Source organism: Aquila chrysaetos, chromosome 1 (genome assembly GCF_900496995.4).
Source record: "Aquila chrysaetos chrysaetos chromosome 1, bAquChr1.4, whole genome shotgun sequence".
Lineage (NCBI taxonomy): Eukaryota > Metazoa > Chordata > Aves > Accipitriformes > Accipitridae > Aquila > Aquila chrysaetos.
Window position 1 is genome coordinate 75,419,808 of NC_044004.1, and position 144,179 is coordinate 75,563,986.

Below are 144,179 nucleotides of genomic sequence, written 5' to 3' on the forward strand. Positions count from 1 at the left end.
TGTTTGTATTAATTTTATTAATTGCTCATAATACTGTATATAACTGGTAAAGAACTCTATATACAAATTTTAAGTCAAGTGAAGTTTCAGCAATCAACAACCTCACAATCAGTGCAATGTCTGTTTCAGAAACTAAGCTATAACTTTACTTAGTCAAAACTGAAGCGAATGATAGTTTATATAAACTCCTATCAACAAAACTAATAAAGGCATTTTAATCCAGGAGATTTTGCAATGGCCCTATCTTTTGGCAGCTATATGAACTTCTGTCTCGTTTTCCAAAAGTGCTTGCACTACTTGTGTATCTATCCTGTTCTAATTAGTTTTGAATGCATGGAGCAACTTCATCTAAAAGGGGGGGGGGGGACGACACACGACACCTGCATTTACAATAAACAAGCTTTTACAATGTTTGTGGTGAAAAAGACAGTGAATAGGCAGATGGAGATTCAAGTTACTGCCCCTATGAAGTAAAGAGGGGTACAATTTTCAGTCATCTGCATTTTGTTTAATAAGCAGTTGCTAGTCAATCAGCTGATGCATGTACCCAGCATATCAAGCAGATTACCCATCAGCCCCAATAGTGTGTGCATAGCTCCAGGAATAAACTATCTTCTGCTTAAGATAGGCATCAGAGGACAGAAAGGCACAGGGAGCACAGAAAACAAAACTGTAAAAAACTACACTCTGGGAAACTGTAAGCAATATGTTCGAATTATGCAACAAAGGATTCGTGGTTCATAATAAAGCTTGGTGTATATAATTTGCATCTTTGTGAGGTTTTTTAGTAACATGGCTCTGTAACTGTCAAGGGCTCTTCAGAGTCAGAAAGGAAGCATTCACAATTCCTAGAATACTAGATCGGACTTCTTGCTAATCACAAACTTGCAGATGCTGCTCAGCAAATCTCAGGCCCAAATTTGATTCAGATTACGGATGCTTGTATACTTTAAATCCAATCAATATGCAAAACATTATAGCAAGGCAATTCCAGCAGTTTTCTGGGAAAGACACAGCTGATTTAACAAAGCTGGAATGGACGTTTGAAATTACAACCTCATCATCTACCACAGATTTCCTCCCACACCCTGCGCAAACTTTGGCATGAGTTTTCTGGTTTCAGTTTTCAAATATACTTGCACTCGAGACTGCTTGATTCCAAACGGGCATTCCATGCTGTATGGTACTACTCATTGCAATTTATGCCCTGACAGATCTAATCATAGATATTAATATTCCAGAGTGGATAACAGGTGGCATCAGTTGTTTTCTTAAAAATATAGCTCTTCCAGTGTGCAACATCTCCTAACGCCCAGCCTTTCAGACTCACAAATCACTTCGGATTCTGCCAACTTTTAAACATTAGATATAAAAATAACCTTCAATACCAGTGCTAATAGAGCTTAAACAAATGTGAAAAGCTTCAGACTATCTTCTGCTTCAAAAAACATCCTAAGATGTCAAATGCAAGCTTGTAGACCTTACTGAAAGCTGATATGTGTGCAAGCAAAGCAACAGTTAACCTTTTCACCAAAAAAATCCAAGCATATTCCTGTTGTCTCCATTTGTGAGAAACAGATGACTGATACTCAGCTCAATCAGAGTCTGACAGCAACTACAAGCTCCTTAACTGTCATTCTTCTAACAAGACCTAAGATTCTTAAGTGATTTCTGATGCAGATAGAAGGGCTGAGGGAACATGGAACACAAATCCAATGGAAACTAGGCTTGACAAAACAGCTTGCAATTAGTGCATTCTAATTAGATCCTGAAAGACACCCAGCCATCCACAATTAATTCTATTCGTGATATGTCTTAGGGAACATCACAACTGAGATAGAAAAGACCACAAATGCCAAAAAATGTGAAAGCAATACTAGGTGGCTCCCATTATGTGGCCTACTGAAAAACAAAATACTCATCTTGTATAATACCTGGAATTAATTTTAAACAATCCAGTCCTTATGACCATAATTAGTTACATTACAGCTGCTGAAAAAAATAGACAATTAGTAGTCCTCATAAACTAGCCATTAACTTGTACCTATAAATGCCTGATTTTAAGAGCAGTATATTTAATAGTTTAAAAGAATCATTATGTTTGTCAATTAGCACCATCTTTTTTTAATTAAATCATCTCTCCGTGAATGGAGAAATAAAAATAGAGGAGATGTTTCATGAAGTTTAAGCAGAGCAGACAATTCTTCTGACTAAAATAATTTTTTAAAGGCTGTAATGGCTAAACCAGTGTTTTGAGCCATAAACATTGATACACAAGCTAAACAGAGAAAGGAGAGAAGTTGCACAGATCTTTGGACAAAGTTCTACTTTAAGGGGCTTATTCTGGTCTTGCTAATCAGGAAAAAAGTGGATTTCAGCAGAAAAAAACAGACATTGTTGAAAACTACAGAGGGTTTTCAGAATACATTTAAAAATCACAGAGGGGGAAAGTGTGAATAACCAAAGAGGGAAATTCAGCATCTCACATTACAGTGAACACAAAATTGGGTGAATACAGTCAATGCTTGTAATGTAATCTGTCCAACAGCCCCCATTTTAACAGATAAATTACACATCTTATAAGCAATGCTATCATGATTTTAAGCACTTCAGGCATTGTAGACTCAGGAGGATGAAAATAAAGACTTGGCACTGTGATACTAACACATGCAGAATGTGATTACTTTTCCCTATATCATTTACTAAACCTGCTAATTAATCTGGAGAGCCTCACCCAAGCATCAAATCCACAGATTAACTGAGATGGAAAGCAGTCAATTTAATTCTCTATTAGAACTAACTAAACAGGTGCAGAAATAAAAAAAATAAATTTCCACTTCTCATTAGCTCAGATAGTCTTTTCCAATCCTGAATGCTAAATCTCAATAAGTCTTGACACCTCAGAGATGTAACATGTGGAAATGGACTCATGTCTGAAGAAACTTCCAGTATATAAAAAAATCCCCTTCCTTCAAAGGAAGCAAGTGCCTTACATTTGCCAATACCTTAAACTGTAGTAGTTATCCCTTTTCCCTGACCCGATGTCCATGTCTATGTTCCTTTCTTTATGTCAACACTCATTCAACTGAACTTTATTTTGGTTTAGGGTTTTTGCAGGTGTTTTGGGGCTGGGTTTTTTCCCCCCTCTCAGAGAGAGGACCTGGGGTCAGGGGTGGGTGGGGAAAGGGCTTAGTTGCTTCTTTATAGCTGGAGTTGTTGTCTATACTGACTCAACTCGTGGCTGGAAAAATTCCACTGTGAGCACAAAAGGGATATCAAGCCAGATGCACTGGCAAGATAAAGATGCCCCCTCTTAAGCAGCAGCTTGCACTCAACTTTCAAAACCATATTTTATCCTAAAGACTTCACTAATGACCATCTCATCAACAGTATCCAAACAGATATAATACAGTCACCATCTCCTACCCAAAGAACAATATTACCATGTGACCTGACAGAGTTTGAAGTATGATGTCCCTTACAGGAAGATTTGACTCTCTTCCTCTCTACACAGATTATATCAACAATTTAAGAATTCAAATAAGATAGCCAGATCTATTTAACAATAAAAGGAAAATATGATTAACAGTAGTCTGAACAGTGATTTGTGATATACAGACTAGTATCACTTTACCTATTGTCCTCAAGGCAAAAGAGCCTGTAGAAGTGATTGAAGGGATCCATCAAAGAATAATCAAGGAGCATAAAAAGCCACTGTGGCATAAACTACTCAAGAGTTCAGAAGTGACCAAGTACTCTGCAGCCTTATATGTTTCATATTTAGTTTTTTGCCTATGACTATATGATCCTACACCACATTGAATTACATATACCACATGAACTGCCACATTTATTCTCTACTCTCATTTCATGTGATGGACAGCATGCATGGAATGAATCTGCTACCAGCAAGACTTCTGCATTTATTGCAGAAGTTGGGAATAATATCCAGAACAAACAAACAAAAAAAAAAAACCAAACCAAAAGGATGGAATTACAATGCAGTAACTTGAATGATATTGTGATAAATGGAACTGTATTTCTTCCTCTGACACAGAATTTTTATGTGATATTTGCCAAGTTATTGAAACCTAACTTTTCACAACTGACCACTAAATGTAATCCCATCCTGCCTCACATTCCACCTCTACAACTTCATTCATCAGGTTAAAATCTCCAGTACAGGTTAAAAGCAAAAACAATGAGAGGCTAGTCTTGTTCTTCATGGTCCACCAGACTACAAAAGACATATTTAGCACTTGGCTTTCATGGTGATCTGCTAACAGCAATAGAATATGAAAGTATTCCTGGATCTAAAGAGAATAGCCTGTAGAAGTCACTGAACTTTTTTTTTTTTTTTTTTTTTCCTGGCCCTATCTCCATTTCCTCTTTTCCCTCAAAGCTCTTTCCCTTGACTCTCCTGGACTTTTTGCCAGGCCAAGTCTACTCTCCCCTACCTTCCCTTAGTTCTTCAGTGATGTATCCCCAGCCATCCCCTTCTGTTTTCTTGTTCAGCTACTGTTACATTTTATATCCTTTTCTCAGAATTACTCTTCCTTCATAGCTCCACGTCCCACCCTGCGTCTCCCATCCCCTCTTCATTTCATGGTTCACACTCATCCCACAATAGCTAAGACTGAGCTTCCCAATTTCCTGAATTCTGGCAGGTTTCTTCTTACACTTCTCATTACCTTGGTTCAGCATGAGATTTTTGAGAACATCAGCAAGAAGAGCTGCTTTGTCCCTCAGTTGTAACACACAGTGCTAGTATAACTTACAAGTAATCAGAAACAACTGCAGGGAATTGGAAAACAATTCCTTCAGTTGAGTTTCCAGATACAAGAATAGCTACAGTGTTTCAGATCAACTAGCACAGTGGCCTTTATCCATAAGTACATGTCTAAAGCAGAGTAAGAACAGGAAGTAAAGAAAGCATATGCTTATCCTACTATACTCCCACCCTCCAATTATTTTCAGCTGAGGGGATTTCTTTAACCTGGTTTGATATTTTTAAAAACCTCCACTTCATCTTTCTTCCAAGTACCTTTCGCAGTCTCCCACTAAGTCCACAGAAACTTCTCAAACACACAGTGGCAATACAGTGTTATGAAAAGTACCGCCTTTCTCTGCTCTGAGTGTGGTACTCACTAGCTTCATATGATGGTCCATCCAAGTCAACCCCCACCCAGCTTCTCTTTACATTTTCATCCATCCAAACTCTATACAGCAACTTGTAGCCCTCTACCGCATCCTCAAACTTACTCTTCCAGGCTGAAGACAGCCCTAGCCTAACCAGTAGATATTCATAAAAAAAGCACATTCCCCATCACATAACCTGTCACCGGGAAGCAGAAAGACCACTCAACATTGAACAAGTCAAAGCCTGGCAATTCTACCTGCCAGTGGTGTATGCCCACTCCCAGCAGAATCTTCGGAGAATTCAGCTGTCAAGCTGAAAAAAGCTCTTTTGAAGTTTCCGAAAAGCTGTTTCACAGAGATTACAAAAGACAACTCCTGCCAATAAAATTACCAAATCTCAAGATTTCATTCTAGAAGTCATAAGAATTTAAGGAGGTACAAGACCACATTTTTGTCTTCTGACATCATGAACTACCTTCTTCTGAAACAGCTAAGTATTTTGCTGAAATTAAAGAAGGTTTGAAGTAGATAGCTGGCATAACAGGTTACAGACCACCCTGCTAACATTTAGGAAAGTAATATGCAACTTTAAAACAAGAACCAATTATTTAAAGTGCCAGACACAATTAAATATCAATACCATGGCTTGTATAAGCTATAAAGCACTGAGAAAGTACCAGTTTCCAAAATGTTTAATTTGCTGATGGAAGCAAACTCAGCAGTAAGAAGGAAGTGAACCAATTACATTGCCTAGAATTAAAGAGATCAATAATTTTATGATGGCTACTACTGGCACCAAGTTATAAACTTCATTGCCTGCAGTGACTGAGTTCAAGGGAACAAACTCATGAAAGGAAAGACAAGATTAAACTGGCAAAAAGTGTGTTCTACAGTGGGAAGTTCTGTATTTTAAAAAGGTGACGTCTGAAAATTCCTTTTTTTTTCCCCCTCAACAATCTGTTGCATAGTCCAAGAAAGCCATTGAACTAGTCTGGCTAGGTTTAAAACAGCAGTGAAGGCACAATAATTTAGCTTTTATATCAGTGCTATTTTAACACAATTTAGTTAGTTACAATTTACAACACGTGTAAGAATACATTTGTATTTGCAGATAAACTACATCACTGGCAGAGAGTATTTACACACATAGTCAGTGGTAGTCTATGGTATTATTTCTGAAAATGAATCAAACATATTTTTGTATGGTCATAGCTAGTGCAGATACAAACAGTGCCTCCTGAACCATCACTTAAAACCCTCCCACAGACCCTGCAGCTAAGGCTTTTGCTTGTTTTAAACCAGAATAAAGAAAACAAGCAGTGCCAAACAGTACGCTCTGATAGAACTAGCTTCTAGAACTGAATTCTCCCAATAATACTGATACTAATTTCAACAGATAGACAAGTAGATGGAAAAAGGCATAACTGCGATACACTTTATGTTAACCGTTGCATTGATCTCACTGGGACTATTTGTATGAGCATGTGTATAGCTGTTTATACAACCAGTGTAAATAAGGGTTCTATAATCAGGCTTAAAGCACTTCCCAGTACTTTTACTGAAGCACTGTTCAGAGACACTGTAGTAAACTAAAGCACGCACTGAAAGCAAAAGGAAGGAATCATCAATAAAATAAATGCAGGTTAACTATCAAACTTCAATAGCATTATTATAAATGTACCATAATTAAATGCAATGAAGTCAACTTTAGAGATGGCTCTGGCAGAATAGTTTTAAATTTTATGTGCAGCAAATTATGCACTGTGCTGTTCATATTTTGAAAGTATTTTACATGGTCAGAATTCAAAATACAACAAACGTTTTGTGCTGTGCCTTTCAGAGGCACAAAACACCTCAGCCTAGGAAAAAGGAACAGCAAGCAATATAGTACTTAACATCACATTCATCAGTATTGTATCATCACAGTGCTGGGCAGTATGAACATTAACTGACTCACATTTCTCATGAGTTAACTGGAACATATAATAAAGTAGCTATGCCAACCATAGCAAACAAAACATATAATCCAGCATGAAGTTAGAGCTTACTAGCTCTAACATCTCACTTGGCATATTAAATTATTTAAAAGTATACAAAGACATCAGCAAAATTTTACTCCCATTCAGAGCATTTGCATAAAAAAACCCCACTGTGCAGTGTCACTATATGCAGTGTTAGATTTTATCACCTACACTACCTGACAACCTAAGTTGCTCCACCTTTGCATTTAAGACACAAATTACTTCTGCCAGTAGGACACATTACCACTCAAGTTTTCTTTAAAGAAAACTTTCTTTTTGCATTTTTGTATGAAGAACAATTTTCTGTCCCTCTTAAGCAACAGTTTTCATGTTGTTTCACATTCTTCTCTAAGCTTCACTCCAGAGTGCTCATTCACACCACTCAAGCCTCACCCTTGAAAGGATGCACCATCTCTTACAAACCAGACTGTATTTAAAAAAAATATATTCCTTCAGAATAAAATATAGCCTTTTAGAAAAGTTTGCAAGAGACTATCCAAGACCAAAAAAAAAACCCCAAAAAAACCAAAACAAAAAAAAAAAACCCAAATCATTTGCATATCACAACACTAACATTTATATTACTGACTGACACTTCATGAAATTTATCTTCTGTTAATTTTGTCTGCAAATTATTTATAGAGACACTGCTGTAGGAAAAGAAACATTAGAACTGTAACTACACAGTGTGGCATATTGTTTCTTTTGATAAAGTCTCAAAAGAATCAAAATAAGCCATCATCAGCTTGACTGAAACATCTTTTTTCTAAAATCAAGGATATAATAAGAAGGAATGGATCTAGTTAAGGCTAACTAGGCTGGTAGCACCAAGGCATAGTTTTGATAACCTTCTTCTTCCCCCTAGTGGCAAGACACATAAAAAACAAGGTCTGTGGGAGCGCAGTCATAAGATGTTTTCAAACACCAACTCTACAAAGATTCACTGACATTATAAGTAGGGCTGAGTCATGTAGAATTCTGGTTTTCATTTTTAAGTTCACGAGTAATAAACATACTATCACAAGGAGCTTCGAAACGCACTTATGAGATAGAATTGTTGGAACAAACCTAAGTTCTCTTTACAGGTATATTTTTCATTCATGAAGGTCAGTGTTTTTGTTTTCCAGGTTATTCAGTCTGATCATCTTGTAAGTAAGAGGTTGCAACTATCCAAATCCACATTTTGCCTCAACTGCTCAAGTATTTACTATGAAGATTTGAAAAAAAAAAAATTAAAAACACATTACAGCAAAGCTGCTCAGCATTTCATTAAACTTAGTAAATCAAATACCACAATAGTATAGACTAGGGCAGATAATTCTATTGCCTGATAGACAGGGGGGTGGTTGTAGCAGAATATAAGAACTAATTAAAATTTTCTGCTGAATTACCTGGCCACAGTGGGAAAAACACACCTAGTAGCATCGAGCACTATGTAAGCAATAGAAATATATCCATTATGTCAAATGGAATTTTAAGCAAGAGCAGTGTTTTTGAGCTCGCATTCTGCTTCTCTTTAGGATGAACATTCTCACAACAGAACCTACTGAACTAGAAAATGGATTAAACCAGAATTGTATTTTCAGAGGCAATGACAAGTTGATACTACACACTACTTCCTTGTGTTTCCAACTAACCCTGGCATTAAACTTTGGAAAACTCCATCCCTTATCCTTTGTGTGGGATCTTCTTCTGAAAAAAGACAGGAACAGAGGAATTATTTCCTCAAGTTTCAAAAAAACCAAACCAAAACAAAAAAAGCAGCACTACTGAAAACATGGCTCCTCACACATTTATGTTTTATATATACACTCTGTCTCCTAAACTTCTTACCTCAAGATCACTAACACTAGGGCATAGGTCTATGACATCTAAGCTCACCTCTGTGACAGCACCCAGCACCTCATATTCCTTAAGTTCCACACATTTCCTAGTTTCCTAATCAAAGTCTAAAGGTAAGAGGTTATATGTACCACTGCTGAAGTTAAGCATGCACCAACTGCTTCAAGTATGGGGCACTACAACTACAGGATAAGGACTAAGAGATGATTTCTCGTTTTCATCAATTTGGGTGCTACAGCAAGGAACTGTTTCCAGATGTTCACGTTCACACTTCTGCAAGAATCTAGTATCTTTTGAGGCTGTCTGCTCCTCTGATTCAGCTGAAATTAGCTAATGGATTTAAAAACTGTTGTGGTAGTGGGGGAAAAGGTGATGACAACATTGCCAGAAAGACAAGAAGGTAATGCTACCCCAAAAGTCTCACTTCCTTAGGAATTCTGGCTAAATATGGTAAAATAATTGAAAATTGGCACAACATTGACATTTTCAGTGAAAATGTCACACTTAAGGTTACCTAAAGCCTTTGCAGAGCTAAAAAAAAAAAAAAAAAAAAAAAAAAATCAAAAACTGTGCACTCCCCAGTGGGTATTCCCCCATTTCCAAAGTAATAAAATTCCTGCATCTTAGACTCAGTACATCACATGATGTAACTGGCACAAGGCCAAATATTATCCAAAGGAAACATTTATGAGACAGGTTGATTTTTTTTTTTATTTTTTTTTTTTAAGAGAGCAATGGATAAGAAGTGTTCACAGGGTTGAAGTGCTTAAATCCATTTCAAAGTGAAATGGATTTGTGGATAGACTGCTTCCATGATCTGTGCTTTCTATCATGCAGCTCTGCATTTTATCAAATTGATATCCTCCATAAAGCATATCCAGTGTGACAATTTAGAAAATTTATCTGTATTATTCTTGATACAAGTTTGACATACAAAACCAGCACAATGCTGAATACCTCAATATATGTATGCATGTACATACACACACTGAGCTAGACTGGATTGAATCACATTCCTTCTATATCAGGATTAATAATTATTGAACATGTACTTAAATGGAACTCATGCAGAACAGAGTTTGTTTTGTCTTCTCCTCCTGTCATCAAAAAGAGAGGCAATTCAGGAAATACAGGCTACAATTGGCCTCCACAGTGTAAAACAAGGCCTGGTTAAAAGCAGATCAGAGCAAGAAAGCTACAAACTAGCTAGTCATCTCAATGCACATTGATACCCGTCCCTGCAAAGTCGCGGGAGCTTTAAGTGATTCTGGCAAGCATTGTATTGTCCATTGATGAGCCACGAATTCACTAGTATGTGGCGAGACACTGTGCTTCCATCTAACATATGCCTTACATAGGACTCCCTCCTACAGTTAAGTTTCTACCAAGGGATTAATTTAACTTTAAACCTTCAGAAACATGTCAGCACAGAGGTTCCAACTCTGCACTCCATGAACCCATATGGAAACCTCTGATAAAAGCCAGCACTTACAGTTCAAACAGACTCTTAAAGCTTAGAAACATACAAGTGAACCAACTGACAGTAGCATGGAGTAGCATGCGCCTTGAATAAAGCCTGTATGATAACTCCAATCTTCAGAAGCATCTAGCATTATATTTTGTACTGCAGAGACAATTATTTTACTTTAAATTACTTATTCAGGGAAAGTAATATATTTCCCTCAAAGTTTATAATTTGCATCCAAAGTCAAATCTGAAGTTGTCAGTTTGAAGTGGGAATGAATATGAGATGAAGCCTCTGAATAAGTATTTGATTTACTGTCCTTTACATACAAAACATCATTCATCACGTGAAAACAACCTTTGTGAGAAAAATAGTAAACTCATTCTGAACCTTTGCATGCACTTTTTTGACACACTGTTTAAAACGAAGTCTAAAAGTTTAATGAAATGGTTTTTGCTTTTGACTGAAATTTCAAAAGCAGCTTTGAGATGTCACTATCTGGAAGATGTTTTTAATCAATATTTATTGGATTATTCAGTATTTCAGACTGATGTCATCCTTTAGAAAAATGTACATGGATTGAAGGTAGAAAAGAAGCCAAACAATTGAATGTACAATACTTATAATTTTCAACAGATGGCACCTTATAGCAAGGAATGTATAGCATCTAATTAAAAGAGAGCAAAAACAATTGGATGGCTCAGTGCATTGACGTGCCAAAGTCTGCATCTGAAAAAGCCTAATATCCTTAAATTTGAAAGTATAGTTCCATAAAACTGAAAGTAAAAAGAGGGAATCTAAAGCCAAAAACTCTGAAGTAACATTCGATCTCAGATATTAATCACACAGAGATGTTCTCCACAAAGGCAGGATATTCCCATCTTCTCTTCTTCTCAGGCAGAGTTTACAGGTAGGGTTAAATTTAGAGACAACAAAGAAAACATGACCATCAGACTATGGTTATTATTGCGTACAAGCTCAGAAGAGAACAGAGAATCCTTTTACTAATACGACTTAGAGTGCAGCCTTGTGCAAAACTTTACAGGCATTTTGATGTCTAAAGGTACACAGAAGATTTTTAGAACCATTTATGAGCTAAATAAACAGGAAAGTCCTGGGAGCATTGTTGTCTCCGAGTTTCAACTCAAGTTACACTTTTACATTGTCTGTTGTATTATCTGAGTGGAATGTGCTTACTAATGAGAGTCAGAAAAGGCAAACTGAGAATGACAACATTTAGAGAAATCCATGGGGAGCTAACAGTTATCTTCAGTTACCTAATTGGTAGTTATAGAGAGAAAAAGTCACTCTTCCTGGAGATGCACAGAGAAAAGACAAAAAGCAATGGACAGAAGTTACAGCACAGGAAATGGCAATTAGGTAAATTTTCATAACAGAACTAGTTGAGTATTGAAACAGGCTACCCAGAGCATTTGAAGCTCCATCTTTGGAGTTACTCAAAACTTGACAAGGCCCTGAGCAAACTCATCTAGCTTCAACAATAGCCCTGCTTTGAGCAGGATGTTAAGACTACAAGAACACCAGTCCCTTTCAGGAACTTGTAGGATTCTGAATTGTTCAGTAGAAAACGCTACACAAAAGGATGAGACCCAACACCACATCCTCAGGGCATAACTTTTGAAAGATACTCCCTCAGTTATGACTGAGCCATATTCTCTCGGACTCCCAAAACAATCCTTCTCACAAAGGTAGAGAACACAACCACCTTTTACCCTGTGATAATGACATTTCAACAGGATGCAGGAAGTCCTCTTTCTAGTAAAGGACTGAGGACCGTGTCTTGGTCTGAAACCTCGTTCTGGACTAAACCAAAGAAGTTTGATTTTAAAGTCACCTATTTTTCAGATGTAGGATCTGGTTAGCAGGTAAGCTTCCCGTTTTCTAAGTTAATTTATATAGGATCAAGTCAGCAGCCACAATCAAGCAGCACTTACTATGCCAGACAAAAAAGGAGCATCTCATTTGTAAATCCTGTGAGAGTTTACAGGTTAGATGTATACTGTTGGATGTTAACAGTACTGTTAAAAACATTCATGCCCATAAGTATAAAATGTAGGCACATACATTTAGAGTACTTCCAATATTAGGTGGCATGCAAGCAAAACTCTCATACATCTGAGCTGAATCCTTAAGGTGATGTGATAAGGTCTTGGAACAAACGAGTTTTTGTAGGCACACAACTATATCAAAAGGTTATACTAAACATTATTTGTCCCAGAAACTTTTCCTGGAATACATAAAACCTTTTGTAAATCTATCCTCTGCACCTAAAAATCACTAGAAATTCCACAGAGAATTTGAAGGGGAGAGGTGTGCTAATAAAGTAATAGAGATTAAGTTCCCCCCACTGTGCAAGGGAAAACTTCAGGTATAGGAAGGCACAGGAAAGGGTAGTGTTATAACTCCACAGCATCTTGCAATGCAAGTACTGGGCCACAAAATGCCATGATAGCTATATTCTTTTCTGTTCCTGAAGGAGGCATTCTTTCTCCTGACAGCAATCAAAAAATTTAGGCACATAAGAATCTCATTCAACAGCCAAGAAACAAACCAGCAGCAGTCAAAATACAGCAGAAATGCAGCAAGTACAGGAAACTGAAAGATTCCAAGCCAGATATTGGCCTTGTCACGCTTAGAGTTCTCATGAAAACACAGCTGTAATTTTAGCACACTTTCTCCCCTTCATTAGTAGGAGCAGGTTCATCTCTTGCACAGATGAAAAACTCCATACCCAGATGAACTGAAACACAAGCTGTTGCATACTTCATAGGTTCAGAATCAACTGGCCCAGATACTTTACAGTTGATTTTAAGATTGATCAATGATTTTGGTGTCAAGGAAAGCCTTAGTAATCTGATATTTACAAACTCTGCTCAGAATGAAGAAGTTTTTTCCATACAGCTTCATCCAACCTTAGTGCTTTAAAAATTTATGCCTCAATCCATTTAATTAGTGAGAGACTTCCATATATCTGATTCAGGCTGCTTCCAGTCTTCTCCCATTAGTCCTTTCAGGTTCAAATCTTTGAAAAATTCCAGGCGATGACTGTAAAGAGAGGAGAAATAAACAAAAAAGTTGTAAGTCTTATAGTATGTGTCTTAATAAAAGGCAGCAACCTCAATAGGTTTAATTAATTTTTATTTTCAGGTTTTCTTGGACAGGAATGTAACCAGCATTCCATGTGTTCATTTTCCAAAACTTGAGTTTATAAATAAAAAACCACTACTGTGTTTCTGAAAACCTTGTACTGGAAAACATAGGGCAAAATCCTCAGCTATGAACAAGTATCACGCAGCAAAATCCTCAGCTATGAACAAGTATCACGCAGCATAAAGTGAAGTTAACAAAGCTCACCTTTTAAACTCCCTCAACTTACGTTGCCTGGAACTGCAGTCACAGCAAAAGCACAGTGACCCTGTTTTGTGACTTATCCACACTCCAACAGAGTAAAAATTGAAAAATTGTATCACAGGAATATCCTTTCATTACAGAAAAGAGTAAGACTGGATAGGATAATGAAGGCAGTAAATATATTTTTGCTGTAAGACTAAAAGTCTTGTTTTCTTTTAAACATTATGAATCAGTTCTTGCTAAGGATTTCTCCTTTAGGCTACCATAAAGACACAATAGAAGGAAGACACTGAAGCCAATTGCTAATTAATACATGAAACAACTGCCAAGCAGTAGACAGAACATCTGACACTACACTAATCATTTAAAAAGGTAAATGGAATTCTCGTATTAGGAAATCATTTGTAAGAGTAAAGACAAACTAAGAGCAATGAAAGTAGCAAGGAGCAACCTCTTCACATAATTGCATCTGCTACCAATGCCTGAAAAAGTCAAGGGGTTTTTTGGAAGGGGTATTATAGAAAGAATAGAAAGAATCCCTTCCTGAAAAATACTACAGCCATTTTCCAGTTAACCACAGAAAAATAAAAGTATCTATTTCTTTCGGACACTGATAAAGAGAATGTATTTTATTATCAATAGCTTAGAATTTTTTTAAATAAACAGTTGCAGAAGCTAAGTTTTTCTTAAATAAAGGCAAAAAAGGTAACTTAACTAAAATGTACTTTACCTGGCTGTCATCCTATGTTGAGTAACAAGTTTGCATAGGAACTATAGTGTACCTTCTAGAGCTAGTTCATTTATACAAATGCCCAGAAGTAGCAGTTTTTATCAAATCATCTCAGCCTCACAGTCAAAGAAAATAAACAGGCCCAAAGCACAATTTAAAAATCAAGATATTCTAGTTTTTCTGTTGATATTGGGTATCCTTTTATTATACTTTTCAGTTTAGTCTGCATTTTCAATTTTTTCTATAATATGGAACCATCTGTAGAGGTGAGGTTGCTTAGAACAGTAGGGGAGAAGCAAAAGAGATTTACTGGAAATGTATCTGGTGAAATTAACACTAAATGGCATTTCAGAAGGTGCTGGAGGCAAGGAAAAAGTAGAACAACCTATCTATGATTTAGCTGAGGAAGGTGATAAAACAGATGCCAATGGTGTTGAATGCATCATTTTCTATGAACCTAGGGGATAATATAGAAATCAAGCACTAATTACAGCTATCTGCCACAGTGCTTTATACAACGTACAGTACCAATGGATCTGGGGCTAAGCAGTATAATTAAAACACTAGTGGCACTCAATCTGAAAACCAGATTATCTTTACGTATTCCAAGAATAGTGCAACTATATTACAAAAAAGCTAGTTTTATGCTTACAAATCTGGTTTCTGTCCTTCCTGTAGTTCATGTCGAGGCACAGGATGAAGCGCTTCATATTTTCTCTCTTCTCCTGAGCCATGAATTGCAAAAGCATTGAATTTGTTAGTGCATGGTGGAAAATAATTCCATGGAAGATAAGCTTTACCCTCCCATTTGGTTTTCATTCTGGTCACCTCAAACTCTAAAGGAAGTTCTTCCTGTTAAAGGAGGAAAAAAAAAAAAAAAAAAAAAAAAAGAGGCAATGTCATCTTCCAATCAGGCAACAAGTACCTAGAACCAGTTAGTTTTTCTGTACATTATGAATGTGCTTGACCACTTACTTTCCATACTCTTCTTTTGCCAGAAAGCAGCAGCAACAAGTGTTGTCCATGGCTGTCAAAAAATCAGAGCACAATTTTCTTAAACTGATACCAAGTTATTAGTGTACTGTTCTGCCACAAATATGTATATTCCCCATACTGGAACAATTTCTGTACCCAGTCTTCCTCATACGTCTATCTTAAAAGCATTAGAACTGGAAATGCAAATTTAAATTTGTGACTTGTTCAGAGTGCTGTACTTACGGACAAAGTTCAACTTCAAAATACTGTTCAGTTCTGTCACTCAGGAAAAATGCTTCTACAACTAAAAAAAACAGGCTGTCAGTATTTCATGTTAACTGTTTTGTAATATCCTGAGACTTTTATAACCCACTAAAACAATTCTGTTTTCATGATTTTTGGCCTGTGCCATGCCAGAGCTTGACTAGCTGTGTACATGCTACTGACAGCTTCCTAACTATTCAAAATGCTGTGCCATAATTGTAAATTCAAGAGCTTTTATTTTTAATGCCTATCATCATACAGAGCTTTATAAAGCTTTTATTTACTTTACCAATTCCAGTTTGGAAACACTTATCTTGATGCAGCAGAAAAATACGGCAAGTCTGCTAATGAATATTAGCTGTCCATGGAGTAAGAAAAGCATCAGCACACAGCTATTTCACCTAGTATGCTTGCTGTGAGCAAAGCTGACCAAGATAAGAGTGACCTCAGTCAATCACACTCACAGCAGGCACTCCAGGTAGAGCACTTAAGTGCAGAAGTCTTGTGTGCTGGTAGCCTGAGGATTCAGAGCACCAAAGACTAGGAAAAAAAAAAAAAAGAAAAAATATGAAAAGAGGAACATACACTCACAGAAGAGCTGACACCCCATAACTAAGAGTGCTAAATCTCAGAAATAGTAAGAAAGCATTCAGCTCTTAAATGGTTTTGCCCTGTAGATGGCCGATACTTTGGACAGGGGATTACTGTTCCAGGTGTACCTGAAAGCCACGTGTGACTGTTGAATCACCTTTCGGGACCACAAAGTAGAACTATAAAGGTGTTTTTCACAGCAATGACATTATTAGAAAGCTTTAATTAGAATCACAATTAGATATGATTGATAATGTTATTTATTTTTACATAAGCCTATTTAGTACAGCAATATCAAAGAGGTGCTAATACTGCTTTAGCAGAGCTTTAATCAAAATAGTTCAATAATCAGGAAGTAGAGAACTGCTGGAATCATTAAATTCTTGCATTATTCAAAGCACCAGGTAAAAGTGACAGTATTGACAGGAATGAGAAAGAAAACAGCATTACTATAAGAATATTCCCCATTCCATTAGGGTACAATTTTGAATCATTTTATCAGCTGCTATTTCTTTGTTTCACACCTTCCTATTTGTCAAATAGGCTCTGGAAAACTGATTAAAATAGACATATATTTTAGCTATTGCTCTCTACTTCTTAAAGCAAAAGTAGAACCTACCTTTAGGATTTCACTTCCATTTACCTACTGCAAATGCATTTATATATATGCCACAAAATTATTTTGATATTCAAATATGTCAAGCCTCTGTTATTCCACAAATTATATCAGCAACCCAGAAACTAAGTTTAAGTGCCTATACTATTGACAGGATCAGGAAGAGTCAACCTCATCATTCTTGAAATCAACGCAGCTCATTGGACTCCATTTCTTTATGGCCACCGAGTGACGTAACATATTTCCTTCGTTTCCGAGTCATTTGTATTGTTGCACTGCTATAAAACAACCACTCACCTTACAGTCAGTAGTGCTAGTGATGAAAATCAATTCACCACCTAGAAAAAGAGCACCACTCTTGATACAGTTTGGGGTAGTTTTCAGCTGAATATAGCATGAGGCTTATAGTTACTCAAGGAGCCGTTTAAGGGTAAGGCAGTGATTACAACTAAATTCTTTCCCAGTATTCTTTCCCAGACTGCTCAGGATATAACAGAAAGGAAAACTTTTACTTTGCATTTCAGATCTGATCTTTAAAAGCAGTACTGTGACCAAAGAAACGGAATTGAATTATATGTCATACACTCACAACTGTTAGATCAGTTTGAAAAAATAACCATCAGGGACTCTTAAATAAAGACGAGGCATATTAACTACAGAGGAACATCAGTGTCTACACAAACAGTATATATTTGCAGCAGAACAGTTACACTTACCCTCATAGTCCCACAGTCTACTAAAAGGTTTCCCTGGCTCTCCAAGCGGTGCTGGAGGGTCATTAAAGAAGGGAGCATTAACTTCCATTAGCAGTCCTGCATTGTTCGACTTCAGCCCAATTGTTACTGGCTCATGGCTCACAGGTAAACCATCCCAGGTGTGTTTAATTGTAAATTCCATCTTCATATACTACATAAATGAGAAAGGAAGGTTCTGTCAAAGAAGACCTCAGATTCCATTTCAGCACGAACTGCACTGTTTGCTTGTCCAGAAAAAAAGCACACTTTTGCACAAAGTCAATCATCAAATCATGTTTTTAGACATCAGAAGAACTGAAATAGTTTAGCTTTATAAAGCAACTAAATAAAGAGTTACATGAATGCTTTTCATAGGTTTTTATACCTGCATGGTTACAAATCACTCTCAAGTCTTACCAAGCTTAAGGCATTTCAGTTATGTACCTAAATAAACACCTTCCAAAACCATCAGAAGTATTTACCAAGAAAACAGATAAACAAAACAAAGTCTCCACTACATTATCTTAGATGATTTGGTAACATGAGAAAAACAGATTGAGAAAAACCTTTCATGAATCTGAGATGCAAGAAAACGAAACAATTAGCTAAAGCTTTCCTTCATGGTCATTGCAAACCAGCCAAACTAAAGGATTTCAAGGAAAACTGCAAGCACACCTTGTTAAACACATTGAACGTTTGCAGAGCAGCAAGAACAGAGACTACTGCACTCCAACAGCTGTTTTTACTTAGAAATAACTGTACAAACCTTAGGAATAGCCTTAATCTATTTAATAAGCAAAAAAAACCAGCGGAGCCCAGTTTCCAACAAGTTTATGGCCCCTTACCCCTCCCCTCCTCACTATTATGAGTTCCTTCCCATCTCCACAAAAGTGATCCTTGATTTGTTCCCTTACACATCTCCTAGCCGTACAAGAAGGGAACTGGCAGCACACAGCCTGACTGAGAATTATGCACATGCCGTTAAGTCCTGTGACCAGAGAGGTTCTAGCTCAGTAGCTAAATTGTAACCACGTTTCCTGCAGTGGGGTACACTAAATCAGGTTATTCAATCTCTACCCAGATACCCATTTTCTTGGGACTCACAGAAGGTAAGCATAACTTACCACATTCCACAGGTGTTATCAAGAGGTGTAGTACATGAGACAGAAAGTAACCACATGCATCACACTTCCCTATATGCCACAGCCTTGCTCTTACGACTACACATTAACTGTGTCTCAAATCCTCTGCAACAGTCACACCAGCCAGTTTCCCTGCACTGATGTTCATGATGAAAAGCACCAGACCTCCTCTCTTTGAGTTCAAGTTGGTAAAATAGCTAGAATGACATTAGGTTAAGTAGATATACTCACAGTGAAGGAGATGATGATCTGACCAAGGAAGTGTGACAGATTAGAGAAAATTTGAAGCAATAGATTTAGTAATTAGACACCTTAATTTAAGAAGTCCAGTAAAAAAGGAAAGTCAAATATGGGACTATCACTTTTGACAAGGTTATATTTAAATAAACTGAAAACTAATTAAATTCTTATGTCAGCATTTTAACTGCGTGATATGCTAGACAAGCATCATCAGATGTGCTTTATGCAAGAGACCTGAGATAGCGCTAGAAACTATGAAAGACTACCATCATTAAAGTTCACTCCAACTCAAGGAGCAAGTTTCTGGAAGCAAGATGACACAAGTTGAAGGAAAACAGTGTACAAAGCATGGGAGAGAAGACAACCAACAGTGTCCTAACAGCATTCTTAAGCCAGCAGAAGCTGGCTCATAGTCCAGTATTAGCAGTTAACTCAAACAGGCAAAGCTAAATCACCCACAGTTTAAAACAAAAAGAGAGAACTAGTAAGAAAAAGTATTCTGGGCAAGTACAGTGACACTCTTCTGCAAGAATTACAATGTACGCCACCAAATAAAAAAGCGGTATGTTAAATAACAAGTCCCATTCACAACACAAACAGCTGCTGAAACATATCCAATGGGCTATATAGCCTTAAACTGATCTAGAAAAAATTCATCCACAGGAAATGTGGACAAGTGTTGTGTTTTTAATTTTCTAAGCTGCAAACACTGAGCAGCAGGAGCATGAAGTATCCACAGATGGTTAAGACCATTCCTAGCGTTTTTTGAAAAGAACAGAATTCCTGTAAATGCAGTGCACATGCTTTACACACACTTACTGTGAAAGGAAACAAGACAGAATTCCACAAGCAGGATCACTTACTCAAAAGAGTGAAGTTTAAGAGTAGATGGGTGCAACTAAGAAAGTTAATAAAGTGTTATGAACCCACTTTTACTACACCATTAAATTAACGTTATGCACTTACAAGTCAACGTTTCCTTCTGTTATTCTATTTTCAGTTTGTGCTAATATATTTAACTATTTCCATTCACTGGTCAAGGCAAGTATCTCAAACACCTATTTGAAAATACTGCCAGATTTCAGGAGTGGTTTAAAATAATATAGCCTTCTAATAAAAGTAGCCTGGGAAGATCTTAAAATCCAGGGAGAATTACATGACTAGCTATTACAATTCCTGACTGAAGTAAGCAATGTGAAGCTTCTTCTTGTGCACAAGATTTAAAAAATTGTCTCAGGAAAAGAGTCACAACATACCAAGTTTTAAAAAAAAGCAGTGAAATAATAGAATCTGCTAAACAACTTTAGACACACTACTGTAACTGTAGTGTCTAAAATGAAGATGAGACAAGATGCATCACAAATTCCTATTTGTACCTATATGAGAGACAGATTACTTTTTTTGGTAAAAACCTTAACTCCTCCAGGGACAGCTTACAGTGTACTGAAACGAACATACTGAAGATTTAGCCCATTGTTGTAAACCAATATTACTCTTGAATTGAAGAACACGCAAGTTTTAAAAGAACTATAAAGCTTTAAGGAAAATTGCAAAACATTCACTAGCTTTTGTTAGAGGTCTACCTAGTGCTAAGGTTGCTCAATTTACAGGACAGCAGACCTAAGATTTTCCAAATTAATGGCCCTTGGTGCAAGTTTTAAGTTTATTACATTGCATGGGCTTAGATAAGCTGCTTACTAGCATGCTTTTAAATCATAATAAAACCAGCAACACATAGCAATGGCATAAAAGTAAATTAAAACAGGAAGAGAAGACCTTTCATTACCTTTTAACACTAGACCTCAGCCAGTTGTTAATACAGTGTAAAGAGATGTAAACGCTAAATGAAATAGGTTTACAGCAAGTACTTTCTCAGCCATTTAAAAGCACTCACACTGCATGGCCACAAGCTACCCCGAGCTGACAGCACCTGGCTGATACACCCAGACCTCAGCCACATGAGCGTCACACCTCACCAGCAAGGAGAAAGCTGCTGCTGCTCGTCGCTGTGATCACCTCATGTCTCTCCTTATCGAGAGGATTGACGTCTTCCATCCCAAACCCTGCCGACGTCGGTAACAACGACAAAACCAAGGAGGAAGTAATTACGCTAGCGTTTTTCTTAATTGCTCCAAGAGGACAGGGAGAAAGTTGGCAACCGAGTAAGAAACAGCAGCTTTTAATGTAGCTAAGACTTCATTCTTAGACAGAGGCACGAGCTCCCAGAGGGCTCGAAAATTCCCGGTTTCGGCTCCCCCCCCCCTCAGCCACTAACAGCAGCAGCATTTCCTGAAGAGAAATTCAATCCCTAAGCTCCTCAGACAAGTTTAACAAGAGATTTCTCACACCTCCAAGCAGCCGCTGCGACTCCGAAAAGAAACTCGGCTCCCCACACAAACTCAGCCTTCCCCCTTCCCCCGCCACAACCCCCAGCCCTGACCGGCAGCCGCTCACCAACGCGCATGCGCAGACTCCCTCCCTCACCCCCGCCCAGCCCGCCCCTTTTCCGAGGTTGGCGGGCTCGGTCGCTCCGCTGCCACGTGACCGGCGCGCTGCTTGGGGCCGAGCTGGTCGCTAAGGGAAAAGGCGGCGGCGGCGGCGGCGGCAGCAGCAGCAGCAGCAGCAGCAGCAGCTCCTCGCGGGGCGGGTAGGTGGGCGCGCGCCGGCCCTCGCCGCGAGGCAGGCCCCGTCTTCGGCCGTTAGCCGTGATGGGGGCGCGGGGCCAAGTGGGGTTAACCGTCGCTGAGGCGGTGTGGGTGGTTGGGTGCCCTCAGGGCCGGCCGCCGCCCGGGGTAATTTCTTCCTCTCTAGGCGGTGGTGGTGGGATTGCTGCGCCGGGCTGAGGGGAAAGGGTAGGTGTAGAGGGGGAGGCCGTGGTTACTGCCTCCGTCCCGGCCAGCTGCAGCCTTACAAAGGCTTTACTTAACGAAGTGGGAGCCGGTAGGTGAGGGGAGCGCGTCCCCGGTGTTTGGAAGTTATTGTCTCTCACCTTCCTTATCCGCCGGTAGAGGCGAAAGCCCGCCGGGTAGCGGGGGTTGGCGAGCGGCTGCAATAACCGGCTTTCCCTCGGGTTGTTGCAGGTTTTTGCTGGGGAGGAACTCTCAGCGGCGGTGAAGGTTTTCCCCTGGAAATATGGCCACTGAGCTCGGCAGTGGGGGAGAGCCAGGTGAGGTCTCGGCGAGCGGTCGGCTTCGTGGGCTGCCTGCCTGCTCCCGACACATCGCGGGTTGGCTCGGGTGCTGCTCCGGGGCTGTTTGAAGGACGGAGCTGAGCAGCCGAAGCCTGGACCCTGCCTCTCCGGAGCTGGGGTCAGTTTCTACAGAGGGTAGAAACCCTTTTGCCTGTGGTTGTAGCGATGAAGATTGATATTCTGTAGCTCTTCTAGTGTTCGCTATAGTGAATAACAGCATCGAAGCTACTTTTTAGTTAGCTGAAGACTAATAATTAAAAGCTGCTGATGAGGGTGATAGCCAAAAACATGTGCATTTTGTGTGATAATGCCTCTTTTCTCCAGTTAAGAGACCACTGTGTTTCCTATGCTTGTCTTCCACCTGAAAGGCAAAAAAGCTGTCTTGCCAGGTACTCATAAAACTTCTTTTACAGACTAAAATCAATATTTTTAATTCTGTGTTACTTGTTACAATTTTGATTATTTTAATGTAAGCTTAATATGACTGAATCAGAGTACACTTTAATTCCTTACCAGCAAAATACTGGCAAAATTACTTCTACACAGTTTATATTACTATAACTAAGGAGTGGTTTAGTGTGTAGTCCCAAGAATGTTACTTTCACTAATTAGTGTTGTGGGAAAACTTGATAGCACAGCAGGAAGTAGGATGAGATCACAGTGCATAAAGTGCTATGGCTGTGCATCACTCAAAAAATCAAAATTTCAATTGGTATTAAACTTTGTGTGACAGCTTTGGGTGGCCGAAGGTGAAAAAACAGCTCTTGATTCCAAGGACCGTAGTAGCAGAAGAGCTTCTGCCTGAGCCAAGAGTCATCCTGGCTCAAAAGCCCGTATCTTTATCAAGCTTTGCATGAGTATTTATTATACTGTGATGTGAACAAATCATGGATTTTCAAATATTGGTATTTTGCTTTTTTATATGTATCTAATTTGTGTGAGTGTAGCTTCTTTAGTCTGTAAATCTGTAGGCTCTAAATAGAGCTCAGACTAAGTTCACTGTGAAGTGATAGGAGTTGCCTTTTCTATCAAGGAGTTTAATTCTCTCTCTTAAAAAACTTTATACATTTTGAAAGGTGCCAAATGACAAATTTGAAGTTGGCTTGTATGCCAACTGAGACATAAGTTATTTGAGACCTGCTGTAAGTCTGATATATGTATTGATATTTCTCCTGTTTTATGAATGTGAAATTGAAGTTCTAAAATGCTGAATGTGTGTAATACACACAGGAAGAGATTCTCTAAGCATTATTATTGTTAATGTTGTAAGTATTTGTTGTGTTAAATATGTAGCTGTAAAAAAGGTTCTCCAAATGAAAAGCTAGTCTCTGGCACTGATCAGTGATAAATTGAGTTTTATGTGAATGCATTTTGAAGTATCAGCAGCCAACCCTACAAATAATAATTCCTCCATTTCAATACATATTTTTGTGATACTACTGAAGACATACACCTTTTATCAGAATGTATTTAATGATTCACTGTTGAAGGTGAGTATGTCTGTAAGGGGTGTTTAAGATTTGTCCCCTTTTGTAGCTGTGGCCTCTCATGTTTGCAGACTGCTTTGGCTGTTGTGGGCTGCTACTTTTCCTCTTTACTGTTCCTTGGCATCCTTTTACTATTACCTCCTTTCTATACCCTCTGTCTTTTTTCTATATCCTCCTTTAGAGGATGAGAACCAGAAAAAGAACCATTGGGATGTGTATTAAAAAAAAAAAAAAAAATAGGCAAGAAGTTGTTCTAAATCAAAATGTTTGCATTACCTTCCTGACTTCCTTTTTCTTCCTTTTTACCCATTCCAGTTACAAGGGTGTTACTCAGATTCTTATGGTTTTGTTAGATGAAAGAACACTCCATGAACAAGAGGCAAGAGCTATTATTTCTCCTTTCCAACCTTCTGCTGGTTCTTTCAGAGACTACTTGTACTACAAATTAAATCCCAGTAGCCAAAGTTAGATGAATAAGGGGGGAGAGTGACGCCTTAGTTGATGTTCCTAACTTAGCAATGTGAAATCTCATTATTCATTATTCTTTGCTTCTTTCAGAAAAAGCAGATACTGGCAGACTGCGTTTCTTCATTCTTGTTTTGGTTTCTTCTGGATATACTTGAATGCTCAGATCCATTTATCAGCAAAGCTCTTGACCTAAGTTTGTTGAATGTTTATTGAGAACTGCAGGGTTGAGTTCCCAACAACGGGTTAATTGTCAAACATCCAGCTTAATGAATTGGACACACAATGTGATTTGTTGCATGTAGACCTCGTGAATCATTAAGATGTGTGTTTGTGGGTTTTCTAGGCAGAAACTTCATTTTTTAAAATTTCTAGAAGAAAACAGAAGGAATATGGAAGAAATGGAATTCATTAGTATTACACAGCCTTTAGGCTTTTTCAAGTCCTATTTTCATTAAAATAATTGTGCTAAAATGAAGGCACACAACTGCTTCATAAAATTCTTCTAAGCACTACACTGTTAAACATATTTCTGACTGCCAGTCTGGTTTGTCTAGATAATGGCCTGTGTTGTAGCTATGATTCTCAAACTTTGTGTTTTTCAGATCAGAGGCTAAAGGTGGCACTTGGACAGTCTGAAACAGATGAGATTTTGAGAGCTACTGCTGAGCAAGTATGTGAACTCAGGGATGGAAGTAAGAATTTTTGTGATGAGGTTTTGAGACAAACATCTTTGCATACATAGAGCACAGCCCACTTTAATGTGGCCTGGCCTTGCTTTAGGTCCATCACGCAACTCTAGAGTTGCTTGTTGTTTTTCCAAGCAGCAGAATAAATCTGTCATAATGGTGAATTCTGGTATTTTTGGTGCATTTTCAAAAGTTTGTCATATGCAGGAGAACATACCCCTGAAGTAATACTTGATTTCTACTTTAGTAGACTTTTTCACTTTTATAGACTTGTCTTTTCCAAGACATTTGTCTCCTGCGAAGATAACTTTTTGTGCTGGGTACCATAAGCTTGTCTAAAAGTCTGTGCAGGAGCTAGGGCATCAGCACTTTCCTGATGCCGAGATGCATGGAAATGAGCTAAGCGCTTACACAAACTTATGATTGTTCTTTTAAGAGCAAGGTGATTCCCCCTCACATGCAATTATGCTTTATATCAGAGCATCTCCAGGGGAAAAAAAAATTAGAGTTTTTTTGAAATTTGGCCAGCACTCAAGGATTTTTGAACATAAACCTGGAAGTGGTCATGTGGGATATTGTGTATGATTACAGTACAGGCAGAAGAACAGCTTTGGGTTGCATGTAAAAATTTAAAACTACATGCAGTTGTGTGCAAGTACTAATATGTAAAGTATACCATTACAGCAAAATGCCCCTGGTGGTGATGGCATGTCAGGATCCAGGATGATGGACCAAAGGTAACTGATTGCAAATTATAAGTGGGAATACTACAAAGTATTCAAAAGAAATTGACATGTGCTTTTAAAAGTGTAAATATCCAGGTGAACCTGGTCTTATGTATGTGTGTTCACAGCTCTGAGAACTTGTGAATGGAGTCTGTAAAAGTATTCCTGTAGCAGTTGGTTTTAGACACTATTCTGTTTATTCAGTAAATTAAATATGTTACTTTTCTTCCTCAATCTGTAAAATAAAAGGGGGGAGATGAATGAAGGAATTCTGTAGTCTAAATTTTAAGATAATAAACAAAAGTACAGGTAAGATTGTGCTGATCTAGGTAACACAGGTAACTGTTCTCTGTTGAGGTCAGGTGGATGTTTTTAAAAATGCTTATTTGACGATCTTCAACTAACAGTTGCCTGTTGGCAAATTGTTTAATAATCATTGTCATTTCCTGTTACAAAAATAACCTATCCTTTCTTGTTAGATTTTAAGGCATTATCACTCTGGACTAATACAGAATTTTCAGAGTATTACTATCAATCACAAAAATACTAGGAGGGAAAAAGTATATAAGTAGAACTACATTATTTTACATTGTCTTATAGGCCACTTTACTGTTGCATGTGGCAGCAGTAACAAAGCCTAGTCTTTAGTCATTTGGGATTCTATGTGTGAAATAGTAATGTTACATTAATGCTCATTTATAATGTCCCATGTTCTAGTTCTGTTAGACAGGAAATCTGCTATTAATGATCATACTTTAAAAGCAGTAATTAAATTTGTTCATTTGATTCTGTTGAATGTTGAGCTTGGAAATAAAGAAAAGTGACTGTTTTGTTCTGTTCTCTAGATTAAGAGTTCTTTAAAACTAGTTAAATACAAGAACAGTGTTTCAGCATTTACAAAATTTATTCTAAGCATATATTTCAACTTTTTAGCTTGTCAACTCTAATCACAGAGTATGATAAACACTTGGAAGAAATGAGACAACAGCTGCAGCTTTATCAGGTATGGATGTTCCTAATGTTTCAGACTGTATATTCTTAGTATTTTATAGTATTAATATCTAGGCCATTAGTTTTTGTCAATAAAGTATGCCTGCGCCATGCTTCACAAACTTGCTGGACTGCAGTCTGCCTCAAATCAAAGAACAGAGAGCTTTCTATGGAAAGGTTGGGAGATTGTCCAAATTGCACAGATTACTGTGTGTTTGGAGAAGTAGTGTTGTGAAATGAAACATGCATGGTTTATTTCTCTAGATGTTCTTATATGGTTGCAGGTATTTTCCTAGGTGACATTCAGATGAGGCAGCTGTTTTTCCTTACAGGTCTGACCTTGGCCATGTGGTCCAGCGCAGTCCTGCAAGTGTAGATACACCCAGCCTTCTTCATTCTTAATAATTCTTCAGATGCAAATAATTCTTTAAATGTTTATTATCATGGAGGCTGAGATAGAGGGGGACTGTCCTTATTTCAACCACAGAAAAATGAAACTTTTTAATGCTTCATATGATCACTGAAAAGCAAAATGATATGTTTAGTAATTAAAACCTGTGGCATACAGACAGCAATTTTTGCTTGTGATCTACATGCAGAAGTTATACTCTGGTTTTGGTTTAATGTGCGTAATTTGTTTGATCTGTCCATCATAAAGATTCTGCAAATGCAGTCTTCAAGCTTGGCCGACTTCAGAAGGCAATAGAAACACTGGTTTTGTTGCGACTCTCTAGTTAACAGAACAGTTCATTTGACTCATGTAACTGAAGTTTCTCCTCAGTTAATTCCTGAACTCTTTTCTCAAATGCTTACTGCATAAAAGACGAGTTATCCACTGTATCCCTAAAAGAACTCGAGTTAGTTAAGAATCCATCTGTAAGAGCTATAAGAGTTCCAAAAGGTAACTTTAATGCTTGTAATAACTTCTGAATGCTGAGGTATAACAGGACTTAGCAGCTGTGAAATTTAAGTGGCATCCTGTGACTTCCTTAAAGGAAGTGACTTTCATTTACTGTATTATGCTGAATTAAATTGTCCATCTGTTACAGCATCAGTCAGAATTAAAAGGTGAAAGAATCAACAAAGTTTGTGTCACTTAAATGAGTGCTTACTCTTGCGTATTTTTGTGTTAGGTGCAAATGAGTGAGATGAGACTAAAATTTGAACAAGTCACCAAGGAAAATGAAAGGTAAATAATTGCACTGCCCTGTTACTACTGCTGTTTTTCTTGATTTCTAAACCCTAAAAAGCTTTTTTCTAGGACCTTGAAATCTTTTGAATCTACTTAATAGTTGAAGATTTCATGCTCGTGAGCTTAATGTGAGAGTCTTTAAGTGCTTAATATAGATTACAGCACCAGGTTTAGGAGATATAACTGTATCTCTAGAAGAACTAGATATTAAACTATTTCAAATTGTCTATTGTGTTTGTAGAATGTAACTTAATAGATTAATATATGACTTAGAAGTAAATAGTACGTACAGATTGAAGGTACGGTATACTTCAGTTGTTAAAAAAAATCCCTGTTGGAGAAATGCTTTGCTGAACTTGGTTCTTTGAATTTCAGGTTGCATGCAGAGTTGAAAGAGGTCCTTGAGAAGCAACTGGAGGCTTTTCCTTTCATGCCTCTGGGAACTGATATTCCTGCAGATGAAGGCATAGTGAGAAACCTTCAAGAACAGCTACAACTTACAAATCAAGTGTGTGAGATGAAACATTTGTACTGTTTTATTCCTCTTGTTGTGCCTTGGCAGATTAGGGGAAGCTGGTTTATTTCTTGGTTCACAATTCCTTTGTTCAGAGTTCCTTGAGACTATTTTGGGGTCCTCTTGACTTTCTGTAGCTGAAGAAACAAGTACTTATACTTTCAACTTAAAGACCTGAAGGAACTTCTTTCCTAGATTCATATAAGTTTTTTTTATGTTAATTTGTGCCTGTAACTTTAGCTACTTGACTTGATCTTTATAGTGAATTCCTGACCAGGAAATTAATGAAGTACTTTGTTCAATTCAAGTTTTTGTAGTAGCTTGTCATTTTAATCAAAAACATTGTCGTGTGATACAAGGAGGCAAGTATATGTGGGATATAGAAAATAATATTTAAATCTGAAAAGGTAAGCAAGTCTTCTTGAGCTTATTGCAATGATGTATCAATCCTTTGTTGCATATGATTAAGTTGAAGTTAAACTGACAGTTGAATTTTGGTATTTGAATATTATATATACTGTAGGCCTACAGTAAATACCTGTAAAAGTTTGAGCTATAAAGAAAAACATTAGAAAACTTGCAGTTCACTTGTAGGTGGAATTTGATGAACTTGTAAGCATCTGTTTTTCTGCACCTGAATTTGGTATTTTGTCTGTGTAGTTGTAATGTGTGCAGAGAAAAGTACAGAAACTGGCATTTCTTCAAAATAGAAGTTAAGATCTCTCTTTTTAGAGAATGATAGATGAAGGTGAATGTGCTATAATAGAATATTTTATACAAACCATTGTTCTCTAACTTAGGAAAAAGAACAAGCAATAGAGCTCTGGCAGACTGTATTACAGGAGCATGATCGACTCCAGCGGCAGTACCAGGAACGCATGACTGAAACACAGATTCATGTGGCTGAAAGGCAAAAGCAGAAAGTAATTTTCATTTACGTTTTTGTTAATTTTGGAATGTCTTTCTATGCTGTAGAGATTCTGGGTTTGTGTGTAGTCAAACGGAAGTGAGGGGGTTCTACCAGTACTGTTAATTATTTTCCATAATAGTCATCTAAAGTTGAGTGGTCAGATGTGGTCACTGATTCATCATCTAAATACAGTTACAATTGGAAAAGTTCTTTATTCCAAATATATGGGCAGGAACTTGGGGCATGCACTGAGTCTGAGTTTTGGTGCGTGTATATGTGCCCAAGATATGCATGTGCATATAAATAATCGTGTTTGAATTGCATGGTTGGAAATCTTCAGTAGAGCTCAACATCTGAAAAAGCTGCTAAAGATTTCCAAGTTGCGAGGTGGAAGTCTTCCATGTTTTCTCCTATGTTTGAATCCTGAATTTTGTCTGTAAGATCACAGTGGTATCAGTGGGAAAAGTAGTCTCCATTTCCTGTTGTCATTCAGTAAAGAAGTGTGTGAAACAAATGAAAACTCAAGTTCACCAGTATTCTTCTAATGCTAGCTTGTGTTTAGCAGTCTGTTTCTGGGGAAGACCTGTCAGGAAAGCTTAGTTCAGAAAAGCTGTTGTGCTCTGATAAGCTATATAAAGATAGTGTGAAAATAGTGCTGTATAAAGATAGTGTAAAGAACTAATAGAAACTTCATGCCTGTATGTACCTCGCTGCAGACATTTCTAGGTCTGTAAAGAGATGCTACAAATTTTTTTTAACATTTCCTTTCTGTTTTCAAGTACCCTAGACTTGTGGGCACAATTACAGCTTACCTACATAACAGAAATTTTTTTTTACTGATTTTTGTTCTTTTGTGGTATTAAGTCCACCTCACCAATATGTTCTTTTCCAAGAAACAGGAAAAAATATCTGTACAGCTATTGTACTCTTTCAAGTTTCATAATTATTTCAAGTAATAGTTATGAGGACTCTTATCTACATGTAGTTCCATCTTTTTGCTCCTGTTCCTTTTATTAGATTATTTCTTGTGTTGCATTGTCAGTTATTGGTAACATACACATAGTAGAACATACAGAGTTATTGGTAGCTGTTGGAGGGTTTAGGGGTGTCAGATTCCACTTTTCATTGGTAACTAAATTCGTGGTGGATTTTAATGCCGTTGTAACAAGAATGAGGTTGAGCTGCCTTTTATTCTTAAATGCCACTGGTCTCCCACAGAAAATGGCTTTTCAGTTAAACTTTTTTATTTTAGGTTTTGCTTTTAATGGAGGAGCAGAAAATAGCTGTCAGAGGTAAATAGAAATAGGTAAGATCAACTAGAATTAGAATTGACAGAAAGCGAAGATGAGAGAGGATATCATTGTAAGGGTTGGACATAGTAAATAAGGGAGTTGTTGGAATATGTTTTGAGCATATACTTGACCTTGAGACTGTTAAATAAACGCAGCACAATTAGTAGATACTCCAGCTCAGGGGCTTGAGTCCTCTGTATGCTCTGAAGACACTTGGCACGCTGCAGATGATTTTTTTTTTTTTTTTTTTTTTTCTTTGTTATGCTATTTTTCCTAGGATGACAGAGTTCATGTTCAGGGACTCTAGAGTTTAATTGAACAGTTTTTTGTATGGACACAAGACATCCTTTATGGCAAAAAGCAAATTAAATATATCCATACAGGCCTTTTTTAATTAAGGGGTACATGTCTGCTACTGTTCTTAGCAAAAATGCTTCTGGTAGTATCATAGTCTGTGTGGCTCTTTAAAGGCACTACTTGTGTATGCTTTCATGTTTTGATAGTAAGTGTGTATGAGTTTTGGAAGGAGGCAATTTGTAATTGAGTGAAATTCAGATACATTTTTCAGTAGTAAATCTAATCTTCCAGATTACTAGGTCAGCAGCTAAAAGCAATCTAAATAAAATCTACAAAGGCATATTGGATTTCCTGCAACATGTATGAATTTCTTTGAAAATGTTTTCTGTTGACTATGAAACTCTCTAATTATATACTCTTTATGATAATGATGATTACAAGAACCTCTGAATTCTCTTTTTAGGATCAACTGACTGGCTTTCAACAGTTGACTCGGCAACTGCATATAGCCAATGAGAAAATAGAGTTGGTAAGTAAAACCTTGTGAACAGTGACCTAGTAAATTATTTTTTTCACTACCAGAGCTTCAAAGTGTAAAAGAAAAGCAAAAAGTCCTTCATATATACCTGGTTGAAAAAGAAATTGTGCCACTCAGATTTGCAGACTTCTCTAGGGATAGTAAAACATCAAGTAGTAATGGCTTTTTTCCTGATTTCCAAACAGCAGGTTAGGGTGGTTGAGATGGTAGCTCTTAATACTATGCAAGTTCTTTCTTCAGGAACTCAGTGGTAAACTTAAACTCAGAATTTTAGTATGTGGTGAGTGTACTTAAGTCACACGTTCAAAACCATCTTCACAAAGCAGAAAATCATAGAATAAATCATAGAATCATAGAATGGTTTGGGTTGAAAGTGACCTTAAAGATCATCTAGTTCCAACCCCCCTGCTGTGGGCAGGAACACCTTCCACTAGACCAGGTTGCTCAAAGCCCCATCCAACCCGGCCTTGAACGCTTCCAGGGATGGGGCATCCACAGCTCCTCTGGGCAACCTGTTCCAGTGCTTCACCACCTCACAGTGAAGAATTTCTTCCTAATATCTAATCTAAATCTACCCTCTTTCAGTTCAAAACTGTTACCCCTCATCCTATCACTACACACCCTGTTACAGAGTCCCTCCCCATCTTTCCTGTAGGCCTCCTTTAGGTACTGAAAGGCTGCTGTAAGGTCTCCCTGGAGCCTTCTCTTCTCCAGGCTAAACAACCCCAACTCTCTCAGCCTCTCCTCATAGGAGAGGTGCTCCAGCCCCATGATAATCTTTGTGGCCCTCCCCTGGACCTGCTTGAGCAGGTCCATGCCCTCCTTATGTTGGGGGCCGCAGAGCTGAACACAGTACTCCGGGTGGGGTCTTGCAAGAGTGGAGTAGAGGGGGACAATCATGTCCCTTGAACTGCTGGTCACGCTTCTTTTGATGATGACCTCTTATATAGGCTAGCTCTGCCACATGTTTATCGATTCCTAGTTTGGCTCTGCTGGCTTCAGTGTCTTTGTCACTGACCTTTTCAGGGATTTTTCTGAGCTCTAATCATCTCCTAGTGCTTCATCCATATCCATAGATTGTGAGACTTCTTAGTCTCTAAGCTTTAGCCTAGAACTTCCAGGATTGACAAACAATTTTAATATCTTAGAAAAATCAAGGTGAAAAACTTGAAGTTTCTGGCTGAGCAGCTTCTTCTCTGAAAGACATGATTCCTGTGTGATTTTTTGATTAATGTTTGTCTCAGATACTGGTAGTGCAAAAAGACTCCTAACCTACTAGAGGCTGTCTGCTCTCTTCTGTCTTTGTCACTGGAACCTCTTTTCCTCACATCTGACCTCTTGTTAAAATATAAGCCTGTTTATTTGGTGTGAAATATTGTAGGTATGAAGGAAAGTTTACTGCATTCTTTGTTGTGGTGCCTCTGTTATTGAAAATTTTTATATTGCCACCTTTTCCCTTTCCCTGCTTTTTCTATTCTGTTCTAAGCAAGTCAAGTCTTTAAATGTCCTTTGACAATGTTTTTAAGATGTCTAATCATTCTTCTTGCTCACCTTTAAATTTTTTCTAATTGTGCCATCATTCTTGAACTGTGGTGCTGGAAACAGTATAATGCTCCAATCGAGTCCTTACCAATGTTGCGTAGTATATTGCAGATTACTACAGAATTGTATCTTGTGAGCAGTTGTCCTGTTTACAAGCTGTTTTGTCAGTATTAAGAAAAGCGGAATAATGCTCTCAGAGAGGAACTTTTGCCTTGCATAGTCAGTGATGGTCTCAAAATTAACTACTCTCTAAAGATAGATACTTTAGAGTTAATGGGGGGGTTGCTGTCTGAAAACAATCTCAAGCAAATACAGTTATGAGCTTTTAAAGCAGTTTTGCTGAGGATTTGGAAGTTACAGACTGTTTGATCTGCTGTTACGAGCAAATTGGTAGTAGGTACCTCACAAAACAGAATCACTGAATGCTTGAAGTCATAAAATTGGAAAGGGATGATGTGGAGAGGAGAGAGTGAAATATGTGAACTCTTTGAAAGAGATGAAACAGATGATAAGATAAAGGTAATCCATTTGGTTGCATTATCCAAAAAACATTTGGCAAGGTCTGTTACCAAAGACATAAATATGTCATGGTATAAAGAAGCATGGCCTTTCTTGAACTAACAAACTGAAAAATAGGAAGTAAAGAGACAGAGTAATTAGTCAGCTTTGTTATTGTGGTAAAACAGCTGTGTTTCCTAGATGTGTTCAGGTTAGAGTTGTTCAGCATATTTATGAATGTTCTGGAAATGAGATTCAGTATTAAGGCAACAGTGTTCACTACTGATGTTAAAGTATTTGGGGTAGTGAAAACTGAAGTAAACTGCAGAAATTTGCAGAAAGATCTCATGATGCTGAGTATCTGAGTGAATTTTGTCTGACACTTCATTGCTATTAATAAAAGCAAAATAATGCATGTAGGCAAGAGGGAGCTTTCACTTTGGGTACTCTGTGATGGTCTTGAAATTAACTGTTACCACTTTGAATAGGTATTTTAGAAGTAGGAAGTGACTGAAAACAATTCTTAGCAACAGTCAAAAAAGCAAGGAGAATGTCAGCAATTATTAGGAGTCAGGGAAAAGGAGTATACTGTGCTTAAGTCCACAGTACAGTAGCATCTTGAATGCTTGCCTGCAGCTGTGGTCATCTCTAATATCTCAATGAAATGTATATGTAAGATCTAGAAAAGGCTAGTAGAGTAACAAAAATATGGAATGATTCTCAAATGAGAAGACAGCTGAAGGAGAATGACATGTCCAGCACTATGGCTGGCATAGAAAAAATGAAGGAGGAGCACTTGCTCATTTTTTCTCTGTCTCTAAAACAAAGGAATTCTTTCCAGCAGTATGAGGTCTACTGTGGTACTTATTCTGACAAGGTATTCTCGACGCCTAAACTAGATGGGAATGCAGATGGTCGGTCTGAGCTATTACAATTCCTCATCTCAGGAAGTTCTTGCACTATCAAAATACGGGGGAAGAAGGGTAGGATTAGGTAACATCACTCTGTATTTGCTTTTCTGAAATACTCTACCTAAACCTTGGTGCTTGGAGACCGGCAACAGTGTTAAATAGACTTTATTGGCTATTTTTATGCTTACTATGTTCTGTAGAAATGCTCTCTGACAAATCTGAATGTATAACATGTCAATACAGTAAGAAACATGTTACAAATACCTCCTTATTTTGCAGAGCAATCAACAGTTTCTGAAAACTGTAGCAGAACAGAATGTGGAACTAGAGCAGCTACGAAAACAACTGAGGTATAAACCAGGCAATTTAAGTAATAATTTAATATCTTTTCTATAGCTTTTTGTAACCTGTTGCTCTATCGTGGGCCTTGTTTGTACTGCAAACTGACTTGATAGTGATACTTAAAACAGTTTCAGTTAATGCCTCTTAAGTTTGTTAGAAATGTGTGCGTCATTAGCATTAGGGTAGCATATTTCCAATTATTGTTTGGTTCAGCTGTTGCCTGAAACATTCAACATTTGACCTTTGATTTAAAAGGAACAATGTATCAGTATCACAGCAAATTTGACTCTGAAGATAGGTTTTCATTAGAATACATTTGTTCAAAATCCAGTTACAGAATTACTCAATGCAGTTCTGAAATTTGAATGTTCAAAGTAGCTTCGAGTTTTAATGTTGTTAATAAAATTTCTATTCACTGTGTCTCAATAAAGAGCTCTAAACCATAGGCTCTTTGAAAGTTAGAAGTAAGAGAAGTGTTAATTATATTCCTGAAGTATATCACGGAAAATGAGAGGAATATCTGTGACACAATTTCATGATTATTTGTATTTACAGCCAAAGTCTGTTCAATGCCAGTTGACTGTAACTGTTAACTCTTTTAATTAGTGATGGCTGAGGTCAAAGTAAAATTTAATTTCAGTAAATGGTAGATTTGTGGGCTGACAATAAAAAGGAAAAGGATTCATTATCAACCAGTGATATTTTTTGTATAGCATTACATAAAGCTTTAAATAAGCTTTTTAAAATAAACTTTTAAGTTCATAAGCTTAAAATTTATAATGTACTTAAATTTTTGTTTAATTATGAATTTTTCCTTTGATTTTAGTTACTGTAATTTCCTTTGATACTGTGATTAAAATATTTAATATGGTTGGACTGCTGTGATGTTTCAGTTAGTTTCATCGTTTGATTTTAAAGAACGTCACCCCAAAAATGGTAAAAATAATTTCCATTTTTATGTAAACAGTTACAGATGGCTCTGTGTGTTTGTGCATGCACACGTGTTCATGCACTCAATTTTGTATGCAGCTTTTGCAGGTAATGCTGGTATTTAGACACCTAGGTTGGCTGAATGCATGCTGATACTGGTTTTATCCCTCCAAGAAAGAACAGCTGCATCACATGTTCCCTCTCCTCTCTTCCAAACCCATACAAAATATTACACGAAGAGCAATTGGTATCTGTTGTAATGCCAAGTGCTTATCACTGTAAACATCAGGTGTTATACAAATTTCAGCATCTGTTTAATAAGTCTAGTTGTACTATTTGTAGATATTAAAGTTACTGTGTGACAATACTCATAGTAAAAGATACAGGTTTAGAGTGAATGGACAGATTCATCAGTGTTGAATATTGGTCACTGTTGAATATTTATTAATCAGTTTTAAAATTGGTCTTTTTTTTTCAGGATTGGTTGTATCCAAACTTTCTGTTAGAGCAATAAAAATTAGTATTGTGCTTTCACCCCCTGTTTGGTACCTTATGGTTTACTTACTAGAAGAATTTTATTTGTTTTAAACAATGTTTATTTTTCCATTTCCTTTGTAAAATAAATTCAGGACCAGAACCTGCTTAGAAATGCCAAGTTACCTCAATCACTGAAGATGTGTTTTTGAGGGGAACTTGTTAGCACTTCACTTTTATTAGCCAAGATTTTTCCATGGAAAAACTGTTCTCAATAGGAGTGTGTTTTGGAGAGGGAAAATGTTGTGATAAGCAATCAAAGATTAAGGTGGTATTTAGGGTATTTGCTGAAATAAAGTATTTCCAAACTCAGTCATCACTTGCACTTTGCTTGTGCATGCTACTATTTAATTCTTAAAAGGGAAAGAACAACATTTTCATATCCCTACTTTTTTGGGATTTCTTTCCTTGCAGAGGGTATTAGTACTGAATTTTACCATTTTGTTATCTCATCTATAAATCTTTAGTCTTGCATTGACATGTTAATGTTGACTCGTAATAAGTGGATATGAAAGCAATTGGCATTAACTGAACCTATTTTAGACATTCAACAAAAGCTATCAACATTCAGTTTATTACTGCATTTCTAATACTCAATGGTTTTGATTTAGGAAAAAAAAAAAAAAAAAAAACCAACAACCTTAAAATCACTTATGTTGTGGTTGAACAGCCAGTTGAGTATTTTTGTCAAAATTACAGATTATGTGATTTCCTTTGGTCTCACCTTTATTTAATTTTTTTTTTAAAGGAAACTCCTTTTTAGGCTTGATCCTTGGAGCTATCTGAAATTCTTTAATGATACCACTTTGATCAAATAATTTCAAATATGGCATGACAACCAAAATGGCCAAACTCTTTGATTCATAGCCATGCATACACAGAAGGATCTGTCTAACTGTCTATATGGCAATGAGCATGGATAGTAGAAGGGAAGTGCATGTTTTCTGCTTAAGTGACTGCTTCAGGAAGAAGGTATATTAAAAGGTAGATGTCCCTGGGATGGACTGAAAGCTAGTGGATCATCTTACTCTGAAATTTTACTCACATTTGCCCAAATATATATGCATATTTTTGATTAGTTGCTGTTTTATAAATAGTGAAATTGTGAGTGAATTTAGACTTCCATCTAAGTATCCACAGGGCTAGAGTAGTCATTTTCCTTATCATTTCAGAACACTAGATTTCTGATTTAATATGTTCTAGCTGGGCAAGACTGCTCAACACATGTGGCTTAAGTCAATCAAAGCAGTTAACTGCATGCTATTAATCAATAAATGGACAATCAGTGGCCTATACATTAATGATCAATATTAATAATAACAGGTAAACCATGCTACTAGGCATTTGCAATATATGAATAAACAAACACAAATCTATAAACAGCCTTGTGTAATTGATCCCATGAAGTACTGACTGATCTCACACACTTTCTTGCTTGCTTTTACATAGGTGCGCACACCCTCTCCCACAGGAAGCATGGAATCAAAGTGTGGGCACGTGTGCACAGATACTCCCTTTTTGGGATATACATGTTCCCCTGTCTGCACACCCCTCCTGCTGAAGGTGTGGGTGCTCCAGCTTTATGTGTACTTGTGCTGCTTCCTGAAGTCTGCTGATTGTGCCCTGCTGAGACAGCACCCCATGAGTTCCCATGCACACACCTGATAACGTTGGTCCCCGTTTATTTCACCCTGGGCTGTGAGTCTGCCTGCTGGTTGCAGGCTACTCCTGGAGTCTGGTGGGGTGGCTGCTCTCAGACTTGGGAAAAGGTGGCAATGCCCATGAACTGACTCCTGGCAGGGTCAAACACAGCTTCACTGCTGGGCTGTCACTCTAAGGTCTGTCACCCACAATCACAAGTTTTCATGTTTCCTTTCAAGCTGCCATCTTCTCAGAAGTCTCTTTGTAACTGTTTAATCTGCCTGGCAATGATCTCGAGCAACCTCTGTCATTGTTACTCTCCCCATGGTGTTCTCAGTTTTGGGCAAAGAGGGTCTCAGAGGAATTTTGCATCTCTAATTACAGGCACTGATGACACTCGCGTTCCTCTCAGATCACCTAAAAGTTCTTGCAGCCCTAAAAACAGTACTATGTTTTACTCAGAAAGCTAATGACAGCAGTTCTATGTAGCTCTAAAGTAAGTGTTGCAGTGATTCTCAAAGGAGTCTGGAATGTTTTCACCAGTTGTTTCTCTTACATGAAGTTACAGAGATGTAGTTTGTGTGGATTTCATAGCATATATTGCAGACAATTCTAATCCTTTTGGATGTTTTTAATAGATTTACATTGATTTATGGTGATAGAGTAACAAGTCTGGGGAGGAAAAGTAGATTTTTTAAAAAAAAAAACAACTTGCGTATAAGAGAACTTAGGTTTTATTTAGGTTTGTATGGCCTAGATTGAGTGTCCTTTTGGAGCTTTTGATATTGCTAAGCTTATGTGTGTTGATAAATTTTAAGTATTTTAAGATTAATACATAGCAAAGTATACAATCTGACACATGTAGCCGTAAAACACTTCAAACATGCTCCTGATGTATTGTCATCCTATATTTCCAGTATGCATGCCTAAAGGAAGACTGCTAGATTAAGTTTTGGCAAGTCATCTGGGAAAATGAAGACAAAATTAAGAGTTCTGCTGGAAATTATTCTCAGGTTGATAATAGCTTTTATTCTTTAGATCAGAAGCTGACCTCACCCAAAATAAAAAATTGACATTTGGGCAAAAACTCCCTAAGAAGTGTTTGAGAACTGAGTCATTGCTTCTCATCAGTGTGAACATAAACTCAGTATAAAATGTACAATTGCACTGTACTATTTACGTACTATTTATGTACTATTACGCTAGCTTTTAAAGGGTCATAAGCTGCCATGCATAGAGACAATGTAATATTTAACGTATTTCTGTGGAGAATTGAGGTCTGAACAGATATCGCATATTTATATGCTAGAATTTTTATTAAAACATCTATTAGTGCTTTAGTGTTTCAAAGCTCTCTTGCATACAGTTAATCATTTAGTTCACTGTATTATTGTTCTCTTGAATTAACTACAAGCAGCCGTCTCTGGAGAAGGGCTGCTTAACAGTCAGTGATCAAATGGTCTTCTCTGGTGACGTGAACTGTTGAGTTTAGCTGCAGGTATTAAAAATGTTTTAATCTATATGCTAATGAGATATTTTTAAAGATCTGTAGATAAAACATACTAGCTAAGAAACTTGGCATTGCTAGGGTGTGTATCTGCATTTCAGAATCTTAAAGCTTTTAAACAGAGAGAACTTGCCAAGATTATGTTAAGGGTATATTGCACAGTGCAGAATAAAATCTGTATCTTTAGAATCAATTTGTAGACACACACCTCTGAATTTGATCTGAATCTAGTAATTAAAATGCATTTTTAATACTTAAGCTGTTCTGAGTTTTATGTCCTCCTTATTTTTTTCTTATTTTTCCCTTCTTATGCTGGGTTTTCGGTTTTTGTTCTATTTTACAGCACATTTTAAATATTTTTGGGGAAGCAACTTAATGTCCTCATAAATTTAACAGTACTTTTTGTTGGAGAAAGGTGCATGATTCAGATGGAGTAAGATCAAAATTTTGGACCTGCAATAAGGACCATGTGTCTGAGAATAATGTCTTTATCTTTGGTTTTGCTTTTTAAAGAAATTATAACAAAATTAGTTTTTCTGATTAATTAAGCTGAAATTAAGTATTTGCTATAGAATTGTTAGGATTATGTATAATTTGCTTAAGACATTCATATAGGTAAAATATGCTTTTCTCTCTTATGCCATTAAATCAAAATTATTATTTTTATAAGGAATTTTTGCTTGAAGTTGATTCTTAAAAGTATTGAATATTTTCTAGCTTCTTTCATGACTATTAGTGCTCCAGATTGCATTAGGTTATCTAATATGTTTGCTCTTTCTTAACTTTATCATACATTCAATCATTGGTCTTTAAATTTAGCCTAATATGCAGCCTGAATAATTGGGTTACACCCCAGGTGAAGGACTCTCTGTGTCTTTCTGTTCCCAAGTCAGAGGAGTAGGAGGGTTGTGTATTTCAGTAAGCTTTTCTACTGAGGAGGAAGTCTGGTTCGTTAACTAGTCCATTTTTTTTTCCTTTTCTGTTTCAGCTTATAAAACCTACCCAGATTACAAAGCACATCAGTTAAATTCTTCAGAAGTGGTTAATGATTTTTTTTTTTTCATTCCTAGTCAAATTGCTTTAAAAAGTGGTATCTAATTCTAAAAAAGATTTCTCCATTAAGTATCTGTGGCCAGTTATATTTAAGTTATTGAATCACTTAATTTTTTGATTGCCTAGTCCTTGCAAATATTTAATCAACACATACACCTTCCTGTTAAGCTATCCTTAAGAAGTCATTTCCACAGGACAGTTGTTTAATGAATTTGGTATTCCTCTCTCACTGTGCCACATAGTAAGAAGGAGAAGAAGGGGGAAACCTTTTCTGCCCTGTAGGAACAGTATTATGAAATCTGACTGCCCTTCACAGCTACTTCAACAAAGTTGTAATGGAGCTGGTTTCTTCCCCTATAATAATTGAAATGTAATTCATAGACTGTTTTCTTTATACAGGCAAGCCAAAATAGATGGGCAGACAGCAAATGCTAAGGTTGATGAAATGACCAGGTTGACAGAGAAGCTTCAAGGCCAACTGGAGAGAAAGGTATGCTAGAGAAAGGAATAATTTTCTGTTACAATTGAATGGCTAGTCAGTTATCTGAATGCTGACGTTAAATTAATCACAAGTTGTTCTCTAACTTGTTTTATGTTAGTGTGTCTTTATTTTGTTCAGGGAGGCTCAGATGATGTCTGGATAATACATATATTCTTTCTAGGAAGAAGATGTGATATCTGCCCAGCAAAGAGAAACAGCATCTGACAAACGCTTGCAGCAAATGCAGTCTAGTATAAAACAATTAGAAACAAGGTAAAGATATATCATTGATTTTAATAGCAGGATACATGCAAGTGACATGAAATACTATGTTTTTTTCAGCCTCTGGGTTTTGTGTTTCTGAGCAATTCTGTTTCTTCAAAATACAGATATCTTACACCTGGCTTCTCTCTATCTTATTTGTTCTATTCTGCAACCTTTCAGAACAGCTTCTGATTCCAATGTATTTAAAATGATAAAACTGACCACCTGATTTTATTGACTGTAATGGAGAAAAAATGAAGCATATATTTTTCATTTTAGTGCATAAATTCTAGTTACTCAACTCTTGTTAGCTTTAGGTGGAGTTCTAAAGAAAAACATTCACACTGAAATTTGAAAATGTTTATGTAAACTAGCTGGTTTTGAGGTGAATACAGATTTTTCCTTTGGTTTCAGGTCTTAGTTCAGCTCAGTTCTTTATACAAAAAAGATAATTTAATAAAGTTGTTAAAGCACACTTCTTAAGAATAAATGCTAATTACAAAAGTAGTTTGAATACCTGCTAAGGAGTAGAACTTTAATTCCAGCACTATCTATTGGAAGATCTAAGACTAAATCAGGTTCTTTTGTGTGGATTTTTTCTGCCTCACCTTTGCTTTCCAAGGATATGACACGTAGCTGAGCACAGTGATTTTGATTCACGTATCACAGACAGTTGTTGAATTATTAACATTGGTCAAATGACCTGATAACTAAGAAGAATTTGTAAATTTCTTATTGAAATAATTGTGTGACTGTTTATCTTCCCTTCTTGGTCACAGCCTTCTGAGCGTGATTAGCAGACTCTTCAGTAACTCTAGAAACAAAATAATTACTAGGGAACCAACCTTGTGACCATGTGGTCACGTACTGCCTTGAGGAGTTGCACGGACTTGTGTGGCTACCTCTATTTGATGACTTGCACTGGCCTAAGCATTGTGGAGGCTCTTAAGTTTATTTTAGAATGTCTTGAGGAATTAGCTAGTTTTATTATTTTCTTCAGGTTTTTTGTAGAACAAAAATTGTGCTTTGGCTCTACAGAAATAAAGTGGTTGTCTGTCTTGTATGTTTCGTTACAAACATGTTAGAAAATAAAAAAGCATGGCTGCTCGAAAAGGCAGCCCAAGTGTTGCCAAAGTGCTCGCTATGGATATTTGGAACCGTGCACTTTATTGAACCAGCAGCACTTGTGGAACTTTCTGAGGCTTTTTTGAGGATACCTCTGAGGCTCTCTTGCCCTTTCTCATTCCTACCAATACTGACAATCATAATTAAACAATAAGAATTTCTGAGCTGTTGTAAAATTGCCAGTGGTTTTCTTGTTCTAATGGTATAGCTGCAACTTCATTGCCCACATCCAATTATTCCATTTCCTCCTCAGAGGGAAACTATTCCTTCTGGGGCTGTTCTATTCTGTTTTAATATAGAACATTTTCAGTGATGTATCCCAGGATAGCAACATTCTTCTAAGGATCTTGTGAGATCAGATATGTGAGTTAACTCCTTTAATTCTGTTTCTTTCTAGGACTTGATGAATATTAAAGTCAAAGACTCTGTCCAAAAACAAGCAGAAAACCAGGAGGGCAGTTTTGGCAACTTCTGTATAAATACTTCATTAGTTTAGTTTGAAAGAATTAGAGTATTAATTAAGCATCTTACTGTTAAATGAGTAAAATTACTACTATCTTGTAGATTACGTGTTACTGTCCAAGATGCTGAACAGCTGAGAACAGAAAGAACAGCCCTGGAGAAAACAAATCGGAGAGCTTCAGACAAAGTATGCTAATCTAGAAAGGGAGAAATATGAAGCTGTTGCAAAAATCCAAGATTGCATACAGCTCTTAGAAGAAGCTAACCTACAGAAAAGTCAGGTAAGGCAATGGATGAAGATATTTCTTAGATACTAGAATACTTTCATCACTTAACAGTTGTGAAGTGCCTGATTATATATTCTTACAGGCATACATGCATACACAACCAAGCTTCTTTTATGTCTGTTGTACTAAAATTAGTAACACATAAGATAGCAAACTGTGATGTGACCATACATTACTTAGACTTGTCATACAGTTTAAATTTCAAAGAATATGTTCGGTGCCTGGATAAAGGTGATCTAAGTGATAATACTGTACATGAACTTGAATTTTCAAAAATTTTTGACAGGGTTTCTTATCTAATACTTATAAACAAATTGGGCTGTCAGAATAAAAAGGAAGGTCCTGTTATGAATTTATAATTTATTAATGGTTAGGAAAGAAGAGCTAAAACTAAAAGGACTTTTGTTGTATGATGGATATAGGTCACCAAGAGAGTGAGTTCTGTGTTCAGTTCTTAATTATTCAGAAGAAATCTGGAAAAGTGACTGAGTAATGAGTGGGTGAAGTCTGCAGTCAGGAAAAAATTGCAAAGGTGTTTATTAGTGTATTATAAAATGGCAGAAGAAATTCAAATGTGCCATACTGGGTTCTGAATTTAGTCTTACCAGTCAAAAAATGGTTTAGGAGATGGTGTGGTTGTCTCTTAAGAATACAGTCACGCAATCCTCAGTGGTGCTCGATACAATGCATAGAATATTCAGAATGGGAGTTAAAAATAAAGATACCTTTAAACATAGTGCATCTTCATGTGCAATTTTGATCAGCCCATTGCAGGCAAGACATAGGAGAATTAGGAAAGTGCAGGAGGAGTCAACCAAGAAAACTAGACATGTGCAGCAGCCTTAAAACAAATTCTTATATACAATATGCGATTGAAATGTCATAGGATGATGTGTATGCCAAAAGTATAGGTATGAAAACAGTCAAATTCATGACAGGACAATCCACCAAAACTTCCTGAAGAACAGGGTCTAATCCAGCAAGTCTTGACGTGTCTATCGATCAAAAAAAATAGTCACCCTGTTTTCCCAGTTCTTAACTTTCCTAAAGTATCTGTTGTTTGCCCCTTTAGGAGATAGGATACAGGGCTTGGTAAACTTTTGTCTGACATGGAGTCTTTGTGTTCTAATGCTAAGCTTCAGTTCAAGTCAGACTTTTAGAAATTTAATGAATTGTGTTTGCTGGCAAGAGAGAACTTTAATGCACATCTGATGACTGTAACCATCAGTAAGTGAAACCCAGTGTAGCTAATGTCTGTGGGAATAAATGGAGCATCTTAGGACTGATTCTGTTTGGGCTACCATGTTGAACTGTTGAGCAGTTAAGGAGATAAATGCTCCCTTTTAGTCTGAAGTTGCTTTTCAAACTTGAGGAGCCTCCTGAGTATCTAAACTAGCTTTTTACTTTTAACTTTTGGAATAGTGAAGTTAATGTTGCTCTTGCTGATTTCAGTTCTGTGACAAAAGAGGCAGACCTGCCTCCTTTTTTCTGACAGAAAAAGGAATTAACTTCTTTAAAGAGAACCTGCTACCTTCTGGCCTGCTTCCAGAATAGATTAAAATATTGACAAAGCTTAGGGTTCTGGTCATTACTGCAGTTAAACTTCTGTGATTCATCTTGGTATACAAAAGAGGATTATCATCTTGTAATAGTCTTTCTTCCCATATATTTATAGTCATTTAGGAAATCCTTTGGTGGCATCTTTTCCTTTTCATAATTTCCTCATAACTTTCCGCATCTCATTTACTTTATGAACCGATCTGCCACAATTCCCTTTACCTATTAGGCTCTGGTTCAGAAAGGGGTGAAAAATGAAGTTTTACATCCTCTAGCTCTTGATGGCCACCTTTGGACTTGTCAATTCCTTTTTCTTAGTAAGATATTGCAATCCTTAACGGCATTTTCCTACAGCCTGATAGTGGGGAGAATATGAAGAATGAAAGGTAAAAATAAAATCTTTTTTTTCCAGAGTTTAAAAACCAGAAAACACTCTTTCATTTGAAAATTACTGGTAAGGAGTATAAATTACATTTCCAATCTGCTAAGTATTAGTACATCAGAGCAGTGTTGGAACACCATTTTTCATCCAAAAGTAGTTCAGCAGATCATTTGATGCCACTTGCTATGAACTCGCATGAAGTTGACAGAAGGAAGTGACCCAGTAAAAATTGTGATGTAAATCGCATCTCTAAGACAGTGAGCGAACAGTTACAGATAAATAAGTAGCTTGTTATAAGTAAGAGTTGAGATTAATGCTGTAAGTAAGAATAAACTGGAATTTGCAGACACTTGTTAATTTACTGCTCTGGCTAAAACATCCTGAATTTTTCAAAATGGCAAGTTTATTAATGAACAGGATAAAATAAATGCAGCATAATATACATATCTGTTAACTCTTTGTGTCTTAAACTGCGGCCAGAGAGGCTTCTCCCTGCTCTGTAAGAGATTGAGGACTGGGAGTAACAGGCTGTCATCATGATGCTGCTTCTGTTACATTAACATTATAAAGCACACAAAGCTAAGCTTACAAAAAGACATCAGAAGAATTTTAAAAGAGTGGGTTGAGTAAAATACAAAGTTGAATTGAATGGGAGCAGTAAAAGAGAGTATGACCAATGAAGTGGCATGTTACTGCCTGAAGTGAGTAACCTTCTATAGGCTGAATTTATATCATTCTTTAGGGACGTTTTTATGTCTTTCTCCCTTTATGCATCTATATATTCTCTGTGTGCCATCTAGGATTTTTCATCTCACCCATCAAGAATTCTACATTCCGTAATCTTTTCAGACCAGTATCTCCTATTATACTTTAGTATCAGTAGCTTTCTTGCATCCTCCAGGGGAAGGGTTCCTTGCTACACCTTTTTCTGTAATTCTCGCCATTCTTTTATGCTAAAGAGCTGTTTGGTTCATTGTTACCCACTATGAAAGGGACTGCATACACATTCCTCAGTTGCTTATAAATTTTTATTCCTTTACTTTTAATTTTCTGGAGATGAGTAATTTAGTATATCAACCATAAAAAATGCTTAGCTATATGTAGGAGCATGTGTGTGCGTATACAGGTATTCAGTTTCCTAACAGAGAACTTTCTATGCGTCATTGTTGGCATTTTTTATTACAGATCCTGGCCGCAGATGAGAACACTGGAGAGTAGCCTTGCCTTTTGGTCTGAGTTCCTATGCTTTCTTCTGTATAATTCCATGCCTGGCCAAAATCTGAAAGCCCCAATAATAAGTCCCAATAGAAAAAGGCATCTACTGACACTAATTTTTTGTGTGGTTCTGATTTACAAGAATGTGCATTTAGTGCAAAATGTTCTCGCTGTGCTTGTTTTCTTGTTGGGTCTCGGTGTCAGCTACTCCAAAGTAAAAAGGAAAAAAGGTTTTTTGAACAGTGACTGTGTTTTTTTCTCTCAGTGCTAGATACTATGTCACCACTGAAATATTATCAGTAGTATTTCAAGTTGTTGTTTTTTTCTAGGCACTCTTTGGGGAGAAACAAAAGGAAGAGGAAATAAAAAAAATGAAAGATGAAATGTCTCAACTTGCAGAAGATACTGCTGCAAGAATTAGAAAGGCAGTAAGTTATGATGAAGAAAGAATGGGAAGAATTTTTGGTTTTCCTCAATGTGAAAAGATATTGATGGTGCATGGTCATCATGAGTAGTTCTCTTAAAAGTGTTTTGATAATATTGGTAGCAAGGCAGCATGCTGACGGTACTGTACTGTTCAGCTTTGTTATCTAGACATATATTCTTCTGAACTAAATAGTATTCTTAAATCTCTCAAGAACCAAAAGTGTTGACACCTGTGCAGACACTAGGATAGAGAAGGCTGCACTGTGAAGATGTAAAGAACGGCACTTCAATTTCAGAGATTCTGTTCAGTAGCACGTCAACAGACTGAGTGTTGTATTGGTATCTGCGGGAGCATAATCATGGACTCAACGACAGATCAATATGATCATAGTTGAAGACCCTTTACTAGAGCATCAGACATCATTTTATACATTTGTTACATCCGTACATGCATTTAGCTATTTTACTATTGGTTACACACATTATTCACGCACTGTCCACGCACCTAGTCACACTTAATGATTGGTTATATCAACACTGTACACGCGCATAAACATAACACATAATTGGTTATACTAACTAAAACATGCGAAACTTGTCTCAGTCTAAATTGGTCAAGATAAACTGCCGAACTGAGGTTCTTTGTGCCAAGTTCCCTTTATCGTGGAATGCATACCTGTGTTCTTCTAATTGATATCTTTCTTATTTTTGTCTTCCTGTTTATTCTGTTCAAGGCCTTCTAAAGGCGTCTGGAATGCTCTTGTGACCATTAGCGAAATATGTTCCTACAGGTATCAAAGTATTTAATTTGATACATGGCCTCATCTTGGAAGTTGCTGATGGAAGCTTATCATGTACATTCAGATGATAGGACCTGTTGAAAATTACACTATCGGTTTTTTGGCATCTCAATACTTAAAAATATTCCCCTATGTAGGCAAGTAAGACTCTTTTACCAAGTACAGCTAACAATCAAAGAGGCTCAATATCACAGCACACTTAGAAACCAGAATTTGGTAGAGAAATGACTAAAAAGAATGTTGTAGTCTCCATGATTTTTGTTACTGTTGTTATGAGCAGCTGAAAAATGGAAGCTCTTCTGATAAAACACTAGTTACAAAATTAATTTTCTTCATGTTGTGTCCCATCTGCAGTTAAAATGCAGACTAATCTACCTGGAGGTTCTCAGTGATTATGATCATGTCAAAGAGACTTGCTTTATTTTGAGGCAAACTCCAGAGGAAATAAAGGCTTGTTACAGGCATGTGTTGGCAATGTCTTTTGTTGCAAGTGGACAACAGTGTAAAGCAGTTATCTCATTTGTAAGTTTTCAGTAGTGAATTGATTTTGCCTCCTTTCACTTTCTTCACTATGACACAATGTGCACATGTACCATATAGGGATGAAAGGATTCTTTTTCTTTCCAATTCTTTCATTTCAAGAGGTTTCAGGAACATACCGCCTAAATTTTCAGAGCCTTTAAAATGAGGATAAAGATCTTTTGTGCTTGTACTTGGTGGTTACCTGAAAGAGTCACAAAAAATGTATGGATTACTTAAAACTGCGATATTTAACATCATACATGGTTTGGAGAAGGTGCAAGAGCTAAAGAGCAACTAGGATAACCCTTCTAGTTGTGACAATGATTTACTAATCAGAATTTAGAAGTTCAGAAATGCCCTATTTCTTATTTTTAAATTATCTCAGTAGAAGTGAATCTATCAAAAGCAGAAGTAGTAAAAAGCAGAAGTAGTAAAATTTTAAACTATGAGTTGTCATGTTTCTCCAGGTATTAACAAATAATTCTTTTGTTATGTGATCTAAAAGTATCTGTAACACAAATTGCAAATATCTTGCAACTAATGGACCACAGCTTTCCTGATAGTCTTGTTATTCTTTTTGCAAGGCCTTGTTATGATGTCTTCCTTTCTGCTTTTTTTTCCGAAACACCCGCAGTTAAAGTAGTATGGATTGATAATAAACATTCTTCTAACGTTTATGTAGTAAGAGTTTTCAGTTACTGCAGTCCCAGATATTTCCATATTTATATACATGCACCACATATAGATGATGTGTGTGTGTGTGTGTATATATATATATATATAAATAAAAAATAGGATGCAAAAATAGTTCAAGGGATTAATTTTTTAGTTTTACTTTGGTTTCAATCACAGGTAGACTCTGCAAAGAAGCAATATAATGTGCAGATTTCTCGACTAACAGAAGAACTTTCAGCTCTTCAGATGGTATGGTGTTTACTGATTAAAATATTTTTGATAGCAAAACATTTGAGACTTCTAGTTTTTGTTGATCAAGTAAAATACTAAACTGAGGTAAAAGTAAGTCAACTAAAATATGATTAATGGGTAATTGTCTAGGACTATGCTTTATTATTGTATAGTAGTTTACATCCTGCATGTTTCCAGACATTAATGCAACATACGGTGTCTTTCATGCTACTTGACAAAAGCTACTGTGTGCAGCATCTTCCAGCAGTCGGTCCAAAGATTCATATGTAGGTGTAAAGGATACTTGCTTTGAAAATTCATCTTTAATGTACAGATTTGCCTTACATGTGTACAGTCATATCTTACTTTTACTGAGAACTTGCCTGGCTCTGCATGAAATAATAGAGTCCTGCAAATCCACCCATTTGTTTGTGTAAGTTTATTACTTGAGTTACGTGTATTCTTATCATAGTTCAGAAGCATCTTGACAGTGAGATTCTGTGCTCTAGAAAATACTTCCCACGTGATGGCATTTCCTAAGTATCCCTGTTTCTTTCAGGGATAAATAAAGCATGGAAAGCTGAGTATTGCATATCTGTAGTTGGGTGTGTAGGAATGAAGTACATGAAAGTTGATAAAGTATGCTAAGAGAAAGTCTGTGCATCACAATCATCATATTCTTGAATGTACCAGGAACTTGTAAAAAATTATGTGGGAGACCAAAACCGCTCAGTGCATATGCACCTATTTATGGATTAAATTTGTTTAAAAAAAGGTTTCGTTTTGCATGTCGAAGTCTGTATAGTGAATGAGACTGATCCTATAGGGAAAATAGTGAGCATGAAAAGATAATCAAATGCATACAAACAGCAGCACGAATTATATTTACAATGGCTCGGTTTTGGCTTTGGCACTTCTTGAATTTTTATTTTGAGTTATTTTTTATTAGATGTATTTAAAAATGACTTTTTAAAATAGGAATGTGGAGAAAAACAGGGTCAAATTGAACGAGCCATTAGAGAAAAGAGAGCCGTGGAAGAAGAACTTGAAAAGGTAAGGCAACTGCATGCATTTTTGCATCACGTTTAAGATCTCTTTTCAGAAAGAAAAGATACATTGACTTTTCCCATTTCTCATGGGTTTTTTTTCCCTGAATTTTCTTACTTTATTTTTTGAGTAGATTTTCTTATTTGTAATTTTTTGTGTAATTATTTTAAGGTTTGGGTTTTTTAAATTCAGAAAGTGTTTCAAAGTTGTAATACTAAACTGAAAAAGAGGGTTCTTTGATAAGTGTAGAAGTAAAAGGAGAGATAATTGACATAATCCAAAAGAATGTTGGTACATATTCCAGTTAAACTTAAGCTCCATAGACAGAAAACTACATGAATGCCAGATCTTTGAAAACTTTTTTTCCAAGTAGCAGCAACAGTGATAGAAATTCAGTTTTGTTTTAAATCACTGGAAAATAGGATGCAATGAGGAGTAAGTAGCCTCCTTGTCAGTACTAAACTGCCAATCACCAGTGTAAGGTGAAGATGATCTTACATGTTAAGTTTACTCTTCAGATTTACAGGGAAGACAGAGGACATGAATCTGACAATAGAAAACTAGAGCAACTGCATCAGAAATATTTACTTGCAGAAACAACAAAAGGTGACCTTCAGCTAAGTCTACAGACAACACAAAATAAACTGAAACAACTGGAAATGAAGTAAGTAATGGATGTTACAGAAATTAGAACAGAAAATAATGGAAATTATTTCTGACTATTTAAATTGTTGATTATGTGTTAGGTTTTTGTCACATCTTTTTAACCAGTAGCAGGAATAGTATCAAGATACTGTAATTCTGAAGCAAGGGAAATTATGAATCACTGTAAAAGAATTAGAGGGCATAACGTGCTATAGAATGAAAGATTTTTGTTACAAAATGAGAACTGCAAGCAGTTGTTTGACAAAAAAAATTAAAATAGTATATTATTTGGAATCTTGCCGCATTTTTAAATACTGTTTGTAGGAAAAGTTACTCTATGAAATATTGAGGCAGAATTTATTACTTCATAAATTCATCTACAGGGTGGTATCTCCTAGTACATGCAGAACACCATGTTTACATAGCATACTGAATTTCAGGTCTGTGTGTTCAGAGCTAATAGACATTATTGCAGTTCCAATAATACAATGGTAAAAAGTAAATATGGTGCACATTTTTAGACCAAGTGGTTGTTTTCAGCATGAAAAGTGTGGAATTCTTTAGAAGCTTCAGTCATTTCTGCACTCTGATGATTGTAAATCCTGTCACTTCACCAGAGCAATCCTCAGTTGGGAATCTGGAAACATAAAAATGAAAATCTTCCATTTCACATTGTCATTTTACTGAGATTGCTACAGTATTAGATTGGTTTTATGAATGCCATCATCTTGATAAAATTCTTTGCTGACTGGTGCATAGTTGTAGCTGTCAAGCTCTTAAACACGCTGAGCTGATACAAACTTTCAGGAAGAAACATGGGAACAGCTGTACTGGGTCACACCAAAGATCTGTCCCAATATATCTTTTTTTTCTTTAGTAGGGTAGTTGTTCAACTCTTGAGTTCCTACAAGACTTTTCTTCTCTTTCAGCTCTGAGGAAGAGAAATCTCGTTGCCAGGAAATTATCTGTAAATTGCAAAGCATTCTGGATTCAGAAAGAGAGAAGAGCACCTTTGTCAGTGAACAAAGGCTAAAACTTCAGCAAGAGAATGAACAATTGCAAAAAGAAATGGAGGGCTTGAGAAAACTGGCCATAGAGGCTCAACAAAAAGCTAAAATAAAGGTATGGTTTATATGTTATTTTTATTTTATCGTAAGACTGATATTTGCTTAATAAGGCAGCAGTTCTAAGAGAAAAATCATTGGAAGTTTAAATTAAGGATGAAAGTTTCAATGATGCTTCCTGGTTTCTGCTTAAAAGTAATTTTGTTGTAGCATTGTGTGTCCTCAGAATCTATTGGGTAACTCAGTCTGCTAATTAAATTGTATTTTAATATGTATTAAATTCTGCTTGATAAGAAGATCCCAAATGTTCTTTGCTTGTTCTAAGATGAATAGATTAAATAATAACGTATTTTCCTTCAAGTGACTTCACTTATTCCACTTCCAGGTCTTCATTTATCTACTGTCTGTAATGTGTTAGGAATCTCTGTATGACTTTCAGTCCAGAGCATTCCTCTACTTGTATGTCCACCACGTTGTCAGAGCAGTGTGTAACTAATTAATTTAATAGTGTGGCTGTCAAACATTGGTTCTGGATTTTCTAGACTGAGAACATTTTACTGTGTGGATAGCTGCAAACAAGATAATTAGCCGAAGGTTGATTCTTCTTTTTGAATGTGTTCCATTAAATGCACCTGAACAGGCTGCAGGTAGGGTAATGAATTAATAGTAAGCTCAGCAGATTCATGGTACCTTTGGCTTCTGGAGGGAGTAACAGCTTTGATCCTTGATGTGCTTTCTAAACATATAAAGCTGGTACTTTCCCCTCTGCTCTTAACTCCAGGAGTGTAAAGATACTGAAAAGGGATCTAAGAATCTGCAGCAATGAAGACAACTTCAGTAAGCAGTTTTACAGGTTATGAATGGGGACCATATCAAATCCAGTTTCCACTTTACACCACAAGATAAAGGAAGCAGTCAAATGAAACAGGAAATCTTGTTCCAACTCCAGAACCCTTTGGTCAAACATAGTTTAAAAACAAAGGATCAGAGTCTTGTAACAGATAGGTAGCGGTTATAAAGCATGTACAAGATCTTTGTCTGTCTCATTTATAATCAGACAGGCTTCCATTATAGTCACAGTTAAGATTTATTGCTTGCTTTCATTTTCCTCTGATGTACAAAGGATTTTAGATGCAGTTAAGAAACTCCTTGCACGTTTTAGCTAGATGAAAAAGAAAGAACGTGTTTTTGTGGAGAAAACACAAGGGAGAAGGATAAAGATTATTTACAAAAATAAGCATACACAGCTCATTATCCTTTATTGTCAGTTGTACTATTTTCTTAAATTGGCTTTGGGAACATGTATCTCTTTGAGCATATAATTACAAGTTTAATTATTGTATGTTACATGCTTTTAAAAAATGTTTATAAATTTAACTCAAGTGTTGTTTAAAAAAAAAAAAAAGTAAAAAGTGAGAGACTTGACTGTACCTGATTTGTATTTTTTCTAGATAAGCACAATGGAGCATGAGCATGCTGTGAAAGAACATGGATATGAAGCTCGACTTAAGGAAATGGAAGACACCAGTCAAAAGTCTACTGCTGAACTTAGACGGCTGTTAGTAGCTCAGCAAAAAGCAACAAACCGGTGGAAAGAAGAAACAAAAAATCTTACTGAAACTACAGAAGCCAGGATCAGTAAGCTAAAGTAAGTGCAATTTTGTTCCTCTTCTGGAAGTTGTTACGGTTTTAGTTCCTGTTTGGTGTATGGCAGTAGACCTGTGGTGAAAAACCGTGAAGAGCCAACCACCCAGACTAGATGATGTGCTTCCAGCAAAACAAGGAAGAATGTTCTAAAGAGAACTTTTGATGCTCTTTGTGAAGTTAGTACTGAAGTAAAAATTTTGCATCATGTTGATGTGTGTGACTTTTGTAATGACAAAAAGTAAATGGAATATATTACTTTTAATTTTGTCTTTCAAGATATAGCACGGTCAATTTAGAGAATTTTAGCTTTGGATTATGAAAACCTCTATATTGATAGCTATTCAGAACAGTCACTACAAAATCAGTTGCAGAGCGAGTCTCCAGACTTCTAAAATAAGCTGGAAAAAACCTACTGGGATGGACATCTTACGTTCTCTTCTGAGCAGTTGCTGTCATAAATGAGGATACAAATGTGTTGTGTGATTGCCCTAAGCAAAAATATGATACAAACTTTACTTTTCTCTTAATTCATACAGGTTGCCAGGTAACTAGCTGATGCTCGTATTCCCAGCACAGACTATAAGAATATTTTCATTTTTGAAAGGGCGTAATAACAAGGGCATCTCACGCAACAGACACAGATTACATACCATTTCTAGATGCTGGGGAATACAAGCACCTATGGTGCCTGTGAGCCTATATACAGACAGACATCAACTGGTTTAGAGAAGACAGTGGCGTTACTGGAGATGAGTGAGTAGAGAAGGAACTATCCCAATGAGAAATTAGCCGTTTGCAAGTTATGTCTGAAATAAATTGTACAAACTTATCTTTGTTTTAAATGCATACTGCTGTAGATGGTGTTTGCTTCTACTTGGATGTTAATATCCATTAAAAAAATGTTGAGAATCCACACCGATCAGTTTATGAAATTAAGTAGATAGAGCATCTACATTCATCTTGGTTTCCCTTTTCACTGTGTGGACACATTGCAGTGTTAAAATGTAAATGAATTGATCTGTGCACAGTGGATTTGTAGTGGCTTCCCTTTTCTGGTATTGCCTTCCTCCACCTCAGCTTCCTCGCATGTCTTGTGTTGAGTTGGCAAGTAACAGCCAAACTGTGGCTAGTTGCAAGCTGACAGACACACTCGCTCGCTCACTCACTCTGGTTAGCCAGCTAGCTGGTGCTTTATGTCCTCAAGATCTCTTCCTCTTCAAAATTGGGTGAAAATTGGAGGAGATTGACGGGCTAGTACACAGTAACTTCTAAACTAGGAAGCCTGATTTTGTAAGTCTCATTTCTTTAAAATTAAAATGGTTAGAGAAGAATATAATGTCGCATATATCATTATCTTTTAGGAAGTGCATTCAGTGGTTTTTAGAAGAAAAATTGAGGGCATGCAGCTCTGTTAATTTGAGAAACTTGAAATGACCCTTTAACTTCAGTCACTTAAAGCGCAGGATACACTCATGTATAGTTCTTTGCTCAGACTGATTTTAGAAGTTGCTTATTACCATGTTAACAAGGAAGCAAAGCTTTTGCCCTATTAAATTGGAAACCTGTGAATTCTAGCTTTTACTTCCTTTGGAGTAATCTTTGGTTTTTTCATGTTTTATTATTATAATGGTTTACATATTCTCAGCTCGAACAGTAATATTCCCAGTATCCTATGCAATTTTTGGAGTCACAATTTTTTAGGCATAGCTTGACATTTCTTAGTTGTCAGAATGCCAATGGTGTGAGTGGAATTAGGATCCAAGTTTCTAAACATGAGCAAGGAAAATAACTTCCTGAAAATGTTGCCTATAACAAATCTCCCTACCACTACTCCAACTTGGTTTTCCATCTTTTTTAAAGAAGTGTGTGAATTTGACCTCCTGTGAACTTCGCAAATTGTAGTCTTGGGTGTAGTAGTGCTTCCCTTTAAAGAGGAATGAAACTAGTTTCAAAGTGACGCAGTGTCTATCATAACTAGTTGTACCTATTGTCTGTCCAAATAGAGGAATGCTATGAGTTCCATCCTGCTTGAAAAACAAGAATGATTGATAAAATTTTATTGATGACCTTTCTGTTTTACTATCAGCTTTACTGATCTGCTTTTCATTGTTTCAGGTGCTCTTTTTCTGAGTGTTCAGAACACTTTGTAGTAGTAGTGGATTGTTACCTATGATAACTAGTTCAGTTGAAATTTTTCAGATAGTTCAAAATCATTCTAAATTCAATTAGAGATAACATTTTTGCTGATCCTTCTTGAAAAACAAGTCCTACATAATCGCTCTGGTCATTTTTACATCTCCTCAGTAAGCAGTACTGGGTTTTTTACCTTATCTGTCCAGATATAAGCTGTCTGTGTTTTGCCTTAAAAGATACTGCATTTTGCAGAGATGACTAAACAGTTCTTTGAAAAGCCAATAAGTCTCTTTCAGAAGTCATCGCAGTGTTGAGCACATCTGTGAGACACTGGAAGCTGTGCTTATTCACCGACAGTTTCAGTGGTATAGCTTCACTGTATGTAGTTAGCTGGGTCTTACTAATACTTTTTTGACATCTTTTGTAAATGCAGTAACTAGGGAAGAAAAATATTTTGTAGTGTTTCATGCTAAGGTAAATTTTAGCTGTTAAACTTGTAGTTTATTTTCTGTAAATGAAACTACAAAAACTCTCACAGTTGAGCATCTAGGTTCATAACCAGATCCTGAATGTAGTTCAGCAACTTCCAATTAAAAGGGAAAAATTGCAGACTTCCAAAACAATTAAAGTTGTCTGTGAAACAGCTGCTTTCCTTCTTAAAGCTTTAATGTTAAGTGTTAAAATGTTGTTACAGCAGACCAAAAGCTTTAGATATTATTTATCTGCAGCAAAATGCTGACATAGAAAATGTAACAGACATGAGAGGAAGTCTGCTTTGTGAATCTGCATGAAAAATAGGTAGTAAATTTTGAAAATGTCCCTGTTTATGTGAGAGACTGCCTATGTGGCATCATCTGGAAAACTCCTGCAGTAATTTAACATCCTGTATCAGAGAATACTGCCTGACGAGCAGAATAGAAAAAATGTTCATCTTATATTAAAAATTGTAAGTCTACACTAAGTCCATGTGATTCTCTGTGACTTCAGTAGATATTTTGGTGCAAGTCTAAAAGCAAAGTCAGTTACTTTTTAAAATGTTTTCATAGGTGATGCTTTTACATACTGTATAAGCTAGTAGCAGAAGATTTTTATCAGACGTTTGCTTTACCTAACAAGGAAGGTGGCAATAGACACAAGTTTGTTCTCTGCTAGAAGGTTGTAATTTAAACTGACATAAGGAATTTCATAATTAAATCTGCGCAGTGGTGCTCTGATATTACGGTGACAAGTGGCTATAACACAACCTATAAGTATTATCTAGAAAATTTAAAACCAGCTTATTTTTCACATTATATGCTTTACCAGACACCTAGCTCTGTAGTGCAGAATGCAGTTGGTATGAAGATTAGCTCCTGAGTTAGACGGTAGTAGTTACTCAATGCAAAGTCCTTGCTTATACTGTAAATGAATAATTATCATATTTATTTTAATCTTATCACAATAACATTTTGAGTATTTTGAGTGCAAGTACAGAATGGTAAATAACTTCTTACGTTGTTGTGAACTAAAATAAAGTTTCTGATTATTTAAAAAGCAAAATAATTTTGCAGCAAATGCATTTATCACAGAAGTATCGGCAAGACTACTAAATAATAGACTGATACCGGGCAAGCAGGATCTACTGAATTAAAGGCTCTGTTTGAAAGTCCTCTTGAGGCTAATGCAGGAAATGCTATCACCAAGCCTTAGAGCAGGGTCCAAGTGAAAGGCCGATGTTCAGCCAGCTTTCCTATATACATACATTTTTAAGTTTATGTAGTTTTGAGAGGGTTAGTTAAGCTGTGAGCTTGTAAGGAAAACTTAGTATCTTCCTTAGAAACTTTATCTTGTCTCAACTGGGCAGCAAGGCTATGAACTTAGATGAAGATATCAACATACCCTTTTGGGATTTAAATAGAGAGCTCTCCAAGTTCAGCAACATATTACAGTTATTTAGTATATTTTGAGGACAGTCTGAGACATTCCTTGGCACTTCGTGATGTTACTGTTTGATGTATCGGATTCATGTAAATATATGAGCAAATACAGAGATTGTGTTGGTGATGTGTAGCAGAATTTCAGTTTTTAATAAGAATTACTACTCTTACAGCATAGTAATGTGCTTTATAAGTGAATGTTTTTCAGGAAGTTACAAACTTCCTAACAAAGTCATATCCATGTATACTGGGGAGGTAGTTTACATAAAAGCATTTTATATTGCATTTCACCAGAAGTTTGCTGTTAGGGCAGCTCTCGTAAGCATTGAGTCAGTGTCGCATTTGTTAGTGTAGGTGTTTCCCATTCCTTTGCCTTAAATTCATGATCTGTTGCTGTTTTTCAGTTCTATCCTCATTACTTTCATTTTCCATATGAAGGTGTCTGAAACATTTTGGCTTCTTTACTAACTTCCCAGCAGCTGCTGCTAACTTTTCCATATTCTGTGCTGCTCATTTGTCATCATTTAAGTCTGCAGTGTTTTGTTTGTGAGGTGTAATCCATATGCATAAGGGAAGCATTAAATAAATACTTCTAAAAAATGAAGCAACATCAGTGAACATTAGGTGATTTTTAATTTTAAAAAAATTAAGGAAAAGTAAATTTTGCAACCTGTAACAGTAGAGCAGAGTGATCATTTTTTAAATAACATGAGAATCTAGTAGGTCAGTGAAAAACCTGTATATTAAAATGTTGATAAATAAATTTATACTTTCAGGCATCACTGAAAATTATTCTGTGCTTTCTTGGACATTTGGGTCTCAGTTCAAGTTAAACATGTAATCGTTGCCTATAAAACTGAACTTGGAATTAAACAAACAGTGCTGAAACAGTAGGTAATGCATTGAATACTTGTAGACTAAATTCCACCATTTTCTTCATAAAAATACATTACAGTCTTCATATATGAGAAGCGTTTTCTCACCTCTTAAGCATCTTAAGATGATGTACGCCTTCAGAAGGATTGACTGGTAATAAACCTCACCTTCACCTTGCAAGACGGCAAGGAACCAGTTTTGCTTTGATATACTTCTGCCAAAAGTCAATCTTGAAGGTAACTTAGAAGGTCAGCGCGTCTTGCAACATAGGTCATCCTTCCAAATAAAAACATTGCTCTTGGCAGCATGACCAACAGCTCATGACTAGTGTTTATTCTCTTCATACCTGCAAAATGTCTAGACTGGCAGACTATGAAACAAAGCTGTTCTGACTTTTGATTGCATCCATTTTAGATGTACTTTGAGTTCTAATGACATTTACTGAAGTGAACTTAGGCAGCAAATACTTACAATTATGAAATAGTTATGCAAATGAATGATGGCTGTTAAAGGTTGTAAAAAAGTGGCGTAGCGCTCATATTTATTTAAAGACGAGTTGTCCCAGGGCTTTTCTGTTGAACTTAGGTTCTCTAAGAATGTGTATATACGTAAAAAATTAATCTCGTATCTGTATCTCTTTGTAAACACATACAGAAACCATCACCCTCAGATTAAGTTTGGGGGAATTTTATATTTTAAGATAGGGTGAATTTAATGCTTCTTAAAGACCTGTACTGGGTACGGCTGGGATGGAGTTAATTTGCTTTATAGTAGCCTGTGTGTGGTGCTGTGTTTTAGATTTATGACCAAAATAGTGTTGACAACACAGCAATGGTTTAGCTGTTGCTGAACAGCGCTAATGGAGTGTCAAGGCCTTCTCTGTTTCTCACTCTGCCGCCCCAGCAAGTTGGCTGGAGGTGGACAAGAAGTTGGGAGGGGACACAGCCAGGACAGCTGACCCCAACTGACCAAAGGGATGTTCCATACCATGTGATGTCATGTTCACCAATAAAACCGGGTGGAAGTTCTTCCAAAGTAGCTGTTGTTTGGATACTGGCTGGGCATTGGTCAGCTGGTGATGAGTAGTTGTTTTTGTATCAATTTTTTTTTTTTCCCCTTCGCTTATTAAACTGTCTGTCTTGACCCATGAGGTTTTTTCACACCTGTACCCTTCCAATTCTCTCCCCATTTCCTCTGGGAGGGAGTAAGCGAGCAATTGGGTGGGGGCTTACCTGCCAGCTGGGTCAATCCACCTCAAGACCAAAGGACAGATGTGGCTTTTGAGACCGAAGGGCATATTAACACTTCATTTTAGTTGAATTGGTTTGGTTACTTGCTGTGTTTCAGCAGGCTTGCATTTTTTGACGGTTGCATCTCTGCTAGGGTCTGGGACTGAACCACCAATTCAGTTCTGACCAGGAATAATTAGTAGAATGAAGTGAACTTCTGAGAGGCAATAAGTCATCTTTCATGTTCTTTATAGGGGTTTAAATGGAAAATAGTAAGAAAAGTATAGAAATTCTTTAAAACTAGCAAACTTGTTTCTAAAGATAATTTTTTTTGTAACCCAAAAAGAGCTTCTAAGTCTTGGTGAATAATTTAACCATTATATGTTCATTAATTTAGTAACTGACACTTACTTGAGTTTCTATTTAACTTTTTTTTTTTTTCTCCCCCTATATCTGGAACATTGTTGTAAGTAACCTAAATAACCAAACTGGAATTAGGTTTAATGTTTAAAAAATTATTTTGATCTTCAGTGTCACTTCTCCACAAATTTGTGTGGAATTTGATAACAAATCTAAGCAATCCATGTTGTTGTTGCTGTTGCTGCTGATCTACAGGGTGTAGATTCCAACTTTACAGCTGGAAGCTCTAAGATCACTGTCAGTTTGAACGTCCCAAAATTTTAAGGGACTTGAGTGATCTGCCTTTGACAGCTGTAGTAAAAAAAACGGGTATCAAGTGCTTCCAGCTTCTTTTACATTTCTTGTCTTCATTTGAAAGACCTTACTTTTGAAAGAAATGAGGAATACATACACATCTTTCTAAAGGCTCTTGCTTTCACTGAAGTACTATAACCTAGAAAAACAGTTCCTATGGCCATGTTTGGGGGAACAGACTGGCTAGGACTGTTCTTACTACCTTACAGCATTGTGTATAAAACTGTATAGTTCTTCAGACTTAAGCTGAGAAGAATAAATGACAGCAGGGGTAGAAAGTGAAATCAGCAATACCAAAGGAGTATTTACGAAATTTGTAAATTGGAAGGAAACAAACTTCAGTAACAACAGAATACAGGATAGATCGAGAAGGGGTGAGAGAGAAAGTTCTGACAACAGAACTTAAGCAAAACCAGGGTAATTGGATCTACCAGCATTTACTAAAAGAAAATAAAGTGAAAGACTGTATGCAAGTTTAAAAAATAAGGGCAGATTATTCATTCATTCTGTAAAGTCCACCTTGACTGGTCTGTACTTACGGTAACTAGGTTAAACAAAAAAATAAAAAAGAGGTCGTAATACAAGTAGTAATAGATGGTTAATGCCTTCTAATGGGGATATCAGTATTTTTCATAGATTTTTGTGTTCTAATCCTGAGAATGAAGATAAGAATTGGAGTACACTGAGAAAGAATTTGGCAGATAACCAGTGGTTATACATAAACCGTTACCGGACTCCTCACCAGTGGCCAACACCAAGAGCATTTTTGTTGAGCATGATTCTGGTTGGACCAGGGATCAGAACGAGATTCACACTGATAAGCGAAGTGTCATATTCACCCAAATGACTGAATTATCCACAGAATGCCCTTCAGTGGAGTCAATCTTGAAAACTGCAGATGGGGAGAAGGTGGATCTTTTAGCTTGAAAACTCTACAGGAAATTGACCTCTCAACTTTGCTATGAATATTCCTTTTGCCTGTTAGACATGTGGATGATTGCTCAGTTAAGGTACAGTTGTTGAGCCTGAGTAGGGGTAGTAATAGGTATACACAAGACTGTTCTCTTTTTAGAAATATAAACTGAATCTACAAAACAGTACATGAGACAATTTATAAACGTTGGCTTAAATGATAAAGAAGGCGAGTACTTTAGAAGTTACTTCCATGCAACAATGCATCTGAGGAGCTTTAAAAATCTTAAGTCTTTAACTAATAAAAAAAGTAATAAAATTTAATGCTAATACATAGTATGAACAAATTGGTAAATTAGTACTCTTAACCATCTGCCACTATTGTCTAGTAGTAAGATACAACATTTTGGGGGAAAAAAAAAAAGTAAAAAATATTTGTTGTAACATAAACCCGTTATATTTGAGCAACTATACTGAATGGCTTCATTTTTTTAATACTCACTTGAATTGTAGTTGTCAGTACTTACAAAAAGGGAATCCTTGCCATATTGTTTTTAAATTTAAATACTTTGCTTAGCTTAAGTCATCTGATCGCAGCTATTTTGGGTGTCTTTGTTCCAGTTTCTGCTTCTGAAACATTTCTGTGTCATAGTTAGAGTCCCTGACTCATCGGTAGCCATGTGTGGTTTCTGGAGCTCTCAGTTTTCTCTTTTCTTTAATTGAGAAGAATCTGCCTCTGAAGAATTACCTTTTTTGGTTCCTGTGTATGAAGCGTTGACCAGGACTGCCTTCTCCTTCTCTCTCCGTCCTGTACAGTAGTACATTGAGTGAACTGCACAGCATCTTGAGATGAAGAAGTTTCCTCCATTTCTAAAACATTATTCTTGGCTGCACTTCTGCAATGTTTGGCAGCCATAGCTGCTTATTTTAAGATGTTCATTAAAGAAAAAAATTAACAGGATGAGAGACAGCTGCAGGTACTGGCAGTATACAAAATTCATAATTACTAAGAGTAACTGAAGCATATTATAGTATAATTCAACCGAAAAAACAGCTGGCACATGCTATATTTGTCATATGAGAGCTTTGCAGAACGTACTTGCTGCAGCTGGCGGATTTATCACCCGTCTGCCAAAATGCTAAAAGCTCACCTTTTGTTTCCCACTCACTTAACAAAGACATTACGGGGTGGGGAGTGATTTGATTATTCAGCAGTTGGGGTTACTGCTCAATTTTAATATTAAAATCTCATCATGTGTGTTCGGGGGAGGGTTAACAATCAGAATGAATCAGCTGTCTAGCTCAACAGCCATCACGTTTCCTTATGCTTACAAGGTTAAACTGTTTTCTTTAAATACATGTTCAGTGTGATCAAATTATAAAAATAATTGCTTGATATACAGCTGTAAACTCTTGTTTATGGCCTGTGCTGCTAAGAACGCTAATTCCACACCTCAGTACAAGTATAGGAGACAGATTGTTTTCAGTAACTAAGAATTTTTAATTTAGAAAATTGATCTATGTGGATAGTCTTCTAAGATGACGTAACAATAAAGATGGTTAGTCAGAATTTAAGAATTTATTTTCAAACCCTTTTTTGCTAGTGTAGTTGAACATAAGCAGTCTACACATTGTAAGGAGTAGTCTTTGAATAGTTTTCTAGGGAGTTTATTTTGAAAAAGGTATGTATGAAAATATAGGACAGGAATTGTATAAAATTTCTGTTCTGCTACTAAAACAGTTTATAAAAACTGAGCTTTCGGAAAACAGCTGTTCATTAGGGATCCTATATTGAAAATGCTTCATCTTGATACTTGATATTGGTTACAGAGGACAAATTGCAATAGTAGTGTTAAGTGTTAATGTACTATCTTGATCCTGCAATTTTAATCCATCTTTAATTCTTATTTTATATAAAAATGTTTACATGTGGTAACACAGGTGTAATCTATATATCATTTTAACTGTCTAACATGGTTTAAGTATCTGCCTATGTACTCTCATTTTTATAGCAGCTAGTCAAAAAGCGTTGAACTGTTTTTATGGTATCTACCTGGGACTGGTTAACGGGGTTGGTTGACAACAAGGGAGTGGAAAACCAGCCAGGTATACTCATCAACCTTAGGTTAACAGATAGAGTGCAACCTCATATTTCAAGTGCCATATAGCAGTTTCCATTCAAAATCTTATAAAATACTTAGTTTAAAAGTTTTTAGGGGTAAATTATTGTTGAGAACTAAATGCCATCATTAAAAGAGCAGAGGCCTTTTAAGATGAAGATCTGATGTTAAAGTGTCTCCTACCTTGCTTCCATTTCCCCAGAAGGAATAAAGGCTTTAGCTTCCATTACAGTGCATGTAGTTTCAGTAGTAGGCAGAGCACCTAAAGGTTAGGTATCAGCTTTCTGAGCATTGTCAATGTGCTACATATTCATGAAGGTGGTTGCATTTCAGCGTGCTTTCAACTTGGCAAAGGAAGGCAAATAGATTTGAAAATTCTTCTTCACAAACATGTTTGAACCTCAATGTAGAAGGTGAAACTGGTGGCAAGAATCTTGATCACACCATTTTCTGTGATGGCTGTTGCTTCTGGAGTAGAGACTGGTGAAAGGTTAGAGCAGCTCATTTAGTTTTGCATATTCCTCTGGCTAAATTACCAAAGTTTAGATATTTCCATCTTTGGTCATACCTCTTTTTCAGTGGCTTGTGATGACAGGAGGCAAGGATTGTTTCCTTTGAGCACCAACTCAAAGATGTCTACCGTAACCCAGATATTTTTTATCTTCAGTATTATACAAATTCAGGATCACTAAAACATTCAGTATAAAAGTAAAAAGACCATTTTGAAGAAGGTGGCTTTTTCTTTTTCCTCATGAAGTGTTACACTGCTGTCTGTCTTGCAAGTATAGTATGATTTGGTTTTGGGTACTTCAGAGCACCTTCAAAAATGTCCACATTGAAGTTTGGTTGTGAGACACAAATTAGAATGTTAATCTAAATATTGAATGCACTGTGAAAATAAAGCTTATATTTATAGCATATTTGATAATGTGCCTGCAAAATAAGATTCGATAAACAGAAAAAAAACTCCCGTAAAATGTCAGATAAACTCCTCTTGATTCAAACAAATGCATCTCATTCCTCTGCCATTATAGTTTTGAATATACATCACAAAGAAGTGCTAGCTGTGTAGTGCTTTTGAAATGAATGTTTTAAGGGCAACGCTGTAATTAAAAATACACTATAAGCCCCTACAATGCAAGAAAGTACCTATGAAATTATATTCTGATAACTGATGCACTGTATGTGTTAATCAGCATCTTTTCTTCTGATCAACAGAAGTGAGCTGAGTCAACAAAAACTTCGTAGCCAGGAGCTCATTTCTCAGCTGGAAGTGGCAAATGAAAAGGTAACGGAGGTAAGATAACGACTGATATGACAACTACTTGCAGTTACAACCTGATGCATGCACACTAGGATCTTAACATAAACCTATTTAGATGACTTATGTTGCTGGTTTAGAAAAAAGTAAGGATTTTTGACAGGAGTAGTCATAACTGGAAAGCCCCACTGTTTCTGCTGATTGACAAGTTCAGATGACAGGAAGACAAATTAACTTTACTCTCAAATTACAAGAAAAGGTAAAGGAGAGATCGTCTTTCAGGGTTACTAATCTAGCAATTTTAGACAATTCAGGAAATGTTTCTGAAGTCGCTTATGCCTATGTATGCATGCATACCTCTAAAAAGGAGTAGGTATTGTGTTACGGATAATGTAGCATATGCAGAGATACCAAATTCTCAGCATACTGTGTGTATAGTAGAATTTACACTGTATGTGCATATATGCATATAGATAAAAGCATTATCCATTAAAGATTAAGGGCAGGGTTGTTTTGGAATGTGCATTGTTCAATAATTAATGGCCACTTTAGAAAACAGCTATCCTGTCAGCCTCATAAATCTGGGATAATACCCAATTCTATCTAGGATAAGTCCTTCTGTGTTGGTTTTTGTAGTGCTGTATTATTTAGAGGAGAAGAATGGGGCTGGTGCAAGAATAGATTTCTGTAAGTAAAGGATGGTTAAGTAAGACTTTATATGTACCCTTTGATGAAGAGAACAGAAAAAACCTGTAGGAAGATTATCATCTCATTTGTGTTATCTAGTACTTTCTTTTTCCCCTTTGACTATAGCTACGACATTTACATTGTAAGATTGTGTAAATTAAATTACCTGGATTAAAATGTCAGGTTTTATGCATCTTACTTCAAGATGGTGAAATGAGTAAAACTTCCTCTGCAGAGATTACTCTGATTGGAAAAGTCATATGATGTCATATTTGAGCTGGAAATTCTCTGTAATGTGTCAGCAGTATGTCTTCAGTCTTATTGTAAGTGGTAAACAGTTCCGCTTCTTAAATTCCTTGTTTTAAGCTTTTTCGCTACAGTATGCATGGATCCAGTAAAAAGAACTTTGCATATGTAATGAGGTATTTCATTTACACAGGATGAAAAATTAATGATGGAATATCGAGAATACATCAACAGGCTTCAAAGGCGACTGAGCCAGGCAGAACAGAGGGCCTCTACAGCATCTCAAAAGGTACAAAACTAACAAAAAACATGTTACCCAAGTGCATTAAAAAAAAATCCCATTGAATAAAAAAAAAATACTCACTTTGTATCATTCCTGAGGTAGAGGGGATCATTTATGTGCATTATCACTAATATAATTTTAAACAACAAGCTTGTATTTTGGATGCGTCATCACAAAACTGATGCATATTCAATTAAGTGCCACCTTCTGACAGGATGCTTAAGTGACAGTATAGATTTGTTTATGGAAACAAGTTTGATGCGAACTAAACTTGTGTGGTTCAAAATGTGTGAATGAAGGTATATGATCATTTCCATCTGCAGAAATGGCAGGAAGTTAACAAAGAGAAAAAAAACTCCTTAAACAACTGCAGCTCCTATTTACATAAAGCAGGCTTTTTTTAGCTTGGCGTAACCTCCTGCAGCAGTCGCAAACGGTGGCTTCACACGATAAAGAGCAAATTTTGTGCCGATTCCTACACCTGTCTCCTGGGGAGTTTGATGTAAAACAAAGCACGTCTTGAGTTGATGACTAGAGAACTGCCTCACAAAAACTGCTAGGCAGCGTAGCTGGTTTGTGGGAATTCTGTTTGTGGGGTTTTTCAGCCAAATAAGTTCCCTGGTCCAATTCATTTTGTGGCCGCACAAAGAGCATGGGGAAATGGCGTGCAGTGGAGTGGTTGCAGGACAGAATTGATAGTGCAGACCTGCTCAGTGTTCATCCAGCTGCAACCCTGAGTACCTTCTGCCATGTCTTGAGAACTTCCACAGTTGTTAACTTCTTGTCTGTCCACCTGCATTTTCATTAGTAGCCTCCGGTAGCTGTGTCCCCAAAGATTGTAGAAGTACAGCCCACGGCAGTTACCATCAGTTACGTGTAACGGACACACTAAGTCCTGTAATATCAAAAATACTGAAAACTGTGCAGACAGAATAGGAAATACTTGCTTTTTTCCAGGCCCTGGGAAGGGGGGAAAGAAGAGATGGTGTATGTATCTCGCTACCGTAGTAAACACGCCTAGTACATGTTTCAGTGATTCTGAAAACTGCAGAAACGGTGTGTCTATTAGAGCCGTTTATATGCCTAAGATCTCCTTGTGCACCGCTGTGATCACTTAATGAGCTGAACTGTTGCTGCCCTTCTTTTTCCAGTTCTCTCACAACTCAGTTCCAGCTTTGAGCAGTACTATTCAATATTTCTAGACTTTAGGGATATTGGGAGGAAAGGTTTTCTTCTCTTCAGAGAGAGAAATTGGGGCTTTGTCTAAACCCCATGCTACCTAGAATTCTGTATTTTCTCTGCTGGACAGTAGGTTTTTTCTTCCATCCAGCATTCTTTTTTCCATTCTGTTCAAGCTCTACATCTTGAAGCAAATCCCATGGGGGGTTTATACACTGGGTTCGCTTATTTTGCCAAGCAAATTTGTTACTCAAGTCGGTCTCCCTATTAAGTAAAGGTGGTCTTTCTGCCTCCTAATTTTTTACAGTGATTTAGGAAACCCGTGTGCAAATTAATAGCTTTTTAACGTGGGTGATCCCATGTGAGTTGCAGAGAGGAAATGTTTGGTTGATCTAAATTGTCCAATTAGGACAAAGGGCATTTTTTTTCCCAACAGCAGTGAATAAGGGGCATAGCTGCCAAGCTGTCGTAACATAAGCCCCGTTTCCTGGCTGTGAATGCTCTCTGTCATGACAAGGTCTACCCAACTGGTGAAGGTTTGCTCTGAAAAAGTGGTTTGGGTTTTTTTTTTTACCTCCCATTTCTTCTATGGATCTGTTCAGCAGCTCTAATACTTCTGAGGTGCTATCTTCCCTTAAAAAACACGGTCACAGCACCTTTCAAGGGATTAAAGTCCTGGCTTCAGTGCCCATATAGGAAGAGGTCTTGGTGTTCCTGAAAACTTCAATAATTAACTGTTCCTCACCAGTCGCCCTCTGAAAGGTAACAAAGAGACTTGGTAAGATGTCCAGCAGCTAAATTGCTGTCCAGACCTTATTGCCAGTCTTCAGAACTGCCTTGCCATCTTCAGGCTTGGCAGAGGGTAGTGCTGCCAGCTGTCGAGCATGGCTTCTTTGTAGTGACTTAAGAACTTCGTGCCAAGGCCCTTCATCTCCCTGCCCCCCCCCCCCCCCCACAAGAGACGTACCAGCCCTGTTCCCACTAAAGGCTGGAAAAAGCAGTCTCCAGGAGTACTGCTGCAAGAGCGTCCGCTCTTCTGAATCTGAAGAAACAAGGTGTTCATTCTCTTGTAGCTCTCGGGAGACTGAATGTTTGTGCGCGTGCTTCCTCAGAATCAGAACGGTAACTCTTCTCTGTATTCTGAACCTGTAGGTTGAGGGCTACTTTCTGACTTGACTTAATTGTGTATTCTCATTCCATTATCCAGCTTACTTGTAAAATTAAATCCAATACAGGCTAGAGCTGGACTATTAGGGAGTCTAGCAATTACATTTTTCTTGTGGTTAGTTCAATGACTATAAATCTTAGCTATTTATTAAATAATAGTAATTCAGGAAGAAACATAAAAAATACAGGGTAATGTTTGCACAGGCTTAAAATGTGTGTATTCTATGTAGATGTCTTTAAAGTATACTCCTGCCACCTAATCTTTCATCATCACGAATTCTTTGGGATCTGAAATGAGACAAAAGCAGTAGTCATCTATAGCGTGCGTTGTGAATTCTACTGTTTACCCCAAATTCCCACTTAGCTATGCTTGTTCCCTTTCCTTCACAACACCTTCCATATTGAAGTTCTGCTGATACGTGGGAGCTTAAAAAACATTCTATAAGAAGCTATCTGCTTGTTTTTAATTACAGCTCAGCCTGATAACTACACAGAAGAAAAAAGCTGCTTCCCTGAAGGATCTGGAAAATATTTAAACATATGAATTGTTCATTCACGCTGTGTTGGCGATAAGAAGATTGCTGGAGAAACTTCATATTGGAGCATTAAAGTCAACTGCATGGCAAGGCTTGTAAAACTTAGATAAACATTTTCTGATTTATTCAGGTAAGAAAGGGGGTGGACGAAGATACTGTATCTGCATGCATAGTAAAGACTGGAAGAAGACTGCAAAATGATGTAATTAAAGTCCTTTAATGTAGCAGATGAAACAATCTGATACAGTGCTGTGGCATATTGGTCTTTTTTGGTCTAAAAACCACCAGCTCCAACTACGACAAGATTGTGTACAGGGAACAGATAACATTATACTGAAATTCATGAACAGCTTTGCTCACATACAGTCGATACCTTTAATTTTTCTTTGTAGTGCAGTAACTTGGGAACATTTTGAAGATCTTTTATGAATTGTAGTAAGACACTAATTAAATCATGAATGCCAAATACTTGCTGTTTTTATAGTAGGCATTACAGCTGCAAAATGCCTCCACTACCTTCCAGTTTTAAGAATTCGGTTCAGTTTGTTCTGATGCCCCTGGGAAACAGTTAATAAATAAAATGCTGCTGTGGCTACTCATACAGCTCATGTCGAAGGACCATAATCTTTCTTCGGTTGTGCTTTTTCTTCCTGATTACTGTTTTACAATTGCTCCTTGCTTTCCTGTTGATCTCTCTTGGTTTGCATGTGTCTGGGAATTTCAGTTCTCCATTACTTCAGTTTGCACAAAGCCAGCAAAGTCATCCAGCTTTTATGCATTTTCAACTAGCGTGTTTGAATTCTACAGATGCCACTATGCGGGAATCCTCTTGCGTACATGTTTTTGGTAGCTGAGAAACTTCATACATACCATTCTAAAATTAGAGCTGAACTCTGTTTTCTCTTTCAGCATATATCATAAACATTGGACAGGTGTTAACTGATTTTGAAGTGCTCCCATCTTGGAGTTACGTGATGTAATTTCTTGTCCTTCCTCTTAAATGTGAAGAGTGTAGTTCTAGTTTGTAACTTCTAACTCAGTTGATGGATAATGCTTACCCGGTGCTCGGTGAAAACTGTTGTTTTGGAATAAGAAGCCCATACGTCTGTCTCAGTGGATCTTCACCACATTTGCATTTTAGAGGACAGACCTGGGTTGATCACCACATGGAGAAAGTAAAGAGTTTGTGCCACCTCCTGAAAACCTGGCTGTTCAAGTAGAGCCTGCAAGCTGGATGCAACCTCAAGAAAAATTTCTGCTTACCGCAGAGGAAGTTACTATTTTCTACAGTTGTACACACGTACACACAGACACACACACACACACATGCTTCTTTAATAGTGCCTTCTCAGTTTGATATATGCCTGTATCCATTACAATCTCTAATTTTGCTAAAAGACTTCAAAGATTTTTTCAAAGTAACATGGATACATTGTCCAGCAGCTCCAAATGTCTGCTGCAGTGAGACTTTCATCAATCAACTGTGTATGTGATACAGAGGGAGGTAAGTACCAAGCACCTTATTTTAATTTGCATAATGCACATCTGAGATGATGACAGACCACCTGGAAGATTTTCTGTGAGCTATTAATCCCATTCACCCCTTAAAGAGAGGCTCTAGCTGTGAAGTGAAGCCTGGCTGAAAAACGGCAGGTAACTGTAAGTTTTTGAGGAACAGTATTTGTGTTTTTGTTCCTTGAGGCACAGAAGGGCACCTGCCTGGTTCCCTTTTAGTTATGGGTATATTCATTTCAACTTGTGGTGTGGCTCCTGTGTAATGGTTACTTGCCAGAATATGAACTGCAGTGATGACACAAAGCACCTAATAGTAAAGTTAAGGGGCAGCAGAGCAATTGTGGCAGATGACACAGGAAAGAAAAAGACTTCCCTCCTGTCTGCCTGATCCTCTGAGCAGCTAAAAAATGACCAAACATGTCTGTCTGAACCACAGAAGGGAACGTGGTCAAGTGAAGCTTGTCATCTTACCACCACCTCCTTTCATTTCTGTTTGGCGTCTAGAGGTGGCTGCTGGCATGTTGCTCACAAGTTGGACTTTCAGAGGAAAGGCACTTGCTGAGGCAATTAAAATTTGAGGCTTGCTGGTTAGGTAAGTTTTGCTCTTTCCCTCACCATGCTAGATTGTTTCATGGAATTGAGCAGCAGGCTTTTCAATGATGGGTCTTGGCTGTTTTACGTTTGTTTCTATCTTAGGTTATTTCTTGTCGCTCTTCCATTGTAAAGTGTTTGTTTCCCCTACCTTCCTTTCCCACCCCAACACCCGTTTTTGAGTGTTTTAAAGATTCCCTAGTGTGAAATTGATGCTACCCATTGAGGAAAACTTTGTTCTTGACAATGTTTACTTAGGTAAAGTTTTTAGGTGAATAGTTAGTTACTTCCATTCAATGGCTGAGATAGATAGATAGATAAACTGACTACGAAGGTAGTGGTTTCATTTTGGGCCTTCCCAAGGGCCCCACACACCTTCTGGCATAGGCCAGATCTTGAAAGATCTATCACTGCGTATGAGAAACTTTTTCATAGTCTACTGCAGTGGTTAGCAAGCTGTCCTCAGCTCTGACCCACTCTTACTCAGTAACCCCAGCCCTGCAGTGCCTGTCAGAAAGGCTGCTGTCAGCAAGATCTACAAAGCAGCTGCAAGAACCTCTTTTGGACTTTTATTCACACCTGGAAGAGCTTGTACTAGTATCTCTTAGGAGGGCCGTCCTTTAATCTTTATTCTTTGAAATATGTTTTTGAGGGGTGCCACTCACAGCTGCCCACAACGGGAATGCATGTGATACAAGTACAGATCTGAGAAACATTATTTACCCATAGCTGTTTTTCAAGCTGTATTGCTAGACATATGCCTTCACAACCTTGTCCTTTTCTTGCTCTGCTCCAAGTCCGTTCCATGTTTCTATATCTTGAGTTTCGAGGAAGCAAGAGGAAAGGACCTACTCTGCCCTTCACGCCTTGTCTCCTAGAGATCGTGCTAGAGCAGCAAACATCCTCTGTCAGCATTGCTTGACTATAGGCGGTTCGTAGTGTGAATGTACATTCAGTGGTCTTGTCTTGAAGATCCAAAGGTAAGAACCTCATGTTCTTCTTCCAGTGGAACGTGTATGAAGATTATGGACTTTGGAAGGACATCAGATACCAACAAATGTAAACCATTTGAGGTAAGCAACATCTCTTTGAGGATCTCAAGGAAAAAAGCATACAATTTTCTGTTGATGGGATAGGCACAGCTGTCAGTAACAAGACCCTATACTATTCCTAACCAAAAAAAAAACCAACCAACACACCACATCTTTCTCTTGCAACCACGGTGTGCATTTTGTAATAATCCAAATTAAATGCTTATTTTAACCATGAAAGTTGTTAGGATCATTGCAGTGAAGTGTTTAAAAACCCAAACAAAGTAACTACTGCAAATTCTAAAACACTGCTGGCAAGGATACTGCAAAAATGTACAGCATTTATTCACATACAGACAAAAAGGCACAATTCTACTGAATATCTTAACAAAAAATACAGCTGTCTTCAACTAGGTCTTTATAAATACTTCAGAAAAGGGAGAAAATAAATACAGGATAGGGCCATGTAATATAAAATAGTCATCTCTACATATACTTTTTATTTCTATCTGTTTGTCTTCATGCACCTTTTTTAATTAATTTCAGCTGAATGGACACCAAAGCTAGGCACATAGTGAAAAATCTTCTGTACAAGGTTTTACAAATGTAATGACAATTTTCTCAAATTTCTGAAATTAAGATTTATACACAACACGTATAACCCTTCATTTAGCTTTGTGTGAGTTTATAACCTAACAAATGGCATTCCAGGCAACTTTACAGAAGTTCAACTAGCCTACAGTTTGACAGAATACACCAATCATAATCAAAGATCTCTTGGTCAGTCTGCACAAGGAAAGGTAACGCTTAAAAACAGAAATTCAGCAAATGGTTCTATCCCAATAAAATACAGGGCTGGGTTTGTATTGTCACTGCTGTACTTACAACACCTCTTCTGCTGAGCGCTAAGCACGGGAGACGAAACTAACCTACAGAGCTGGTCACACTGCGGTCGTCTTACAGCTTTTTTGGTTTTGGTTCAGCCTACCTTGAAACATTAGAAAGCTTATTAACCTAAACGTCGGGGAGCAAAATAGATAAGGCATTAATTCTGCACAACATTAGCATTTATAATAGTGCAAATTGACAAGGTACCTCTTTCAAACTGGTGTGAGGTTAAATGTTTACTTAGAATCCAAATTTAGATTACTCCATCTATGGCTTGACAAACAATTCCCTATACGGTCATGAGTTTCTTACAGAAAGTAACAGTGCCTGTCTGGAAAATAATCAGGATGTTGAGTAGAACTTACCTGCATTTACCTTTTGTCTGTCTGTTGTTGTTTAATCAAATAAGTACTTATTCTTTTAACACGTCCCAAGAGCGACTACCTAATTTCAGATTCACCAGTTTGACTGAATTTCACCTCTAAGTCATGAAGTTAATCTAACTTCTTAGGACCAGCAATGGTTTTTTAAAGGTATGCTATCTTACGCAAAATTCCCCTTCCTCAAAAGGTTAAGACTTCTGAGTTTTAAAACAAAGGATAGGGATGCACTCTGTTGAAATATTTAATTAAGTGATAACTTGCATAGCAAGATAGGGTGTTAATAAGCTTTTTTTTTTCTTTTTTTTTTTTTTGTGATTGAATCCTCTGGAAGACTCAGTTATGGCAGAGTTCTACTGTGTTTTAAATGTTCCCTGCTCAAGAGGCAAGGGTCTAACATTAACAAGTGAGCAGATGTGATAACGGCAGGCTAGGAGTAGAAGAGGGCGGGGGTGGGGAGCGCGTTGCGGGTAAGGGGGTTCTTTATGCCTGTCTTTCTGTAACACATTGCTGCTGAAACTTTTTCACCAGTACATACCTGACTTCTTATATCTATGCAGAATTCCAAAATTTACAGGCTCCTAACGCTCCAGTGTTATATATGTGCACTCTACTCGGTACAAAACAGTATCCTAATGATCTGCTAATATTATTGCTCACAGCTTACTAGTTATTGCCATTTGCAATTATTAAAAAAAAAAAGTACGCTATCAGAATATGAGTTCCCTCTTCCATCAAATCTAGTCCAGAATAGAATGAAATATTTTTTCTTCTTTTGACTGTAAAGAACTAATCACAATTTATTGCCTCTCCATTTTACTCTGTTTAAAAATATATATTCATGTCCACTTTAAAGCAACCCTTTAGTGTCATAAGCCTGGCTTTCCCCGTACGTACCATTAGTGCATATGTGGTGGGCTTTGGGAAATCCTACCGACTAGTGCCTTAGAAATTATTTTTTTCTTGAATTGTCATCAGACTCCCAGAGGCAGGTGACTGACTCAACGGTGAAGGGTTACTCCACGGGCTGCCGCAACCCACAAGCCTGCTCCCTTTCTCAGACCTTGCTCAGTCTGAGTCTTTCCAAGCTGCTGTTGCACTGCAAGGCAGCTGCAGCCCTGACCCGTCCCTTCCTCCTCCTCCAGTATAACGTCACGGTTCAATCTGGTCATCTCATAACTAAGTGTCTTGACATGTAAACTCTGGAGCTTATGGAGGGTTTTGAGCAGCCATCTATGCTCAAACCAAATGCAAGAGAAAACACTCTGCCAAGAGGGGAAAAAGACCTACCACCATCCAAGGAAAGTGACCATTTGTAATGGGGTTTAGCAGTGCAGTATGGTTAAACAACCATCTTCCATTCAATACACACTAGTTTAGTTAAATTAAGAGCTTGTGCTTTTCCAGAAGGAAGGGGAAGGCAGTAAAATTTTATCAGTGCTTCTTAGCTACAAGGGATGAATGCAGCCTACTTCCCCCTACCCACCCTAGCCCCTTCTAAAAGGTTTTCATGAGTTATTTTAGTGTTCATCACAAATCCTATTATAGTAGTGATGTCATTTCTCTGCTTACTCAGGAAAGTTGCAAATAAAGGAGATTCAAACTTCTCACAGAATGGGGGGGGGGGGCAAAAAAAAAACAGCTTTAAGTGCATGTAAACATGTTTATACAGCTCAGGAATAATGGGTTATCGATTTGTCAATCTGTAGCCACGTCTAAGAACTCTCCTCTCTCACACCAATAAATAATGTGGAGTTGGCTTATAGGCAGTGACTCTACTGACCACGGTGCTGACACCGTGTCCCTGTGTCCAGTCAGGATGCCAGGATGCTTCGCCTAATAATGTCCGTCCTTCTGCTGATAGTGCTGTTTGGACTGAGCCTCTGCTGCCTGCACTTTTTTTCAGCCACTTCAGTCTCTGAATCGCTCATTTCGACATCGGGGATGTACCCATCATTCTCACTGTCAGGCTTTAGCTTGCTTTTTGGCCTGTCCTTCGGTGAAACTCTGCCCACACCCAGGCAGGGGTAGCTGGAGTTCTGGCGGCAAGTCTCCTCCGGGCTCTCGCCCTGCTGTTGCCTCTCCCCCTTCTTTGGAATTCGGAATCCGCCCCAGTTTTTCACTGGGCTCGTGGGCGTCGTAGGCACTTTAACTACTGTCTGAGTAGAGTTTACTTTGACAAGCCCCCCGTTGCATTTAGGCACTATATCCCTCCGCGTGCCAGGTGCTGACCTACCACCGGAGTGGTTCACAGCCCTTTTATTTTCTGATTGCCTCTGAGAGAGTTCTGTGGGTCTCAGTGGTTTGTGGTTGTGTTTAGAAGTCTTTTCCTTTAGCTCTGCCTTGATCACCTCGCACTGGGGACGATTGTCTCTTCTTTTTCTGTGGTCTGGTATAACTATGCCATTTTTCTGCTGTGCTGATACAAGCCGTGTTTCTGCAAAGGTCTTGTCAAAATTTAAAAAGCTACCTGGAGCTGCACCGCCTTCCCTTTGGCTGGGCTGCCGCAGCATGGATTTGCTGTCGTTCCCAGAGCTGTTTCTTACTCTGTCTCTCTTGTGTGGTTTTTTCAAAGAGTGGCTTAGAGATGTGCCCATTTGTTTCCTGAAGAACGCCGAATGCCATTTCAAATCCTCTATCTTAGGGGCATTGGGGCCCAAAGATGGACTATTGAACAGCACCGTGTTTTCCATTGAGGAGAATGAGGAAGGCACGCCTAAATGGAAACAAATCAAGTCAAAGTCAAGCAATTCCGTGTCTGGGTAAATAACTGCTTTTGCATGTACCTATTTGAACTCTGTTCCTCACGCCTGACGTTCTTCAGCATAAATGGGTATTTGGATGCCGACCCAGCACCTTTACGTCACGATTATGCGGCTATGTCGTGGTTTGACAACATTAACTGCTGGTGTAGTTTACTTTCCCGTAGCTGTGCTGGACCTAATTGCACTTGTAGCAAATAGAAATCCTAGCACTATTCTATCCCCTAGGACAGAGAGACTCCTCAGAAGAGAGGGAGGAAAAGCAATCAGCAAGTGGAGCCAATTGATTGATTCTGTCTGAAATATGGTTTATTAGTTACTGAATAGTTTAAGGATAATCTAGTTAATGCAGTAACTGTGAAGGCATTCATCTTCCTGAGAAAAGACTACTGTCAATGAGATTAGGCAGAAAAAAAGTGGTGGTGTAAAACCAGAGCGCTACCTTTTCAAAAGTCGTTTCTTTAAACTGCTATCTATGATGCAAAGAAGCACATACTAAACACTAATGCAGCGGCACTAATAAACTGCAGACTTACTAGGTACCATATGGCACTTGAATGTAAGTCATGGTCTCTCTGTCATACGGGGTCATTAAAGAATCACACCAGAAAGGCTCTGAAGCAGCAAGCCATTCAGTGCCCCACGGATAAGAACACAGACTTCGCAGTTTCTATAGCAATGTGCCCCCCATTAGAGCTACACAGATTCTCATTTTTTCTTCCAATCTGCTGCTGCATGGTGGACTACACAAGGTTTTAATGAGAATAAACGAGGTCCTGTTTGTCCTTCAGAATTAGCCATTAGCCTGTAACCAAACCTTTCAATGCTTCTGCCTCCTGTGGTCTTACGTGAAAAAGGTAACACTGAAGCATACCTGAAACTCTTTCTTGTTCCAGCTGCTTTGCGTAGATATTAAATATCTGCTCTTGAACTTTGCAAACAGATCTCTTGATTTTTTCCCTTCGGGTCACCATGTAAGTGAGGTTACGCACCTAAAAGACATCAAATTGATGAGTTTTACAGGAATTATTTTTCTATGATGTTGTCAGTCTGTGCTTTGAATTAATTCAGTTTAAGTACTGTACACCATTTAAACAAGTTAGTAATGTATTTAAATTTAACCTTCTTCAACACACTTCTTAGAAAAGCGTCTTAAATACCATTTAATTGACGGATTATTCCCTCAGATTTGGGAGGGCCACAGCACAGAAGTAACTTCTGTGAACACCTCAATCCTGTACATACAGACAGGAACTCTAAGAAATGCTGGAAATGCTTAAATTGACTCAGTATTAAATAGCCTAGCACCAGTTGCTTCTTATTGTTTGAGACACAACACAGAATTATACTTAATTAATAGCATGAAAATGTGGAGAACTATTCAACGGTACCAGTCTTCCTGATGACCCTGCCATTGCAGTATGATTGATCAAAATGAAGGCAGGCCAGTCTCTTCATGCCATAGCACAACAGAGGTAGCAGGGACCGGAAACAGTAACGAACTGATTATTTATTTTGACTATCTATCTCCCGGGTTTTTTTAGAAGAAAACTACATTTCTGCCCTTAAAATGTGACTGGCGAATCTAGACAGCTGTGTAAGTTTCACAACCTCTGCTCCACTAGAGCTCAGCAGTTATTTCTTTCCCAAGGCTCTTCTCCCAGTTCAGTGTAGCTGCATACAGCCTGGTGCCCTGTGGATTACAACCTTGGCAGCTGATCTCACCACCAGTGTAAGGAGGAGACATTTAACAAGCATGACTGGTTTTGCTAAGGTCCTGCTCTATTGAAGGCTTCTAGTCCCAGGACAGCCACTACTTTTACGTAACTGTCGTTACTCTGTGGATGTGAATGAGAAGGGATCTGTCTAGCCCGGTACCCGCCCTGATACAGTCCACGGTCTTTTGTTCCTCGCCTTGTCTGATCCAAGCTGCACGCACACACGACAGATACGTCATGTCCACAGAAGTACCTGTTTCATTAGGTGAACTGGATGACACGATTTCAAAGTCTGTGTCTAGATGGATGATACTGTCACTAATGTCAAGTCATAAAGAAGTCTACCCGACTTTATCTTGACAAGGAGAAAAAAACATAGGCCCCATTTTTTACTTTTTTTTTCATCCAAGTTATCTTGGATGTACAATCAGTGGCAACAATGGAGTAGTAAAGTATTAAAAATATTACTAGAATGATGTATCCTGTTTTGACATCAGCCTTAAAAATGGAAAGGATACCTACAGCATAATGTAAGATCCAGAGAACACAGTGACAAACTCAACTTATTTAGCTGATCGAAAAGAAGATTAGAAGAAATTTTGAGCACACGGAGCAGAAATGAAAGATACTAGGTAGCAGCTACAAAGGATGCAGTAGATGCCTGAGCACCTGCTGTGCTGATCTGAAGACTAGATAGCATTCTGGAAGAAAGGCTCTAGTTCTCCCACAGGTTACTGACGCTGAGGTAGGACCTCTTGAGCCGGGTTCCGTACGTGGCCTATAAGAGCCATATGCTGTATGGACGTAAAAAACTAGAATAATTTCAGTACTCTTTCTCGCTCTAACTTATCTTAAACTCTACTAGTTAACCCCCAAAAAAACAGAAAGGAAGGAATTCGGGTCCTTGCAGGATCAGATGTACTTAAAACACCAAACTGATCCTACAGAACTGTTCTTTAAACATTCAGAACATAATTGAGTGGAACATCATGTGCCTCCTAAACCTACTACAGAGACAGTCCAGTGAAATGTCCTCCTACTATGCTGTGTCAATGAAAAACAGATCTGCTGCAGAGCAAGGTAAGCTCCGTAATCTTTTCCTTCTTGTGCACCAGCAAAGGAGCAGAGAAAGCCCTTAAAGGCTAAAAAAGCTTTAGCCGGGGGTTGCAGTACAGTCCACAGCCATCAGTGTTAATCAGGAAAAAAGCATAAGCGGACATAGGACAATCCAGTTATAAGGAGAGTGGATACTACAAGCCAAGACCTGCTGGCCCTGTGAACTAACCCTCTACTTGAAGAGGGTAATTGGCTGCTCTGTAGAAATTTAGCATTAACAGTCTTTTCCGACAACAACAATGCTAAGATGCGGCATGGAGCGCCTGCACGCAAGGCCAGTAACTGAGAGCGTCATTTGGAAAGGTGGCTAACGAAGGCTAGCGCACCTCGCACAAGCGCGGGGCAGCGCAGTGGCTTACCCGCTCCAGATCCTGCCGGAGGTGTGTGAAGAGCTGCAGTCTTCTGAACAGAACATCCTGTTCCCGTTTAGCCAGATTGTCCTCTTCATCCTTCTTTGGGGTAATCAAAGGCTTATTGAAGTTGGCTTTTCTCTTCAGCTTCCAGTACTGGTAAAGGAATCCCACCGGCTCCTCAGGCAGCCGCAGCGCTTTAGCCACTTCCAAAGACTCAACAAACGTATAGAACTCATCCTCCAGCTGCTGGAGCTTCTGCTTGCGGAGGCTGACCCTGTGGGCCTCCTCCTGGTTTTGATCCATGCTGTGGAAAGGATCGATGTGGGCAGGAAGAGAGCTGTCCTGAATCCCGTTCCCGTTCTCCTGACCTGGGCTCTCACTGAAAGTCTCATCATCCGTCTTCTTGGTGGAGCTGTGCTTGGGACAGTAAGACTTAAATTTCACCTCATCGTTCTCTGCCAGTATGGTCTTCATCTCCAAGCCGCGGTCAAATGCACAGGTGACGTGAAAGGCTGTTCTGCAGTTCTTCACTGAACACTACAGAAATTAAATTAAAATTAATCAAATATAAATTTAAGAAACCACAGGACCTAAAACTGTTCAAGCAGCCAGGACTGCTTTGGAAGAACAACCCTGTTATGGCGCTCTGCTTCTAAGCTGCATGTACTTTCCTGCTCTCTTTTAATTAGGTTTACGATTTAGTGCTTTCAGGCCAGGCAACGATCAAGTGGCCCAGTGGGGCAGGAATGGTTAACCCCTCCCTAGCCCAATCACGCTATTCAATAACCAGCAAATCCACAAGAGGAGCGTTCTTACCGTCTCCGGAGCCACTCACGTAAGGCAGTGTTACACAAAGGAAAACGTTCCCCCTTTGACTGTGCCAGCATGAGAGAGAGGGAAAAACATCTCGGCGGCTCCAGGCCAGTCTGGTACTTTTAATTAAAAGTCTTTCCCAGCACCTGGACCCCGTGCTACCAAAAAGGCCTCCACCAAGGGGAATTTTTTTTTTTTTTTTCCTGTTACCCCTATTTTATAATGTGAAATACTAAATCACTGTCAGTCACTACTTCACTGACTACAGCCTTCACCTGGGGGATGAGGAGAACAGGAAATTCAATTTTTTGTCATCTTTCTTCCCTCCCAGTGAACCCAGCCATCGTGGAGTGACAGGCACTAGTTCAGCTGATTTAGCACTTCATTTCAATTACATGTAACTTTCTCTTGCAAAATGCTGTCATAGCTATTGCCAGCCGCAAACTGAAAGGTTTACATATATGTATGTATGTACAGGCGCACACGCATATATATGCTTTTGTATCAACTCGCACCTCTGCCTCCAGTGAAAAGGCGTTAAAAGTGGAAATGAACATTAACTAGGAGGAAACAAAACTGTGCTTGACACAAGTCATCTAACCTTAAAGAGAAAAATGCATTGCACTAGGATGTTTGTACAGTACTGTGTAAAGAAGCCAAATCTCTTTTCTCCTCCGGGTTTTCCTGCTCAGGTTGACTCGGGAGCCAGATGGCACATAAAGGCACAACAGAGTTTAAACTGCTGAAGTTTCAAATGAACATTCTTTAGTAAAATCAACATATAAAAGGAATTAAAAAATACCAAAGCATCTTTTGCCCTTTCCGCTCTTACTAGCAAACACGGCAAAAGCAGCCCAACTGGAACACCAAACAGTACAGGAGAGTACTTTAAGCCACGGTTTCCAGGCTGCTATTGTCTAGAACAATCAGCTTGTAGCACGGCTAATATTTTATTGGGAGAAGAGGGGAAAGCCTGCCTCATCGGAAGGAAATCTGCTGAACCTGGGAGAATATGCACTCTCGTTTTTCCCAGCTTACTGCAGCTGCTCTCTGCCCAGCCTAACACGTACTTCCAGCTGCCGGCTTTTCTAATTGTTATGCTCATCTTATAACATCTCTGGAGGATCAATCTCTCCCAGTTCATCCAGTTAACGCTACCTCCTTTCTATTGCAGTGGCTTTGTGTAATGTTCTTCTCTGCTGTATGAAATTTCACAACACCAATCTATGTATTTCTCACTGCTAGCTTTAATGATACCAAGATATATACAACTCCTGTAACATGTCAGGCAAAACTCTAATTCGTTTGTCTCTGCCCCATAATTTCGAATGTAGAACCGTCTGAAGTGGCAGCCATCGTGCCTGCATGTCATGCTGTGTCGTCACTGGAAGGGGAGAGGTGGTATCAGAAGAAATATGGAAGGACACTCCCCTGCACACCAACATACATAAATACTCAAGTGTTCAACTTAACTTAAACTACTGTAAGTTACCCCTCAGAACAGGTCTGGAGAATGGACAAAACAGTTTCAACTACGTAATAGTGGCCAAGAGGAAGGGGACAGCTCTGCAAGGAGGTATTACGATTGCAAATTTATATGCTGTGGACAGATTTATTTTCTCTACTTAACATTGACTATTTTATACATGCCTTAAATGGAAACGGACTGATAGGTTTCTCTGGAACTACTGCTGCATTGCTGTTTTACAACTTTTTCTGGCAACCTCATCAAATGACTCAGAGCAGAGGAAAAAAGGAAATGGATAAAACCTAATTTTAAAAAAGTGCAGGACTTTAGAAATTTCTGTGTCTTACCATCATGGGTCCTGTAACATTAGCCTAGCCACCAAATAGAAAGAGCTTTACTTCTTCAGACTCCTTACGAGACAGCAATATCTCCCTATCTGTCTCAGGGAGCTTTCTGAGGATCATTTTGCTGAAGTATATGAAGCACCTTGAAGGTGAAGAACATTACCACAACACTAAGCTATACTTTGTCTTTTTCTACACAATCACAACACTAGTCCGAGTGGGTCACCTGTCCTTACTCTCATCATTTCTTCTCAAGTAAGCTAGATCAAAGTCTTGTCTCGTGTCTCAGGAAACCAAGTAATCCCCTCTTTCAAAAATCTGGGGCTTGGTAATGGGTTTTCTCCATCTCTCTAGATTTTAAAATTGTTCCTAAAATTATTATTTAACATTTCTGAGTGATTTTCCACTGTAAAGGATCTGCAAGTGCTTTACAGCTAGCAACCCAATATAAATATGCAGGTGAAACCACACTGCCCAGTCTGAAACGCTCTGGTGCAGATCAATTCAGTTATTTAACGGCGACAAGTTACAGGCTACGGTGAGGAAGGCTGAATCCAAATCCAACTGAAACTGCAGAGAGAATTTCTGAAGTATGCAATGAGACAAACTGGCACTGGCCCAAGAATGTGAGTTGTTGGTATGAAACAAATGGCTTTATAGTGCTGGCTTTATAGTTTAATTATTTACTGCATACGGAAATCATTCTTTCTGGAACTAGGAAGACTAGACATGCGTTTTGATTCTGCCCCGGCTCGCTGTTCCGGGCAGTCATCATCCCTGAGCTCAAGTGAGCACCAGAAGTCAGAACAGTAACGTGGCACTGCTGCTACAGCAATGTGAACTGGGCAACTCACACCCAGGAGTTTTTTTCTCCTTAGAAACACTAAGAGCTCCAGAATCTACCCACAACCAACGGAGGAAATGGGGCTTAGTTCTTCAGCTTGTGGCTTGCTTGAATCTCAGGGCAGACCAGTCAAACAATCTTTCGTTCCTACTGCTCAAAAAGCCCAATATTAAATGACCAGATATGCTCCTCAGCAACTTAAAAGCTGGACCAACAATAAAACAGTTACAGAAAAAATAGTTACAGCCAAAACAGTCCAATGTTAAGCAGTACCTAAAATTAGAAATTCAAAGCTACAACTAGCTTTATCATCAAAGTGAAGGTGTTCACTTCCACTGACTTCCCTGAGAGCTGGGCATGCTCAGCACCTTCAAAATTCAGGCTGTTACAGGAAATACTCAGCTCCCACTGAGGTATCCAACTTGTCTTAGAACTCGCTAAATAGGGACTAGCAGATAGGTTTCAGCACAGCAGCTTTCAGCTTTCAAGCTTCCTTTTTGTATGTGGTACATCACAGAAATACAGTTTTTTTCCTCTACTCAACAACTTTTAAGTTTTATTTCAGTGTATTAATAAACATATCAGCGTATCTACAAATCAGGAATTCTTATGGGATGACCTGCCTAGAAGGTAAGAGCACACCAATACTCAAAAGCACTTTGTGTGCAATTAAGGCCACAGTAACAAACAGGAAACCAAACGAAGTTTACTGTGGATACACATTTTGGGTATCTACTAAAAACTGACAAAACAAAATACACGGATATTTGTGCAATTAAATTACCTGTATAGAAGCTCCAACTTTTTCATTACAAAGGCTGCACACCAGTGCCCACCTACTGCTGGGAATGTGAGAAACCTTTGTGATGGGCTCCATTTTTTCTGGGCTTCCGATGCTCACCTAAGAGAAAAAAGGTTAAAAAACGCAGAGTGATTATTACACTGTTAACTGAAAAGGGAAACAATTTTACCAAAGAAATCAAATTCCTTGGGCGCATATGCAAAATTACCATGTTCCAAGTTCCTCAGTTTATAAGGAACTAAAAAAATTAAAATTCCTTTTTTAAAAAATCAGTTCCTCGCTGAATGAACAAAGCAGTTTCAAGGTGAAGCCCACCAATTTAAAATTATCATACAGGATTAATATTTTGATTATGAGAACCCACATGAATTCTCACTGTCACATCCAAACCTTCCTGATTCACCTTTGAAGTTCCGTTTACAAAATATAACGGTACTTTGTGTGCTTGTTAAATGAGCTTTGCCCGCAGCAAAGGCCTAGTTTTTTGAGGCCTAATTTTGGTTGACAAAGGTAATTACTTCCTTTACAGAAGAGGCTCCATCCTGCCAGACTTTGCATCCAATTGAAAATCTTTTATACTGTCTTCCTAAGAAGTTCCACGTACATGCTACACTCATTGTAGCAACACACACTAGGTTGAACAGCGTTTTTGACAGATTTCTTCTCTCCCAGAATCACTGCAGCCCTGAACTCCCAGAGGGTCGGCACCTACCTCTGGAATCCACAGAGCACAACTAACGTGGACCCACTTGGTGCCACTGCGGGTCGGCTTCATGGCACCACCCTTCTTGGGACACAGCAAACACTTGGGCTGAACGCCAAGCGCGCAGGTCCTGCACAGCCAGCTGCCTTCCGGCACCTTCAGGATCCCGTAACAGGCCTGTGTTCCCATTTACAGAAAAGGGAAAGAAAACAAAGGAAACAACATGCATGAGCTGTTCACACGTAGCCTCTTGCAACTCTCAAAATGTTCTTTATGGAATTCCTAACACTATAGAAACATTAGCTTGTGGAGGATCTCAGGATGCTTTCATAAACTTAGCCAACCACTTTACCCATTCATTCCCCAAAAAGATCTTTCAGTGAAAGGAGCAGAAGTCATGATCAGCTGTTAGGCAAAAAAAACACTGCCCACTTCAATTGGGGAAATGAAGAACATGTTTGCCAGCCCAAAGGGCAAGGGGACTCCTGACAGACAACCCTGCCAGCAGTGATCGAGGATGAAGTTCAGTATCACAAAGGCTACACGTAACAGGAACTAGACTGTATCTAATTCAAAAGGCACGAACCACAAATTAAAGAGCTCTGCTGTGCAATACTCAAATGTTAATCCAAAGCACTGGGTTTTACTTCTTATTCAGAGGGAAAAGTGCAGAACAGCAACTAATTAAGACCACTTTTTTTGGGAGATTGGGTCTTTATGGAGACCTCTGTCCCAATTACTGTCAGTTTTACCCCTCTTAAGTTTCAGATTTGACGTGATCCAAGACTAAGGATAGAGAACCACTGCAGATCTAAAAACGCCACATCAGAGTATCTTGCAAGATAGCCATTTGTACCTTACAGCTGTCATAGGCGTATTTCTTTATCATTAGTACAAATGCATTTAAGTAACACATGCAAGAAAACGCCACTCTTGCTCACCAGACACCACAGTTTTCCGAACACTGAATGACAAAGCAAACTTCTTAAAGCTGGGAGGGAAAGACAGCTGATAGGAAGTCATCTGCTACAGTAAGAAGCATCCACGGAAACAGATACGCTAAAATTCTGTTCTTTCATGGCAAGACGACTGACATCTTACCTGCCACAAAAAGGTGGTACGTAATAGTGCTTCATTAGCTCAGCTCAGGTCAGTAGGTCCTCCATTAAATTAAATTGACTATAATAAATCCTACTAGTGTCCCTAGTGATTGCCTGAAAGTTTTTTCCCCTCCCTGCTGAGCCAAAGTTGCTGATACTAGAGGTGTGTTAGCCCCAGCAGCGTGCAGAAAGAGGGGAAAAGAATATAGCAGAAGTAGTGGCCAGGTGAGAATGTACAACAATACACATGTATGTTTTGGAGAGGCAATTCCTCACCTTGTAACTTCCTCCACACATACACAACACCATTTTTAACCCTCTTAGCGTAATGTTTCTAGAATTATGTGTAACAATTCTTTTTCTCAATTATGTAATTTCTGAATTCATCCCACCCCTCAATGGTGAACTCCGCAACAACTTAACAGATCAACGTCTGTCACTGGAAAAAATCCCATCTGTTATCTTTAATGGTTTGGAAAAGTTTCTGTCACCACACCTCCACCCTCCACACTGTGCCCTGGCTGCCGTACCTGGTGCACGCAAATATTGCATTTGTCACAAAACACCATTTCATTGCCATCTTCTCCATCTGGAGACTGACAGACATCACAGACAACGTCTTCATCATATTCAATCCCAAGTCCTTCTTCCGTCTCAATAGCATGACTCATGTTATCGTAGCATCGTTGTTCAAACTCCTCTATGACCCTTTCCATCGTGTACTCGTCCAGCTCAGGCATCCCTGGGAAACAAGAGTTGTTACTTATTTAAAGGAAAGAGTGATAACCACCGCCACACCCAACTCCAGCTTCTTTTTTAACAGATGAGTAGATACAGCCAAGCCCCACACGTACACATGACATTCCTAGACAATCATGCCTATTCCAGCATGAACTAGGGAAACTGTAAAAAAAAAAAAAAAAAAAAAAGTCAGAGAAGTCTTATAATTGTATTAAACAAACAGAAGTGCAGTATCCAAACCAATCTTTCAAAATCCTGAGAAAAACTTTCATAAGCTGATTTTGGCTTCCTGGTCATATTCTCATTTTTCCTTCTGGGACAGCACTGTCTATGGCTTTTGCTTCAATTTTGCAACCCAGATGTTGACTCTTTGGTGAAAGATTTGGGAGTGTTCTGAACCAAAAGCGATGGGGGCAGAGGGGAGAAATCAATGACAAAACCTGCTAATGATACTTGCAACAAACTTGCAGTTTCTAACAACAGTTGTTGGGTTTTTACAAGTTCCAACCCAAGTGGGTGCAACCCCAACTGAGGTCTCCATCAGACCCTGCTACACCAATGAACTAGTTTTAACAAGTGAAAAACACAGTTGTAATAAATGCAACATCAAATCTGGGACAATAAATAAATACAACATCTAATCTGGGATTTGGTCTTTTCAAACAGCATCCATCAGAAAACTATTCATAACACCACAGCTACAGGCTGATTACATTATAGTTTTCTATATTTCTATCAATTCAAATTTGTTCATTATATTAAATTACCATTATAGACCTGAAAAAATATCTATCACAGAAGAAGCAAGAAAAATATCTAAAAAGAGCATGGTGCTTCCCCCTCTGGCTTCCATCTCTCACTTGCTCTGACAATGGCTGTAATACTTCCAAGTTGGTACTATGCCAACGTTTACCACAAAATCATGCCACGCAAACACCAGTGAAACCAAAAAAGCTATGCTACTGCAAATAATCATTTTCCTTTTGCAAAGTCAGTTTAGCACAAGAATTGCCATATACTTAAATCACTACAATGAAGGGTAGGCTTAGGATATCCCGCTTTTGGTCTAATTCCCAATACCTAACGTTTACTGTGACATACAGAAGATGGCAACCTCATGATGTGTGCTTTAACAAGAAAATCCACCTTTCGGCTCTCCCTGTGAATAACTGAGCCACAAATCCCACAAAACAAAGAAGGAAGAAACCTCTCTACCTCCCCCAGATCAGAAGACAAATACTCCACAAAAGTAATTCCAGCTTCCCTTACTGACAGGTAAATCCTTGCAGCAGAGATCAATGCATCCCATACTACCCAAACTGAGCAGCTGAAAGGTAGCAAGAGGGAACATCCAAAATGCTGGTGATGAACGACAGTGAGTTTTGCCCTGCAGCCCAGAAATATTGCACCGGCAAAGCAGATGCTGCCAAGTTTTATACCAGTTTGCAACTAAATGCTAACCTCACGATTGCTATCACTTTATAAACAACCTTTAGAGATACGTCACTGGCTGTGCATTTATAAGGGTTAAAAAAAGTGAATCAAGGGGCTGCGGCTTCAGTTCAAATGTTTACATTCATTCTTTTAAAGACAGAATATACATTTTCAGTACCTGAAGCACTCCCAACAGATACCAAAGAAAACACAGGGAATTCATAGCTGCAGGGATACCATAAAGGAAGTGCTACAACTGCAGATCAGGAAGTATTTCACTTTTCAAATGCCCATTAATAGTATCTGCAGAGTGCAGTGTCTGATAGAGCACCACGGTTCATGTTTCAAGACCCACAATGCACTGCCTGGTAGCGACAGGAGCATTTCCTTCCCTCTGCGTACAGCAAAACTGAGTGGATGAAGAATTAGAGCAAACAAACTACAACAAACTGCACCAAAACACAACATGGAAGATCAGAACTCTGAAATTCTAGCTGTTCAGTGTTTCATGTGCAACGTGTACTTTGAAGATTACTTTGGTGTAGCAGAATGGCTACCACAGGGCTTCATGCACAGGTACGTATCTGCATGAGGAAAAGCCCCTCTTGTGCACTTTATCGCTAATGCTGCTTACACCCCAGTGTAGCACTGTGGTAGCCCTCCTCTGGTTTTCACAAAAGACAAAGAGAGGGAATTATCTACATTGGATAGATGGGTATCAATTACAAATCATAAACAGTATTTTTAATTTTTCTTTGAAGAAAGCTAAGGGGACCTGGCTCAAGGCCAGGGCTTTGAGCAACCTCGTCTAGTGGAAGGTGTCCCTGCCCATGGCAGGGGGGTTGGAACCAGATGATCTTTAAGGTCCCTTCCAACCCAAACCATTCTATGATTCTGTGACTTGCTGCTGCTGTTTTCCTGAAGATAACTGGACAGGTAACCTAAACTCTTCAGTCATGAACTGTTCCGAAATCCTCTAAGCCCAACACTAAACCTGAGCAGGCCTGACTTGAGACCTGGAAAAAAGGCTTGGGTAAGAGACTGGGTCAAGGCTGGGTCATCTGTTTCTTCCATATGTGGGTTTAAAACAGAGAAACTTTTAAAGAGTTACAAATGGTCAGTTTGTGGTTTACCGGCTCTTGAGTCATGCCGTGTACGGACTACAGCAGGTAAAACCCATATGACTAAACTGTAACCCAAAGCAGGGAACAGCCACAATGCTAAAACAAAAATCAACAGTGTTCACCAACATGTCCAAACCTCTTCCATCTGGCACAGCATCTTTTCCCTTATCTAAACAATGTGGTTAAAATTTGTGCTGACTTACATCCTCTTCGATTCCAGTGAAATCCTCTCCTGAAGCACACACCTTACCAAAGAAATGTTCCTGTTCTTGCCCTGCTCCCCTGCCCCTTCCCACACACAATCCATTCTGTAGAAAAGGGAATAGTTGCTCCCCTTGTGACAGCTCCTCTTCCTGCTTCAGAACAGGAGCACATGGTCACAGTAAGTTTTGGGAGGTTCCTCCAATAAATGACTGTGGGAATTCCTTACTGTCTCATTCCCTGCGCAATTCAGCTCGCATAGGTTCTGTAAACCTCGTCTACCTTCTTCGCACTGAACATCACTAGCTAAAAAGATGATACGGATGTGCGATGCAGAGAGAAATCAATACATGAAAAAAAAAAAAAAAAGGACTAACTGGAAAAACTACCTGAATGGTCTACCTGATGTTCTCTTCAAGGACCTTGACGGCAAAATGGGAACTTTGTGACAATTCCCTTCTGAAATGGAAAGCAGCATAGAAAAAAGCCATGTGGCCAGATTCTGACCCTGGTCTAAGCAGATACAACTCAGCAGTAATGAAAGCATATATCTTAGGGCTTAACCACATCAGGCCTGGTTTCCCATGGCTACCCCAACTCATATGATTACTACCTCTTCATACACCTATCATTTCTTTCCACTGCTGCCCTCCCTAAAATTATTCTTAAGATTGCCAGCTTTAAAAAAAAAAAAAGTAACAAAACCACAAGCACTTATTGCTCACCCATTTCTTTGAATTCTTCATTGGCAAGCTGCAACCATGCTACATCCACCTCATTGAGATCGTAGCGACACACGCTGTCTGCTAAGGTTCGAATGTCAACATAGCCCAGCTCTGGAGGCTCCAAACCTGACGAAACGATGTACTTCCTGGGACGTGTAAACGTGACAGCTTTTGTCTCGGACACAATCCTAAAACAAACAAGACAAGCAGACATCAGATACGCTGGGCTGCTAGGAGACTTGTTTCTAGAGAATTCAAAATGCCTCATTCTAAGTGACTAACAACCATCAGAGATCATCTAACCATCTAAGCAGTCATCTTGCACCGAGATGGGAAAACAGTACCGTGCACTTTCATAATGGATTGGCAGTACTGTAAGAAATTAATTGGAGTTATCTAGAAACCCAATTTATTACCAGAATTCTAAATAAAATGAAAAGATTAGAGGATAGAGCTGTGCTTAGTCTTACCTGAAATTCACACTTGTTTAAAGCTAGAGTAGGAACACTATGTAGTGATGGCTGCCATATACACAGAAGTTGAACTCTGTTTTAAGACTTTTTTTAAATCAATCTGTTTAACTACAATACCAAGATCAAGAAAGTTCAAGGAAAAAAAAGTAGTATTTCCTGCTACATTTGAAGTTTTCTTTCTCCCAGTATGTTTGATTTTTTTTCGTGTGTGTGTGTATGTGTGTGTAGCTACAGAATTGCCATCTTTGTGAAATTCAGGAGACCTTTCCGCAGAGAATCAGTAATTTGCAACTAGCTTTACCTTCACTTACCCAAGTGGATCCAAACTCTGGCATCCTGGGTCTGCATTTGCTCTTTCATAATCACTAACGTCATGCTGGGCCAAGCGCAAATATTAATCAGCTGCTGCTGAAACTACCTTCTCTCAGGTTTTGAAGGCTCCAGTTGGCCAACAACCAGCTATGAAAGCATATTTTAGCTGCAAGCCAACTGAAATTTTGTTCAACCACAGGCATTGGTTCAGGAAACGGTAAAGTACCTACAGCACATAACTTGTTCTAGGTCAGATTCCTGCAATGCCACAACTTTGCAAAGCCAGGAGCTGGGGGCAAAAACGGCCCAATTCACAAAGGACAGCAGTCATTCTACCAGCAAGCTGGTGACTTGCCTGCAAACAGCACGGTAACTGTCAGTCCACCTGCAGTGTGGTTCTCTCAGAGGGGACAGTGCACCTTCTCTTAAGTTAACTGCACACACTGAAATTCAGTTTGGATGAAATGCACTTCACAACTAAACGCCGGTACCTCCAGGAATGACAGGCCATGCTGCCGAATGACTGCCTCCTGCAGCACTAGTGTTGACAGGTTTTTTTGCACTCTAGTGCTACAAGGGAGGAGATAGCACCACTCCATGTGGACACAACTTTGTGCTAGGAATAGCCTAAGCTCCACAACAAGCAGGAGATTCTCCACCCTATTTTACCCCCATCTGAGGTCCAACAGGTTAACTCCTCCTCCTATAAGAAGACCCTGATCTGCCACTACTGTATCTGCACACATAGGTCTCAGTAAACCCTCTACCTATTTCAGTCTCCCGCACAGGCCTAAATCTTCCCCTCATCTAGCTTATTTCAGACAACAATCTGAGAAATGGTGGGCAAGAGCCAAATGCTGAATTTGGGGCTTCTGAGATGCAGAAGGGGACTGTGGAAGAATACAAGTCTGAATGACCTTGCCAGCCTAACTGTACTGCTCAAACTGTTCCTGGTCATACTGTACAGTATTAAAATATTACAGACCACTACATCTCACAGAGAATTTACTTGAAACAGGGCACTGCTTTCTGAATCTTCTGTACCATAAATTCCTTCCTGAGTAGCCCTCCATGCAGAAATCATAACCTCTGGGCAGCACCCTGCACACGCTGTCTAAATACCACTGCAGTGGCACAGAAGAAATAAACACAGGTAGTTTGGCTTCAAAACAAACCACCTTCATCTCTTTATTTCTGTGATAGAAAGAAGTAAAAAAAGCAACACTTACTACATACCAAAAAGCACATTCAACTGAATTATCCATCTGACTGCATGCTTACACTGAATCACCACACAGACTTGCTCCTTTCCCCACCCCTCTGAACCTACTCTTGCTGCCCTGACCAGTCACTACAAGGCCAAAATATTTTATTCTCTATTATGTACCTCAACAGCATCAGCTATCTGTACTGTATTTTGCTTCTGTTCTACACCAGCGACTATTTGACTGCTGCTGATTCAATTTACAGAACATCTCCCTCCCCTCCCAAAGTTAAGTACAGAACAGTTCCAGCGCTCCAGCACCACCACAGGGCTCCCCAAGTGTTTTGTGAGGGAGCAAACAGAATAATCAGGCATCAGAGGGCCTCTCTGACCAACAGGAGCTCACCAGTAGGACTATACAAGTCAGCTCAGCAACTAAAAAAAGAGTGGTGCCTCCTGAGCTGATAACCACAACTGTGGGTGCCTTCTTTCCCCATCTCCTTTAGTATCTTAAATATGGAGCAACATCTCTGTTGGCCATTGGCAGAGAAAAGCTCTCTCCTAAGTGAGTACCTGGATCTGATGCAGCCACCAAGCCACCTCCCTGAAAGATATGGGGTGGGGATCCCCCAGAAGGTCTCCCTCTGCTAAAGTCCACAGGTCTCCTGGCCCTCCTGCAGCCTTGGGAGGTGCTTGAAAGACAAAGCAGTGACGAGAAGACAATGTGAGCACACAGATACAATGTGTGTGCATTTATGCAGGGACTGGGTGAGGTCAGTGTGAAGCAGGCTACGAGCGCTGCAGGGAAACTATATGCTCCCATGTTCTAAACTGCACAGCAGCGAGGAAAATGCCAAGTTCTCCTTGGAGCTCCCGGTCCAATCCTTCAGAAGGAGAAGGAAGGAAAGGGTTTACCTGATGTGTGGGTAAGTTCCTCATTGTACAGACCTAGTAGGGCTGCACAGCTGCCTGCAGATTGGTGCACAGAACACAGAAAGCGCTAATAAACATTCCTGTAGTCCGCCTACTCCAAGGTTAAAGCTGGCACATGCAGACCTAACAGAAGCAGTGTAGTGTCACCCAGAATTTTCTGCTGTATATCAGTTTGGGCTGTTCTGACCGCACCAGCACTGGTGGGTCATCAGGGGCCAGCCTGGACTTACTCAAAGAGATCTAGTATGATTAAATGGCAGTAATCCTTGTTCTTCTCACTTTCTCCAACTCCAATCCCAACTAAGCATAAAATAGATAGATGGGCTGCAACACACTCCTGCCCTTACAACTGTACTGTTTAATTTGAAACAGAAAACAATATCTAAGTGTAACAAACAAGGTAAGGAAAATAAGGGTTTCTTGGATAAAAGCTAGACAATCTCACATTAATGTATTTTAGTTACATGGACATCTGGATGGTTCTTAAAGCAGCTGAAATGTTGTACAACAAACCATTTCCTAAGTTAGTAAATGAAACAACCAAAAAAATAACATGAAACCAAAATAAATGCTGTATTTTCTCTAGCCCTTAAATCTGGCTTGCCTAACTGTTCCTTGAAAGGAACCTATGGCTTGGAACTAAGCACAAGAAGCATCAGACAAAGGCTCTCCCAGCAATGCTGAATGAGGTCAAGTCTGGGCTGAAAAACAGAAGCTATTTTTAAGGTTCTGTCATCACACTCCATCCTAATGTAATGCCAAAACTTATTCTCTGACATTCGTATTTCAACACACAGGCAGAACAGGCCTGACTCTTGACCTCTCCGACCATTCAAAAAGCTGAGGCAGGTTGCTCTTCGTCTCTGAGAACCGAGAGCTTTCTAGCTATACACTGCGGAATAAAGCTCAAGAAGCCAAGGCAATGTAGACATAAGCTGCTAGCATAAACGTATGTGTATTTGTTTACATTCCTCCAAACTATACCTGGCTACTGGTTCTGGGATGGTCCCTGGGCTAACTGGCACCTGAACTCCCTTTTCCCACTCCTGCCTCCAGGGGTCTGCCAGCACATAGTATTCATCAGGGTTCAGCTGGAAGGAGTCATGTAACTTCATGGCAGTGATCAGGTCCGTTCTGAACACCTGCAAAGAGAGTGACCAAGAGAGAAAAATAGAGACACTGACATTTGATATTTACACTCTATGATTCACAGCTTCAGGGTAACCATGGAGCACAGTGTGTAACAAGGTCACTGTATCAACAATGAACTAACCCAGCCCACTGCAGGACCGATGTTTAGCTTCATTGCAGGGAAAGGGGTGGCTGAGGGTGCAAACACTGATAGAATGACTTCCAGCTAACTCCACTACAAGCCCTGGCACTCCCCCCTGCACTACAGACATAATGCTAAAAGGTGCTACCCGCTTTTACCTCTGTCTTGGCTGCAGTAAAAGCTGCAGGAGCTTTGAGTCTTAAAACAGCAGCACAAGGAAGACTCATTTTTGCTCCAAGGTTTTTTGGTTGGGTTTTTTTTGGTTTTTTTTTTTTTTTTTTTTAATTATTGGAGCTCTGACTAATCCAAAGACATTCTACAAATTCCCTGTGGTAGAAATCAAGGCGTGACTTTACCATGACCAGCCGCAAGAGGAAATTCTAAGGAGATGATTCTTTGTGCAAGTATTTAAAATAATAACCCAAAAAATCACATAAAATAAGACCCAAACTGGAATTCTGGTGGCAGCTCCCTGTTCAGTACAGGTGCTTGTTATTTGATCAGCTACAGACACCTCTGCATCACAGCTGTAATTTTACTTTGCCTTTGCAAAGGCATCCACCTCTAAAATGAGCAGGATGTTTGGCAACTTTTGGGTTAGCAGCCATGAACAAGCAGCGATGCTGTCTTCAACAAGCCATAGAATGAAATAAAAAGGGATTCACTCTTGTAGCAGGCATGCTGTGGTACTGTTGTGGCAGCTTCAGCCTGGTTGGCCACTGCCTATCAACACTGCAGAAAGCAAAGGGTGCTATCAGACATCAGAACTACAAGCCTGCACTTGTTTACGTGTCTTCCAGCTCTCCCCACACTGCTCTCCCTGTAAGGCAAGGCTGCTGCAGACTACAGCAACTGCACTCACCCCCACAACCACAAATTTTTAACTACTCAATGCCACATTCAAAGGAAAGGGTTAAAAAGCAACCAGGTGACAGAAAATAAGCACCACCAGGACAAGAAGAAGATAGGTAACGTCTTAAGAGAAGTTTCCCTGCAGACTTCTCAGTTTGTGGTGGACATCCACCCAGCCCCACATCGCACAGTTACAAAGGAAAAGACGGATTACCAGGGCAGTGCTCCTACATTCTCTTATTGGGCTGCTGGGGGGGGGGGGGGGGGCAGGGGGCAAAGTGACACAACCTCCCAGTCCCAAACCACACTGTTTTACATGAGCTCCCGCCAACTGTTGCATATGGCTGAGGAAGAACCAGATCTATACAGAGCGCTAATTAGGAAGGCCTCCCCAGGACAGCAATATCTGTCATACACTACTCACACACCTGAAATCTCAATAGATTCCCTACGATTTTGGGGAAGTATTTTAGGGAAACAGTGAACCTGATGGTTAATTATACTTCTGAGAATATTTCAAAGCGTGATTTGCCTTACCACACTGCACGTCTTGAAACCTCTCCTCCTTCCCAACACACACACATACTACCCCACTTCTGTCTGTTTCTGTCTCCACTCTGGTTTTGTGACAAAAATAGCATAAAATCATGACATTTTTCTTAACACTTGTCTTGACATGTTCAGAAAAACTGCCAACATTAAAAAATAATGAATAATATTACCATATGAAGGAAAGGGTGAATGCAGGTAATGAAATGTAATGGAATGTTTTAAACAATCCAATTACAAGTCCTGTGAGGCTCCAATCAAGAAATGAAAAATAAGCCACAAAGTAAACTGGCTCACAAAACAAACAAGTGCAGCTGGCCAGGGGATTCTGCACTTCTAAGTGATTTGAATTAAGGCAATCAAACATCAAATGAAAAGAAGACTAAAAATATAAAATGGGACGCAAAACTTGCTCAATGTGAGAGCCAAAGTAACTCAGGCTCTCAGATAAATTTGTCGCAGAAATCCCTCAGAAGCAAAGCTAATGCAGCACCTGACAGCCAAGAAACTCCTTCCCAGGCCAGTGGCCCTGTGACACCATTCTTTCTGCTCTAATTTCTGATTCAATCAGACTGCCTGGAGCAAAGCAGAGCTTACAGAAGTGCTGGCTCTCAGAAGCACTGAACACTTCAAAGCTAAAGGGTGAAACCCTGGCCACGCTGAAGTCAATGGGAATTTTGCCACCAACTTCAGTGAGACCAGAATTTCACCCGGGGAGTTCAGCAAGTGTCACTTTTCTGCCAGCACACTCATCAGCATAGTGTGCTGTGGTGAGCAGAAACAATGCAAATGGAGAGAGGGAGCGAGAGGGGTAAAAGACTGTGGAACAGAGCTAAAGGGAAGTATATGAGGAGTCCATCCAGGCTGAGAAAACAAGAGAGAACAGCACAAAATTGCAAAGATTCTGACAACAAATGCAAGGAAAGTGAGAGGAAAACACAGAAGCACACAAAAAACAACAACAAGATTCATAATTATCTTGGACTATTTCTTGATACCCTTTCATGAGGTAGTTCTCAAAACTAAAGGGCTACTTCCAAAGGAGGTACAAAAGATAACTAAGGAAATCAAGCCTACCACCAGCAAGAATAAATTCACCAGGGGTCTCCACATTCACCAAAAAAAAAAAAAAAAAATAATAAGGTCTTTAACAGCCAACAATCAAAAAAGACTGGAAACCACCAGTACTAGATGTAGTTCACACTGAACAATGAATGGGATTCTTCTTGTGAAAACTCTTCTCTGGGACTTGGGTATACTGTCATTGGGGAGATTAATAAAGCAAGTTTTTTCTCAACATCACTCACTAATGCATCAGAAATACATGTATTGGGCAAATATGTTAAATGAAGAAATTCCATCTCCCAAAGCTAATGCTTTCTTTGCAACCTCTACAAAGTCCGCAGTGTAGTATTTGCCTGAAGACAGGCGAGAGTCAGCAAGAGTATTTCCAAAGAACTGGATCACATTTATGTGTTACTAACAGTTGATCCATCCTGGGAAGTTCAAAGATTTCTATCTCCCTTGATAAATTTCCTCAAAGCACTACACAAAACAGACCTGTCAAGAAGCAGATTTCTAGTTTGACAAGCACTTTAACAAAGATCACATACCAAGACCCAATACAAACTACAAAATAAATGCACCTAATGTAAATTTTCACTGTTCACAAATCAAGCTACAAATAAACCCTGATGCCTAAAATACTAGAAGAAAGACTCAGCAGCTATGTTGAATGGGTGTCAGACTAACAAAATTCACAGATCGAAACTGGGGCTGGCAGTGGCTGTGCCAACAGCTGAACTACCTAATCTCCTGGTAAAAAGGGGGGGTGGAGGGCAGGTGCCAGCTAAAATGTAGCAAAAAGAAAAGAAAATGTAAATCTGAAGAAATGGATCCATTACCAGAACATGTATACAGCTTTGTATTTGACAGATGTAACAAAATGCAAATCAAATTCCGGAAATACCTCAGAAGGTTTTCGATCTTCATGTCTGGAACATGAAGTCCTCCGATGTCGAGATCTGGAATGCTGGGACCAGGTGGACAGACCTAGGATACAGAAATGATCATTTGCAGACACGCTGCCATCTATCAATAAAAGCCTTTACTCTCTCTGCACACCCAAGGCGGCCAACTGAGTTCAGCTGGACTGTATAAGTAAGTCAAGCCAGAAACAGGCTTCTATGACAAACCTCCAAAAGACTCTTTCAAAATGAGCCAGAAAATAAAAGTTACTCAGTTGTAAACTTCTGTGATCGCTACTCTGGTTTTGTTTATAATTTTCGACTGATACATGCATGTATTGGCTGCACTGCACTTAACAGCCTTCCACCCAGCATCTGAAGAAAGCTACCTCATTAACATCCTTCCCCCTGAGCATCAATAAACCACTCTCTGCAAATTAGTAACTGACCAGGAGGTCCGCTGATAGCCTGAGATGTACTCTTTGAAGCTAATGTATTGATGTCCTAAATAACTGTATCAGTTACCCAATTTTTACCAGAGTAAGCCTTTTCAAAATGACACACGCTGTCATGCACACACAGTAGAGCCCACAAAACAAGTTGTAGTCTCTTCTCCTGAGCAAATCTCTCAGTGTAGTTGTACAATTTTTGTCTGCATAATTATTCATTACATTCCAAACAAATTACACCTTTTTGCCTTGAAACCTTTTGACAGAGTCTCTGTCAGCTTTCAGAAATATTTTAACAGGAGAAAAGGAAAAAGAGAAAGAATCTACACTCCACTGACAAGGTAGTGCTTTGACACCACAGTATATTATACCTGTGCAAATCAACTAATTTTAATTCAGTAAGACTTACAGGTACAGCAGGTATTTTCCACTGCCAACTACACAGCAGTAATGAAAAAAAAGCCAGTAAGTCCTTATGGGTTGTAGAGATGAAGGACTTGTAGTAAGGCCTACATGATAGGGAAGCTAGGACCTACATGTTGAACTCTGACAGATGAACACAGATTTTGCAACTCTGGGCATTAATTGTCAAAATTGAAGCAAGGTACGCAGCAAACAGCTAAAAACCTTATATTCTGAGGTAAGAACACAGAAAAGATTATTTTAAGCAAATGTTAGTGTTTCAGTATAAAAGCTGGTGATTTGAAAGTTTTTTAAAAAGTCATGGGCACTCTTCCTAAGCCACCCTATTTTACAATTATATTTTTCTCTTTCTCTGAACGATAAAAAAAGGGGGGGAAAAGTGACCAACTGCCATTTACTAATCTGTGTGGAAAGCCAGACTCGAAGATCATTTAACTACCACTCTATTTAAATGTTCTCTTGAAGACTAGAGAAAAAAACAAAAGGAGCAGTATAAACTCCTTCTGAGGATCCTATCAGCCCATACCCAAACTCAACCTAAAAAAGTCAGAGGGGAGTAAGTGAAATCACTCAGAAAGTGTCAGATACACAGCTAAAATTCAGAACAGAAAAACAGCTTTTTCCTGCAATATAACAATATTAACATTTTAACATTCAGAGAGATGTGATTTCTTTAATCAACAGCCTCACTAGAATACATAGACCACACACATACCCACACAGATTAGCATTCCCTTCTCGTGGGTTCTGGTATTTTCCATCGGCAAGACATTAATATCTGACCAACTATCTGCCACTGAGGTATTCAGCTAGTTGGACCACTGCACGAGCTAGTCAGACACTTTGAAATCTCTAATTCATTTGTGGGTATGAGTGTTTTGTACACTGTTGGACCTGGGGGAGGGCGCCTGAATACAAGATAAGGAGGTAAGAACAACAAGCTGTATCGGCGAAGTGGTGTTTGATTCTGTGGGTGTAGAGCTGGTGAGTCTGGAGGCTTTAATGCAGTTCTTCCCAAGTAGTTCATGCATCTGGCAAAATTAGAGCAGTAGCAGTATGATGTACTTCTGGATCTTTACCCGTGTGCTTTTAATTCAGCTCTGATGACAACTTATCATAAACTGAAGACAAGCAAGCAAGCATATGGCCGCTTTTTTTTTTTTTTAATGTAGGTGTTAAAAGATGGATTTCCAGGTCTCTCTCATGCCGCAGAGAAGCTACAAGGGTGAGAAATACAATAATCCCTACCATATCTTCCATCACCATTTCTTTACTGCATCATCTACAGATGCTACACATCAAAACAGTCTTAAATGTGTACTTCTACTTTAGACACAGTCCATGTACACAAGGGTTAGGCCACTGGGTTAATTAACTATTCCATGCAACATGAAAGGTCAAAACTACAGATCTTCAATTTAAATTACGTTTGCTATACGAAAGCACACTAGGTAAAATTTCCATGCATAAGGGACAACTCAAACGCAGCCAGCCTTCCTCAGGATATATTATAATGAGTATTTTTTCCCTGCCAACTAACTTCCTACAATGAATAAGGGAAAAAATAGTTTCTTACATAGTTCTGTAATAGTTGTTTCCTTGCACATAAAATTGGTGAATGCACAGTGAAAACACACAATGTTATTAGTAAGTTACTGAAGAGACTGTTGTATTTTTTTGAGCAGTGTAAACTGACTGTACATAATAATAGAAGAAAAAGGCGGAAGAATTTCTCGTGGGACTGAGATTTTACTACCCACTAAGATCTGTAACTGTAGCTAACAGATGACCTTTGGCAAGGGCTTCACTTCAATAGGGAAAACATTTACTCACTGAATAAACGAAACCCAACTATAAGGCATGCATTCACAGATTCAAACAACCACCACCACTTAGACACAGAAGTGCAAGAAACTGAAGGAGCCAGCCAAATGATAGTAAAATATCCAGCCCATAACAGTATTAAATTTAACGACTTTTGAAATCTCAAATAAGAGCTTCAACTCTGCTTCCATTAAAGTTAATGGCAAAATATCACTGCCTTCAACAGTGCCAAGACCAGGTCACTGAAATACCCAAAGCTGCTTTCATTAATAAGCAATCCACCCACTCTGAGTATACCAATAAAAGTGCAAGAGGAAAATGAAGGATGTTATTTGTCTTTTAAGCATTCTTTCCATATTTTCATACTTATTCCAGAAGAGGGATCTCACTGAAAGAAAAAGTTCACAGGTAATTACAGCTACTTCAGTGATTAATGATCTGATTTTTACATCTAAATAGACGAAGTAAGAACCATTCCTGGATTATACAGAAGGAACAATCTACTGTAGTCAAAACAAACACAGGATTCAAAACAGCTCTTCTGTATTATCAAAGCACGTGAACCTAATTGAGTTATTTTAGAAAGATTCCAGACACTTTTCACCAAAATTATGCTCTTGCGTTAAGTATCCAAAATGACTGTTGTTCATCAACGGTTTTCCGAATACTAGCCTTAGTCACAAACTGGATTAGGATCACCAAGACTAGAAAAACAACTAAAGATCAAGACAAAGTTAAACCCAGTTTTGGTAAAATAAAAAAACACAAGGGAAGTCTGAATCACTGGGATTTGGAAGATGTAGAACTTTTGTAAGATAATATTATATACCTCATGGGAGAAATGAGTTCTACAGCAGATGGAGAATTAATGAGATGTTAAGAGAGCCCACACTACCAAAAGCCATGTGAATAACAGTGAATAGGAAAAATACACAACTCCAAAGCATGAAGCTAAACAAACACATTCAAAACATGCATCACTATCATCATTAGATATCAGAGATAAAAGGTGTCTTATTAAGTGCCTATCCTGCTACATGATTGTGCAAGTTAAGGATGAACACAGTAGCCTAGCTAGCATCATCAGTCCAGGAGATACACCAAGACCATTCTGATTCTTTTATAGTTAGGATCCTTTCAGGTTGCCTATGTGTTCATGTGTTTTAAAAGGTTTTCACCACTGAGAACTATGGGAGGAGGATCACACTCCTACTACATGTCTCAGTTTTCCCTTTGCATTTATCCACTTAGAGACAAAAAGCAAGAAGAAATCCCAAACCACTAAACGAGGTGTAATTCACAGCAAGAGAGACAAAGCTCTAGCACACTACTGGTGCTGGAAAGGTGACTTCTAAGACTCGAGTAGGAAAACTTTCTGTTCCCCTAGGCTATTATATACACCTTACACTGTAAATATAGTGTTTTTATAATACCGCTACAGGGTGTATATAACACATACACCTCCTGATCATAAAAGCAAGCAATCAAGGAGTGTGAATTCTTTTTCTGTATTTGTGAAGAACACACACTTCCCAAAAGGAAAAACATAATCAATTTTAACTGTATCAATTTATTAAATGATCTGTCAAGAATATGTTTTGATTCCAAAAAAGCCCAACAAAACAGAAAACTCATCGGGACCAAAAAAGCAATTCAAGCCCTCAGGAAATTTTACCCCACAACTAATATACTACTCAGCATGAGCAGAAAAGGCTCAGCTATTATGTATCATGCACAAGGCTGTTGTAAAGCCACCTGCAAGGCACCCAGCTGTGTCCCTGGAGAACTACCTGCTGCTACAGCCTCTGAACACTTCAAAGCCTCAGATCACCAGGCGTCTGAAAGCATTTCTCCCACCGTAAACACACTCCCACTACACCATTACACCAGGCAGCACAACAGAGCAAAACATCCCTGACGTGGATGTATGTCTAGCTGTCACTTCTGCTTAACACTGGCATTTCCAGATGCCTATACTGTTCCTCAACTCACTCTGAGACCAACTAGGTGCTGCTGCCAACACACTGTCAGAAAGATCTGCAGCCTGAAGAGAAAACATAGATGCTCAGTCTCCCCATTTAGTGCCTGGCCCACAACTCTTTACAGTAAGGCTTCGTGTCACTTAGACATAACTCCATGTCTAGAACCAAATTCCAGCACAGAGAAAACAGAAGTAGACTATTCTAAGGGCAGTTTTCCATTATGTTAGGTACAGAAAGAGCTGTCTGTGCAGAACTCTCCAAGCCTTATCACAGAGAAAGCAGCATGTATGCAAACACAACCTACAACATCATTTCACATAGCCAAATTCCCCTTCTTGTGTTTCTGTTGCTGGAGGATTTGCCCATCTATCTTCCTTATCTTTATATAATAGCGTATTATTATACAATAATCTCGTTCAAGATCAAAACAGAAAAAGCAACAGCCTTTTATCTCTTGTCAACACCGATCCTACTAAAAATTTAGTGTCATTTGACAACTACCCAATTGCAGCTGCTGAACAATGCATGGATCCATATGATCTCTGCAGTGCTTTACAACGTTGCACAATTGCTCAGTATCTGACACATATAACGAACAGTCTTTGCAGCTCCCTGCCACAGCAGCTCAATACAAGTTCCCTCCTATCATCCCTTTTCTCAGCAGCACACATTTGAGTTTTATAATCTCAAAGAACACACACATAGCCATGCATAGGCACATGTCACTCTTCTAACAGTGAGGAATTCCTAGACTCCATCTTATTTTTTAATCACAAGACTCAAGAGCCACTCCAGCTCCCTAGCTCCAAGGCCTCCCACTGTAGCAATGTTTTACCATAACAGCATACAAAGCTTTAGCACAAGTTTAATACAGGTTATCAAAGTCAATTTAAGCACCTCCCAAGCTACCATTCAGAGGTTGGTAACATGATGCTGTCAGGCCTTAAAGCTCCAGTGGAGTTAGGTGTACTCAGTATTAGCAGTCTTGTAAAGAAAAATGTGCCTCTCCAAAAACAACAGTCATGATTATGTGATGTCCCCTCCTCAGATGTGATATCCTATCAGCCCTGGTAAGTCTTTCAAATCACTCTGGAAGAGTGCTCAAAAGCGTAACAACTTGACCAAAAGTCACCCTGCCCCAGTGAGCCTAACCTTCAGGTAAGATGCTACTTCTGACCATCTGTCATCACTCCAAATGCCACAAAACCTTTTTCAAAAGCATAGTAGTGACCACTAAACTTGCTGCTTTGCCCAAATTCTAGCACTGTAACTACATTACATTCTGTTGTTTAATCACCATCCCTCACCTACCAGCCAGTTCAACTGAAAACCAAAAAATATTCTTCACTTCCTTTTCATAAAATGCTGCACAGTATTACGCGTGCTGCTAAGTAATTGCCACATTTCAGGCCAGCGGCGGCTGCAATTCTGTGGTAAATGACATACACACCTAAGGTTATATACTCGGCAATCTTTGTGAAGGCACTCTGGGATCCATCTCAAACACAGCAGGAATCCACTGGGATGAAAAGCCCTTTCTAAATCTAAGATCCCCATCATTCAGTCAGAGCGATGGATATTGGCAAAATATGTTTAACTTTAAAATAACATTTGTTTAGCAAAGATAGAATAAGGGTCCATCTAAATTACAGAACTATATTCCATTATCCATAAGTATTAAATCTTTCATTTCTCGAAACTGATGCAAAACCTTGTAAATCTTAGAAGTGTTTTTCATCTGCAAGTGTCTTCAGTTCTTCTCTCAGACATTCTGCATGTAGGATTATGATGAATTGATAATCCCTCCAAGAATAAATGAAGAGGCATCATGGGAGCAAGTAAAGTGTGAAGAAGATCATGCTCTGAATTCCTTGCTCATGGAAAACAGTGACCAAACTCTCTTTGACATCAAGGAGGACCTGGATTTCACCCAAGCTCCCTACAATACAACTGTCTGAGCTTCAGATCTTGCCTCAAACACAATCTGCCCCCATGTCCAAGCAATTTGTGCAAAAGGAATGCCCTGAAGCTATAAATGGAAACTACTCCACTGCACAACTTTATCTCACCAGGAAACAAAGCACGTGGAACATGCAGCACAAACCACCTTTGCAGATTTACAGACCAAGGAGGCTAAAAAGTAAGGTCAAACACTGAGCAGGAAAAATAAAACGGCTTCAGTATCTAACATTTAATTAGAGTAAGACCTGGAATCATAAAGAGAAGTAGTTTTTGCAATGGAGGAGCAAGCTGAAATACAATGTAACAAAAATTGCTTAAAAACTATCAAAGCCCTAGCCAGCCATGCAGATAAGAAGGACATAGATGAGTTTGAGGTAAACATTACTAATTTACTTAATATCTATTATAGCTGCTGTAATACATTATCTGGAAAGGGACAGAAACTAACAAGCTGCCAGATGACAAAAAAAGGATTACTTTCAGGTGCCAATGATCTTAAACCCTTCCCCAAGCCTCTCCCAGTACCATTCCTCCGTATTTAGACAAAAGTTCAAAATCCAGAACTATGCCTGCAGCCATTTTTCGTTCAATTATATTTCACGGATAGAATGTTCAAAAGTGACCTATAATTTCAGAAAATGAAATCTCTGAGAACACACTCAGATATCCAGGGACTAACCGCAGAACTGCTGTGCACAACTTCCACTGACACCTCTTGCTCAGTGCTTCAAATACGCTGTCTTGGCCCCATGTCTAAATGAGGATTTAGAATTCTGATTTTAAGGGCACACAGCTTAACAATTTTCAGTAGTTAAGTTGAAGGACATAAAATAAACACTTTTGGGGGCTTGAAGTCTGCACTTAGCTTTTGGGAAAGAATCAAGTCAGAGGGCAAAATAGAAGTGATGAGAAAAGCAAAGGTTCTGTCTTCAAGCTGCAAGGCTTTAAAATACTGCAAATAATACATAACCGCCCACACTAAATACCTTACATAAGTCAGTAAATACACGTATGTTCTCTAGGACTGCAGCTACGTTGTTAAGCGTTATTCTGTTCCATATTTCACCCCTAAATGAAAACGATTCTCCCTTCTTTCATCTCACAAAAGAAGAGGCACCTTTCTCTTCCTCTGGAGAGCTACAGATATGCTTGTATCTTCAGTATAATACATTTTTAGTGCTTGGGGTATGAGGTTTGTTTTTCTATCACCTTGTGACTACCAAGGAAACTGATTCAGTTCAGTGATCTAATGGAAAACAATCTTTGTATGTTCATTTATTTTTTTAGATAAATTCCATTATTAGTAGCATCATTATAATTACCTTATCAATATGCAGGTTCCTGAGTTCAATAAAATAAAATGTCGATTTCTTCACGCCAAAATATTTTCCAGGTGGCACTAGTCTACACGCTGGAGTCTACCCCAGACAAGCTTCATCATTCAGGTTACTCCAACAACATTGATCCAGTAACACTCATGATGAATCTGAGATGCCTGATCACACAGTCTACTAAGGCACCGTATGACAACCTCAGAACTGAAGAAACCCAACAGTTGGAGGCCCAATCCTCACCTTGTGAAATGAGGGAGAGCAGTGCTGAGCTCTAAGCTGAAGGGCTATCGAGTTCAGTATGATGGGAATGCATGAAGCACACTGGAGGGTCAAGAGGTGCCACTGACTGAAGGGAAGCAGATGTTTGGCAATAGGATTCCAACTAAGTGTTGATTAAAATTTCAACTTTTCAATTAGAAGACAGCTGTTTGAAGTGCTCAGAATAGTCTATTTAATTGTTTTCTGCCTCTGGAAACTCTGAGAAGGAAAAATAGCTAGCGAAAAACTTAAAGCCTTCAACACGAAGCCCAGAAATTCCAAGAAATTTTTATCTTTTTTTTTTTTTTTTAGGCAACAAAATTTGCTTACCTTTCTAACACTAGTATCAGTACCGTGAATCGGAGATACTACTGACAAAGTGATAATACAGAAATTAATAGTGAGAGTAAACAGCAATTCTACTAAAGACAAGAAAAGATTAAATGAAGGTGAAACCTGTAGGGGGAGACCCTTGACATTCAAACACAGTTGCAAAGAAGTACTGGTATCTCCTGTAACAGGACAAGTGGAGGGAAAGGGCCTGAGTGCCAGACATTGCTCTCAGGGATGAGTGAATGACAAAAAGGCTTGGAGACGCTGACCATCCCTTAAATGTTATTTCCGTTTCTGATTACTAACCCTTGATCTTTTTGAACATGTGTATAATAACAGCATGAATATGCAGGAACCTGTATCTGAATTTGCCCAGTAACTTCACAAGGGGCAAAAAACATAATCAAGTCAAGGAAAAAAAAAGTGTAATGAAAGGGAAGTGGTATGTATTTCAAACAATACTTGAAAATACTTTACAAATTTCACTGCCTTTTGCCATGTAAATTATTCAACAAATAGTTATTCATATTAATTAAACTTTAAAATAGAGAGATCTTAAAAGGACAAGAGTTTGGGGTTTTTTTCCTAACTCATTTTCTTAGATCTTGATCTATGGAACAGATGAAAATACAGTTTTTTTGGAAAACATAATTCAGTTAAGTCAACAGCTCTATTCCAGATAGTTATGTATCAAATGACATTACAAACAAGCATTATAATCAGCAATAGATCAGTCAATTGTATCTATTTCAGAACTTCAATTCCAAGATTATCTGCTTCATATTTTATTTGGTAAAGCCTGTAACACAAGGCACATGAAGGGATCAGAGTATAAAAAAAAAAAAAAAAAAAACAGATAAGAGAGTGAAAATAAACACTATTATCAAAAAGAAACACTATTATATAAAGCCGCTAGGGAATGAAAAAAGGGTAAAGCAAAATTCTAACGAAAGAAATCACATTTGCTGCTACTTGTCTATTTTACAAGTAAAAACACATCTTCATTTTGGGGAAGTACATGTCACATTTGAGGAAATACACCGACTTAAATTTTTATAACCCCAAATAAACTTCTAACCAAGAAAAAACAGGTCTGATTCAGGATTTTTTTCTTCCGAAATCCCCCAACTGCAGGTAGCTCTCCAAAAACAAACCAAATCCCACACCTCTTTAGTAAGATTTTACCCAAACCTTATTTGGACTAACTCCTAATCAGCTTGCTAGTTCTCACCTCCTCCAATCCTTTTATCACTCCTTCATTTCAGCAATAGTTTGCCTAAGGTTGTTTTAAGGTGCAGATTTGGCCATGCCTGAGCAGACTCCCATGCAGGACAGCTACACCTAAAAAACGCATGCAGGTGAAGTAGTCACCTATGCAGGGCCACAGTGCAACACAAGGTTCTCGGAATAAAGCTTTCAAAAGCACCTGGAAAACCTCCCTGACCATTTTCTGTTACATTTCAGACTGAAGTCTCACAAAAGACTTCAGATTTGAAGATGTGCACCCAGACAGATCAAATTAAAACCAGGAAAATCTCTCGGACAACTGGCTAAGCTGTACTATTGTCAAGTACAATCAACTTGCTTGTTTGGGCAAATAAAACACCTTGGCACATTTCCCAAACTGCCATTTTATCCCCCTCCCTCTTTTTTTTTTCCTGCTTAAATGAAAGATTATCAATCCCTCAAATCCAAACACAAGAGATAAATATACCATACAGGGCTCAGTGTTAGTTATGTCAGTATAGAAACAGTTAAAAAAAATAAATACATTCTGTATCCAAATAACTGATCTACTGAATTCAAATTCTTGAAAGTTATTCCTCAAATAAGATAATCTTCAAATGAAGTAAGAAACAACTTTTATGCACCACCAATCTTTCCTACTTCAGTTTGAAGCAATATACCTTTCCATTGCATGAGAAAGTATGAGAACACTGAAGCAATTTTAAAATCCTAATGCAAACTTCTATTAAATAATAAGCTGTGGATAACGTTAGCAGATGTCTCCATGCAAGTTCTGTCCTTGTAATGATAAATTATACTGCTTGCAAAGATTTTCAAGAGGACGACCGACTTTTTCTCTTGTTTTATCTTACTAACTAACACTGTATGATCAATACAGTGGAGGGATCCTGAATCTACTGCCCACCTGTGCTCAGAATGACTTGAGTTCAAAACTAGATCCTTATTAATACACATTTCTACCAGTTCAACCAATATGCAAAATGCCTCTGTCACATAAAACACTGCATTAAAACGTGTTTTCAAACTCATAACCTACTGCACTCTACAACAAAGGAGCACTTACTGCCATTGTCGTCAGAATCCTCACTGCTGCTAGGAAGCCGACGTCGTTTCATGATCTCCACGGGAAACAGCAGGCAGCCTGCAAAGCAATGAGACAGCACTTAACCCAAGATAATAATACACAGTCATCAAGTTGTGTTTCTGATGGCATTCGAGGATTTACAACACACGAAGGAAAACAAACAACTTTAAACAGCATCTGAAATATGAGCAGTGAGTATCTCAAGGAGGATGCTTAATTAGACAGTCATCATACAAGCAGGTGAACAAAACTGGAGAGCACCAATGACAACCCCACCAACACTTTCACCCCAAAACAAAAGTGTATTTTGTTCTGAGAGGTCTTAAAATCACTAAATATCTGCAGTCAACATACTTAGCTTCCCCTGCCCATTCTGACACTAGATTTGCAATACAATAACATTTTTACTGCTTGTGTAAATATTTACTTTGGCTAGTATGTTTTGGCACCATTTTATTCCTGTTTAAAGTGCCAGATTTATGAAATCAAAGACTAAAGTCATCCACTTACATACAAAAAAAAAGAAACATCAGCAGTAGCAAGCCAAGTTTTCCCAGATTAACTAAACATTAAACATGCATCATCTGTGCACTGGAAGGCACCACCCTCTAAGGTAAGAGAGTTGCTTCCTCCTGCAGGCACATTTCCAGCACCATGCCTAACACTAACTGTCTTTCAGGAATCAGACCACCAACTGATTACACAGAAGCTCCTCCAAACTGCCAGACTTCTACTAATATTGAGTTCAACTGCACATGAACTGGTGATGTAAAGGCAAAAAGTTCTGTATCTTTTTAACTGCTATTCACAGAGCACTGGTATTTTTGCATGTATTCTCTGTGGAATGAAACCAAATTCAGAAAAATTAAGGAAGCTGTAAATAGCTAGTCAGCATTTACATGTAAAAAGCTATTAAAAACTGTAAGTTGAAGAGCAGAAAAAAACATGACAAGTGCAGAAAGGCATATCCACCGTAAGTTAAACTGACAAGGACTCTAGATGCACATCAAATCCCCTGAGTCTTTGCTTACCACATATCAATCCTGGTATCAACAAGGTCTGGGTGTTCTCCTAGCAGAAAAGCCCTCATACATACCCCTGGGGCACAGACTTGGAAAACAGATGCCAAAATACTTTTTTCCTTCTAGGTAGGTGCAGAAAATCTAACCTCCTCATTTTCATGGGAGTTGAGATTTCCGAGAAACCTTTCAACAAAACTCTTTTCACTGACCCTTCAGTATGCAGCTAACTACTTCAACTTTGTTCACTGAGAACACATCTCATTGTAATAAACTCAATAATGCTTTCAACTTTTATAAGACTAATTCCCAAAATAAGGAAACCCAAAAAGCCTAACCAAAGCCTGACACTATTTCCAAAAAAGCACAAAAATATCTTCCCTTCCAAAAGTGATTCATATAAAAGAAATAAGCTTTTTTTTTTTTTTTTTTTTTGAGGAAATTAATTTTACCGTCACTAGCAAATCACAAGCAACTGAACCGGAGACTGTATTTTACACTTCCAGTGAACTTAATATACTTGTAATAGGCCAAGCATTGCAAGATTGCCTCCTTTTTCATATTGTACATGCAAACAGAGGTGGGGGGAAGCCTCCTTCCCACAGAGTGACTTTCCAGAGTGGGACTTAGTATGGCTGTCTTTGAAAACTTTGCTCACTAAAGGTAAAGAGAAACTGAATGGTTCGCTTCAAGATCTTTTGTCACCATTTCACAGAGTGAAGGTTCACATGTAATGTCTCATGCCAGAGAATAAAGAATCATAAATGACAACCTCTTACAGAGCTAGAAGAATTCGCTCCAAAAGAATTGCTTTGAAGCAGACTAGAACTTTGTGTGTATGGCAGATGGAAATGTTGCCAATGAATCAATACACAGACCAGCCTGGCCCATCAAAATCATCTGAATACAGATCTGGGATAAATGTAGTAGATCCAGAGCCAAGTTCTGATACGGTCACTTATAAAGACAGAAAGCCAACATTCAGATCCAAAACAGGATAAGACAGAACTGAAAAATCAATCAGCTGCTACAAGGCCAAGACTAGGGGGATAAATACCTATTCTGTAAGGTACTTTTTCTAGTAGTTTGCATACTTTTCCTGTAACTGAAAGAAATATTAACAATAGCAATATACAACATACTCACTTAGAATGGAAATATCTCCCATAAACAAAGTTAAAGAGGATATGTAAGAAAATACAGAAAAATTAATTATCTCAGTGTCGTGGTTTAACCCCAGCCAGCAACTAAGCACCACGCAGCCGCTCACTCACTCCTCCCCCCCCCCCCACCCAGTGGGATGGGGGAGAAAATTGGGAAAAAGAAGCAAAACCCACAGGTTGAGATAAGAACAGTTTAATAGAACAGAAAAGAAGAAACGAATAATGATAATGATAACACTAATAAAATGACAACAGCAATAATGAAAGGATTGGAATGTACAAATGATGCGCAGTGCAATTGCTCACCACCCGCCGACCAACACCCAGCTAGTCCCCTGAGGGGCGATTCCCCGTCCCCACTCCCCAGTTCCTATACTAGACGGGACGTCACACGGAATATCCTGTTGGCCAGTTTGGGTCAGGGGCCCTGGCTGTGTCCTGTGCCAACTTCTTGTGCCCCTCCAGCTTTCTCGCTGGCTGGGCATGAGAAGCTGAAAAATCCTTGACATTAGTCTAAACACTACTAGCAACAACTGAAAACATCAGTGTTATCAACATTCTTCACATACTGAACTCAAAACATAGCACTGTACCAGCTACTAGGAAGACAGTTAACTCTATCCCAGCTGAAACTAGGACACTCAGAGATGTAACTTGTATATTCCTGGTCAAACTCCTCAACTTCTTGATTCGCTCCCACATAGTCTGAAAAGTACTATGTGCTGTAAAGCAAAATAACACAGCGTATATGCACTGAGACACACTCATGAGCCTGCAATGAACAATAAAATCTGAAATTCTGCTCCTCCACATCTTTTTGGATAAGTGTATTTTGAGTTCATCTTCTCCTAGCCATACCTTCTGCAAATTCACAAAATAAGGAAAGACCCAGAAGCTTCTCCTTCCTACCACATGTCTTTAAAAACCAAACTAAACATCTTTGTTGTTGTTTAAAGGAGAGAGTGGTATTCACACCTCCCAATTCAAGCACTCTCCACAGTTCTTCAGGAGATAAGAGAAGCCAGAACAGCAGCCACTGTCCGGGAGCACAGAGTATTAGATAAGGCGGCTAATTTCCTTGTCCACTCTAGTCAGGTTTCTGAAGTTGGCCACATTGAAAAGCCTGTGTTCTCAAAAGTATCATGAAAAAAAATACCCCATTTGATGATGCTTCTGTAAGATTCCTTTATAGGTGCATGTGAAAAAAAGAGTTAAAATCCAGAGATCTCATTTTCCCATCTTTGAACCTATCCTGAGTTTACGGGGAGCTAAATCACAGATGGAAAAGCAGCATTTGGCTTCTTAGAGCAAGTCTCAAACCGCGTAAGATTAACTCCCTAGAATTTTTGTCATTAGAAGTAATAAAACAGCTTTTTTTCAACTTCTAAAATTATTTTAAACTGTTCCCACCAGATGTTCATATCCACAGTTCAGAACACACGTTCTAGGGAGAACACTAGAACAGCTAATAAGAATTACAACCACACAGATTGAAATGCTGCTGCTCTTAAGGGCATCACAGTGCCTCTGTCTCAAAGACTTACCAGTTTCTATCAGGTGATGGTGACCTCAAAGTCATGCAAGAACTGCATTAAAAATAAACACGGATTATGGATAGTGATGGTTTAGGTGCAGACTGAAGGTGCAGGCTTTCCCTGTTCAACCACAGACATACACATTTTCCCAGCAAGTTTAGAGAATACTGTGAATTCAAGTAATGCTTTTCTAATCTTCAAGGAAAGAAAAAAAGAACACCAAACCAACAAAACAACTATAGTAACTCATTCTTCATGGGACATCCTTAACTAAAAATAAGAAGGTACTTTTATACTGAAAAAAGGCAGGATGGAAAAAACTATCAAACTTTTCAGTAAAATTACTTATTTCATTCTCTTTCCTTTCCTAATCTGAGATTTGAGTGCCAGCAACATTACTTTTCTTTCAAATTCTCACTCTTCACAGTCATGAAAATGTTGGCATTTTTCACTTGACTGTATTTTGACATACACTTAATATACTCAGGTGCATATACAATGCATCTGATCCAACTCTGATCTTATTAAAACATTCTGAAACTGAAGTACGTCTGTCAATTCCAATGGGTCAGAAGTGGAGGCAGGTTCATTCAAGACTGATTGTGCGACAGCTAGTTTAATAGTACAAACTGGCTATGATCACTATGCCTGTAAGCAAAGAGAATTCACATGGAAGCATAAAAAGGGTGAAATATTTAAGCTAAGATTTAAGATTCATACCAATAATAAGTAAAAACTATGCACTCAGCCTGCAACACTTGCAGGACAGGAAGAGACCACCCAGGTTACTGAGTTCAATTCCCAACAACTGCACGCAACCACATAATTGCTGTTTAGTCCAGAAGTTTCCACAAAACATTCACTGCACCCACACATGCCACAGAACAACTTCCCAAACCCCTTTGCAAAATGAATGCTTCTCTGAAGCAAGGAAGCAGCCAACCAAGCAGTGCCTTTGAAGCCTGTATCTTCTATCACAAACATTTCTACAGCTGTTTTTCCCAAATTCTTACACAAGCCCCAAAAGGGCATTTGCCCATACACCGTTCGCCTGCACAGTAAGCCCAACACTTGAAAAGCTACAACAGAGTCCAGCAGCCCTCATGTAACAAAGGCTGCTGCATCACCAAGCCAAACATTCCCTGAGTTTTCAGTGACACATGTAAATTCCTAATAACCCAGTGACTTTTGTACATCGTTTCACTTTCCTTTCCTTGAGAGATGATTGTTACTTCATGTTAAAATCACCCTTTCAGAAATCAGACAGACCAACACACAGCACACTGATAGTTATTTCTCCCGAGAACTCCATTATAACATTTACCCATTTATTGGGAGGGGTTAAAGTGGACTCAGGCAAATGCCAGCCTTCAAGCAAACACAGCTTTATAGAAACCACCGTAACTCTGCTGGCAATGTCACCCCATTTCCAAGGGTTGACAAAGTATCTAAGAGCACTTTGTGCAATCACACCACCGCAATGGCAAAGATGGGGCAGAGGCCATGACTTTTTAGCCACCAAGCACCCTCAGATGAGCTACCCATACCGGGGCAGTACTGGTGAGGCTGGCACAGGTTGCAACGCGTTTTGCTGTGCTGCTCCAGAGGCTGAAGGCACTGTGCTTTACAGAGACACGTCACCAGTGGCTGTTCCATCCTTTTTCATCACGCTACCTCTGAAAGCTAAGCTCTGGGTTTTACTCGTTGATTAGGTACAAACTTCAAACGTACAAACGCACCTCCGGACTTACATTGTACAATTGCTCAGATGGTTTTTAAAGGCAAGATTACAATGCCTGAAACACTTCTTCTGGCTACTGTATTTTGAAAAGAGCACTAAGCCTTTTTCAAAATACTTGTAAAAAGCTATGCAAATGAAATTACTAGATGATAATCCAATATAATCAATGTCAGGCCACAAAATAACATTTGGATTTACATATCCTTGTAGAGGTGAGCAACAAACATCAAAGTCTACGCAAATAGCTAGATACAGTTAGGAATACAGACATTTCTGCCTACTTCCCAGTATTCGCTGGCAGATGCAGTGCAGTAGGTTAGAATAAGCAACATGACGCAGTACAGCAAACTCACTATTTTTACCAGTATGCATTATCGTGCTCCTGCATTCTTAGTTCTGCAAGAGATCAAAACAACCAACAAGACCCAAAAACCACACTGGACAGCAACGCTAAAATCTTTCCTTTCATTTTTTTCCTCCCACACTGAAGTCCCATGAGTTACACAGGTACGAGTGAAAAAAAAAATCCAAATCCTTTCTCCTAGCTTCCTCAGAGCAGAAATCCAGACATTACCCCGGTGTGGCAGTGTGCACACACGTACATCCATGTGCGACACACCACAGAACTTTTTACGCTACTACTGCACAGTTAAGAACATGGTATACTTTTTCACTCAGTTTGACCCCAAGTAGAGAGATGATCAAAGAGAAAGATGTGAAGTGTGTCAGTCTTTGTTATGCAAATAGCTAAACAGAACCAAATTTTTAAAAATTATACGTGAAAAAATCTACATCCTCAGGTCAAAGGTTTTACATAGCACAACTCTTACTAAAGTGCTTTAAAGGGCTGTATAAACCTCTGGGTAAAAAGAGTGCATAATTCAAACTCTGACAGACAATTAACTGTAACCGTGTTAACGGATGTCACTATAATAAACTGCACTGAACAGCTGCAGAGACAGAATGGGAAGAAAGCAGAATTATGACAGATGTACACCCTGAAGACAAACCGAAAAACTGGCTTCTCCTGAAAGCAGCCCAGTAACTGCAATGAAACCAGGACCTAATTATCTCTAGTACACGAGAAATCGCTTCAAAACACTTATTGTACAAATGGAAGTAAAGTGTGACATACTCTTAACGAAATGGATAGTAGATGAAGACATTTGGCTTCTACTACTGTACTTCTTTTAAATAGCTTGTTATGACACCAACCCGGTCTTCACCAACTGACACCTGACATAGCAAGAAAAAAAAAAAAAAAAAGGTTTCTTCCTTCTATGCCCAAGCAAAAACAAAAACAAAAAAAAAAAAAGGAACTACATCAGAATGAAGTTATACTATTAAAATCCATCCATCTAAAACTTTATAATTCTTCTTTATCGCCTATGAAACCTTCAACAGCTACATTTTATAGTCATGAAGATACAAGAAGAGTTCTTAAATGAAATACTACAGTATTATGTAGCACAGTCCACACTACAAAAAAGCCACAAACCTTAAATTTGCAGAAAAAAATCCTCCAAGTCTCACAAAACAAAAAAGTATGTTCCAAGGCCAAGACTGTTCTCCACAAGGAGTATTTCTACTGCCTTCAGCGCACCTATTCAAAACTTCACAAGGAAAGGCAGAAGCGCAATTTGGACGTATCAGCCCCAACACTTCTCAGCAATCCACATGTTCATTTATGCACCTGTGCAAGTCAGCTCATAACGTTACCTTACAATCTGGGCAGTGGCAGCAAATTATTCCCAAACTGTGCTGGTGAAACTGACTGCCCAAAATCTTGAGCAGTGATAAATTGGGCTCCATGAATTAACTCAACCCACCCTGCACCCACTGTAATTCATCTCTTCCATCTAGAAAAAGCTGTTAGCTTGGTCAGCTCCAGCTGAAAACAGGAGCGCGAAGCAGTAGTACTAACCACATGGAGAAAACATTTGAGGAAAGACTGGAAGTTTTTTTTACTCTATTCTGTGAATTGGGAATGAAACCAGAGAAGCTGGAAGGGAAATTTGCAGCTGTGACGAGAAAGGGGAGTTTATTATTATTATTTTATTTTAAACATATGTATTAAACATAGCTCAAAAGCAGGGAGCGAGTGGTATCTGAAGCCAGAGGGAAAATCCTGCCACTAAAACGTACAACCCTTGCTGTTTCAACAATATCCCACTGAGTGTGAGAAACCTCTAGAAATAGAATCATAACAAGCATATTTTGGCATAACTTTTATGAAGGTTTTAGGTTTGTAAGAGTGGGCAGCCTCTAACTTACTTAAAAGACAGTGCCTGCTCAAAAAAGAAATTATTCCCAATCACAGCTAAATCTTTCTCTAAAAAGAAAAAACAGGGCTAGCATAAAAGCATCTTCCCGCTTTAACATTAAAATGTCAACTAAGATGTGTCGCTAAACGCTACCGTAATTTCTAATACTACCTAACAGCTATCCAAGGAGAGGCAATCTATTTTTAATGCTTGTGTGCAGCCGCACAAACCAGTCGTTTGCATGTCACACATGGCCAGTTCTTACTGGACCGACTGACAGGTCTCAAGAGTCCACGGACTTCACCTACGGGTGAAATCTAATAAACTTTCTTGGAATAAAGCTGTCAGCTGAAGGAAAAGAAGGAGACCGAGGGAGAAGTTAGTCAGAGACACGCACTCCGCCCGGGAAGCGGGGTTTTTCTGAAATCGTCTCACAGGTGAGCGGCGCTTCTACCGATCCTAACGAGCGGTCGCCACCCGCCGAGCCAACGGCTGCCAGCTCAGGGCCGCCTTTCCAGAGGGCGGGAGCCGGGGCTTGAAGAGTAAATTCAAAAGCGGCGCCTCACGCTCGCCGGCTCCGGGGCGGCTCTCCCTCCTCCTCCTCCTCCCGCAGCGATCCCGCCTCAGCTCCCGGCCGGGCGGCGGCTGCCCACACGCGCGCGGCGCCTCAGGCGCCCGCCGGCCGTTAACGCCCGCGCCGAGGGCTCCTGGCGCCGCCGAGACCCGGACAGCGGCGGGGAGAGGAGACTGAGCCGCCTCCCTGCCCGGCTGCTGCCGGGCTACACCTCCCCCGAGGGGGTGGCACCTTCCTGGGCAGCGGCACGGCCGCCGCTTTCCGTTTGAAACGGCACGGCTCGCCCCCACCTCCTCCTCCTCCCGGCTCCCTCTCCCGCTCCTCCCCGCCGCCGGCCGCACCAATCCGCTCGGACCCGGCTGCAAATCAAACTTGGTGCCCCCGGCTCCGCTCCCGAAGCCCCGAACCCCTGTCACTGCCGAAAACGGCCAGAGCACCTTCCCCACCCGCCCCCAGCTCCACGCTGAGATCGGGGTTGGAGGGGAAGGGCGGGGGACGACACGGGACGGGACGGCGGTTTGGCTGATTGAGCGGCAGCAGCAGCACGGAGGAGACTTGAGCTCATTTTCTGTGTCTGTCTCTCCTCCCACTCCCAGACAGTTCTGGAAACTGTGTATCACCTCTTGTCACAGGAAACCAACCAGCAGGCGGTGCAAACAAACAAACACCCTTTGCCTCCACCCTCCCCAAAATAATGAACACCCTACCGCCTATCAGCAATGAACTGGCGGGCGCGAACGGGAAGGGAAAAGCAAAAAAAAAAAAAAAAAAAAAAAAAAAAATAGTAATAATAAAAACCATCCTCCGAGCAGGCGACTACCCGAGCCCAGTGACGGGCAGGGTAGCAGCAGCAGCATCAGGGCGGCTTTGTCTAATTTCAGCAAGTGGAATAATCGCTAGAGCCGCACTCGCCTTCTGCGGGAGGCCGAGGACGGACCGTTACACACACAGAACGCGGTTCTCCGGCACGCCGCAGCCCAGACCCGTCTCGCTTGCCAGGCCCCGAGGGAAGAGCGAAATCGCTGAGCTACCCTGACTGCCGCCCGAGCAACTTCAGGCGTTCGCCGCCGCTCCCCCGCGCTTGTTGTTCTGTTACGTTACGTTCGCGTTTCGACACCGCCGGTGACGTTCCGTTCCCTCGTCAACAAACTCCGGCACGGCCACGCCGATTCAGCCCGGCGCGCCGCAGCCGCCCCGGGAGGCCGGCAGAGCAACGTCCTGCCCCGAGGCACCCGCCGAGCCGCGGGAGGGGGTCCCGCCGCGCCTTGCCCAAGTTTACACCGCCTCCCCCCCCCCGGCCCCGCCGTGTCCTCCGCTCCTGCCGGCGCCCCGCTCTCGCACTTCAACTCCCCAACCCGGGGCGGGGGTAAGGGCGCTGCGGGGCCGCCGTGCACCTGCCGGCCGCTGCCCCGCCGGCCCGGCGGCAGGGACGCCCTCCCTCGCCGGCGGGCCCGGGCAGCTCCGCACGCCTCCCCCCCGCGCACACGCTCTCCAACACGTGCACTTCAGGGCTCCCGCAAGTTGCTCTCCGGCAGGAGACACCGTGCGCTCGCCTCGGGGGGCGGGGGAGAGGGGGGACACGGCACCGGAGCACCTATGACAGCCCGCCCCGCCGCCGTCCCCCGCCAGCGGTGCCCCTGAGCACCCCCTCCTGCGCCCGTCGAGCACACGACTAACCGGCTGCGGCTCTCCCGCTCCGAAAGGCAACTTCTGCTTAATTTCACCGATGAGCAGTTTTTATGCTTTCCAAGCATTTTTTTTTTTTCCCCCTACAAGCGAAAGCCAAGTGCGACCGGGGGGATCGGTGTAACTACAAAGCTGCTCCTGCACACCAACACCTCCTCCCCCACGCACACGCTCCCCGCCCTCGACGAGAGGCGACGGCTCCCGTGGATATGTGGGTGACACGGTGACAGACACTGGCCATGGCTCCCCCCCGCCCCCTTCCTACACATCAATATCCGAGCAGGACCTGCGCTCTGCCGTTGCCATCTGTCTACCAAGTTGCTCCAACGCTTCCGACTTTCCGCGGAGGGTGATGCCCGCCGGTGCCCCCCCCCGGGCGCCCCCCGCGGCGCAGCCCGCAGCGACGCCCGAGGCGCGGGGCCGGGAGCGCGGCTCGGCTCAGCCGGGAGCTCACTTGGCCGCTGCACCTTGAAAGCCGCGCGGTCCTGAGTTGCCGCGCCGGAGCCCGCAGCGGAACAAAAAGCCGCCCGCCGCTGCCGGCACCGGCCCGCCGCGCCGAGCGGCGGCACAGCCTCCCCTCCCTCCTCCCACCGCCCCGTCCCTCCCGCCCGCCCCAGCCCGGCACAAGTTGCTTGTGGGATAGCGGAGCCGCAACTCGGCCGCCTCCCCTCGCCCCGTACCGAGCCGCACGGCTCTTGGCGCCATGTTAATGACGTACTATCTTATTTCCACTAGGCAGCGACCTTCGGCACGAAACTGCTCTCTCGCCGCCTCCGGAGCGACAAAAAAAACCATCAAATATGGCTGTGCTGGCGGCTCCCCCGGCTGGCGCTGCGGCGGCGGGGCGGCGGCGGGCACGGTTACCTGCTGGCGGCGGCGGCGGCGGCGGGGCGGCGAGGGCGAGGCGGCGGCGGCGGCGAGGGCGGGCGGCGCGGCCGGGCTCCCCCTGCGCGGAGGGCTCGGGGCCGCCTCATGAGTTCGGCGCGGCGCCGGGGAGCGGGCGCGGAGAGCGGCTCCCTGCGCCACACACACACACACAGAGGCACGCACCCGCGCTCACTCTCACACACACACACAGACTCCCTCTGACTGACGTTTGTACTTGTTATGGAGGAAGGACTCCGTGAATCAAACTCGTTTCTGGGTCACTGCTGCCACAGGGGGGAGCTACTTTAATCCCCTGCCAAAACTGGAAGGCGAGGGAAGGGGGGGAAATAATAATAATAACGTAGCGCCGGGGTGGGGAGGCGGCGGCGGCGGCCCCGGGGGAGCCGTCGTTAACTCTTCGCGGGCCTGGCCGGAGCCCCGCAGCCAGCGCGGGGGGCTCCCGCCTGCCGGGTCGGGGCTCGCCGCCGTCTCCCCCTCGCCCGCGGAGGCGGGCGGCTTTCCGGGGAGCTCCTCGCTCCCCGCTGCGCCGACTTGGCCGGAGCCCCGGGCTGCGCGGCCGCCCGGCTCCCGCCCGCGTCCTCGCTTGCATTCAGGCGGGCTCGGAAATGAAGATGGGAGGCAGCGTTGCAAGGCTGGCAGCTGGGAAATGGGACGTGTCTGCGCCCAGATCCCGCCTGTGGCACTGCTGGCGGTGCCCTGCGACGATTTAACTCTTCTCTCCAAGAAATCTAAGCCGATTTCACAACCGGGAATTACAGTGCTGCACAGGCTCCCTATGCATAACGCGTAACTCGCTGTTTTTCAGGCAGAGAAACTGAGGCACGTTAAGAGTTAAATGCTCTGGCCACATACATGGCGCGTAATTGCCAGGGCAAGAATAAAACTGCAGGCTCCCTAGTCTCAGCCCCCGGCGTTATCCCTCCAGCTCCCTAACTTTGATACTTCCCAAAGACTAGAAAGAGCTAACACATACTGCGGTTCAGTTCACGTCCTTCTAGCAGGAAACGAAATTATCTTACGTTGGGCACCAAATTACATCCTAAACTTCCCATTATCAAAAAAAAAAAAAAAAAAGTATGTTTGAATGCGGATTTCTTCATTTTCCACATCAACCGCTTTACCTCACACCATGCACCTGTGCTCCCTGAGCAAAGGAGAACTCCCCCTTTTGAGCAGAATTCCTGAGCAAATACAGTAGGAGGTAATAAACACCACGGGGAAGATTCAGCATAATCTCAGACACAGAATTAAGGCGATCTGTGGAAAGTGATCCCCATAGTATGCAAATACAAATTAATACAGCCTCCACAGCAATATTAGTCTGCCAAAGAATCACACCGAAGTTCAACAGAGGAATTGGGTCGTTACTCATCCATGCAAACCCAGTCATTTATCCTGCCATCTCACCCACCTACCTACCCAATAATGAAACGGCACTTACACTGCTACGCATCGTAAAAAGTTGTACTTTACTACAAAAATATCCTTCCCCCCCAAGGTGTTTTTTCACTGTGAAAATAAGGCAGTGGTGGTTTTATTCATAGAACAGCCTGAAGCATCTTCAGATTTTAGAGCCTAAGACTTTGATTCCCCTTGTTTTCATCTACATGAAAATAAGAAAACACACACATTCTCTACATTTCCCCACACTTTCCTTGGCATCCAGACCCATAAAGATACCTGATGGAGTAGCTCTGCACGCATCAGCAGTCTAATTAGAAGCAGCACCACTGATGTCATTCTTATTCTCGGGATCAGGGCCTTAGCTTTTTGCCATTCGTGGTACAGCCATCAGGCACTTGTGATCATCTGTGCGACACACCAGATCACTTTATCTGATGAACAGTCCACTTCTTGCCAGAATTACATTCACACACCCATCATCTTACCCCTGAGCTTTCAGGAACCTACCCCAAGCACTAATTTTCAATACTGCCAAAGGAGTCAGTGACCGGAGACTTTGTTGATCTGTATTACCTAAACAGAGTGTGCCCACTGCTGTGCTATGCTATAAATGCCGGAATAGATTAGGTCAGAGGTTTTTTCACTTGGTGGTCTGCAGACCCGTTGGGAGCTCACAGACTACTTTCTCATAAATCCATAAAAAGTAATCCAGATTAGCAAAGCTATGGTCAGTTGGCATTTACTCTACAGAGATACGCACCTCTACTGGATGATGATAATTTATTTTTTTTTTAAATATTGTCCATTGTAAAAGATTGAAGAATCACTGGAAATGCTGTTTGTCCCACTTTTCTGAATTCTTTCTGAGAAAGTTCAGAACTGGCTTCTGGGAAAACCTTAAATGTGAATGCGCTCTAAGTTCTAAAGAGGAATGATAGAAACTTTCCTGTCTCAAACTCCTTGGATTTGAGGCAATATTTTTGTTTTTCTATAATTAGTTTTCCTTTGCCTATACAGCCAAGTTTAAGTTACATCTTATATTTTAGGAAACATTTCTCCTGGAAGCCATGCAAGGCCATATATGTAGGAACAGAACATGAATGTTTGCGGAATGGTGGGCTGTGTTTCAGAAAGTAGCGACTAAAAATGCTATCTAAATTACTGTAGAAAACTCAACAAACATGACCCGTCTGCGCTGTAAACGCAGCTAGTCCAGTCTTTATGAGGAAGGTAACGCAACTGAAACGAAGATGCTCTTTTGTCTCTGTGTGCAGTGTAGCTCTGAGACTGTTCTGGAATAATGTACTCACATGTTTTAAAAGGAAATATTGAAAAACTGAAGGGCTAGTAGCTGGAAGAATAATTTTGGAAATTAATGGAAAACACTTCACAAAGAAAAGGTTACATCCTGTACTACTTCAACACTACAGGTATAAAGTTGTATACTAATGTAGCTATGGTCAACCAAGAAAGAATATCAAGAAATAATATCATAGAGCATACCAGAGGAAGCCATTGGCATCATTAATACAAAACAGTGCTAAAAAAAAGGATCTGCATATGATCTAAATAAAGCAATGAGTTGTTCGCTGCAGAATCAGCTTTAGCAGCTTAAGACACCATTATGATTCCTGCCTAAGAATACCAGCAGCAGACACCAGAATGGACCCTAAGAGTGGTCCTCACTTACTTCTCTACAAACTCAGTGGCCGGCTCAACGTGCCAGAGCAGGCAGGCTGCCTACAGCGAAACAGAGGAGGATGGTAAAAGCAAGCCACACGGGACAAAGAAATCTATCTTAATTCTGCATTAAACATCTGACCGCAGTCTGAGTCTAAAGATTAGCAACCAAAACAGCGAGAGACAACCTCACAGTAGTCTTCTACTACCTCCACTGCCTAAATTTCAAGGTGATGGGTAAAATTCTGCCGGAGATAGAGTCGGTAGAAATTTTGCCATGGACGTCAGTGGGGCCAGAATTTCAGCCTTCATCTCTAATAGATATTTACCCCCTCAGCAAAGCAGGCATTTTGTTATAATAAATAATGTCATTAGACTCTGTGCCTCAGTCATCTTTATATCAGTATTAACACTCATTCCAGAAGTGGTCAGAGAATGCATGTCAGGCTTGGAGTTAGGCTTTGTACTAATACACAGAACTTCTGGTCCCTTCTCCAAGTTGTTTCATTGCATATAGTCATTCATATATTAAATTTTATTTAAATTTTTTGATCGTTTATGTAGTTCCTTAATGTCTCCCTCTTGACTGTTATTGCTGAGCAGATGCATAAAGCCAAGGAAAGAATATGTGGCTTTTCAGCACTTTTTTTCGCAGCCTTTCCTGGAAATATGCTGCTGCAGCTGTGTCTGATAAAATATTTTTATTTACTTCTTTCTTTCTTCCTTTTTTTTTTTAATTCTATAATACTCCTTTTATACTTGTAATCTTTTCCACTAATTCTTGCAGAGTCTCTGCACATGAAGGTGGAGCTCATGAAGTTGAGTTTCTCCCCACTGTTAAACTTAGCCCGAGTATCACTTAAAACTCAAAACTGTTCTTTTGCTCTTTTGGCTTCAGTTTTTAAGAACTTCTACTTCCATTGTCTCCTTCTTTATTTTGAAGATTAGAAACTTGAGGGGAAGAACACAGTACGGATCTAAACCAGTACTGTCAAAACTTTAGCTTGTACTTGATCTTCAAGAGTAAGAACTTCCAGAGAGCTTTTCACATCTCCTGTGAGAGATGTATGTATTACAGAGAGATAAGACAGATGCACGGTTGGGCCAAATCCTGTTGAGGTCCATTTTGTCTCTAGTTGGTCTACTCACATGAGCAAGGGAAAAAAAAGATTTTGACTCATGCATATGTAAATCTATACCACTTACAAATTTAACTCCTGCAGAAATAAAACTTGCTCACACAGTTTACGTATGGACCATAGAGGAACACAGTTGTCACAGTTTTGTCTAATCCAAATACATCATTTATAGCAACATGTCACCTGACCACTTCACAAAAATATGCACAAAAAAAATTAATCAGTGCTCTGGCTTTTTCTTCCTTCTCCTTATCTACAAGCACTGAATTTTGATGTGTCTGGATTAGGGAAGTCAAAAAGACTAAACTCAGGTAGTGTGTTATTTCCTTTTACTCTGAAGCTGAGTTTTACAGCTACCAGCACTGCTTGTGGGAGTGATTTGCAGATTCACAGGCCATACTCCAAAGATGCGCTTTCTCCTGTGGTCACAAGCCTCATTCTTCTGGTTTATAGTTCCTTTGTTTTATTGAAATGTAGTTGCTATGAGAGGTCACTAACTGGGTGTATGAGCCAGTACCCCAGTAAAGTAGGAGCTGTGCCATTAAGGGATGAGGATGCAGAGGGATGAAAATTAATCTTTAGAGCTGAATTTCATATTTAAGATGCTATCAAACAGGGTGCTTGCAATTGAGGGACTACTGTAGTATTTTTAATGACAAAACTTGAGAAGTAGAGATTATAATATTAATTCAATGTGTGGGTAGGCAGGGGCATACAAAGGTTAAACCACTTGCACAAGTCACATGTTAAGTCAGCATTAAAACCAAGAATAGAAACCTAAAGTCATGCTTCTCAGTCCAAGGTTTCTAATGATTAAACTGTATCCTCTCCTTTGGCCTGGTCTATAGGACATAACACCGTACAAAGTATACCGCCATGACATTTTGCACATAGGTATCTTAAAGTATTTTTGCAAATCAAGCACAATCATTGCACAGATATGCAACTGCTGACATTGTACATTCATCTGAAAGTAAAGTGGGAACAGTATGCCCAATAGGTAAAATTTACTAAATTCCAAAATCTAAAAGTACAGCTAATGAAACCAAGTGTTTCCAAATTACTCTAATTGAAAAGCAGAAGCTGACAGGAAACCAGTAGAACAAGAACCTCAAGGGAACAACTAGGAGCAGGCAGTTAACTTGTAGGTCTGCAAGTTAAGCGGGATGAAGCTGATGCATCACCTTTAAGGTAAACAACACAATTTTGAACATGATGAGAGAAGTAATTAGCAGCCAGGGTAATGCCCTAAGTACAGGAAGAATGGATTGTGAAAACCTCAGGCAAGTGAAAGTTTAGCAGCAACAGATCAAATCTCAGTTGAAGTATATACACGTGCCTATCTGGCAGCTCATCAAGCAACTTTACACTGGCTAATCTAAATGAACTTCCGTATTAAATTGTGTTTGTGCAGGCAGAAATAATGTAGTGAAAGAAAGGTGTTTTGACAAGACTCGTAGAAGACTTCAAAAGAATCTGATTACAGATTTTCTGATTGTGGAGTGCGTCCTGATAACTGGTTGCTAAAAGTGGAGTAGTGGTACCAGTTTATTGGGGAAGTACAACAAAAATCAATTTCTATTTTCAGGAACAACCTAGTGCCAAAATGACTTAAAAAAAATAAAAATAAAAAAAAAAAGTGGCAACTTCAACTCTGGATCCTTAGGACACAGAAGAAGATTAAACTTAAAAAAAGAAGATCAGCTGTTGAACTGCTCTGAGCAGCTTGTGGTAATATTTCTGGAAAGAGCAGAAATCTTGGAAGTAACTCTCCATGTGGCCCTTTTGGGTTCCACTTGGTACTTTACGGAATTGCCCCACAGTTGCTTCTATTTGCGGTCTCTCCCGGGACAGCCTCTTCCAAATGTGATGACTCACAGTTCATTGAATTTAAAGTGGTTTCCAGACCATGAAACTGAGGTCTGCCACAAGAGATCATACACCCTCCACGGCAGAAAACAGACCTAGGACAATTAGACATACGTTACAATGCAGAGGAGATACTCTGTTTATCCTCAATAGGTACAGCTCCCTCTCCTCAGGTTACCAGCTTGAAATCAGTTTCCATGCTTGAAATCCCCCTTAGAGGATGTGTCAGTCATCATTTTGACAAAGGGAAAATTTTCTCCCTAAATAGTTAGAGGTCCTCTGATTTCAGATGCAGTTGTCCTGAAACCTACTTCAAATATTAGTAACTTCAGCTCGATAGTACACAGATGTAAGGCAAAAAGGGTGTAAAGAAGCCATCACTTCTAAATAAAGAAAATGCTAGCCAAACAAACAGGCAACTCTTGTTTACTTCAGCTATTTTACTTTACCAATTATATGTTTTAGAAATTAAGTTATTCAGTGTTTAACACATAGGGAAAATGTCTGAGAAAACCAAAATGTCTTTTTCTTGTGGCAATATTGATTGCTGAGCTTTTCTGCAAGTTTCACTGCATAAGTAAGCACAAAAACCAGTTTAGAAAGTCTTAATCAGCATAAATGTAATAAAAGCTGCCTCATGTACTTCCATTTCACTATTACATATATTCAGAGGTTCAACACTATCAAACAGAACTCAGAACAAGAGGCTCAGAATATCTAGCACAAAAGAACCTCTACACAACAGGGGAAGTCGAGCCTTTCTCTAACCTCCCTTCCTCCAACCCAAAAAAGGGGGGGGGGGAGGGGTGGTATTGGGATAAACAGGGCAGTTTATCCCATATATCAGTGAGCCACATAACCTTGCAGCAAATAGCCCTAGCTGACTGTCTCAGTATCTGGCCGGCGGCATTAATACATAACCAAAACAACACAGACCACACTGTTATGCTTCCGCTTTGCTAAGAGCTTATCAGAAATACACACCCAGTAAAAAATTCACAAACATAAGAAAAGCCACAGTACCCTTATCAGGTAGAGAATTAGTATCTATTTTGCAAATAAGACATTGAGACATAATGGTAAAGAGATACAAATAAAAACTGCCCCTGGCAAAGCGAAGAGACTCAATCTCATGATTCAGCCCTAACATATTACAATAGCTTAATCCTTCAGTGCTGTTTGAAACATACACAATACAAAAGGTCAACTATCCTTAAACATTGCATTTGTGTCTAACCCCAAATTTCTGCTTCAGAGTCTAGGAGAGCAATAAGAGTTACAGGAGGTATCAGAGTCTTTGCACGTGAAGATGTTCAGAGGCAAAACCTCAAACAGCTGCATAGTAACTTTTCAGTGCACATAATGCAAGCACTCAGGATGTAAACAGGCCTCCAGTAATTTCATACCAATTTATAACAGTAATTCTGAAGTTACTTTTTTTTTTTTTTAAATGGACAAAGGAGTTTATTGCTTATTTAGAAGTTATAGCTTCTTTGCAACTGCTCAAAGATGAGACTGCCACAGATATGTTTAACTAAATGCACAGTGAAGAATGAAGAAAACTTGGAAATCAAATCATTACTGTGGCTCCTGTGAACTTTGCTTCACTAAGCAAAAAAACCTGCAGCAAACAAAATAGTCTCTGACCTTCCAGAACAACATTTAAAAAAAAAAAAAAAAAAAAGTCTGATCTGCTTATGTGGGCAGATTTTGGCACAGGGTAAACATCTGTGTTTGCTCCTCAAATTGCACAAGTCAGAAAAGAATCTCTCTCTCTTTTTTCCAGGACATGCTTTTAAACCATCGCACATTTATGTTTCTTTGACAGTCTGAGGCAGGTTACTTTCTTCACACATAAGTGCGAGTACTGGGACAAAGTAAAAGTGCCAACTGACTGTAATCCGGTGTCTCTAAAGGAGGAACGGGCACATCCTGCAGTGAGCACAGGTATCCCTACATAACTGCTAAAACCACAGTTCCAGCCTACTCGGCTTCTCAAATATTCAGCCAACCATGGCAGCATATCTGCCCTTGGCCAAAGCTAAAGGTGAGCCCACAGTGTCTCAGATCTCTTCTGGAAAAGGGCCCAACTACTTAAGGGAGCCAGGCAGAGTCTTCAGCCACAGCACACAAAGGGAAAAAAAGAGTTTACAGAAGATAAGTTCAGGAAAGCTTGAAAGAGCGCCAGCCCCGTAGCACACAGTCCCATGCCAGAGTACATCTTGTACTGGCACTCTGGTGTAGTGCTTTGGATCAGTAACATCTGTAATAAAGCACATACTGACTGATAGGCTGGACAGATGCACAGACGGAGCAAAGGGATTTTTCCTCTCCCAACATGCCGGCGCTGGAGCCTAGAGCAATGATTTGGTTCTACCTTTACATGTTTATCTTTGTGTCATGCTTTTCAAAGAGCTGCTCCTGTGGGTTCTTTGGGGTCCTGCTCTTTTTAAGGAAATTAAGCATCTTTCATGACTGCCTTAATAAAATATTGCAAGTATTGTGCACTCAGCAGTGCCTGACACACGCCTCGGACATCCTAGTTCGCTTGTTCGCAGTTCGATTTCAGTGAAGGAAATCAGTGACAGCAAAAAGGTCCCAAACCTTGGGCAACATAATGAGGGACCAAGATCACCAACTGCATAAGCCCTGTTGTTTCATGTGAACAGAATGATTAGGTATTGAAAATGTGTACATCCGTCACATACTGTCCCCAACGAGGGAGCCCCATTAACCGAGGAAGCTGGTTACCCTTCAGAATAGAGTTAACATCAGCTGGTTAAATATTTTAAATCCTTTTAAAGTTGCCAAAGATACACTAATACCCTGAATTCTACATTTTTCCCTGAAAAAATAGCAATCCAGAAAATCAAGCTACAACGTACACACAAAGTCCTTTTCTACTACATACACAGATACATGCTTTGCGTTCATTTATCTCAAAGTCAGGAGATCTCCAAGCCCAGCTGAGGGAGGAAGACACTGATGCTTGCCTTTCTTTAAAAATTCCTTCCACGTACCTACAGTTTGTCAACAACCACTGAAACCAAAAGCATGAGTTGAAATTCTCTTTTCACTAGGAATGAGTGGTTATGCCACTAAATTCCATGGAGCTAGGATTTTTCCTGAGCTTGAGTTTTACAATTGCAGAGAATTCTATATAGCCATTCCCATTCAAATGTATGATATTTTTTAACAAACTGATGTATCAAGCACAACACATTGTACTCTGAGGACCACCATCTCAATGTGAACATCAAACAAGGAATTAGTTGACAGAGGATTTAAAAGCTGCATGTCATTTCCAGCACATGCACCAAATGAAATCATACTTAGCAAGGTGTTTGCTACACTAACCCTGTTAACACTTCATAGCACAAAGACACATTTAACCCTGTGAAAATTTAGGCTAGGTTTGAGAGCATTAAGCACAAGTAAAGTGAAAAATGTGCTAGGTTACTGAGACTAGGTTCAAAGGACTTTGATGTCCAAGGCTAAAAGCGTAGTTCAGCAAATTCTTGCTCATTTGTCTGGCTCTGGAATAGTCTTAACTTAATACCTCCCTGCACGATTGCAACGTTCCTTGAAGATCTGCAGCTTTTATTTTTTTGGCATGATCTGAACTGCTTCAGTCTGCATAGCGAGGTCGTGGCTTCAGTCTCAGCCCAGTGAAGCCAGAAGCGATGGTCTAGGGCTACCTGTTGGTTAGATGCTTCTACTTTGTCTAAGCTGGATTTCACAACGCAGTGCTGCAGAGCCAAAGGGTCTGCTTGTTCTCATCCCGCTTCATGACCTGTAAGTGCTCTGTTGCACAATGCCTCAACTTTAATAAAAGGGATGGAGAACACACATCTCAGCCCAAGTTTTGGGATAAATCATTCTCTCTCATATCTTTGTACTTACTAATTTTGTTCTGACTATACCACTTTTTTAAAGCCACAGGAAAAAAAACTCTTAACGCTTGACTCATTCTTTTAAAACAACACTAATATTTTAGGTCTGAGGCTTGCGTAACACTTCTGCTAGATATGCTACAGACATAGGACACCAACTAGAATATCGTAACTTTTTTGTATTTTTAACCTCTATTAATAATACCAGTACCTTCAGCTTACACTTCCCTATTGAGAAATTATTTTGTTCCACATACGGGAAAATCTCCTGTATATGTAGGCCACAGCTTGCAAAAATAAACAAATAATATATTTTCTAAGAGATTAAGTTCATAAGTATGTTACACTGCTTGACAGTGACAACAAACCACATGAATTTCCTCAAGAAAAAAAAACAACTGTTGCAAGAAACAAGTGAAGTTGCAATTTTTTTTTTCTTTGCACTAAGGTTACGTCACTTATCTCTTGGGTACAGATGACACTAATAACCATGTGCCTGGACTCCAGCTAAATTATCAGTTTCCTTTAAATAGTTTGAGGGAAGAAAAACAGCAAGAATACTGTATAGGAAGTAGGAAGTCTTGGTCTTGAGCCTAAATTTTGAAAATTATTTCAGTTTAGCCTCCAAATTTTGTTCTACAGGTTTTCATATAGAAAAAATTATCATTTGTGCATGCAGACTCAGTAGCTGCATATGTTGCTACCCCAACTGCACACAATGTGGGCACAGTACCTGCACACACTAAAGCTGTCTCTAGGCAGGTTCTAGTTATTCAGCCCAAACATTTTAAATGATCACCCTCTAGGAGACCACTCTGCCTTTGTTGAAGATACTTATTTTAACCCTGAAGTCCCTGGTCCTCCTGAGTAGCATTATGTTTTCCAATGACATTACACAGAATAGTGCATACCCAAATGTTTATAAGTCAAGTTCTGAAGAGGACACCTTAATCCCTTGACTCCCATAAAACACATCACACTTAAAAAATTGTCTCATATAGTTGATGTGTAGAAGACTTGAGAAAGATGAAGTAGGTGAGGCTTAAAAACAAACAAACAAACAAACAAAACAAACCCAAACGAAAAACAAACACACACCACCCCCCCCGCCCCCCCCCCCCCCCCCCAAAAAAAAAAACGGAAGGGTAATTCTCTTAAATTTCAGGTTGCAGAATGCCCTGCACCACTGAATTAACTGCTGATACTTCAGCTGAATCCTCCATGTCTCTATAAACACCCTCTAAAGCTAAAAGAGTATCTACCCATAACACTGGGTCCTGTCCACCAGGATTCAGCTAAACATACAGGTCCTATTCATGATCAGAAATTCACAGCCTAATACAGGGAGTAGCAAGAGCATTCTGAGATTTCTACAGCAAAATGTAATAACTTGATTTTAATAGGTAAACATGATGAGCTCCACAAACGACTGCTGAGGCATTAGAGATCATTAGTCCCACAGAGAAAGCACTAACATCCTGCAGTATCAAATTGTTTATCACTAATTTACGGAGACTGAATCCACAAATACATTTCTATCACTTTGTAGTTGCTTAATTAATTACATATATTAAGCAAATTAAACTGAAGGATGCCGCGAGTACTCCCAGAGCAACCAATGGCTATGTCACCAGCAATTTACTACTTTTCCATTCAGAGAAGTCCTCCCAATTTTCTTTTTCTTTTAGTGGCAAAGAGGATCATGGAAGGATGAAAGCTGTGGTCTCACTAGCACAGGAGAATCAAGAGAGACTTCTATTGCATTGAGATTAGTAAGATAACTCCAAAAGAACTTCATAAACATGTGCATGAGTGAACAAGCAACCCAGACTTTGGGGAATCTTTAGATCACAATCAACATCCCAGTGCAGCTTTTCATAATGATGAGACCAGAAGCAGCCCACAGATAGCGATAAAACACATAGGTATTTGCAAATTCATTCTAAAGTTCATATGTGAAGTCTTCTAGAAAAGTATGATTGATAAAAACTAATATTTAAATAGTTTAATTGATTTAACATATCAGATTAATACTAATGACTGTAATATTTACTGATTTGCTATCTTTATAGAAAATGTTGTTAGAGGCAATTGTAAGCTCATAGTTAATAACTTTTTGGATAAAGCTGTTCTGCTAATTCATTGTCCTCTTTTCTTGCATAAAATAATGCAAAAGAAAAATCAACACTCAGATCCCAAGTGGTTAAAAAAACAGAATGTTATTTTGCTTGAAAACAACGCAAAACCAACAACAAAAAAAATTTTGTCCAGTATTTTCAATACCATACAGGCTGCTATGAAGAAAGAAAACTACCTGCCAGGCAGACTCAGTAACTCTACAAACACTGTTTTACACACATTTAGGTCCAGAGGCATCAACTGGACTATTATCATACCTACCTAAAATTAGACAACTTCATAAGTTTTTGTCAGACTGGGTGCTAATGTGCCCCAGGCAATTAACAATTTACTTTTTTTTTTTTTTTAAAAGAAAGCAAGATACTGATGATTTAAATTTAAATGTTTAGGAGTTAGTTCTCCTTTTGATATTATTTCTTAACACATGTTCAGTCCTCGTACCGTGTTATCCCTATTGTGTGTACATATATTTTTTTGGTCACACAGATAACAGAACCTATATATGAAATATCACCACAGTCAGTTTATTTAAAATATATACCCATTTTTGTCAATTTAAAAAACACAGATTTTTTCCTGATAATCCAAAATCATCTTACAAAAACAATTGGTGGAGCTCTGTTTGGATTTTGGAAAAAAAGATTATTAGCATTCATTTTTCCCGTACTGTAAGAGTCATGTCTTCCTCTCATACAAAAACAAAAAAAAACCCCACAAAAACCCAAACCAAAAGACAACACCACCACCACGACACCCAAACCAGAAGGGACCATACATAAAGGGCAATTCCACAGCTATTTTGTGGTAAATGATAAACCACAAAGTGTCCCTTAGTGGATGTGCAGTTTGGAATGTCCTCATTCCCTGACACCTTTCTCTTTTTTCATCTAGCTAAAGAACTGCTGACTGCTACATTTTATAGGGAAAGGCAACCTTATTCTTCACTGTTTTAGGTGAGAGACTTAGGAATGACTAATTCTTCTGTTCTAGTATTACAGTAGCAGTTCTGAAAGGAAAAAGACATAAATACAAAGAAGTTGAGGGTTAATGCCTCTCCCCATCTTTTTTACCCCAATTTGGGGACATAATTTTTAGAACCTTCTTGGAATACTCTGTGAAATGTTAAATTTGCCCCACGATACAAGGTCAAAACACTTCTTCCATACTTGATGATACTAGCCTTCATCCTTTGAATTAAAGGTCAAATGAATCAAACAAATCCTACACAACTAAAAGGAAAACAAAACAGAAGTTGATGACCAGAACAGCAAAACATTTGTAATGGTTTTACTTTCATGTCCAAATCTATGCCATGATTACAATAAACCTTTCTTGAATGAACAAAAAGTCCTCTGATAAACAGCAAAAACAGTAGATGAACTAAAGAATTTCGTTGATACGGACCACAGCAATGTTTTCAGGAGAAAACTGCTCGTTAGATATACCAAGCTCCAACCGTCTAAGAAAAGTCTGCAATTTGGTTTCTTACTTCAAAGCAGGAGCTGGCTATACAAATTTTCCTGGAAAATGCACCAGCTTGAACCCAAAATCTGATGAGCCATCCCTTCCTATGAGTAGGTAACTAAAGCATAACAGTATTTTGCTAATATATTTATAATCTACATGGTCAAAGTAAATAGCACTTTTAAAAGTATCTCTTCACCAGAAATCACAGGCTAGATCTGGCTGCCAAAACACAAATTATATGTTCTCTTGAAGGTTACTCTGCTTCAGTCAGTAGAAAGTTTCCTCATCAAAATTCTTCCATTAATTGAGGAGAACCTGTCTTCTGTCTCTTCTTTCATTTTAATGCTTCTCATTTCCTCTTCTCCTGTTCCTCATGGATATTCTTTATGTTGTTTCCATTCCTGGCAGCTCTTCCTCCCAGCGGCTGCAACAGCAGCGAGAGGCGGGAGTCCCTTGGACTCTGTTGGCCAGGCAAAAGCATCACACTGGTGGTCCCCCGGTTACTAAATGCAGCATGGTTAGTTGAGCAAGAGCACCCTCTTTCTGAAGCAATTTTTGTGCCAGGAAGCCTTGCTGGTTTTCACAGTGGGCAAGTATCCTGTGACTGAATGAGATTTGGACTTCTCCAGCCAGCTCGGTGTTATAAACACGTCAGTCTGAAACTGCTGTCTAGGCATGCATCAAGCTGTTGGGTTTCAGCCCTCCATATTTAGTCTTCGTGTGTCTAGGCTTGCTTGGATTGAAGAGGCTTAAGTATTCTCTCTCTCTTTGGCATCTTTGATCCATTTCCAGAGCACTCACTAGCTCTCTATCAGTCACTCATGAGACTTCCTAGTCCACCTGCTGTTCTGAATCAACCAATACTAACCTTCCTCAAAATAGGCCTTTTTCTACGTCTGTGCCTCAGGACACTCCAATTTTCAGCTCATTTCTTCAGGGGGCACATGGCTAGTGAAGCAAACTGATCCTTAACTCTGTGTGCAACATAATACCCGCAAATCTCCAATTTAGGAAGCACAAGCAGTTTGTATATTTAGCTTTTAAAAGTGTCTTATATACTAAATACACCCATGTACATACCTACCTGATTCTCTAAATAGTCTAAAAAGTGTGCAAGACTAACATTAAAGTCCTCTAAGAAGTATCCCTATTCTACACAGAGCTGCTTCTCTGAAACAGAAGGCCCACCAAACATCAGCTTTTCCTCACTTCTAAGTTAGCATACTTGTTTTCTCCATTCCAAATGTGGCTAGCAAAAGACCTGTAAATCCAGATTTCTTTTCATGATATTACACAGACAAGCTTTAAAGTTCCTTCTTCTGCCAGGTGATCCGTTACATGTTTAACTGGCAGAATGGTTAGGGTGTTTTTCTGACCACTACTTCTAGCATGTTCGTTAAATTGTACTCCTAATTCAAATGTCTTTGAGTAATAATAGTCCGGGTACCTAATACATAGTAGTCAATGCAGAGACACTTGGATCTTTTGTTCTTCCACTCCCAGGAATCATTTCTGTAGAGAAGGCCATACACTGATCTCAATTAACAAAGCTACACAGAAAAAAATGGTCACAAAAGACTTGTGTAACACTTCATACAAATAATGCAGAAGTGGCCTTATTCTTTGCATCATAAAGCTGATGTTTAAGTGCATTTTCTCAATTATTGTACACTTTGTAAGAATTAAAAAGAATTCAGAAAGTAAATGGAGTTTACTAATTTATCAGTAAATACTGAGGTTTATACTTTAGGACTACCTCCATAGTAAAGGCAATCTGCAGAATCAGACAAAAAGCAGCAGGAATCACTTTTGTTTAGTTTGATTGGCTTTAGTAACAAACATTCAGAGAATAATCACAGTGGCAATTTTTTTAAAAGCATTCATGCCATGGTTTGAGCTGTGGCAGGAGTTATGCTATCTATATTCTTGCAGTTTAGAAGGAAAGCCACCACGTAAAAACAAACAGCACAAGATTTTAAACAGGAAAGCTTTTGTCTGGAGTTCTACGATGCCAACGAGTGAAATTTAGGTCTGCAAGTACAGTTCCATTAAAGTCATCACCATTAAGAAATAGCTCTCCTGCATTCAGAAATGTGTTCTCTCAATACAGGTAAGAGTCCTTTGCAGTTATTTTAGTGATGAAAATAAGATCGACTGCTCTTTTAACTCAGCAGAGAATGTCTATGAAAGAACCGAATTCTATTTCACTCTGGTATCCATCAACAGAATTCCCTACTAAACTTCCATCACATATATCTGATAACAACAGGATTAAACAGATGCTAAATATTAAGCATCTGCTTTAAAGACTAAGACACCAAACTACTGTGCTGATGACCTGTATTTTTCAGTAGGCTTTATTAATGATGGTAAGGTTTAAACTGAGCTTGTAGGCTATCATTTATTAAAATGCTATTCTGTTGGAAACAGCACCAAAATGCTAATATGTAAGCCTATTTTTAGGCCTCGCACCTCACTTAAAATATTTTTTTTTTTTGAGGTTGATGCGAATACAGCATAATTGTGGCTACACTTTAATTAGCAAGTTGCGCAGCACAATTGGAGCAAGTCTGAAGAGCAAAATAGGTGTTGCTGGAAACCAAAAACCCATGCTACAGGTGTTTCTGGAGGGAAGGGGAAATGCTTTATACTAGCTCTACCCCAGTCTTCTGCACTGAATGACCATCAGCAGTTAAAGCACTTTCAATATGGTCCTGTAGTCTGCCTTTTGTTCTAGTTTAATCTAAAAGGAACTCAGTTTGTGTTCTCCAAGACAATTTGACAACACATACCAACGTGAGGCAAGGAAGGAGGGTGGAAAGGTTCATGTCACCAGGACATCCCCTCTCTGAACTAACACATTAACATATATGCACCCTGTGATGATCAGCAGAAATACTTGAGGCAGAAACTATTTCATATGGAAGAAAAGGATAGAGAAACAGCATGTTTTCCATGAAGGTTCTATTCTTAAAAGCTTTCCCTGATCTAATAACAGAGTAGCTTTTCAGGTACGTTACAAAGCCTGCTAACTTTGGAGTAACCATTTAGGAAGGGCAAAAAGGTTAAGTTGTCTGTTTAGTATTAAGATGTCTGTTTAGTATTAAGGTACTTTAAGGAAACTTAACTGGGACTGTGGTAGGAAAAGTAAAATTAGAAGAAAAAGTTGCACTTCTCAAACATTTTTTCTTTGAAAGAGAAGCAATTGTCTGTAGCAATATGGACACAGATGTTTTCCGATACAGAAATAAAATACAGATGCTGGAGACTAGTGAATTTCATATCTGTATATGGGTCTAGATTGTCTCAAGAAGAATGAGAATCAGATTCTGCTCTTCATTTCATATGTGCACCATCACTAAAGCACTAAGGGGTTCTTCAAGTTGTAAATTCATCCATCATTATGTCTAAGAGTGGGACATCTCCTGGGAAGTCTGACCATTCAACATTCATCCCCACTAAACTTGATATAACAAGTCAGTGTAATTAAACAGGAATTCTGACATATTGAGCCATTGCCATCTCTTCCCTGTAAATTGAACACAGACCCATGGCCCAGGAGTTCAGATTTCTGTGGTCTGAGGCTGAGTTCTGCAAAGCACATAAGTATGACTGTGGTTCAGCTTAATGGAAAAATTATTGTTGAGCTGTGAGAGAGTATGCAAGCTAAAACAATGCAAGATAAGAAGAAGTAAAAGTAGTAAGAAGTAAAAACAAAGAATAAAGTGAAATTTTTGAGTCGGAAGCAGTAACTGAAGGACTCAAGAGACAAACGCTACCATGAAAAGGTATAAAAATGCCAAAGAAGTAATAGTCAAAAGTCAGCAGGATCAAGGAACAGTTTATTCGAAGAAGCAGCGGAGGCCAATGCTTCTCCATCTGACTGACCAGCAGAGACTCATCAGATGTTTGCACTAGGGGTGGTGCACACATTTCTAGTTGGCCTAATAGAATGTTGTTCCTATGAATGTGCTAGCCAATAAATAATTACTGGGTACACATCGGTGGTATATACTCCCACCTGCAAGTCTCTAGGCATAGTAAAGATATCAATACTATCAATTTTGATACCTATTTTGATACCAATAGGCATTGCTACTTACTGATTTCAATATCCATTGGCATTGCTACCCATTGATGCCTATCGATTTCAAAACTTTGATCTTGACAGGCATTGATACCTACAGATTTCAAAACTTTGATATTGACAGGCATTGATACCTATATGCATCATTACCTTTTGATATCAGTAGGCATCAACAGGCATCAATACCTATCAATATCAACACTTTTCAATACTGATAGGCATTAATACCTATAATTTTTAATAGTGATTTCAATATCTATCAAAAAGCATTGATACCTACCAATAAGTATAGTTATCGGTATGTCTTAATTTTGAAACCAAATTTCAATATTAGTATGCATCAAAACCTATTTCAATACCAATTTTGATAACAATAGGCATTCAGGGTATGGTACCTATTGAAAGGAATCAAAACCTTTTAATATCAATGTCTGTCAATACCAGTCTCGATATGGGTAGGCATTGATAGCTATCAATTTCAATATTGACTTTGATATCATTAGGCATTGATACTTACTGATATCAATAGGTAGCAAAAGGTAGGCATTGATACCTATCAATTTCCATACTGATTTTGAAATCAACAGGCATCAGTAGACATAGATAGGCATCAATACCTATTGATTTCAAGAGCTACTGATTTCAAGTCATCTATACCTATTGATTTTGATGCTGATTTCAGTATCAATAGGCATCTATACCTATCGATATTTATACCTTTCAATAGTAATAGTCCTTAATAGCTATAATTTTTAATACCTATTGATAGGTGGGTATTGATAGACTGATTTAGATAAGCATTGATACCTATCAATATCGATATCTTTTGATAGACATAGATACTTATTGTTATGGTAGTCATCAGTAGACACCAATACCAATTGATAGGCATCAAGACCTATGAATTTTGATACTAATTTATTTTTATACCTATCAATACCAATCTATTTCCATACCTGGGTATATTAAGAGGCATCAATTCACATGGATGTTTACATTCTGGCCAAAAAGCCACATGAAGTTTTGGTATGTAGGTTATAGGTGTTATTATTTGGTATGGAGCTTGTTCACTTCTGCTGTACCTCCCGAAGCAAAATATTGAAGAAAAAGCATATTATCCTATAAGATATTTACATTCCCAATCAGGTGTGCAAAATCCTGCATTGCAAGGGTCAGCGAGCATGTGCAAAAATCACAGGCACAGATGTGGGGGTCATTTGTTAATAACTGGTCATTGATATTTAGACAGAGGACAAAAATATAATAGTCTCATTATTTCATTACTTCCAGGAATTCTGACTACTTACATATTGCTCAAATTCATTTGGTTTTCTTGGAAGGCAGTTCTCTTTAAAACAGGTAAGTTTCCCTTTAGCATCTCTCCAGACAGCTCCGTTTCAGCTGCTAGAGATGTACTTCCTTCTTTCAGGTTTTCCAGAGTTATTAGTTCTATTTAGATTTCTCTCTACAGTACTGGGTCCTCTGACACGCCCACAGTTTTATTTCTGAAGGCTGACAGCACAGACAGCCATATCAGCTTTTTTACTTTCAGCTGCAAACATCATTTCTCAGTCCCACACATACACCTCCAAACTCAGCAGGGCGAGACAGACACACTCCCACAGAGCTGCCTAAGAAGCTACAGTGCCACATGGAAAGACAGTTGGATTACTGGCATTGTTTTTCATTTTTAATATTTTGTCAACTCTGGATTTTGGGTTTAAATTTGCTTATGTGACTAAAGGAAAACTGATAGCTACAGTAGATATTGCTTGCTCATGTTATCCTAACACGGATCAGTGTCACAACCGGAGTATCAGCGTATGTGGTGTCACTGGCACCTCCTGGAGAGGCAAGTTTTCAAAGTTCACCTCTTGCCTGCTGGAGAAGGCTAGGATCCCCAGACTAATGCTTCTTGCTGATGGTAAATGTCACCATGGTATCGCATTACCACAACTAGTTTAAAAAAGTCTGACATTTAAAAGATACCAACTTAGAAATCACCTCCCAGCTACACCACTGATGAAGTACCGAGTAGCAAGGAAAACCACTATCTAGCAATTCAGACAACCTTCCTTCACCACTTGCATTTTTTCCAAGGGCATTTCCCATGCAAATAGTGACTCTGCCCAAATCCTGTTACCTTAAAAACATTAACAAGATTACAACCTTCGGGAGCACAGCTGATGGCCAGTACTGGATCAGGTAAGTCAGGGTGGATGTAATACACTATAGCAACACCTGCCACACCAAACCTGAGAATGAAAAATAAGACTGGTCTCCACCCTTAAGTAATGTATACCAATATAAATGGTATCCCAACATCTGTGCAGTTGCTTCATTAAGAAAACTGTCACGAAGCATGACAGAGGTTTTTAATGAAAACCGGCATAGTTTTCACGAGTTATAACGGATCCCTTTATGAGTATTTAGCTACAGAAACAGGGTGGTGCACCTTGCAAACAAAATGAGTTAAAGATTAAATGGCTAAAAGAACTGAAGGCAAGCACCTTAGCTTTTAGGTTATTTCACATCAGGAAGTACCTTAGCCCAAAGCGAGCTGTTCAGCAGATCTATGAGGTTGGTGCTGAAACGCCTCCTATCTCCATCATATTTGGTTTAGGAGGGTCACTTTGGATCAGAGCTTGGCCTAGGGCCAAAACATCTTCACAAAACTGTTCAAAACTTTCTGAAGGGAAGTTATCCTCCAGGGCTTCACTACCTAAACTACAGGTCTCTCCAAGAAGCACTGCACTGTCTTCTCATTTCTTACAAATATTTCAGGACCACATTAACATCACTTATGGATGCAGCAAGACACCAAGAAGAGAGAGGATTATTTGCAGCATTTGGGTGCCCGTTTACACCATGGGACATGCTGTAGACCCGCTGTGACACCGGACTCTTGTACTGGGTCTGTCTGGGATGGAGTTAACTTGCTTCAGAGCAGGACATACGGTGCTGTGTTTCAGATTTGCACCTAAACCAGTGTTGATAACACAGCAATGTTTTGGCTACGGCTGAACAGTGCTTGCACAGTGTCAAGGCCACCTTTTTTTCCTCACTCTGCACTGGAAAGCAGACTGGGTGCAGGCAAGAAACTGGGAGGGGGCACAGCCAGGACAGGTGACCTGAATAATCCAAAGGGATAGCCCATACCATATAATGTCATGCTCAGCAATAAAAACTGGGAGGTTTTGTCTTCCAAGGTAGCCGTTGCTCAGAGGCTAACTGGGCATTGGTGTGATGATGGGAAGAGGTGACTGATTGCCCTTGCATCACTTGGGGTTCCCCCCCCCCCCTTTCTGTCACTTATGAGACTGTCTTTATCTTGACCCGCAATTTGTTTTGCTTTTGGTCTCCTATTCTCTCCCTCATCCCACTGAAGGGCGGACCAAGTGAGCTGCTGTGTGGGTGCTTAGCTGCTGGCTGAAGTCAACCCACAACAGTCATAAAGCCATGCCCCTTCTACCATTAAGTTACTAAGAGAAAGGACAGGTGAAGGAAAGCTTGATAAGAGTTGTTAAAGCAGCAGCCTTAGCACAGCAGAGGAAAAATTAAGTTAGGGAATCAGATGGCAGAGCCAGCTTGGCTGGGAGGGATGACACCCTCTCAGCAAGAAAACCTCTTTCCCTCTTTTATTGAGACATGAACTTCTGCCCAATCCTGCACCCTCCTTTTTGTAGCCTGTGCCATAAAGGAAGGAGGTAGAAAATCTCCTGTTGTCCAAGAGTAATGGATAAGTGATCTGAGGACAGCAGGGGCCTCTTATGAGCATTTGCTGGGAATCTCCTCAATTCCCTGCAGACTCACATGCTAGGGGCTGTGAAGAACGCTGTGGGCTGCCCTCTCCGGTGTTCCTGCTGATGCACAAGTCTGCCTACATCTCCATCCCATACTGGTAACAGTATAGTGCTACATGAACTCAACATCCTGTCTGGAGTAATGGCATGACAGCACACAATAGCCGACAATAGCCCTTTCTCTCTTTCCCACCCCAAGAGACTTATAACTGATCCTGTCTGCAAGCTGTTTGCTGAAACTACGAACCAACACAGCTCCCAGCTTCCTAAAACGAGAGGGATGACTCTGTGCTGCACAGCATTTCTTCAGAGGGACTTGCACGACTACAGAAAGTCACACCAGCAGGATTGCATCCTTGCGGCTCCCCTTCAGGGGCTGACTGAGGATGGGTGACACAGCAACTTCTGCTTGTTGAGACATGCAGGGGAGAGTGGGGTTACTGCAATCAACCAGCACCTCAGCCAGTAACTGCTTTGTATTTCAGATAAACAGAAACCTCCAAAAGGTACTTACTATTGTATTTGTGGGTCAGGGACAGGCTCCACAAAGTTACTGCCCTGCGAGCAGGCTAATCCATGGCAGTTAGTGTGAGAAAGGGGCTGCATTGTAGGTTCTCAGCACAGAAGCCTAGGAGAGCTGTGCTTTCGCAGCAATGCATTAAACACAGCTCCCCAATACTGGGGCTGGGCTAGGCACTCATGCAGGTTTGGGACTGGAGAGGTAATTTCTGAGACAGCTGTTTCATGGAGGAATTTTTCCGCAGCTGATGGCTCTGGAGGAAGTGTTGTAAAGGTATGATGGCCTCAGTCAGACCAGCATTGTGCACAGTTTTGCTGTGGCTCTGAGTCTGATGCTGTAAGCCTACCAGAAAGGTCAGGCACCGACTCCCCCTGCCCCAGAGCGACATAACAGAAAAAGCAGCACACTTTGTGGGGCTGGAATCCAGAGCATTGGCACAAGGAGGTGACGACGCCAGGGCTGGCTGGAAACACGGAAGGAAGTATTTCTTGGTCTGTCCCTGCAGGAGCCTTCTACGTGGAACAGGCACCCTGGAGTAAACGCCAGAACGGGCACTCTCTTCTGGATTCTCCTACATGGTGTTTCTGTCCTAGGAGGTGCTGGAGTCCAGACATGACACCAGCTTGCTGGCATGCTCCCAAGCAAGGATCTTTTCAAGGTCTGCATAAAGAGTGCACATCTGTTCTGGTGTTCCCAAGCCTGGATATTATTCCTGAACTGCCAAGGACTCTACCTTCACTTTCTTATCTGGCTGAATTCCTCATTGCTTGCCAGTCTCCTCTATCAGCAGCCATCATGAGATTAACGACTTCCAGGTAGGCAGTAGGATTATTTGATGGCACTAAAATCCCAATCCTTGCACAACTCAAAGCCTATCAGTTCGTTGGGGCCCCAAGTTGCAGGTCTCTGAATTTTATGAGGTAAACCAGGTAACTATAAACTTGGCAGAAGGTAGTGAACAAAGTAGAAAAGGCATTCTAGAAAGCAGAAACAAAAATAAATAGGAATTCAGCAAGGGAAGATGGCAATAGAAAGATGGGCAGGAGGAAAAGGATTTCAAATCTAAATAGGTACAGATGAATAAGGAGCACCAGAACTGCAGGAAAGAGCAGAGGGCTGGCAGTCAGCAGCAAATAGGAAAGTGTTCATGGCATATAGCCCCTTATAGAGCGCCAGAACTAATTCAGGGTGCTGAGAGAGCTGTCGGCATTTGAGATCCTTATCTCGACCCTCGTGTATTGGGTCTTCCCAGATGACCTCGTGGTGGCAAAACCCAAACTGAGAGATAGAGCCTAATGAACTCTAACAAACACTGGAGCGTATTTGGACCTGAACTTCCAGTTTTGTTTTCTCCCAGAGGGATCTAGTTGATCCTAGACCACTTTGAGAACTGAATCAATATGCAGTAAACTGGGACAATCAGGGCTTCACTTCAAAACCATACTCTTATTTACAATCCAGCTACTAATATAGACACAGCTTTAGTCTTCCCATTACTGCTCTAAACCTTGGCCAGGTATTGTCTCTCTTCTCTTTTTATTTACAAACTGGTAGTTATTTTCTTGTACTTATAACTGGAGAACCCAGTATTTGACATTTACAAACATTCTTGTCCACCACTGCACAAACTGCACCCATTGCCTAGCTAACAAACTTCCCTCCTCTCCCATGACCGCAGGTCTCCAAACACCAGTTTAACCTCATAGTCTAAGGATTAAATAGATACACGATCTGATGTAAAAATCATCTGAAGACTAAAATTAGGGATTAGACTCCCTTTGTACTGGTCACTGGATAAATATGGTATCCACTCCATTGAGTTCCCATGCATTCAGAATAAAAAAATGCCTGTAAAAATTGCAGGTTTTTGGATCACAGCACTTGAATTGTTTGGGAGAGTTGGGTGGAGCGTGTTAGTTTTTCACCTTGCTCTTAGAGTCAGGGCCAAAGAATACATATTAGGCAGTGTAAGTAAACTTGTAAAATCATCGCCTGTGCTATACATATTTTAGACTCAAGTTGAGACTACTCCACCTTTGGGGGACAAAAAAGTGTCTTCAAGTTTCATTACAAAACATAATAATCAAATCACAGTAAATCCTAAGGTGAAGTCTAACCTACATCCTCAGCTTTGTGGTGTTAAACTAGGAAGCATCACATGCAATGTCTGACCTACATAGTCACACCACATACGCATTTACGTAAGTGCTCCAAAGCTTTCCAAGGGCACACGCTTCTAAAAAAAAAGAGCAAAGAGGGGGCATCCCCAAAGAATTTCCCCGCCAAGTACAAATCTTCCCAAAACCACACTATTGGCCACAGCTCTTGTGCATGGTTCAGCTGAGAAAGCCTTTAATTGCAAAGCACTGCTGATCTTCTTGTGGATTTAGGAGTCCCTGGAAAATGAAAACAGCCAGTTGCAATTCAGCAGCTAATGAGAGCACACAAAAATTCTTTCTCTGAATAGAGCTGAAAAGCTCAAATAAATTTCAGTGTCCTTGAGATACTGTAACTGCACCCAAGGTCATTTCCAACTGATGTTGGTCTGACAGGGAATTTCTTTAACTACTGTTACTACTAGGCAGTATGTCAATAAATCATGGTATTCATGCGGTCAACCAGAAGTATCTGTGGCCTGGTAGCCCAGTCTTATCATCATATTGGGATCTAATACAAGTTAGATAACCAGCAAAGAACAGGCCAAAACATGCTAAGTGAGTCTTGCCTAATTATTTTGTCCAGGATTTAGGCATGTGTTCACTCAAATCAGATAAGTTCATTTTTGATAGAATCTACTTTAGCTGCAATTACATTCAAACCAGTATTTTCAAAGTTTTGTTGAAAGCCTAGGAGAGATTGACCATAGTTCTAATACCTTTTTCCAATAGCTCACTTTAAATAATACATCTTCTCCATTGACCTAAGCAAGTCCAAGGGATCTTGAAGGAAGATTAAAGAATTGATGAAATTAACCTCTTGGCTCCCCTGGACTCTCCATGTGCTTACCCACTCCTACTTCTAACTTAGGATCTATACACATCTTCGCAAATACATTGCTTGGGACTTTACCATTACTATTGTACTTGCCCATTCATTTGCATTATGTTCCTAATCTGTTTGTCTGTCTTCTTGAATAACTCCTTTAAAGGGAAAGTTTAGATTCATGATTGATACTTATGAAGACTCTATCTGGCAGAATGCAGTTTATATCTTAAGATATTGCACTTCTATTAAGCTCCCTCTGTAAAAATGTTTAAGTCACCACGTAGGAAAAGGTGTGATACTGTAAAAGATACTACATACAAACACCCTAAGACAAGCCCAAATCATTTACAAAGATAAGGTCTGGCTTATTTTGCAGCCTCCCAAACTTTTGGTGTAAAAAGTGCCACATTTTTTGCAATTCTTTCTTTTTCTTCAACAAGAGGCTTTGTCAAATATTCTTGAAATGTAAAAAAAAAAAAAAAAAAAAAGGAAAGAAAGAGAGAAAGAGTGAGGAGAAGAAAAAACCCTACAAGGCGCTTCTCGCTTTTGAAACACTGTGTCTATTTAATATTAGAGTTACTTCAAATACTGTGAGCCATCTGGAACATTATGGCTCTGTCTTGACTGCCAGAAATGGGTTTCTTTTGTTTATTCACTAGGAGAGACAGTTTCTAGTCTACAGAGAGTCTTTAGTCTTATCACAAAACAAACCAGATAGTCAGCCATGAGCAAATGAGTACAGT

At 39.5% G+C, this 144,179-nt stretch overlaps 3 protein-coding genes and 2 long non-coding RNA genes across 17 annotated transcripts; 2 read left to right on the top strand and 3 right to left on the bottom strand.

The window, feature by feature from the left end:
- Window positions 1–10,762: 10,762 nt before the first annotated feature.
- Window positions 10,763–21,563, bottom strand: C1H4orf33 (chromosome 1 C4orf33 homolog). Of its 5 annotated transcripts, XM_041125452.1 has the most exons (7): window positions 21,480–21,517; window positions 21,103–21,194; window positions 17,732–17,921; window positions 15,788–15,848; window positions 15,545–15,596; window positions 15,222–15,421; window positions 10,763–13,533 (listed from the first exon to the last, which is right to left on the bottom strand). In XM_041125452.1, the coding sequence occupies exons 2-7, from the start codon at window positions 21,184–21,186 to the stop codon at window positions 13,434–13,436; spliced, it is 687 nt and encodes a 228-aa protein (XP_040981386.1). In that variant the 5' UTR covers window positions 21,187–21,194; window positions 21,480–21,517; the 3' UTR covers window positions 10,763–13,433. The 5 variants fall into 5 exon arrangements, with proteins under 5 accessions (XP_040981386.1, XP_029878915.1, XP_029878895.1 ...); XM_030023055.2 differs by lacking the exon at window positions 21,103–21,194 and having other exon boundaries at window positions 21,480–21,563; XM_030023035.2 differs by lacking the exon at window positions 21,480–21,517 and having other exon boundaries at window positions 21,026–21,401.
- A 328-nt stretch (window positions 21,564–21,891) lies between these two features.
- Window positions 21,892–69,070, top strand: SCLT1 (sodium channel and clathrin linker 1). Its single transcript, XM_030018855.1, is given in 23 exon segments — window positions 21,892–22,071; window positions 22,212–22,297; window positions 24,879–24,946; window positions 25,647–25,699; window positions 26,621–26,690; window positions 27,811–27,866; window positions 28,245–28,377; window positions 29,184–29,306; window positions 31,346–31,411; window positions 34,651–34,721; window positions 40,778–40,868; window positions 41,041–41,132; window positions 42,813–42,882; window positions 42,884–42,991; window positions 46,481–46,579; window positions 48,752–48,823; window positions 49,784–49,858; window positions 50,371–50,516; window positions 51,427–51,619; window positions 53,013–53,209; window positions 64,327–64,405; window positions 65,496–65,591; window positions 68,405–69,070. Coding segments are annotated over 22 exon segments (2,055 nt in total). The 5' UTR covers window positions 21,892–22,071; window positions 22,212–22,263; the 3' UTR covers window positions 68,468–69,070.
- Window positions 46,586–48,678, top strand: LOC121233245. The gene is made up of 2 exons (XR_005932212.1): window positions 46,586–46,916; window positions 47,369–48,678. It is a non-coding gene; the product is annotated as an uncharacterized LOC121233245 (long non-coding RNA).
- LOC121233242 lies at window positions 59,679–63,366 on the bottom strand. The gene is made up of 2 exons (XR_005932209.1): window positions 63,292–63,366; window positions 59,679–61,906 (listed from the first exon to the last, which is right to left on the bottom strand). It is a non-coding gene; the product is annotated as an uncharacterized LOC121233242 (long non-coding RNA).
- A 2,855-nt stretch (window positions 69,071–71,925) lies between the features above and the next one.
- Window positions 71,926–118,678, bottom strand: JADE1 (jade family PHD finger 1). 9 transcript variants are annotated; one of them, XM_030018301.2, is made up of 11 exons: window positions 118,657–118,678; window positions 107,560–107,637; window positions 96,686–96,768; window positions 93,027–93,184; window positions 89,121–89,308; window positions 85,426–85,637; window positions 83,805–83,972; window positions 83,075–83,191; window positions 78,828–79,358; window positions 76,509–76,626; window positions 71,926–75,588 (listed from the first exon to the last, which is right to left on the bottom strand). In XM_030018301.2, exons 2-11 carry the CDS (start codon window positions 107,609–107,611, stop codon window positions 74,687–74,689), a joined length of 2,529 nt encoding a protein of 842 aa, XP_029874161.1. In that variant the 5' UTR covers window positions 107,612–107,637; window positions 118,657–118,678; the 3' UTR covers window positions 71,926–74,686. The 9 variants fall into 9 exon arrangements, with proteins under 9 accessions (XP_029874161.1, XP_029873902.1, XP_029873715.1 ...); XM_030018042.2 differs by lacking the exon at window positions 118,657–118,678 and adding an exon at window positions 118,427–118,615; XM_030017855.2 differs by lacking the exon at window positions 118,657–118,678 and adding an exon at window positions 118,306–118,420.
- Between the last annotated feature and the right edge of the window lie 25,501 nt (window positions 118,679–144,179).

Bases quoted from the DNA above. Each gene is read 5' to 3' on its own strand.
- C1H4orf33 (XM_041125452.1), bottom strand. From the start codon at position 21,186: ATGGAAGACGTCAATCCTCTCGATAAGGAGAGACATGAGGTGATCACA. The intron at 15,422-15,544 runs GTAAGTGGTCAA...CTCCTTTAACAG, and splicing joins GCAAAAGAAGAGTATGGAAA to GAAGAACTTCCTTTAGAGTT. The intron at 13,534-15,221 runs GTAAGCATAAAA...CTCTCTTTACAG, and splicing joins GAAGGACAGAAACCAGATTT to TCATCGCCTGGAATTTTTCA.
- JADE1 (XM_030017855.2), bottom strand. From the start codon at position 118,357: ATGGTTTTTTTTGTCGCTCCGGAGGCGGCGAGAGAGCAGTTTCGTGCC. The intron at 107,638-118,305 runs GTCGCTGCCTAG...ATTGCTTTGCAG, and splicing joins AGAGCAGTTTCGTGCCGAAG to GCTGCCTGCTGTTTCCCGTG. The intron at 76,627-78,827 runs GTAAGCCACTGC...GATGTCTTTTAG, and splicing joins TCCGGCAGGATCTGGAGCGG to GTGCGTAACCTCACTTACAT.